The sequence below is a fragment of the Antechinus flavipes genome, chromosome 3, assembly GCF_016432865.1.
Source record: "Antechinus flavipes isolate AdamAnt ecotype Samford, QLD, Australia chromosome 3, AdamAnt_v2, whole genome shotgun sequence".
Taxonomy (NCBI): Eukaryota; Metazoa; Chordata; class Mammalia; order Dasyuromorphia; family Dasyuridae; genus Antechinus; species Antechinus flavipes.
Genome location: NC_067400.1, coordinates 437,176,521 through 437,320,699, shown reverse-complemented (window position 1 = coordinate 437,320,699; position 144,179 = coordinate 437,176,521). Strand labels below are relative to the sequence as shown.

The 144,179-nt window shown below is 35.0% G+C and overlaps 2 protein-coding genes across 2 annotated transcripts; one reads left to right on the top strand and one right to left on the bottom strand.

Moving 5' to 3' along the window:
- The first annotated feature begins 49,357 nt into the window (after positions 1-49,357).
- Positions 49,358-108,553, top strand: GALNT5 (polypeptide N-acetylgalactosaminyltransferase 5). The gene is made up of 10 exons (XM_051986355.1): positions 49,358-51,393; positions 76,517-76,683; positions 79,754-79,873; positions 82,216-82,351; positions 83,950-84,069; positions 90,285-90,402; positions 91,431-91,754; positions 97,375-97,455; positions 99,530-99,691; positions 107,626-108,553. Exons 1-10 carry the CDS (start codon positions 49,922-49,924, stop codon positions 107,764-107,766), a joined length of 2,841 nt encoding a protein of 946 aa, XP_051842315.1. The 5' UTR covers positions 49,358-49,921; the 3' UTR covers positions 107,767-108,553.
- A 10,248-nt stretch (positions 108,554-118,801) lies between these two features.
- ERMN (ermin) lies at positions 118,802-124,249 on the bottom strand. The gene is made up of 3 exons (XM_051986354.1): positions 123,745-124,249; positions 123,256-123,348; positions 118,802-120,496 (listed from the first exon to the last, which is right to left on the bottom strand). The coding sequence occupies exons 1-3, from the start codon at positions 123,986-123,988 to the stop codon at positions 119,967-119,969; spliced, it is 867 nt and encodes a 288-aa protein (XP_051842314.1). The 5' UTR covers positions 123,989-124,249; the 3' UTR covers positions 118,802-119,966.
- Between the last annotated feature and the right edge of the window lie 19,930 nt (positions 124,250-144,179).

Sequence of the window (144,179 nt, the reverse complement as noted above, 5' to 3'; positions counted from 1 at the left end):
TATTTTACTATAGAGGTTCAATAAAGAATCAGAACAACTGAATTTTTAGGAATGAGCCAAGTTCTAATACTTGAACTTACCTTTGAATCCTGAGAAGTGTAGAAGAAAAAGAAAATTTTCAAACAACAAAGGCTGGGCCATGGTGAAAGTACCACATAGGACTTGGATGATTCCAGGTCTTCCAATGAGATAAGTAGTATGTGCCAACAGTGATATCATCACTAGAAAATTCATCCAAAGATAGAATAGGAAGTATTAGATTGCTGATGATATAAAAACAGAACATGAGGTTAGTAACTGGAGCAAAAAAGTCAAGACATAGAAGGTGGGAATCAGGAAATGGGTTCTAACAAAGTTGATTGATAGATTGGCAAGTGCACTGCCATCATGGTTTTGTACAAGCACTGCATGCCCAGCTAGAAAAATGCTACTCCTGCCCTTCCATATATCTATTGTTCTTGAGCAGTAAACATAGTTCTACCAAACATATAACCTTGCTAATCTTTATTCCTCCCCTTTCTACTGAACAGCCAGTATAAAAATAATCAGGTTGCAAAATGTTGTTGAATGTTAACCAATTTGCAAAACTTAAGTTATATTACATGAGTTAAGGGAAAGCAAAAAATACTAAAGTTAGAATAAAATAGGATATGAATTAAATAGATCTCCTAGAAACTTTTAATTTGGCTTTTGATGCCCTTTCCCATTGTGTATACCTGTGTCTCGAAGGAATATTTAAGCTATTGGTCTCTTCCTACCCTACTATTAAAGTCTTTTAGCTAGAAATCTGGTTAAAAAGGACCTAAGAAATAGAGTCACATGCATATACATATACCCATAAAGTTTAGAATAAAAGTATATCAAACTCAATAGAAAAATAGAAAGAAAGCAATGTAAAGGAAAAACAGAAAGAATGTAAAAGGAAGCATAATACATTGTAAGAAATAACCAAAAACAAAACTAACTTTCTAATTCAAAAAAAAAAAAAAGAAAGAAAGAAAAAAGAAAAAGAAATAGAGAAAGATAGGGGAAAGGAGGAAGTAATCAGAGAGGTGAGGGGAAAGGAAAAGAGAAAGGCAAGAGGAGGGGAAAAGAGATAAGAGAACTAGAAATCAAGGAAATAACCTTCAGTTGAGAATATCTGAAGAAAATGTGATATATCAATATAGAGGAATATTATTGTGTAGAGGTCTGAAACTCTTGAATCATTTCACTGAGGTCGGTTCAAGCACTTAGGGCTAATTACTGATTGGACAATACTCTATGTACATGTGCTTGGGTAATGGTCCTTCCCACTATTCTGTGCTGGCTCAATGATTGGTGTATACAGAGGATTGTAGGAGAGACTAGGGAGTGGAGTAAGACGAGCCAGAGTCACTTTTTGGTGGTAAATGAGGGAGAAGGCAGTCAAGGAAATTCTGCTTCCATTCTGTTCAATCCTGCATCTAAAGACCGAGAATAAAGACTAAGGACTTTTGCTTATCCTGACTCTGGCTGATTCTGGGGTGTCCTGGGTGCTAGCATAGTCATCACATTATTGTGCCATTTGAAATTATGAGAGTATTTTAAAGAATCATAACAACTATTAACTGATGCAGACTTTAAGTATGAATAAAGAAAAACATCATTGAAAGACCCAAGAACTCTCATCAAAACCTGTGATGAGCCATATTATCCCCCTCCCAAAAGTCAGATGATGGACTGAAGGGGCAGAAGGAAACATACTTTTCTAGATAAGTCCATAACATGGAATTTGCTTTGCTTCATGATGTTTATTTGTTGGAAGATTTTTTTTTTAAATTGCTGTTCTGTTTTATTTGGGGGAAGGTGCTGGGGATATTGAAAATGTTGAAAAATAAGAAGAAAATAACAGTCTGTTCCACTGAAATATTTTTTAAGTGCACAGAAGGAAGTAGGGAGCACATTCAAGCAAGTTTTGGATTGACTTTATACATTAAAAAAAGCAAGTGGTACCAAATGGAGAGTCATACTTCAAGTGTAGCTCTTTTTTATTTCTTTGTATATGGAAATATTGTTTATTGTTTATTTTTTGTGTGTTTATTAAGTTCAGATTTTTTTTAATTAAGAAAAATAATTTATTAAGCCTCCCCTTTCTAGCTTTAGCATGCAATGGTTCTGAATTATAAGGTAATTATATAAAATCAAAAGTCAAGTGGCTACTTTGATCCAGTGTTCATGATGAGAAGTCAGTATTAGTAGAGCAAGACCAATTGAAAATAAAGATCAAACTAAAATTGATCAGAAAATTGTAGAATCAGGATGAATGTCAATGCTAATGGTAAAAGATAGAGTTGAATGATAAGCTCAATCAACCATTAGGAGCAAAGGAATATGTGATAGTTAAACAGGAAAAAATAAAACAGAAAAGCAAACTTGAGCTGTCAGGGTACCAGAAACAGATACCATATTTGACCTGTATAGAAAAAACATTCCCTATCCTCACCCTGTTCTCTGTACTGCCTGAATCTGAATTTGTTTCACCTAGATAGGATCTTCTTAGAAAGTACCATTTCATATCAGAACAAACAAGCTTCATGAAGATAGTATGTTAAACTGGAAAGCATATTGTATCTATAACCATAAGATCCGGATTCAAAACCTATTTTTAATATTTCTAGCTGTGTGAGCATTTCACATGGCCAAATTAATTTCTGTAAGCCTCAGTTTCTACTTCTAAAAATGAGGATAATACCATCTATATTTTATCTGTGTGTAAGTAATCATCTATCAATAAACAGACAATAAACAAAATTTCTGGTATTTCCAGAGCATCCTTTTTCATCACATCTGGCAATTAAATCATTCGGTTTGAACATCTTTATAACTAGTGTGTTATAATGAGGAAAAGGAGATGGCACTTAAAAAAATAAAATTATAAGCGAAGCTAAATTGGACCAAATATACAGAGAAAATATCCATGCTGAAGGTGTCAAATATAATTTTGAAAGCCCCAATGGATGGATTTTCAAGATATTTGAAAACAAAAAATATCTGCACAATGTAGCATTAAATAAGTATTCACTATTGTTCATTGTCAGAGTTGCTAAGTGGCATAGTGGATATAGTACCAGGCTTAGATGCAGGAATACTCATCTTCCTGCTATCAAATAAAGCCTCAGACATTTATTAGCTGTGTTATCCCAGACAAGTTATTTAATGCTTATTTTCCTTATCAATAAATATAAAATAAGTGCTTACTTTCCTTATCTATAAAATGCTAAATCACTCTCTAGCATCTTTGCCAAAACAAACAAATAAATAAATAAATGAACCCAAATGGAGTCACAAATAATTGAACATGAACAAAACAACTGAATCACAGTAAATTGTTAAATGGTAAAATAAGTAGGGTAAGGGTAAGATAACCAACGATTTTAAAATATCATGGACACAGTGAATTTGTAGAACATATTTTATTAACAATCCACATGCTTATTTGCTTATTTATGTAATCTTTATGAGAAAGCTTTATCAATTTAATGAAGATGCCCTCGATGAAGTATCAGAATGGAAAATGCAGTCTTTCTTTCATTGATGATTTTCTACAGCATATGTCATACAAGATCTTTACAAATCATATATGATCCTATGATGTATATTAATTATAAAATAATTTAGAATTGAATAAATAAGAGAGTAGACTGAATTGAAAACCAGGAATCAGTGCATTATTCATCCCAAGCTGATTTCTGATATATGAAAATCATTCTAGTAATTCCAAAACCATTTTTCTTCAGATGATGTTATATGGTTATAAAATAGAGAACACCATAATTCTGAATACTTAAAATTGCTGATGATCCAAAAGAGCAACAAAGGTACTCATGATGGGTGCAAGTAGGATCCAACATGTTACCAACAATGATTTGTGCTTCTGACAGGGACGGAGGAGAAATAAAGTAAGAAAGATGGGATAGCATAATAAAAATCACATGGTTTTTAGACTATAAGCAGTGATTTCACTGCTAGTACTCTGAATGTGTAATTCTTGTATGTGGAGTTCTTGTTCTTCTTTAAAATAATAGTTCTCTCTGGGTGAGAGCAGGTTTCTCGGGGAGGTTTTCTGGAGGCAGCCTTAGTATCAGTTCAGTTCAATAATTACCCCAGTCTCATTGTCAGCCATGCTCTTTCAGTGTCAGATGTTTCTTAAATCTTCTCCTTTGTTTTGAGGTTTTTCGCTTTTTCTGTTTCATCTCAGAGAATCCAATGATTGTTGCTGGTTTTTCAGGAACTGAAAGCTGAAGATTTTAAAGTTCTTTTAACAGTCTCATTGTCAGCCATGCTCTTTCAATGGTGAGCACAACCAGCAACAGAACCACCCGATATTTCTTGGATCTTCTCCTTTGTTTCAAGGGTCTGCTCATCTCTCTGCAAAGGACAAAGCGAATGCGGCTTGTTGGCACCCGTCTGATTTCTTCTCCACCTGTAGAGATACAAGCAAACCCTCTCCCCCAAGCAGTTAGCCTATCTGGTCCCTTCCATTCACCACTTTCTGGGTCTCTCCACATCACCTGGTGATTATCTAAAAATAGTGGAGTTGCTTGTACTGGATACTGCTCTTCTGATGGGTTATAAAACCTGTCTGCTGGAGCCAGTGCATCTTTATCAAAGATTAAAAAATTAATGGTACAGAGAACTAAATTTAGAAGTTCTCTAGGGTTACCCTTGGCTTTACCTTTCTTTTGTTTTTAGAGGAGTGTCTTAATGTCCCTGTTTCTTCATACTATGATTGCCTGACCTTGAGGATTAAAGGATATGCCAGTGGTGTGTAAAATCTTATACTGTGCACAAAAGTATTCAAAATGTTTGGAGGTGTATGCAGGTCCATTATCTGCTTTTATTTCTTGTGGCATACCCATAATTGTGAATGCTTGAATGAGGAATTCAGTGACCACTTGGGCTGTCTTTTTTGCTGCTGGTATGGCAAAAGTGAATCCTGAAAAGGTGTCTACCACAACATGGATAAAAGACAGATGACCGAAAAATTTATAATGGGTCACATCCATTTGCCAGATTTCATTGGGTATCAAACCATGAAGGTTCTTCCCTGGAGGGAGGTGGAAAGGAAGGCAAGCCATACAAGCTTTTACTATGCTCCTAGCTTCCTCTTTTGTTATCCCAAATTGTAAACGTAAAGCTCGAGCAGCCTGATGGTATTTAGAATGGGATTCCTGGATCTCCTGAAATAAAGGCGTACTGGCTAACATAGTTTAAAGGCTATCTGCCTTTGAATTTCCATAAAAAATAGGACCTGGAAGTCCACTATGTGAGTGGACATGCAAGATATAAATCTTTCCTGGATGCTTTCTCACTTGCTCTTGAAGTTCCTTAAAAAACTGATATATATATTAGAAGCTGCAAATTTTATTTGGGCTGTGGCAATTCTTTGTACCATACCTACTGACTAGGCTGAGTCAGATATTATATTTATGTCTCCTGGGTAATAAGTGAGAGCTAGCATGATCACATATAATTCGTTCTGTTGAGTGGACTGAAAGGGAGTTCTGACTACTCTTTTTATGGCTAAATCATGAGAGTATACAGCACAAATATTATGTTTGGATGCATCTGTAAACATAGTTTGTCCTTTAAGAGGAACCTTAGAAACCTTCTCCTCAAAAATCCATTGCCAATTATGCAATAGTCCGGTTATCTTTAATGGAGACCCATGTGCAAAATTTAGAGTTGTGGCCAATAAAATTTGCCATTCTGGGATGGTCTCGCAGCATACATTAATTTGTGCATTTGTATAAAAGATGTATATCTTGTCAGGTCTTGTCCCAAATAATTGTACTACTCGCTTAATGGCCTTTAATAAAAAGGCACTGGGTAAGGAGTAAGGCTTTATTCTGGTTGTGCTGGGAGGTTCACCCACTCTATCACACTGTCTCCTTGATGAAGGACTTCTGTGGGTGCCTCTTTTGTAGTCATCAAATATCAAAATACTACTGAAGTAACCAAATTATATAAATATTGACCTAAAAGAAATTCAGAAAACAAAAGGAAATTGTAGCTTTATTACATAGCCAAAGGCAATAGGAAATATTGCATGAGGTTCATGGTCATATTATCTTGCAGTACTCATGGTAAAACCTTTGGCCAAAAATTATCCTGGTGATAACTGTAACTCAAGAAGGTAGACAGACTATATTGGGAATTCAATAAAACCCACCAAATTCAATCAACATATACTTGTTAAAAAATTTTTAATAGTATTTTATGTTTCCAATTACATGAAAGATAGTTTTCAACATTCATATTTCCTTTTTAAAATTTTTAATTTAATGACTTTGTTTCACTATCATGTTATTATTATTGTCAAATGAGGCACAAAACACCAAGAAATATACTTACCAGAAATGTATGCCAATGTAATGGAGGATATTCAGAATAGAATCCAAACAGAAAAAGATTTCTGTTTATATAGATTGAAAAGTCATCTGGTTGATGGCTTCTGTAAGTATTATTTAGATTGCTTTAGTAATACATTGTTTAATCTCATAAATAAGATCTCCTCTCCAAAAAATAACTGTCAACCAGGGAAAAAGTAACTCATTAAAAGATACTTATTGTCCAAACTGTGACTTTCATTTCTTGTGCAAGTCATAGAGCTGATCCATCATCACACCTATCTTGGATAAACACCAAAAAATGAACAGCAAACTAGGTCATATTTTTAATGACCTCTAGAACTTCACTGAAACGAAGACCCATCTTTTAAACATCAATATTGTTCTTGAAATATTATTCTATTATAAGGACAGTAAAGAGATACATAGTAAGTATGAGTGAGCTGTATCATAATAGCAATAAAAATTATGTAGATTAATCTGCCAAAAGCATGTGAGCAAGGAGATGCATATAAGCCAACTGGCTGGTCAGGAAGACCTAAGTTCAATTCCTGTCTTAGATTCTAACTAGCTATGTGATCTTGGGCAATGACTTAATCTCTACGTCTCCCTTTTCTTCTGTAAAAATGATGACAATAGTATATATCTCAATATATATATACCTCAAAAGAATGTTGTGAGAATCAAATAATTTAACATAACAGAGTGCTTTGTAAACTTTAAATCACTATCCAGCTAACTTTTATTAAGAACATGGCATAATATGCATATATTGCATGTTTCACTAGTAACCAACAATACTAAAAAAATCTGAGGAAGGTACCTAATGTGTTAGAAAGAACCCAAGAAAGAATGTATGAGAGAACAGGAGCAAAAATATATGAGCTGGAAAAAGAGGAATTAATTCTACATTGTTAAAAATTCACAACAATATGACTTAATACTTACATGTAAAATGTGATATAGAGATCTGTAGGGAAAACTGGGTTTGGAAATCCATTCATAGCAACTCAGTTCTTTAAGGGTGGGTCAGGCAGGTATCATTTAGCTTAAATAGCCTGGTAGGGGTAGGGCTACCTGTGGCAGCAGCCCAACTACATTAGAGAAAGATACCAAGATGTAGGTTAACCATATTTCCTAGATGATCAAACTTGGTCTCGGGATTAATGAAGATGATTCAAGTACTGAAGAAACCAATGCTATCTCTTAAAAATTAATATCTATTTATTGATTTTTTGGTTTTAGCCCATTATATTTCCTGCTTTATTCCTCCCTCTGCCCCACAAAGAATTTTTAAAGGAGAAAAATTTCAGCAAAATTAATTAAAACTTTTAAAAACCTGACATTATATACAATATTCCACACCCTTGAACTCATCACTTTTGCTTCTTCTCATATCTATTTTTTAAGGGCTAAGCTTAATGTTTAGAATTTCACAATATATAATTTTGATTATTTTGTGGTTATTTCTTTTTCTATTTCATTGTTGTAGTCATTATATAGTTTTATTGTCTTCACTTACTTCATTTTGCATCAGTTCATATAAATCTTTCCAAGCATCTTTCCATTCATTATTTTCCTCATTTCTTAAAGCATATATTTCATTCCATTTATATCTCAAAATCTGTTTAAACATTATAAAAGCCATAATAGACCAAAACATTATAATACATAGGCATATTTATGAGGCTATTTTAAGTAAGTTATTTTTATAAGGTGTTCAGAAAATCCTTTGTTTTTTTATTTCCTTAATATAGAGTTTCAAAATAAAAAGTTATATCTGCTGAATCATTAATAAACACAATGATATCTGTACAGCATGAACATACTATTTATGTTTCCTTTACTTACTATAATCAGCATATGGATATTTTAACCATTCAAACAATAACTAGTAATTATAGTTATTTTGATTTTTAGGGAAGGATAATAGCCTTTTTACATATCTAAACATTGTAACATGAATGTTAGCTTAATAATACTCTGAGGTGTGATCAGGATGAACTTATCAAAAGCTGAATAAAGGCACATTAGATGGAGCAACAGTCCTGAAGTCAGCAAGACTAATTTCTAATCCTGCTTCAGACATTTGACACTTATTGTGTGACCCTGAACAAGTCACTTAACCCCAATTTCCTTAAGGGAAAAGTCAAATAATGGAACAAATTTTTCCTTAATCTCTATTAACACATTGTTTAGGCAATTCTTAAAATGTTTGTAAACCTGTCTAAACCTGTTCTTTTTTATACTCAAAAGAACTGAGTAGCATGCTACTCCACTAGTTTTTGCATGAATGAACACTAGAAGTCTAAGAAGAAAATTTAAACTTAAATAAAGAAAAAACTGATGAAGCAAATACCCTCATACTCTTTTTATCAGTCATTCCATAAATATTTATAAAGCACTAACAATGAGTCAAGCATTGTGCTAAGCTCTAGGGATACAAAAGGAAAAAAAAAAGAAAAGAAAAGAAAAGAAAAAAAAAGAAAAGAAGAAAGGTAAAATAGGAAGGGTAAAATACTGCTTGCTTTCAATGAGCTTACAGATCAATGGGAGAGAATTATTGGTGATGGTATTTGCCCTTCATTCTCGAAGAAGGCTATGACATTAGGGAGGTGATGCTATAACATACAAGAGAATTAATTACAAACTGTTTATAGGATAAAATGGAGGAATTCAACAGAGAGAAGGCAATAAAATTAAGGAAAACTGAGAAAGATTTCCAACAGAAGGTAGGAGTTTAGCTAGGACTTGAAGGAAATTTATTTTAGCAAGAACCAAAGAGTGACTTCTCAGGAGATGGCAAAATTGGGACCTAGAAGTTCAAAGGTTGTTGAAGTATAACTCTTTACTACACCTAGTAGATAATGAGAACAAATAGAATAGTTCCTTCTGCACAAAAGGGAAAAATGATGATTAAATAATAACATTACTAAGTACCCAGTAATGGGCAAATTCTAATCCTTTTTTCTTAATGACAATGAGAAAATGTTTTTTTTGAAGGGACAATAAATTGGTTTAAAAACATCTGAAAAAAAGTACCATTATCAAAAGATATATCTGAGAGAAATAGTGCCTGTTCCTTTGAAAATGAGGAAACAAATCATTTGGCACATTTTAGTGTGATGCCTTATCATCCACAACTGTTTTCAGGAAGTTGCCACTCAACCTTTATGCCTTTAAACTTTGTCCTCCAAGTCTGAACCATAAAAATTACCTTCATTGGCCTGACCAAACATCCCCTGTACAAGTTCTATATACTAGGTTTCTGGCTCAGCAAATATACGTGGCTATTTGAACAGCATTTCTTGACTTGAAGAGACAGCTGCCTTTGTATGGACAGATTGATTAATTAAATCTATATCACTCTGACATTAAAATAACATGAAGGGTCACATTTTCAGCTCACAAAGGATTTAGGGTGAGAGGAATACTCTAACAGAGCAACAAGAGGAGGATGGTACATTTTATTCCAGAGTGTCATAATTCCTACTATACTTAGAGCATATAAATCAACACTCAGAGAAAAGCAAAATAGAGAAGTGTCTTTATATAATATAAAAAGAATGGGAGAGAGAGAGACTAGAGGAACTTAATGGGATCTCTGGCTTATAGAAATAAATTACTTAGAGGAACAATCAATAAGGCTGGATTTGATTTCAGTTCTGCCTGATTCTAAGCTCAATTCTGTGCCACCTTCCTGTCTAACTGAAAAACAAAACATGTATATTTATATGTGCATGTGTGTGTGTGAACATACATACATATATATAAATATTATTTTGTTGATAATTACATATTACATATATATCTATATATGTAATATGTAATTATCAGCAAAAGAATATACAAAAAAGATACAGGGTAGAGAATTCAGGGGCTGGTTAGAAAAAATCTCAGGTGGAAAATCTTAATTAAGTTCTGCAGAAAATTAGAAATTCTTAGAAGTAAATATGAGGAAGAAGTGCCTTCCAGACAAAGAGAAGAGTCTAGGCAAATGTAGATGGAGTGTTTTGTGTGATGAATATCAAGAAAGTCAATACGACTGGACCCATGCACACAATAAAGGGGAACAAAGATAAAAATAAACCTGGAGAAATAGACTGTAGCCTAGTAGTACAGTGTTTGAAATGCCAGAAAAAGGAATTTTTATTTGCTTCTAGAAGAAACAAAGGGACCAGTGAAGTTATAGAACAGAGAAGTAAAATGAGGGAGATATAGTAGATTATCTCAAAGATTCCTCTTAGCCCTGATATTGTTTGATTTAAGATAATTACTGACATGCAATATAAGGAACACGGGAATGCTAGACTATTCAAAAATCTCAGGTCCAGTTATGGTGTTATGGTGTCTGAAGTTCCCACAGCAAAACAAATCCTTTAAGTTAAGACATTGAAGATCTCTTGAAATTTTTTTAAAAGGGTAGCCTATGAAGATTTTAGCACTCATGGTAATCTTTGCATTAATAATTTTAGACCATAGTTATTGCAATGGTCGCTAAGATCTTAAAGAACTGGGGCATAAGAGAGTTCAATTTAGAATAAGTTGTAGCAGTGACAGAAAGAGAGAAAAAGAGAAAAGTTTAAGGACACAGGAAGAACAGCTCCCCGGTGAATTCTCAGCAGAGGAATCTGTCAGAGTACCATAAAAGCAGTAGATTATAAGAAATACCTGGAAAGTTGTTGAAAATAAACATGCTTTATATAGAATTTTTGTAGGGCCATCTTCTAGAGAGGGTGAACTGGAACTTCTGTATCAATCTGTGTTAATGATAGCACTGCTTCAGGTGCACTGGGAGGCAGAGTGGCTCTTCTCCAGGCAGACTTGTCCCTACAGGGATTAGGAAAGAAAACTCAAGAAGGGGTCACTAGAGTGAAGTGATTAGAAAATGAACACTATTAAAAAGCTGCTCTGGAGCTAAGATCACTGAAAGAAGATGTAAAGGAGTCTGAAGCATAAGGAAAGCATCCCTCTCCCTGACCCCATGTTAACACCCTGGGACAAAATCCCAATCAACTGCCCTAGTTTCAGCTCTAGCTTTGGTTACCTTCAAACATTATAATTTGTTTCCTACACAGAACATACTTTTCTTAGTATCATGCTTGGGAATCCTAAGCAGTAGTCAAGAAATAAGTTTTTTTTTTACACATGATATTCACCAGGATTTGAAAATATTTAAAAGAAATTTAAAGTTTCTGGAGCCAAGAGAAAGGCATACCTCCTTAAAATCTTGGTCGTCTTCTGTGTTCTTTAACGTTGTCTCATGTATAGTACTGAATAAATACATATGTTTTATTCTTCCAAACTCATTTTTATTGATGCCATGCTAATTTTGTTTCTTTGCTTTATTTGTTACATCTTTAAATTTCGACATACTTGCATAACTATTTATAATTCCCAATGATTCTTCAGTTTATTGATTTTGTTGTTGTTTAATCATTTTTGATCATGTCTGACTTTTTCTAAACCCATTTGGTGTTTTCTTGGCAAAGATGTTGAAATGGTTTGCCATTTCAATCTCCAATTCATTTTAAAGATAAGGCAATTAAGGCAAAGAAAATTAAATGACGTGCAGAATCATACAGCTAATAAGTGAAAATGGATTTGAACTCACAAAGATGAGTCTTTCTGACTCTATCTAATGTATCACCTCACTGCCCCTATTTTATTGATTATTTTCCTCTTAATTCATTATCGGTTTGGTGCTTCCTGATGGCTTATAGGAAAGCTTATTAACATCATCAGTAAACTGTCTAAATCACAAAAATGAGGCATATTACTTCTAGGATGGTGGCTATTTAGATTACTAATCCCAGATATTTTTGTAATAGTTCTTATTTGCATGAATTTCACAGGATGGCTCTTACCCACTGTCATCTTAATATCCTTGTATTCTGACCTTGAAAACTGTGGCTACATCATAGACTAGTTTGTTACAGCATCAGTGTTTTCATCATACCTACTGTGAGCTTGAGCTCCAGCCTCCAGTCCTCTGTCTTCTCCAATTCTGTCTCCCAGACTTCTCTAGGTCTGACTCTGACCTCTTAAATACTCTATTATAATTACATTATTGCAGATGTGAATTTTGTAGAATAGATGTCAATCTTGTAGAACTATATTAAGTACTAAGTATATGTACTGAACTAGAGAACTATTAATCACTATGCTAAACTAGATAACCATTATATTATCAATTCCACTAAGTTAATACCTTTCTCCAGCATTCTGGCTCATTACAATTTAAAGGATATGAACAGGCAGTTTTCAGAAGAAAAAATCAAATCTATCAAGAATCACATGAAATAAATGCTCTAAATCTGATCTGAGAACTACAAATCAAAACTGAGACACCACCTCAATTTATCAGATTGACCAATATGACAGAAAAGGAAAATGACAAAAGCTAGAGGGATTGTGGGGGAAAATGGAACATTAATACACTGTTGATGGAATTGTAACCTTATCCAACTATTCTAGAGACAATTTGGAACCACATCCAGTTCTATAAACTGGGCTATAAAATTGTATGTACTCTGAGACAGAAATAGTATTACTAGGTCTGTAGCAAAAAAATAAATAAATAAGTAATGGGAAGAGGAACTATCTGTACAAAAATATTTATATCAGCCATTTTGTGGTAGCAAAGATTGAAAATTGAAGGGATGTTCATCAATTGAGGAATAACTGAACAAGCTATGGTATATGATTGCAATAAAATACTCTTATGCTGTATAATAAATGTAGAGGAAAAGGGTCTTAGAAAAACTTGGAAAGACTTATATGAGTTGATGCAAAGTAAATTGAGGAGAATCAAGAAAACATTATACACAGTAATATAAATATTGTCAGCATGATTTGCTAAAAGACTTGGCAACCCTGATCAAATCAATGATCCAGGACAATTCTGAAGGAACTATGATGAAAAATGCTATCTAGCTCCAAAGGGAGAGTTGATAAAGTTCGTATAAATGCATATTGAAGCAAACTTCTTTGTATTTTATTTTTCTTGGGTTTTTTTGTCCATATTTTCTTTTACAACATAACTAATATAGAAATATATTTTGCCTATCTTCACATGTATAATCAACATAAAATTGCTTGCTTTCCCCAGAAGATGGAGGCAAAGAAGGAGGGAGAAAATTTGGAACTCAATATTTTAAAAAATGAATGTTAAAAATGTACATGTAATTAGGAAATAGTTTATGAAATAAAAATATATTGAACAAAAACTTATCTAGGTTTTAGTTTTCTGATATGTAAAATGATGTTGTTAGTACCTACCTCACAAAGCTGTTGTAAGGATCACATGAGATATTGTACATATTACTTTGTAAATTTTAGAACATAATGTATACCTTAATTATTAAAATATAAATCCAATCCAGTACAAATGAATAACATTTACTTCATGATAAACCAATGATAAATTTGTCACAAATATAGGGTCACAAATATAAAAGCAAGACATAATAGTGGTTAAGCAGGGAGTTATAATCTGAGAAGTCACAAAGATGGAAATGAAACAATTCAATAATCCATCAACACATTTTCCCCAAAAGCCTCAGTAATGGTAATTTCAATACAGGTCTCAGAAAAAAGTTGGAAATGGGAGAGAGATTGCATATAAAAGGCTGGAAAAAAGATGAGGACACATTGTCCCAAGAATTTTAGAGCCAAATGTCCTACTTTCTCTTGGCCTCAGCCTTTGGTGAAAAACTACTCAAAAATCTTGATATTGCTATTATCTGTGGAAAGAAGAAGATAGAGAACCATCTCCCAAATCCCCAGGACTTGATGAAGGCTAAGATTTGGCCAAATTTGAGACTTGTAATTTGTCCATGGCTCAGGAAAAGCCCTACTTTTTCTACCTTTAATACAGATATATCATAAAAAATCTAATTTAAACATTTGCAGAATAAGATTTTTTCAGTCTTGGAGGGACCCACCAAGATGACCTCATTTGACAAGGGGAAAAGTGAAGTTCAGAGAATTTAAATGATTGAATTTTTATCTTTGTTTTCCTAGTGCCTTGCAAATAACAGGTACTTAGAAAGATATTTAGTTGAATTGAATTCCCACATATTGCTACTTCTGCCTTTAGAATTTCCTCCTTAAGAGTTTTCCATTGCTCCTGTTTCTATTTTCGCTGTCCAGGAGACTGAGAAACCTACTTATTCTTTCCTTGAACCTTTTAAAATTTTCTCCATAGAGCAACATGGAACTGTGACCAAAGAGCTATCAAACTGTGCATACCCTTTGAACTAGCAGTGTCTCTATTAGGTTTGTATCCCAAAGAGATCAAAAAGAAGGGAAAAGGACCTACATGTGCAAGAATATTTGTTTCAGCCCTTTTTGTAGTAGCAAGGAATTGGAAACTGAGTGAATGCCTATCAATTAGATAATGGCTGAATAAGTTATGGCATATGAATGTTATGGAATATTATTGTTCTATAAGAAATAATTAGCTGAATGATTTCAGAAAGATCTGGAGAGACTTATATGAACTGATTGATGCTAACTGAAGTGAGTAAAACCAAGAGAACATTGTAGCAACAACAAAATTATGTGATGATCAACTGTGATGGAAGTGGTTCTTTTCAACGATGAAGTAATTCAGACCAGTTCCAATGATTTGTGATGTAGAGAACCATCTACATAGAGAAAGAGGACCATGGAGACCGAATAAGGGTCATAGCATAATATTTTTACATTTTTTGTTATTGTTTGCTTGCTTTTTTCTCCTTTTTGATCTGATTTTTCTTGTGCAACTTGACAAATGTGGAAATATGTGTAAAGAAATTGCACATGTTTAACATATACTGAATTGCTCGCTGTCTAGGGAAGGGGGGGGTAGGAAGAGGGAGGAAAATTCTTTGTTATTCCCTCCACCTTTTGAAAGATTAAATGATTCTTAAGATAAAGTACACTTCTCAGCTACTCTGCTTTTAATAGAGAGAGGTTCAGCAGGAATCTGGATAATTGAAGTTCCCTAGCATTATAAAAATCAAGTCTTTGAAACAGATTCATGACCCAGTTACCAAATGTCTCACCTAATTCTTTCTTCTGAGTCTTTGATTAGATATACTCTTCTTCCCTGCTACAGATCTCCAGTTATCTTTCTGTATTCACCAGACCTCTGGATGTTGGGTTACTCATCAGGAACTCACTGTTAGAGTCTGAAGGGCCTTCTGCTTTTTTAGTGTAGTTCTGTACCATTTTAGTGACAGGTATCCTAATCTTCTCTGACACACTTAAGAAGTTATTTTCAATCTCTTGGTTTAAATATAGGTGGAAATAGAGAGCTCACTATTTTTTCAAGGTAGACAATTGCTACCCAGCTTAAATTATCAGCAAAACATTACATTGAACTGAACACTCCCCTTGGTTTTACCTCTACTCAATGAAACCTGCAGAACAAGTAAAGAAATTTATAATATAAAATTACATAAAATATAGACATTTTATAATCAAGGAAAAAGAGCAAGAGAGAGAACATATAGTCTATCTTCTACATGACAATATTTCAGATTTTGAAAAACAGCTTTTAGGTATCCACTAAGGGTTTATCTTCTGCAGTTTTAAAAAAAGTCACCATATACATTTAAACACATACATATATAAAATATACACAGCTGTACAAAAGGATACTTTTCCAATATGCTTAATTTTTCCTTTTCCTATCAAAGATTTTTTTCTTTGCATAGTTTTAATCCAATATATGAACATATCTATGTCTACTATATACAGGTACTTACATAAACATCAGGAAAAATATAAAAAGGCCTTGTTTTGCCTTGTCTCTCCACACCAGTTTAAGAACTGGATACTAACAAAGTTCCCTGAGCTTGGAACATGCTCTTTCTCATCAGAATTAATCTGGGTGCTGTGGGGATAGGATTTATGTTCTTTGGCATAGCTATAGGTGGGCAGCTTGAATCACTCCTACTGTCTGTGTACTTGGCCCAATGCACTTCTCATTGCACCACTCAGTTTCCAAGAAGAATAAATATATTCAGCCATTCTATATCTGAGAAACTGAAAAATTCTGCAAATATGTGACAATTTAAGCAGAATCTATATTTCATATCAAGTGCAAATCAGATTAATCTGAGCCTCCTTTTTTTTCCTTTAGATTTCATTTCTAATTTGCCCAAATTTTTACTGTCTTTTCTCTGGTAGTTTGTCACACTTATCATTTTAAGAGGTTAAAAAAAAGGCTACATTTTACATCAAGGAAAATGTTCAAACTGTTGAGTTAAAAATACCTTTCTTTTCATTCTCTTCATTCAGTAATTTCTAGAAGGCCTTGTTCAATACATTTGAGAATCATAAATAGAAAAGCCACTTCTAAGACAGGAAGAGTAACATGTTTTATCAAGGTCCCCCTCATCATTTCAGCCTATCGAATCTTCTTTTAACTCTTCTGCCTGAGGCAGGAACTGGGCTTATTTTTGGCTAAAGAGAGATAAACCAACAATTCATTTTTTTTCCTGGAAAGTTTTGATTGCTTGCTATTTCTTTTTTTTTAATATTTTATTTTATTTTATTTTATAATAACTTTATATTGACAGAATCCATGCCAGGGTAATTTTTTTACAACATTATCCCTTGCATTCGTTTCTGTTCTGATTTTTCCCCTCCCTCTCTCCACCCCCTCCCCTAGATGGCAAGCAGTCCTGTATATGTTAGATATGTTGCAGTATATCCTAGATACACTATATGTTTGCAGAACCAAACAGTTCTCTTGTTGCACAGGGAGAATTGGATTCAGAAGGTAAAAATAACCTGGGAAGAAAAACAAAAATGCAAATAGTTCACATTCGTTTCCCAGTGTTCTTTCTTTGGGTGTAGCTGCTTCTGTCCAACATTTATCAATTGAAACTCAGGTCTCTTTGTCAAAGAAATCCACTTCCATCAGAATACATCCTCATACAATATCGTTGTCAAAGTGTATAATGATCTCCTGGTTCTGCTCATTTCACTTAGCATCAGTTCATGTAAGTCTCTCCAAGCCTCTCTGTATTCATCCTGCTGGTCATTTCTTACAGAACAATAATATTCCATAACATTCATATACCACAATTTACCCAGCCATTCTCCAATTGATGGGCATCCATTCAATTTCCAGTTTCTAGCCACTACAAACAGGGCTGCTACAAACATTTTGGCACATACAGGTCCCCTTCCCTTCTTTAGTATCTCTTTAGGGTATAAGCCCAGTAGTAGCACTGCTGGATCAAAGGGTATACACAGTTTGATAACTTTTTGGGCATAATTCCAGATTGCTCTCCAGAATGGTTGGATTCATTCACAACTCCACCAACAATGCATCAGTGTCCCAGTTTTCCCCTCCAACATTCATCATTATTTTTTCCTGTCATCTTAGCCAATCTGACAGGTGTGTAGTGGTATCTCAGAGTTGCCTTAATTTGCATTTCTCTGATCAATAATGATTTGGAACACTCTTTCATATGAGTGGTAATAGTTTCAATTTCATCATCTGAAAATTGTCTGTTCATATCCTTTGACCATTTATCAATTGGAGAATGGCTTGATTTCTTATAAATTAGAGTCAGTTCTCTATATATTTTGGAAATGAGGCCTTTATCAGAACTTTTAACTGTAAAGATGTTTTCCCAGTTTGTTGCTTCCCTTCTAATCTTGTTTGCATTAGTTTTGTTTGTACAAAGGCTTTTTAATTTGATATAATCAAAATTTTCCATTTTGTGATCAGTAATGGTCTCTAGTTCATCTTTGGTCACAAATTTCTTTCTCCTCCACAAGTCTGAGAGATAAACTATCCTATGTTCCTCTAATTTATTTATAATCTCGTCCTTTATGCCTAGGTCATGGACCCATTTTGATCTTATCTTGGTATATGGTGTTAAGTGTGGGTCCATGCCTAGTTTCTGCCATACTAATTTCCAGTTATCTCAGCAGTTTTTATCAAATAATGAATTCTTATCCCAAAAGTTAGTATCTTTGGCTTTGTCAAATACTAGATTGCTATAGTTGACTATTCAGTCATGTGAACCTATCCTTTTCCACTGATCAACTAATCTATTTCTTAGCCAATACCAAATGGTTTTGGTGACTGCTGCTTTATAATATAATTTTAGATCAGGTGCAGCTAGGCCACCTTCATTTGATGTTTTTTTCCATTAATTCCCTTGAGATTCTTGACTTTTTATTGTTCCATATGAATTTTGTTGTTATTTTTTCTAGATCATTAAAATATTTTCTTGGAAGTCTGATTGGTATTCTTGCTATTTCAAAAGTGGTTTAGAAGTGTTCCAAAAATGCTCCTCACAATCCTTTGTTTTTTCCCACCTTACTTTTACCTTCTTTTATTTGTATTTCTTTTCCTCTCTGCCTGGGTTAGGAGTAGGAGTATGGAGATCCAAGCAGCAGAGAATATATGTGATCAGTATTAGTCTCAGATCTGGTCAGAGGAGGAAGGAAATAAGGACTGGTCTAAAGAACAATTTCATAGGTATTGAAAGGCCTGTCTAACCACAAATATTTCTCTTTTCAATATCAGACTTTGAAAGTCTCAGCAGTAATGTTCACTTCTTTTTTGTAATGTCCGGACTAGTTCCCTGGAGGACCTTGGGACCAGTTCAAGTCCTTGGTCTGTAGGTGGAGAAGTGAATGAGGCAGGAAAATTGCCATTTGGCTAGTCCAAGATAGAATCTGGAGTCTGGAGTTTGGCGTCTGGAGCCTGAAGTCTTCTGTGGCTGAGAGCTGCTGTCAAGAGCTGCTCCTGAGAGTGCATGGCCGAGAGGGAGAGAGTCCTCTGTGTCTGTGACTCATTTAAATACTCTAGTACAATCCCATCACTACCTTACACAGAGCATGCCCAACCACACTTGAGCATGTGCCAACTTGTCAGGAGAGCCATTATATCACCAAATCACCTTAAGTATATGTACTTGACTAGAGTTAATACATCAATAGCTAGAGAATTATTATCTCATCAACTATACTGAATTAAGTACACCTTTTCAGAGTTCTAGCCCTCTACATCTCTCACTTTCTTTTGTTTTAGAACACAGGTGGTCATACCCTCTCTGACTTCTCAGGAAGGGAGATGAAAACAGCAAAAGGGAAATGGGGAGTCAAACCAGATATTGTTAGTGGGTTTCTTCTGAGCTGAAAGGTCTTATACCTTACCCAGAGTTCCCCCACTGTCTGTAGTCTGCTACATCTCCCACTTTCTTTTGTTTTAGTTGAAACAGGAAGACATAAATTCATCAGCATGGAAGGTATTACATAAGCACATAGTAATATAACACAGACTAGTAGTGATGGCTCTTTCCACAGCTGGCGCAGGTTCAGTGTGGTGTAACAACCATGAGTTATACATGCAAGTAGTGATATAACAAACATTATGAATCAGCATGATATTGTAAAAGATTTTGATAAGTTCTAGGAGGGTATATAAATAACAATCACACATATGCTTCTGTCAGCAGCCAAGAGATAGTCCCAAACCAATCTATTGTCCATTACTTCAAGGGTCAGGGAATCCAATGATTCCAGAGGATTTTGAAGTCATGCATCAATTTCATTAACAATTTTTTATGTCCATGAGTCAATTGCCATAACTGCCATGCTCTTTCAGTGGTGGACACAATCAGCAATGGAACCACCTGATGTTTCTTGGGTCTTCTCCTTCATTTCAAGGGTCTTCTCCATCTCTCTCTGATGGACAAGGTGAAAATGGCTCATTGGCATCTATCTGATTCCTTCTCTATCTATAGAGACACAAATAAACCCTTTCACCCAAGCAGTTAACCTATCTGGTCCTTTCCATTCACCACCTTCTAGATCTCTAGATCTAGAAAGCAAGGAAAGGAAAGCAAGTCGTACAGGCTTTTACTATGCTTCTAGCTTCCTCTCTTGTTATTCCAAATTGTAAAGCTTGAGCAGCCTGATGATATTTAGAATGAGATTCTTGGACTGCCTGAAATAAAGGAGTGTTGGCTAACATGGTTAGAAGGCTATCTGCCTTTGAATTACCATCAAAAATAGGACCTGGAAGTCCACTATGAGAGTGAACATGCAAAATATAAATCCTACCTGGATGCTTTCTCATTTATTCTTGAAGTTCCTTAAAGAGTTGATACATATTAGAAGCTATGAATTTTATTTGGGCTGTGGCAATTCTTTGTATCACACCTACTGAATAGGCTGACTCATTATTATATTTACATCTCCTGGATAAATAATTAAAAACTACAATGATTGCATACAATTCATTCTGCTGAGTGGACTGAAAAGGAGTTCTGACTACTCTCTTTACAATTAAGTCACAAATGTTATGTTTAGATGCATCTGCAAAGACAGTTGGTATTTTAAGGGGAACCTTAGAAACATTTTCTTCAAGAATTCATTGCCAATTACATAATAGATGTGATATGTTTAATGGAGACCCGTGTGTAAAATTTGGAGCTGTGGCCAATAAAATTTGCTACTCCGGGATTGTTTCACAGCATACATTAATTTGTGTATTGGTATAAAAGGTGTATATTTTGTCAGGTCTTATCCCAGATAATTGTACTATTCACTTAATGGCCTTTAATAAAATTCTAGCCACAAGCACTAGGTAAGGAGTAAAGCTTTGTTCTGGTTGTGCTAGGAGGTTCACCCACTCTGTCACACTGTCTCCTTGATGAAGGACTGCTGTGGGTGCCTCTTTTGTAGCAAAAACTGATATTTCTAAGGGTTTTTGAGGGACTCTTTCAACCACATTGGATAAAGCCAGTTAAATTTCTCTCAAAGCCTCTTGAGCTTCTTTTGTATGCTGGCATGGTGAGTTTAAAGCATTGTCTCCCCTTAAAATTGCAGTTGCAACTGATAAACAGTCATGCCTAACACTGGACACATCCATTGGATATCTTCTATCAGTTTCTGAAAGTCATTTAAGGTATTCAACTTCTCTGTTCGTAAGGAAAGTTTTTGTACTGTAAGCACCTTAGAATATACTTCATATCCTAAATATTGAAAAAGAACATGTCTTTGAATTTTTTCTGGAACTATATGCAATTTATAGTTCCTTTGTGTTTCTATGGTCTTTTGTAGATATGCTTCTAACATTTGCTCTTCAGGTACACACCCCAAGATATCGTCCATGTAATGTAACAACATAATTTTTCTTACTAGAGTAAGAGCAGCAGCCACATACATTTGACATACAGTAGGGCTATTTTTCATTCCCTGTGGCCAAATTGTCCTTTCCTATCTTTTATAAGGCTCAGCTAAGTTAGCCCTGGGCACTGAAAAGGCAAATCATTTCATATCTTCTTTATCTAGAGGGATAGAACAGAAACAATCCTTAATGTCTATAACCCAAAGAGGCCATTCTCTAGGCAATTGAGTAGGACCTGGAAGTCCAGGCTGAAGAGTTCCCATAGTTTCCATCTGTTCATTTACTTTTCTTAAATCAATCAACATCCTCCATTTTCCAGATTTCTTTTTTACAATAAATACAGGGAATTCCAAGGACTTAGAGAAGGTTGTAAGTGTCCTTGGTCAAGATGCTGCTGTACTATATCTAATAAGGCCTGAATTGTTTCACTTTGCAAGGGCCACTGTTCTGTCCACACTGGTATATCAGTTTTCCATTGAATAGGAACAGGTGAGAGTATTGGCAAACCTTCAACATCAGCTCTGCCTAAAAAGCTGAAGTTATAGGGTAATAAAACCTATAAGTACTCATTTGTCATCCTAACTTGTAAAATGTTTCTTCCCCACAGATTGATAGGGATTTTTTCAACTACAAAAGGAGTAAAAATTCCTGTTTCACTTTCAAATGTCCATCTCAAAGAGGTAGCACTAACTTTAGCTGCTATTGCTCCTCCTGTGCCAGACATATAGGTGTCTGTCTTAATCTTTGGCCAGTGACTGGGCCAGTTGGAACCTGTAATGACTGTACAATCTGTACCCGTGTCTACCAACCCTTTCAATGGTATGCCATTTACAAAGATAGTGAGCATAGGATGGTCAACTGTTTGACGTCTTCAGTCCAGAATATTCCTGGATTCTGCTGTTGGGAGTTAGAATCTGGGCAACTATTCACCAGATTGCCAATTTGGAGCCTGAATTAGTAAACCTGATGCTGCTACTTCTCCTGGGTGATAAATCACACATTGTCTACCTGTTTTAGTGACTGGGATATAGCTACACACTCCCCAGTTTCCCATATCAGTGTATGGATGGACACTGTTTTGTAAATACTCTCAGGAGGTGATATGGTCAAACCTACTGTGCCTGGAGGCAAAGCATCTAAAGGCCGGACAGGGACAGATTTCACCTCTCCAGGGGATATCTCAGTAGTCCCAGCTGCGTACAATTCTATTCTCCCCAATTGTAATCTCTGTCTCCCATCAGGTTGCTTCTCAGCTGATTGATCTTGTTGGAGTACTGAACTTCTAAAGACTCTCTGGGTATAACATCAGCTGCCATCATGCCCCATTTCCCTGGACCTGGGACCCTGGAGCCAAGCCCCATTTCCTATTTTCCTGAGTCAATTTACATTCTGATGCCCAATGGAAGCCTTTGTTGCATTTTGGACATGGGGTTTTGGGTCTTGTACTCCCACCTTGTTTTCTCACTCTATTTTTATCCAACATTGAGCTTTCAGATGCCCTACTTTACCACATTGAAAGTATTGGCAAGTCTCTCTGGAACTCCCTTGCCAAAAAGGATCCTGTCTTCCCATATTTGAATCTTGAGAAGTCTGAGGCATCAACGCCTGGGTCTAAAAAGTATTTGTGCCCAATATGGCACAATATCTTATGATCTCCTCTAAAGGAGCATCCTTGTGTAGTCCTAGTATAATTCTTTTACAAACCTAGCATTTTCCTTAACAAGTTGTCTTAGCATAATTTCTGTTGCTACATTTTCACCAGTAGTTTATATGACAGTTGTCTGCAGACATTCCACAAAATCAGCAAAGGATTCATTGAGACTTTGTGCGATTTTTGTGAAGGCTTCCCCTCTATCTTGTCTTCCTGGGAGAGTGTCCCATGCTTTGATAGCAGCAGCTGCAATTTGTTTATATGCTGCTAGAGTAATTAATCTGTGCTAAAGTGTCTGCATAAGGACCTACACCTGTTAGTTAGTCAGAGATGACTGGTATATTAACTCTAGGTTGCCTATTTCATTGGACTTATATTCTACAGAGTTCATATACTCAGAAAGCCACAACAAGTTTTGTCCAAGTTGTCCTTGATATAGATTTCCAATCATTAGGGGTTAAAATTTCAAAAGCCAAATTCTCTAATAACATTTTAACATAAGGTAATGTAGACCCATAAAGAATGCAAGCCTTTTTCAGATTTTTGATAATTTCTAGATTAAAAGGAGTGTATCTTCTTTTTTTATAGAATTTATGGGCTCCTTTAAAGCCAGTTGTATTATGTTATATATATATATATATATATATATATATATATATATATATAGTTTCCTTAGAAATTGAATCAGGACCATTATTATTATAATGTTCAATTAGTTGTTCTCCCACTAGTTTCCATTTATCTGGCTCTAATTCTTCTCCCTTAGGGAGCCAAGGGGATGTGTATTCTAATGTTTCTAAGAATCCACCAATTTGCTCCCAAGTTACAGCAAACCTTGCTTCTTTATTAACCTAACTATGCTTTCTACATACCTCCCTCGGGGTGGGGGTGGGGGAGACTCTTTTTTTAGTATTTGCCCCATTTCAGCTAAAAAAGGGAAGGGGACTAGTTTTTTTATGTTTTTTGTTTTGTGTGTTTTTTAATCTTTCCCATGGTCTTTCCTTACTACTATTACTACTACTACCACTACCACTACTACTACTGGTACTGCTAATAATAATAATGATAATGATAATAATAAAATAGCTAAAGAATACAATATTCTCAATTCCTTGAACTATTAAGGAGATAATCTTTTAATCAGAATTCAGATAAAGGAAAGATAATTACTTCTCAAAAGACAACCAAAAATGTATTCATCCATTTTCATCAGAGCAACACTTTTTATTTGAGGAATTTGTCATAATAGGAGAGATCTGTAGCATACCATCTGTGTTTTAGTACTATCCATTAGTTTGATGTAAGCATGATAATTATGTTTTCCTCCCCATTTTTGTTAATTTTATTTGTAGAGGCAGGTTACATTACTCATAACCTGGTTTTGTTGTAATTAGAATACTTTTGAAACCTTGGAATTGAGATGCCATAATTTTGACATTTTCCATGTCACTAACTGTGTGACATTATCCTCTCAACATTTACAATAAGTGGAGATTGTATTCTTTAATGTTCCATTCAGATCTAAGATTTTATAATTCTAACTAGGTCAAAGGAGACTGAACAGGCTTCTCTGGTTGGTTTGTATTGGCTTTTTTGCTTTGAAATAAAAAATTTCCCTTGGAAGATGGACACATTACACTGAGTCAGAAGAGCTTTTATAGAGACCCAAGAAAATAAATCTGCATTCTTGAGCAGTATTTTTGCATATACATCTCTTGAATCCTCCCTTCCATGTTAGTTGGACATAAGTTACAAAATCTAATTCTGATTTCAGAAAAAAGTGATTCATCTTTAAATCATTATTCTCTGAGAGACTTTTTAAAACATATTCTTTCCTTCCTCTTTTATTATAATGATCCAGGTAAAAGTTGAGCAAATATAATAAAAGCAAACAGAGTAGGCACTGAGTACACAAAATATGCTCAAACACATATACACCCTCAAGAGTCATTTAAACATGACCTCAGAGGGGAAGCCTCTCACTTCTGAGGAGTAGATTCAGGGATTCTAAATGAATATCTATGTGATTTTAAAAAGTGCCAGTAAAGTTCAAAGCACCTATCTGGATGTGATTAGTATACAGAGGAGTTTATATATAAAGTTTCCAAAGTATGTCACAATAATGACATAGTTTATTGTTGAAGTCTTATCCTCAAAAGAACCAACCAAGGACTGAGCTTTTATAAACATTTGAAGGGTAATTATCAGCCATGGTACATAGCATTCACAGACTTGAAAGAAACCTCAGAATGACTGATTTTGCAAGCTAACAGTTCTTAATTACTTCAATATATAATTAGTTCAATAATCAGATCATTATAATCATCAATGTGGTAAATATAGTATCACATTCATCTATCTAAAATTATCAGTGGCACTGGAATTTAGAAATTACTGAATGAATTTTTATTCATCACAATAATAAATACACAAGGACTACTACATGACTTTGGCCATTCACAATAGCAATTATGGAAGTACAAAATTCCAATAGGAAAAGTCCTCTCAAACATTTGAGTCTAACCCATACTTGAATAAGAATTTTATTACATATGTTATATGACAAATGGTCATTTAGTGTTTTCTTGAAACTTGCTAAGGGGTCTCTATTCTAACAAAAACAGTCCATTGCAGTTTTAGGTAGCTTTAATTACCAGTATCATTTTTCTTTATTCTACCCTACCATCCAGATATCCCTTTAAATACTTGAAGATGGTTATTATCTCTCTCATATCACTACTTCCTTTGATAAAATATCACATTCCTCATCACTATCATGATTGCCTTCCTGGAGCAATTTATCATGCCCTTTCCTCAATCATGATAATCATAACTGAACACAATAGATGTTGTAGTATTGTCCTTCCAAAATACATTGTTGATTCATATTGACCACTAAAATCTCCAGGTTTTTTTTCCAAATGTCTAACCACAGTTCCCCTATCTTTTGTACTTCAGAACTAACACAAAAAATAAGTTACATTGGTATCTTTTAAATTTCATGCTATGAGATTTAATCCATATACTTTAATCCAATATGATAGTCAACCATTCTAGTTCTATGTCTTTCACAAAAGCAATGTGTATATCATCCATGTGCCTTCATCCAAATCATGGATAAAAATGTTTAAAAAAAAGAGTCAGGACACAGACAAGATGGCAGAGTAGAGGAAATGGTACATTCAAGCTCTCCCAAAATTCCTCTCTAAAAGTATTTAAAATAAAGCCTTAAACTGAATTGCAACTTTTTTTCCCAAACAAGAGAATTTAGAAAGAAAAGTCTATAACATTAGGGTAGAAGAGAACTCTTGGGTTGTGGGCTTTGGAGATGGCAGCAACAGCAGCAGCATAGCTCAATGAGAGACAATTAAAAATTGGATATTCAATTAGAAAGAGTTTAAAGGGGACCCCCTGGTTGCACTGGGTGTAGGACTCCATGCTGCTAGACAATTCTATTGCCCATACCTACTTATGACTCTAGTTCCAGCATGGAAAAGAGATCACAGAAGAGGAGGGGCCCTAAGGAGAAATAATACCTGTGGCAGTAAGGCATCAGGAACTCTTCCTGGGTAAGGATGAGAGCACAGACCAAAAGAGCAGCAAAAACATCTCTCCCAAGATCATTTTAGAACCACTAAAGAGAGAAGTATGCATGAAAGTCAATTTTAACATAAAGATCAAAGACAAAAAATAGGCTTGAGAAAATGAACAAAGAGCAAAAAAAAGAGCCTTATTTAAAAAAATAAGCTACTAACAAAGCCTCAGAGAAAAAAATACAAATTGAACAAAAGCACAACAAAAATTCCTATAAGAGCTAAAATTTATTTTTAAAGTTAAATAAGAATGATAGAGGAAAATTGGGAAAATAAATGAGAGTGATGCAAAAAAATTATGAAAGACTAATAATACACTAGTTAAAATAATCATTCTGGAGTCAGGAGTACCTGAGTTCAAATCTAGCCTCAGACACTTACTAGCTGTGTAACTCTGACAAGTAAGGGAACCTCAATTGCCTTTCCCAACAAGACAATTACCAAATTGGTAAAAGATGTACAAAAAAAGTAAAGAAAATAACTTTTTAAAAATTAGAATTACCCAAATGGTGAAAGAAGCATAAAAGCTCACTAAAAAAATTTCCTTAAAAATTAGAATTGAGAAGTGTAAGTTAATGAGTCCAAAAAACATCAAGAAGTAATAAAACAGAGGAGGAGAAAGGCGGAAAAAAAAGGAAGAGGGTCTACCACCTGAGTGGAGTTCTGGGGATGAAGCCAAAATAACTGAGTAAAGTCAGAAAGCTGCTCAAGCTTTCCCATTTTCCCTAGAAAACCCCATAAAACCAAGCCTCTGACCAGAATCTGATGGAATGATGTTGGAATCCTTACTAACTGCTAAGTAGTTAGAGTTGATCTAATCTTACAAAAAGATGTTTTGGGCAGAACCTGAAACAAGGTACTAAGTAGAACTACCCATAATCCCTCTCTCTGGAAGGAGCATAAATAGGCCAATGGGCCAGTCGGAGAGTTCTGGAGAGGAAGACGCTACAAGTCGAGATTTCACTGGAATGACATGAAGACTGGAGCTGGCTGGAGGCTGAAGAAAGCAGAGGCAGAGGCTGAAGGACCAGACCTTTGGATTTAAAGACATCCGAAGGGCTCTAAGCCTCTAAACCGGCTGTGCCCTGAGAAGAACAAACTCCAACATTTGAACTCTTAACATTTGGCGCCCAACGTGGGGCTGTTCTTCATACCCTGTGGCAAAACCGTCCATTCATATCTTTTATAAGGCTCAGCTAAATTGACACTGGGCACCGAAAAGGCAAATCTCTTCATATCCTCCTTATCCAGAGGAATGGAATAGAAACAATCCTTGATGTCTATAACCCAAAGAGGCCATTCTCTAGGAAGCTGAGTAGGAGATGGAAGTCCAGGCTGAAGAGTTCCCATAGTTTCCATCTGTTCGTTCACTTTTCTTAAATCAGTGAGCATCCTCCATTTTCCCGATTTCTTTTTTACAACGAACACTGGTGAATTCCAAGGACTTAGAGAAGGTTGTAAATGCCCTTGTTCAAGCTGCTCCTGTACTATATCTAATAAGGCCTGAATTTTATCGCTACTTAAGGGCCACTGTTCTATCCACACTGGTGTATCAGTTTTCCATTGGATAGGAATAGGTGAAAGTGTTGGCAGGCCTTCAACAGCAGCCCTGCTTAAAAAACCGAAGTACTCATTTTTAACCCCAATTGTTGTAAAACGTCTCTTCCCCACAGATTGATGGGGATTTTTTCAACTATAAAAGGAGTAAAAACTCCTATTTTGCCTTCAAAAGTCCATCTCATAGGGGCAGCACTAACTTCAGCTGCTATTGATCCTCCTACTCCAGACATATAGGTATCTGCTTTAATCTTTGGCCAGTGACTGGGCCAACTGGCACCTCTAATAACTGTACGATCCGCACCTGTGTCTACCAATCCTTCCAATGGTAGGCCATTTATATAGATAGTGAGCATAGGTCGGTCAGCCGTTACTGCTGCTGTCCAATATATTTCTGGTTTTTGTGGTCTGGAGTCAGAACCTGGGTGACTATCACGAGGCTGCTTATTAGGATCCTGTATGAGTAAACCTGATGCTACTACGTCTCCTGGGTGATAAGTCACACATTGACTACCTGTATTAGTGACTGGGATATTATCTACACATTCCCCAGTTTCCCACATCAGTGTGTGGATGGACACTGTTTTGTACATACAAGGAGGTGAAATGGTCAAGCCTACTGTGCCTGGAGGTAAGGGATCCATAGGCTGGAGAGGAACAGATTTCACCTCTCCAGGGGGTATCTCAGTTGTCCCAGCTGCATACAGCTCTATTCTCCCCAATTGTAATTCCCTTCTGCCATCAGGTTGCTTCCTGGCTGGTTGACTGTGTAATCCCCTTCTCCCATCATATGGCTTTCTGGTTGATTGGTCATGTCTGGGTACTGGACTTCTAGGCACTCTCTGGGTGCACCATTGGCTGCCATCATGCCCCAAGTGTTTTTTGCCTTGGGCCCTGGGGCTGGGCCCCTCATCCCGTTTCCCTGAATCTGTCTGCATTCTGAGGCCCAATGGAAGCCTCTGTTGCATTTTGGACATGGGGTTTTGGGTTTTCTCTCACCCTGTCTTCTCACTCTATCTCCATATCTACAATGAGCTCTCAAATGTCCAATTTTTCCGCACTGAAAACATCGACGAGTTTCTCTAGAATTCCTCTGCCAAGAAGGACCTTGTCTTTCCATGTTCATCATAGTCTGGGCATAATAAGCATTTGTGCCCACTGTGGCACAGCATCTTATGATTTCTTCTAAAGGAGCATTTTTGTCTAGCCCCCATATAATTCTCTTGCAAACCTCATTAGCATTTTCCTTAGCCAAATGTCTAGTCATTATTTCTGTGGCACCATTATCTCCAATGGTTCTTATTACAGCTGTTTGCAGATGTCCCACAAAATCTGCAAAAGGTTCATTGGGACCTTGCTCTATTTTTGTGAAAGCATTATTTCCATCTTTCTGTCCAGGGAGAGAATTCCAAGCTTTTATTGCAGCCTTAGAAATTTGCTCATACACTGTTATGGGATAATAAATCTGTTCTGAACTCTCTGCATACTGACCTTCACCAGCTAGTTGGTCAAAAGCAACTTGTACAATAGCTCCTGTTTGCCTATTGCGTTGGGCTTGAATCCTACATAATTCATGAAACTCCGAAAGCCACAATAAATTTTGTCCCGGTTCTAGACAAGTTTTTGTTATGGATTTCCAGTCATTCGGGGTTAGGATTTCATAAGATAAATTATCCAGTAACATCTTCACATAAGATGATGTAGCCCCATAAAGAGTGCAACCCTTTTTCAAATCTTTAATTTTTTCCAAATTAAAAGGAGTGTATCTTCTCCCTTTCTGACCTGAGGAGTTGAGCTCTTCAATCACAGGATATGCATTTATAAAATCAGATATATCTTGGGCTTGTATCCTACAGAGCTCACTATATTCAGAAAGCCACAAGTAGTTCTGTCCAGGTTCTAGGCATATTTTTGCTATCGATTTCCAGTCATTAGGGGTCAAGATTTCAAAAGACAAATTTTGTAATAGCATCTTAACATAAGCTGATGTAGCCCCATAAAGAGTGCAACCAATGGGCCAGTCGGAGAGTTCTGGAGAGGAAGACGCTACAAGTCGAGATTTCACTGGAATGACATGAAGACTGGAGCTGGCTGGAGGCTGAAGAAAGCAGAGGCAGAGGCTGAAGGACCAGACCTTTGGATTTAAAGACATTTGGAGAGAGCTCTTGGAACCAAGCAGAGAGATAGGCCTCTAAGCTAACCGGGCTATATTGGGATAATAAAAGATCTGAACTTTTATCACCTGGCTGCGTTTTTGAGAAGAAAAAGATCACAACATTTTGGCGCCCTGAACGTGGGACAAACAGACCCCTCAGTGGATTTCAGTGGAAAAGCTCCGATCCTGATTCAAGTGGAAAAGCCTCTGATCCTGATCCAGTGGAAAAAACTTCAACCCAGAAATTAGGGTGAGTGCAACAAAGAAATTTTGTTAGAAGAGTCAAAGTAGAATTTCAGCTAAGATGGGACAGATATTTAGAAAACAGTCTGTTTCTGTTCAAGGAAAATGTTTAGAGAGCATTGTCAAAGTTATGGAAAGCCAAGGTTTAATTATAAGTTTACAGCAAATCACTGAACTTTTACAAACTGTAAAGGATATATGTCCTTGTTTCTCTCTTGATAAGGAATTAGATCTAAATGAATGGAAATTAGTTGGAGAGCATCTTTGTCAATTCTATGATAAAAATGGGCCTAACTCAATAATTAATACATATAATGTAATACAATTGGCTATAAGAAGTTATTTAAGTGATAGAATGATGAAAAGGAAAGTACAGGAGGAAGAAATGCCAACTTTACTAGGTGAAAAGGAGGACAAATTAGATGAGAATGGAGTTAATTACAATTCTGAGTATGATACTTCACAGCAGGAGGAATTAGGTGATTCCACATCTCATGACCCTCCCCCCACAATGAACCCTTCATGGGTGGAACAAGGGGGAGGGAGAGAGACAGAAACACAGTCAGCTTCTCCTATAAAGCAGAATTTAACAAGATTAGAAAAAGCATTAATTAAGGCAAAAAATGAAGGAGAAGATATATCTGATTTTATAAATGCATATCCTGTGATTGAAGAGCTCAACTCCTCAGGTCAGAAAGGGAGAAGATACACTCCTTTTAATTTGGAAAAAATTAAAGATTTGAAAAAGGGTTGCACTCTTTATGGGGCTACATCATCTTATGTGAAGATGTTACTGGATAATTTATCTTATGAAATCCTAACCCCGAATGACTGGAAATCCATAACAAAAACTTGTCTAGAACCGGGACAAAATTTATTGTGGCTTTCGGAGTTTCATGAATTATGTAGGATTCAAGCCCAACGCAATAGGCAAACAGGAGCTATTGTACAAGTTGCTTTTGACCAACTAGCTGGTGAAGGTCAGTATGCAGAGAGTTCAGAACAGATTTATTATCCCATAACAGTGTATGAGCAAATTTCTAAGGCTGCAATAAAAGCTTGGAATTCTCTCCCTGGACAGAAAGATGGAAATAATGCTTTCACAAAAATAGAGCAAGGTCCCAATGAACCTTTTGCAGATTTTGTGGGACATCTGCAAACAGCTGTAATAAGAACCATTGGAGATAATGGTGCCACAGAAATAATGACTAGACATTTGGCTAAGGAAAATGCTAATGAGGTTTGCAAGAGAATTATATGGGGGCTAGACAAAAATGCTCCTTTAGAAGAAATCATAAGATGCTGTGCCACAGTGAGCACAAATGCTTATTATGCCCAGACTATGATGAACATGGAAAGACAAGGTCCTTCTTGGCAGAGGAATTCTAGAGAAACTCGTCGATGTTTTCAGTGCGGAAAAATTGGACATTTGAGAGCTCATTGTAGATATGGAGATAGAGTGAGAAGACAGGGTGAGAGAAAACCCCAAACCCCATGTCCAAAATGTAACCGAGGCTTTCACTGGGCCTCTAAATGTATATTGACCCAGAGGAATGAGAGGCAAGGCCCAGCTCCAAGGTATCAATCAAAGGACAGGTGGGGCATGATAGCAGCTGAGGTTACACCCAGAGAGACTTTAGAAATTCAGAACTCTGATGTCATCAACCAACAGAAAAGCAATCAGGATTACAGTTGGGAAGAATACAGGCCTTTTAAGACAACAAGACAATATCCAATGCAGACAGCTCCAATGTAATTACCAGATGATGAGGAGAAATCCCAAAAGTGGTAAATAGAAGAGAATTAGATAGGTTAACTGCTTGGGGAAGAGGATCTGCTTATATTTCCACAGTTGGAAAAGGAATCATATGGCTAACAATGAGACTGTCAAAAGAACTTTAAAGTCTTCAGCTTTCAGTTCCTGAAAAACCAGCAAGAATCACTGGATTCCCTGAGATGAAAAATTGTTGATGAGACTTTTTACAGTACTTCAGAGCTTACAGGAATTATTAGATTCCTGGTGCATGAACAAATGGACAATGGATTCCTTATGGACTATTTCTAGGACTTATGGACATTTGTAAATTTTCAGGTCGATTTATGTTGTTACATTACTACTAGCCTGTGTTATATTACTATGTGCTTATGTATTTTAAGCAATTGCAAGAATCATTGGATTTCTTGAGATGAAAGATTGTTGATGAGACTTTTGCAGTAGTTAAATTTTCATGTTGATTCATGTTATTTGTTACATTACCACTAGCCTGTGTTATATTGCTGTGTGCTTTTGTAAATTATGTATAATGCCTCCCATATTTGTTACATTACCACTAGCCTGTGTTATATTGCTGTGTGCTTTTGTAAATTATGTATAATGCCTCCCATATTGATGGATTTATGTATATCATGTATATCTGTTACAAAGTTCTGGCCCATATTGATGGATTTATGTGTACCCCCTCAGGAACCCCCTATGTTTTAAAACAAAAGAAAGGGGGAGATGTTGGAATCCTTACTAACTGCTAAGTAGTTAGAGTTGATCTAATCTTACAAAAAGATGTTTTGGGCAGAACCTGAAACAAGGTACTAAGTAGAACTACCCATAATCCCTCTCTCTGGAAGGAGCATAAATAGGCCAATGGGCCAGTCGGAGAGTTCTGGAGAGGAAGACGCTACAAGTCGAGATTTCACTGGAATGACATGAAGACTGGAGCTGGCTGGAGGCTGAAGAAAGCAGAGGCAGAGGCTGAAGGACCAGACCTTTGGATTTAAAGACATTTGGAGAGAGCTCTTGGAACCAAGCAGAGAGATAGGCCTCTAAGCTAACCGGGCTATATTGGGATAATAAAAGATCTGAACTTTCATCACCTGGCTGCATTTGGGAAGAAGATCACGACAGAATGAAACCCCTCTCCAATTCAAGATAGACTGAAAAAACTTGAAGAAAGGTCAATCTTGCTGGGATGAAAAGGGTGTTCAGCCCAGGTCAAGTAGACTCTGGGAAAGCCAGATAGAGGGGCTTAATCACAACAAATAAGCAAGTAAGACTCTCAGTCCTGGCTCAGTAGAGGAACAAATTAGTGGGATAGTATCTAGTTCTAGCCTGGAAAATCAGGCTCTTTCCTGAATGGAGAAGGCAAAGATATAAACAGAAGAACCTTAGCTCAAAGCTAAGGCTCAGAGATGCACAGAAAGCTTGAAACAGTACTATCTTTACCCCAGAAGCAGAGGTCCAGCTTGAAAGTTTAAAAAAAAAAAAAAAAGGAATTACCAAATAAAAAAGAAAGGAAATGAGCAAGAAATAGAAAAGAACTTTGAGAATAGAAAGCTACTATGCTGACAGGGCAGAACAAAACAAAAACTCAGAGAGGACAGCATGTCCACAGAGAATATATCAAAGAGTGACATAAATTGGTCTTGAGCCCAAAGAGACTTTTGGGAAATGTTCATAAAAGACTTCAAAAGGCAAATAAGATTGGTGGTAGAAAAAATGAGAAAAGAAATGAGAGGTATGCATGAGACAGTCAACAGTTTGGAAAAGGAAGAAAAAAATTGTCTGAAGAAAACAACTACTTAAACAGTAGAATAAATCAAATGGAAAAAGAGATACAAAAGATAACTGAAGAAAATCACACATTGAAAACTAGAACAGGGCAAATGGAAACTAATGACTTTGTGAGATAGCAAGAATCAGTCAAACAAACTAAAAAGAATGAAAAAAATAGAAGAAAATGTGAAATACTTCATTAACAAAACAAAACAATGAACTTGGAAAATCGATCCAAAAGAGACAACTTAAAAATTGTTGGCCTACCTGAAGGCCATGACAAAAAAAAGCCTGAGTTGCTTATGAAAATTCTGCTTAAATTAGTATACTAATTTCAATGCCATACCAATTAAACTGCCAAAACATTACTTTTAGAAGTCGAAAAATAATAACAAAATTCATCTGGAAGAACAAATAGTCAAAAATATCAAGGAAATTAATGAATCTAGACTAAAATTGCTAGGAAAACTGGAAAATAATATGTCAGAAAATCAGCATAGAACTATAGCTCATACCTAATGTCAAAATAAAGTCAAAACGGATACATAGTTTGAGCATAAAGGATGAGACTATAAACCAATTAGGGATAATTTACCTATCAGATCTTTGAAGAAGGGAAGAATTTAAGATTAAAAAAGAATTAAAAAACAAAATGAACAACTTTGATTACATTAAATTAAAAAGGTTTTGCACAAACAAAATCAACAGAAACAAGATTAAAATGGAAGTACAATACTGGGAAAAAATCTTTATAGATAGTATTTCTTACAACAATCTCATTTCTAAAATATATAAAAAACTGTCAGATTTATAAGAATATAAGTCATTCCCCAATTGATAATGGTCAAAGGATATGAACCATACTTTCCAGATGATGAAATTAAAGCCATTTATAATTATATAAAAAAATGCTCTAAATCATTGTTGATTAGAGAAATGCAAATTAAAACAACTCTGAGGTGCCACATCATACCTTTCAGATTGGCTAAGATGACAGAAAAAGATAATGACAAATATTGGAGGGAATATGGGAAAACGTAGACACTAATGCATTGTTTGTGGAATTGTGAAATGATCCAACCATTCTGGAGAGCAATTATGACCAAAGGGATATAAAACTATGCATAACCTTTGACCTAGCAGTGCCATTACTGGATCTCTTCTACAAGGAAATCATAAAGAGGGAAAGGATCCACATGTGCAAAAATGCTTATAGCAGCTCTTTTTGTGGTAGTAAAGAATTAGAAAAGGAGTAGATGTCCATCAATTGAGGAATAGCTGAACAAGCTATGCTATGAAGATAATGGAACATTATTGTTCTATAAAAATTATGAACAAGTTGATAATAGAAAGGCCTGGAAAGCTTTACATGAACTGATGCTAAGCGAAACAAGCAGAACCAGTAATACATTATACACAATAACAGAATGTGTGATGATCATCTTTTAAAGGCTTGATTCTTCTTAGTGGTCCAGTGATCCGAAGCAATCCCAATAGACTTTTTACAGAAAATGCCATCTGCATCCAGAAAAAGATCTAAGGAGACTATGTAAATCAACATATACTATGTTCACTTCTTTTTTTCTGTTTTTTTAATCTCTCCCATGGTTTTTCAAACCTTTTGCTCTGATTTTTTTCTGCCAATATATTTATAAAGCAACCTGTATTAAAAATTATAACCTTACTACAATTTAAAAATAGAAATAATAAAACAAGTCAAAAGAATGAAAAAATGTGAAATAATTTATCAAACAGTTGATCTGGAAAACAGATCAATGAGAGGTTAAGAATTATTGGACTATCTAAAAGCTATGATCAGAAAGGAGACTAAATATCATATTTCAAGAAAGATAAAAGAAAAAAGTTTTCAATATCTTAGAATTAGAAGGGAAGATAGAAATTAAAAGAATCCACTAATCATTTCCAAAAGAGACCCCAAAACAACAACTTTCAAGTCAAATTCCATAGCTTCCCAATCATAGAGAGAATAATAAAAGCAGGCAAAATAATTTTAAAAATAATATTCAAACATGATATCACAGTCAGGATCACAGAAGATTTATCAGCTACCACATTAAAGAACAAGGTGCTTGAAAAATATTTGAGAAGGCACAAGAGTTAGAATTACAACCAAAAATAATTTACCCAAAACTGTAGTGGGAAAATTATATATCTAATGAAATAGAGAATTATCAATCATTTCTGATGAAGAGACTAGAATTAAATAGACAATCTGACTTTCAAATGTAAGATAGAAAAGAAGCATAAAAAGGTAAACATAAGAGAAATCCAAAGGGATTAAATAATCCCTTAATAAAATCAAATAAATGGTTTATATTCCTAGATAAGAAGATGATATCTGTAACTATTGAGAAACTTTATCATTATTAGAGCAGCTAAGAGTATACATGGAAAGGAAATGTTAGTCTGAATAGATCATATGGGGATGATATGGAGGAAAAAGAGATGGATAAGAAAATGGGATGCACTAGAAGGAAGGAAAAAAAGAAAGGGGGAGATATCTCACATTAAAGAGGCATGTAAGGAATAGCATTTATGAAAGAAGGAGGAACTGGAATGGGCAATGTTTGAACCCCACTCTCATCTGAACAATTAAAAATGGAAAAAATATATGTATACATACATACATACACACACACACACACTAAATTAAGTGTTTAAAAATCTGTCTTTTCCAACAGGGAAGTAAGAGACAAATGGAACAAGAGAAATGAGGGGGTGTCTGATAAGAAGAAAGATAGAGTAAGGGATACAGTAGTCAGAAACAAAACAAATTTTTGAGGAGAGACAAGACTGAGAGAGAGATGAAGAAACAGGAAAAAATAGAATGGGGGAAATATGTAGTAATCGTAGTTACGAGTGTTAATGGGACAAACCCATAAAATGGAAATGGAAATTAACCATAAACTAAATAAGAAAGAAGTAAAGAAGATGAATATAAATTTTCAAAAAATTAAATATAAAGAGAAAGATTTATAAGAAAGGAACATAACTTTTTTCTCAGCTGTACATGGCACTTTCACAAAAATTGACCATTAGGCCAAAAAACCATATGATCAAATGCAAAAAAATAGAAATAGTAAATGCACCCTTTTTGAACCAGAAGCAATAAAATTTCATTCCTTAAAGAGTCTTGGAGAATAGATTTAAAATTAATTCTAACTGAATAAACTAATCCTATTGAATATGTGAGTCAAAGAACAAATTATAGAAACAATAAATAATTTCATTAAATACAATGACAATGAGGTAATACATCAAAATGTGTGGGATGCACCCAAAGCAGCACTTAAGGAAAATTTAGATCACTGTATGAGTATATCAATAAAAAAGAGAAAGGGCAGATTAGTGAATTGGATATGTAATTTAGAAAAACCAGAAAAAGAACAAATTTAAAATCTCCAAATAAGCAATAAAAATCAAAGAAAAAAATTAATAAAAATTTTAAAATGTAAAAAAAATTGAACTAATAGAACCAGAACCTAGCTGTTTTTTTTTTTTTTGGGGGGGGGGTGTGGAGGGAGTACAATAAAATAGATTAAAACACTGAATAATTTTATTTTTTAAAAAAGAAAACCAAATTATCAGTATCAAAAATGAAAAGAATTGTTGCACCATTTTTGAAAATCAAATTAAAGCAATTTTAGGATCCATTTATCAAATTATATGCCAGTAAAATTTACAATCTAAATGAAATGGCTAAATATTTACCAAAAACCCTAAAAATTGCTTATATTAGCAGAAGAAATAGAATATTTAAATAATCCATTCTTAGGAAAAATATTTGAGTGAGTCACAAATGAGCTCTTTAAGAAAAAAAAATCCCAACACCAGATTGATTTATAAGTAAATTCTATTAAACATTTAAAGAACAGTTCATTCCAATATTATACAAACTATTTGAAAAAAACATAAGTAAAGAAGGAGTCCTATTAAATTCCTTATATAAGATAAACAGGGTTTTGATAACTAGACCAGGCAATGCAAAATTTGAGAAAAATATAGGTCATTTTTAATGAATATTGATGCAAAAAATTAATTTTTTAGCTAGCAAAGAGATTTCAATAATTTATCACAGAAATCATATACTATGACCAAGTGGGATTTATATGAAAAATGCAGTAACAACTTCAAAATTAGGAAATTCAAAATTAGGAAAATTGGGAAATAAGTATTAGATTAATCACAAAACAACAAAAACCACATGATTATATCAATATATGTGAGGAAAGCTTTTTTTAAAAATGATATCCATTCCTATTAATAAAAAAAACTCTAGAAACTATCAAAGTTCATGAAACTTTTTTTTTATAAAAAGATAAATAGTGTCTATCTAAAACCAAGAGCAAACATTAGCTAAAATGAGGATTAGCTAGAAGCCTTTCAAATGAGAACAGGGATAAAGCAAAAATATTCATCCTCACTTCTATTATTCAATATGGTATTAGAAATGCTAGCTATCACTATAGCTAAATGATAATATTTATTTGATAAAACTAAAAAAAGGAAGTTGAAGGAATAAGAATCAATGACAGAAAAACAAAAATCATTCTTTGCAGATGATATTATGGTATACTTAAATAACCCTAGATGATAAACAAAAAAACTAGTCAAAACAACTAACAACATTATTAGAGTTGCAGGATATAAAGCTGATGAAAAGACTAGAATTAAATAGACAATCTGACTTTTCAAATGAAATCATCAACAATTCTATATATAAGTATACAAACATATTGAAATTAGCAAAATAAATTCATAATATAAATCTTAATCTTAAGACAGAGATAAGAAAGCATTCCACAAATAGGATACAAACCTATTATATCTTATCATATAACTGTAGATCTATCTAAGAAACAGTGTGATTTATTGAAAAAACTCCTAGATTTGGCGTCAGGAACAATATAGGTTCAAATCCTAGTTTTGGAACTTACTAACAAGACACTTGACCTCTGAATTTCAGCTTTTTCATTAAGCAAGAAAGGGTAATACCTGCATTACATATTTAATAAACTTGTTAGTAGAGAAAAGCCTTTAAAATTTTTAAAGTTCCATATAAATCTCAGCTATTATTATTATAAGGCTATGAAGTCTTCCTAGCTCTAGACTATGAAGATAGAGATTAAAGGAGAGGAGATAAAAGAGAAAGGTGAGGGAGAGGGAGAGATGGAGAAAGAAAGGAAGAGGAGAAGAAAAGAGATTTGAAAGAAACTCAAAAAGAATGAGAGGGGGAACAGAGAGACAGAAACAGACAAAGAAAGAAGAAAGAAGCAAAAGAGAAAGAATGCAAAACAGAGAGATAGAGAGAGGGAGACTGTGTGCTGTCTGAATTTCCTTTTACTCCCTAGAATACTGACAAGGTAATGCTCTACTATAGAAATAATAAGTGATGGTGGAAGAGAAAGCTATAAGGGAAGAGACAAAAAGCATGCAGGTTCTTAAGACTTTCTCATTACTTTCAGTCAAAGCAGATTTCCCTTTAAAAACCTTCATTTCTACATAGTCTTTATACCTTGGAAGCAGCATACCTTAAAATGAACAACTCCCAAGTTTTGTTCAAAGAACTCCAAACATGTAAATATCAGAAAGTCTCAAAATATCATGATTCTTTGCTAACCCACTTTTCTGATATCTATTGATCTATCAATAGCCAAGTGAATAGGATACATGTGATACATAGACACTCTCAAGGTCTTTCTGAAGAACTTTGATATCCATTGTGAGATATGGGAGACACTGGCTTAGGATCATCCAGCATGGTATGCTCACATCAAAGTGCTGCTCCACACAAGCAAAGCAGAATTGCAGAAGCTTAAAAGATAAGATTGTGGATGACCAAATGTAGAAGCATCTCCTTTCCATATGGTCATATGGAATATTTAAGCCCAATTTGTGATAGAGCCTTTTGAGCTCAAGTTGATATGATTAGCCACAGCTGGACATATTATGCAGTGACTGATATTATGGTATCATTTTGATGCTCTTAAAGCATGAAGGACAAAAAACAGCCAAGTAGAAGAGGAATAGTTTATAGTTTATCTCTTCCTTCCCTTCCCACAATTTCAAATAAATATAAAGAAATAGAAATGGAGGTAGAACCAAGATGGTGGAGTAAAGGCAATAATTTGCTCAAGCTCTCCCCTAAAACCACTCCAAATTCCTTTAAATAATGACTCTAAACAAATGTTGGAGCAAGAGAATACCAAAAATGATAGAGTAGAATATTTTCCAGCCAAAGGCAACTTCAAAGATCAGTAGAAAAAAATCTGTGATACCAGGGTGGGAGTCCAGCATGTAGTTCTGGTGCAAGGCCCACTGGTGCAATTCCAGCCCCAATCCCAGCCTGACCTCTGAATCAGCAGCTTTACTTGTGGCTTCCAAACCTCTCAGCCTAGACACACCAAAGAGGACTTGGAAGGTCAGCAGAAAAAGTCTGTGGAAGCCCAATGTACAATCTTAGCACAGCCCATGCCAGCAGGCAGAACCTCTGAATCAGCAGTAGTACTAGAGGCTTCTAGACCTCTCTGTGGAAGGTCAGTGGAAAGGGTCTGTGGCAATAGGGTGGAAGTCTTGTGTATAGTCCCGTGCATACCACACCAGTGCAACCCCTGCCTCAACTCCTAGCCCAAGTGTCAGTAAAGCAGAGCTCTGCTGATCTAGCACACTAGATATTACAGGTACAATGGGGCAGGGACATACCTAACAGCTCTAGAGTAGAAAAGAATATTTGTGGTCAGGTTCCTAGAAGGCTCTCTGAAAATAGCTGTACAAAATCCCTGAAGTCTGGGAAAGTGCACTCTCAACTTGGAACAGTTTTGCTTTAAGAAAAAGTTAACAGCTGAGTAATAGGCTAGGAAAATGAGTAGACCCAAAAAAGTTTTTGACCATAGAAAGTTATTATGGTGACAAGGAAGATCAACATACACATACACACACACATAGAAGATGATAACAAAGTCAAAGCTCCTACATCCAAAGATCCCAAGAAAAATAAGAATTGATCATAGACCGTAGAAGAGCTCAAAGGGGATTTTGAAAATAAGTAAAAGAGATAAGAGGAAAAGTTGGTAAAAGAATTGAGAGAGAAGCAAAAGGAAATGCAGAAAGCTAACGAGGAGAAGAATGTCTTTTTTAAAAATTGGCCATCTGGGAAAGGAGGTACAAAAGCTCACTGAGGAAAATAATTCCTTACAAAGAAGAACTGAGAAGTTGTGGTATATGAATGTTATGGAATATTATTGTTCTGTAAGAAATGATTAGTATGATAATATCAGAAAGGCCTGGAAAAAGTTACTTGAATTGATACTAAGTGAAATGACCATAACCAAAAGAACATTGTACACACCAACAAGATTATGTGATAATCAACTTTGATGGACATGGCTTTTTTCAGTAATGAGGTAATTCAAGCCAATTCCAATGGACTTATGATGGAGAGAGCCATCTGCATCCAGAAAGAGGACTATGGGGATTGTATATGTTTCTATATAATCCCTAACATAGTACTTTTATAATTTTTGTTATTTTCTTGCTTTTTTTCTTTCTCATATTTTTCCTTTTTGATCTGACTTTTCTTGTGCAGCATTATAAATATAAAAATATGTATAGAATAATTGCACATATTTAACATATGTTGGATTATTTGCTGTCTATGGGAGAGGGTGGAGGGAAGGGAGGGAGAAAATTTGGAACACAATGTTTGGCAAGACAGAATGTTGAAAACTTTCTTTGCATGTATTTTGAAAGTAAAAAGCTATTGTTTAAAAAGACTATCATAAAAAGTATTTCTGAAAGCTTTAAATCTTGAAAGTAATCAAACAAATAATATAAGAAATAAAAAATAGAATTGACCAAGTGGAAGCTAATGATTTTATGAGAAATAAAGATACAATAAAGCAAAATGAAAAAAAAAAGGGGGGGGGAATGTGAAATATCTCATTGGAAAAAATACTGACATGGAAAATAGATCCGGGAGAAATAATTTTTAAATTATTGGTCTACGTGAAAGTCAAAAAAGAGGTTGGAAATCATCTTTCAAGAAATTATCAAGGAAAACTGCCTGGATATTTTAGAACCAGAGAGTAAAATCAAAATTGAAAAATTCCACGAGTAATCCCCAAATGAAAACTCTCAGCAATATTATAGTCAAATTCTGGAATTCCCAGGTCAAGGAGAAAATATTGCAAGCATCCAGAAATAATTCAAGTATAGTGGAGCCACAGTCAGGTTAACCCAATATTACACCCAAGAATCATGTACCCAGAAAAATTTAATGTAATCCTTCAGAGGAAAAGTTGATCATTCAATGAAACAGAGGATTTTCATACATTTGTGATGAAAAGACCAGAGCTGAATGGAAAATTTGATTTTCAAATGTAGAACTCTGGAGAAGCAAAAGGAAGTAATCAGGAAAGTGATATAAAGGATTTAAAAGGTTTTTCTGTTTGCATTCCTAAATAGGAGAATGATACTTGTAACTTAGTAAAACTCTCATTATGACAGTTAGAAGAAACACACACATATAGAGAGGGGGAAGACTAGATGTGAGTTGAATAAAAGGTGAAATTAAGGGATGAGAGAAATGTAATGGGAGAAAGGAAAAGGGAGAAGTGGAATAATGCAAATTATCTGCCATAAAAAAAAAAAAAAAAGAAGCAAGAAAGAGCTTTTGTAGTGGAAGGGAAGAGGGAGATGAGAGGGTCAGAAAGTCAACCTAACTCTCATCAGAATTGGCTTAAAGAGGAAATAACATAGATATTCATTAGGATTATAGAAAACTATCTTGCCCTACAGGAAAATAGGAGAGGAATGGGATATGGAAAGGGAAGGAAGGTGATAAAAGAAAGGTCATATTGGGGTAGGGAATGATCTGTACCAAGACACTTTTGAGGAGAGACAAAGTGAAAAGAGAGAAAGAATAAATGAAGGAGTTAGCAGTTAGCAATAGTAATTGTTAAAATAATTTCAAGGCAAGTTTCTCTGGTAACTTTCTCAAACATAAAAGGAACTGAGTCAAATTTATAAAAAAATAAGAGCCATGTCCCAATTGATAAATGATCAAAAGATATGATCTGTGGCCAAAGGGCTATAATTTCATCCATATCCTTTGACTTAATAACACCACTTCTTGGTATGAATATCAAAAGTGATTTTTAAAAAGGGAAAATAATCTACATGTACAAAAATATTCATAGCAGCTCTCTTGTCAGAGCAAAAAAAAAATGGAAATTGAGGGAATATCCATTAATTGGAGAATGGCTTAATAAACTGTGATGTATGTTTATATTAGAATATTATTCTTCCATGGGAAATAAAGAGCAGAATGCTCTGAGGGGAAAAAACAACCTGGAAAATCCTCCATGAACTCAAGCAAAGAGAAATGTACTGTATACAAAGTAAAAGCAGTGTTCTAGAATGACCAGCTGCAAATGACTGTTATTCTCAATAGTACAATTATCCATGATTACTCTGAAGGACTTAGGCAGAAAAATTCTATCCATACACAGAGAAAGAACTGATTGTATCTGAATACAGATTGAAGCATTTTCTTTTTACTCTCTCTATCTCACTCTATTTTTTAAATTCAATTTTTCTTGAGGGTTTTCATTTTCATTATGGTGAGAGATCTATGTTTTTGTTTTACAATTTGACTTTTATGGAAAAGTTTTGCATAACTTCACAAATGTTTTCTAAATTGTGGATGGGGATAAGGGAGAAAACATAGAACTCAATGTAAAAAAATTTAAAAATGTAAAAAAAAAGTTTTGAATGTTACTAGAGAAAATGTTAAAGTGAAAAATAAATAAAAAGCTTTTACAAGAGAGATGGAAATGGAAAATTATATCACTGACAAGAGATAAGAAGGAAAATTCCTTAGAACAATTTACAAGTTGTTCTCCATCACCAAAGTTGTGATGATTGATTTCATTATCAAAATTAAATTACTCTAACCTCTTCATCTGGAGCCACTTGATAACAACCTGCAGCAGATTCCATTCTATCACTGTCCCAGGGGGAAATTCTATCTCTAACCAGGGAGCAGTCTTTGGATCTCATCATTCTTTGCTTCTATATAGTAGTTAAAATAATGGGATTCCCTTCTGACTACACTTGTGTCTCTTTCTCACTTCATGCAATAGTTTTTGCAAGAATGGGATTCTATATTTTTCTTCTCCCCTTAACCTTCTAGAAATTGGAGCCCTGCTTCTGCATTCATTTTCCTATGGATAAATTTCTTCTACTTGTTTTTAGGATTGCTTTGATGTTAACCATTGCATGTGTTGTAAGATAAAAGACTCTAATAAATTCAGCAGTTAGTCATTAAGAATTTGTGATTAGTCATAATTAAAGGTAAAATGATATTATCATCTCAGTTTCCTAGATGAGAAAACTGTGTCTTAGAGTGGTTTATCTCAGGAACATATAAGCTAGTAAGCACCTGAGGCAAGATTCAAACTTAGATTTCTGATTCCAAGTGCAACACTCTATCCACAATATTGGAGGTCCTTAGCCTCTTTTATGACATGGACCAATCTATAAACTGATAAAGTTTATAAACTCTTCAGAATAATATTTGTTAATGAATGAAATAAAATACGGAGGATTACAAGGGAAACCAATTATATTGAACTATTATATTAAACATACCAGGTTAAGAATTCCCACATTCAATAGTGGGAGGTTAAGTTAAGATTGAGAGGTTAAGAACTCCTACTTGTTCAATAGACAGGACAGGTACTTATATTATTATTCCTATTTTCCAAGTCTCCTTGGAAAAAAGGCAGAGGAAGATTAAATCATTTTCTTAGGGTTAGAAATTAGCTATGAGTGGCAGAGATGGAATGGAAACCAGAGTTTGACCAACTCTCTGTTTTGTTTTGTTTTCATTTTTTCTCTTATAACTTCCTAAAAATTTTGAATTGATTTTAGCCACTCTTTGCAGATACTCAAGCAGTTTTTACCTCTAGAACTGAGTATATCTCAAACTATTTGATCTTAGCACCTGTTTACATCTTGAAAAATTATTGAAAACTCCTCCACAGAGTATCTATGAGTTATATCTAATGATACTTATTGTATTAGAAATTAAAATATCTTAATATTATTATGAAAACAGTTCTGATTCCTCAAACTCCTTGAAAGTGTTTCATAGATCTCAGGAATACTTGCACCATTACTCAAGTAAAACCATACTCAAAATGGAAGACATTTTCTTTCACAACTTTCACAAAATGAAAGGCTAGTAACAATTGGTTGTAGACAAATTACAACCAACCAACATAAATAGTAATCCTATCAGCTCTGGCAGTTCTATAGCATCTCCAACGATAAGGTCAGAATCAAGTTAAGCTTCATTAAGGCTAGTGGAGTTTTTTTTTTATTATTGTTGTTTTTCACTTTTAATTTCTTCTTACTTATTAACTTTATGTCCAAATGTGTATAACAAATGCTTTTTGTATAACAAAAAAGAAATAGATAAACAGTTAGGATAGTGATAAAGGGAATCCTGAAGAGCATAAGACATTATAAGTTTTCTGATGACCCATGGACCAGTATTTGATGTGTGGTAACTTTCCTCATAAGGGGACTAAGAATGCTTTCTGAATTGTCACAGAAATTATTTTTTCTCCCATATTTCTATGTTCCATTGTACCTCATTTTCACCTTTTATTCTAAGTACTAAAAGAGATATATCTGCAGTGTAAGTCTGGAGAACAGTATCATTTTCTTAGTTGAAATAATGTTAGTGATGGAGCTGTGTCAGATCCAGAACTTCTGATTTTTTCTTTCTATTGAACTATATAACATTCTCCTCTAAATTACCCATAAATGATGTTGTGTTTTCAGGAGTACAGGAAAACCAAGGAGGGGTGAAGAAAACATTGTTTGAAGATCATGTGAACACCAAACAATGAGGTACTTTCAATCTTTATAACTGTCAGATGCACTAAGGATTCTAACTTGCTTATCTAATATGAGTTTGGAGGATTTCAAATAACACGTGTTGCTTTAAGGGTGGAGTGCCATTTCTTTGGTACTGGTTTGCAAACAGCTGATTAGGGTGTATATTTTCTCATGTTTTTCAAGGAAAACGATTCATTTCTTCAAAAGATTTTTAATCAGCATTTATTATGTGAAAAGTGTTTGTGGCACAAATGTCAGAAAGTTCAAAGAAGACCTTCCAGTTTTTATTGGGTAATAGAGGAAAAGTTACTTGGTATAATACAGAATGTGGGAAAATCTATACTTTAGTTCTAGTTTACACATTCTTCTAGCTCAATGATCTCAGGTAAGTCACTTCATCATGGATTCTTTATATATAAATTAGAGCTAAAAGTTCAGTTAATAACTACTTCACTGAAATACTCTGAGAAAAGCAAAGGGCTTCAAAATTCGGGCTATTTACTTGTTTCATGTGGATTGTAATTGAATAGCTAATGGGCACAGAAGACAGAGCACTATACCTGAAGTTAGGAAGAGTAGAGTTCAAATCTGACTTCCCATACATGAATCTAGGAAGACATTTAACCTCTGTCTACTTCAGTTTTCTTATATGCAAAATGCAAATAATAAAAATATTTGCCTTACCAGGATTGTTGTGAGGATAAAATGAGATATTTATAATGTACCTTGAAAATTTTAATACACTATGTATATGCTAGCTATTGTTTTCTCTCTCCAACTGACTTGTAAAGCTTTCTAAAAGCATAAATCCTGTCTCTCTTTTCCAAGGACACAGGAGGCTCAAAAAACATTTGCTCATTGACTGTTGATCTATTGAAGTATGAAAAACCAACTCTCCATTATCTAGAGTAACTGGTAATTCACATTATAAAGCTCTTTACAATTTGTTCTTCCATTTTACAGATGAAGAATCTGATACTCAGAAAAACTAAGTTGACTAATCCACTGTCAAACAGCCAGTAAGAAGCAAAGTTGAAAATTGAGTATAGGACTTATGACAATAAAAGCCTGTGAACATTGGACCTATATGACCTTTGGTAAGTCACATCACCAGATTTCAGTTTCAGCATTTTAAAAATGAGGAGATTGGATGAAATGATATCTAAGTTCCCCTCCAGCTTCAAATTTCTAATCCTGTGATTTCTCAGGGGCTTGGTTTTCTCTCATGTAAAACAATAAGATCATTTCTAACATTCCTTTTAGCTCTGAGTGTATGATGCAAAAATTTAACATTTTAGCAAATTTTCCCACTACACTATAGCATCTTTCAATAGAAGACAGAAATGTCAAGAATTGATTCAATCTGTAAATATGCCTTCATGCTCATCCCTATATCATTTTAGTCCTCCACTATTGTAAAGAAAACAGAATTCTTTCACGAATTCTCTCTCTCTTTTTCTGTTTGTTAGAATATCTGTTGTCTAGATATATTCTGGAGAACCATTCAGCTCTTACAGAAACTATATTATCATTGTAAAGTAGTAAATCAGATCTGAGTGTATGGGGCAAATTATGCATTGGGATAGTGAGTTAAGGAATATTTTATCTGATATACTGGATTTTTCATTTCTCAGGGTTAAGTCTAATGACTAAAGTAACATTTGTTGTTCAAATGTACTATGTAAAAAGACTAAAATTTCTTTCCAATCACCTTTCTATAGGCACCCTGAGATACAATGTCCCATTAACAATACCAGGAGCAAGGAGAAGGTTCAGTAGGTACAGTATATGATGTTTTGCCTCATTTAGAGAAAAATGTCATTTAGTCCACAGTATGTCTCAAATTTTGTTCTTTTACAAAGAACAGCTACTCTATAATAGTTTGCTAAAACAAAAACAAACAAAAACTGAATATTAGCTAATAGGCAAAATATCCTTCCGCCCTCTGCAGAAGTTCTTCAGAAGAATGATCAATTAATTATTCTTTACAAAAGAAGTTCAATGTATTCCCCCTTCATGATTTTATTTTAGAAATCATAAATACTACAGACAGTAATTGACTTCTAAATTACATCAATCATCATACCCAAAGAAAAGAAAGGTAAGAAGTAGAATAGAGCTAAGGAGGTTATGATTCATATGAACGTAGCTAGGTCATACTCTTTTTACTTGAGATAGGAAGAGGAAGGAGGAAGAAAGGAAGGAAGGAAGGAAGGAAGGAAGGAAGGAAGGAAGGAAGGAAGGAAGGAAGGAAGGAAGGAAGGAAGGAAGGAAGGAAGGAAGGAAGGAAGGAAGGAAGGAGGGAAGGAAGGAAGGAAGGAAGGAAAAGCAGAATGGAAAGAGGGAAGGAAGGAAAGAAAAAGAAGGAAGGATGAAGGAAGGAAAAGGGGGAAAGGGAAGCACAGAGGAATGGGAGAAAGATAGGGAGAGAGGAAAGAGAAAAGAAAGAAGAAAGAAGGAAAGACAAGGAAGGAAAGAAATAACAAAGGAAAAACAAGGAAGAAAGGAAGGAAGGAAAAAGCAGAATGGAAAAAGGGCAGGAAGGAAAGAGAAGGAAGGAAGGAAAAGGGCAAAAAGGAAGCAGGGAGGAAAGGGAGAAAGGGAGAGAGGGAGAAAAGAGAAAGGAAAGAAGAAAGCAGGAAAAACAAGGAAGGAAAGAAATAACGAAGGGAAGGAAAGAAAGAAAAAGGAAGGAAGGAAAGAAAGAAAGAAAGAAGAAAGAAAGAAGAAAGAAAGAAAGAAAGAAAAGAAAGAAAGAAAAAGGAAGGAAGGAAGGGAAGTGAGAGAGGAATGAAAGAAGGAAGGAAGGAGGGAAATGAAGGAGGGAGGGAGGGAGAAAGGAAGGAATGAAATAACGAAGTAAAGACAAGGAAGGAAGGAAGGAAGGAAGAAAGGAAGGAAGGAAGAAGGGAGGGAGGGAAGGAGGGAGGAAGAAAGAAAGAAAGAAAGAAAAAGAAAAGAAAGAAAGAAAGAAAAGAAAAGAAAGAAAAGAAAAGAAAGAAAGAAAGAAAGAAAGAAAGAAAGAAAGAAAGAAAGAAAGAAAGGAAGGAAGGAAGGAAGGAAGGAAGGAAGGAAGGAAGGAAGAAATAAAGAAAGAAGGGAAGAAGGAAAGAGAAAAAGGGAAGAAGGGAAGAGAAAAAGGGAAGAAGGGAAGAGAAAAAGAGGGAAGAGAGAAAGAACGAAATTACTCAGTTTGGAAGGTGAGAGTGGCATAAAGTTTTCTGGGTAATAGATTGAAATGGTTTCCTTATGTTAAGTGGTGTTCAGTTACAATTTGAAGAATGAGAACTGGGAGGGAAGAAGAAACAGCTGAGCCCCAACCTTCCCCTGGGCTTGTCAGAACGTGGACACCATTTCAACCAGACAAGCGATACCGGAAGCTACCGTGGGGCTGGAATTTACTGCTCGGCTGATGTCTAATGCCAATGTTTACCAGGGGTTTAACCAGGGCAGGCTGAGGACGCATAGATGGTCTGCTGTGAAATGCCACGCAGGCAGAGACTGACAAGCAGCAGCAGGAGCTGAGCTTCCCCCCACCCCCCAGCACCACCCGGGACTGCTGTTCCTGCTGAGTTTTCAGGAGAGGGGGGTGGGGTGAGGGGGTGAGGGCTGGGTTTTTTTTTTTTCTTTTTTGCTGCCGCGGCTACTGCCGCCTCCGCTGCTGCTGCTCCGCTCCAGGTAAGCAGCTCAGACCGGAGCGCAGCCTCAGGGCAAACCCTGGGACGATGAACAAGATCTGGAAGTTTTTCCGAGGAAGCAGGAGAGCTCTGGTTTTTATATTCGTCGCTTCTGTCATTTGGCTACTGTTTGACATGGCAGCTCTCCGCCTCTCATTCAGTGAGATTAACACGAGGGTGCTCAAGGAAGACCTCATTCGGAGAGGACGAGAACAATTCAAAGTTTTGCGGGATCCAGAGAAGATGCCCCCCAGCAGCAGAAGGGAAACCAAACGTCCCGTGAAAGGGTCCGAAAGGGGCATAAGGGGCAGAGAAAACTTTAGGAAGGCAGAGAACACGTTGTTGAAGGCGGAGGACCATGCAAAAAAACTGCCGCAGGAATGGACCGCGCAGCAAATCCCTGAAAAGGGAAACCCAGTCCCTTTGTGGGGACCGATATCTCTGAAGAGCTTCCCACCACCTTCTCTTCCCCCGCTGAAGGGAGGCAGGGAGGACACTGCCAAAGTTAGTAACTCTTCGGTCCTGATGGGAAGAAAACAAAAGATTTCCAGCAGGTCCCAGGAAACTCCACTCCTAGGAACAAAAGAAAATTCCTTGGTGAAATTAACACAGGGAGTACTTTCTCCGGTCAAGCAGGAGGTGCTACTGAAGAAGAATCTAATCACGTCAGCAGCATCTGATGGGGTGAATAAATTGGGCTTCAAAAGTTCTTCTGCCCCTAAACCAGCTGATTCCAAACCAGAAGCACCTGGAGGACAAACAGGTAGGAAATTCCACACTCACTTAATAGTGCCAAAATCTGGGGATATCAGAGCATTAAACAAAAGTGAGACTGGGGCCAAAAAAATAAAGGAGAATGAGGATCAATTAGACAGGAATCTCTCCCTGCCCAAGTTCACTGCCAACAGAGATCACTTAAAGACCCAATCTGTAAATGAAACAAGAGTAGAAGGCCTGCCAAGAAATGATAGAGCTAAAGTGGATCTTGGGAAGAAATTCAATTTCTCTGAAAGCCAAATTGTGATTATATCCAAAGAGGAGGAAACAAAAATGCAACCTAAAGAAGTCCCCAATTCCAAAGACAACTCACTAGTTGTTTCTAAAACACTGGATGAAAATCAAGGAAGTCACATTCTAAAGAATAGAAGTGAGACATCTTTCCATTTATTTATTTCAAAGAAAGTAGGTGTGTCGCCAACCAACCAAACCAACCGAACCCTTACTGGAGGTTCAGAGTTAACAAGAGTCAGTATAGCTATTAAGAATCAAACCAAAACACTGAATCAAATTGGGGAAGAAATACACTTACCTGAAGACCTTGGAATGCATCCAGTATTGAACCTTGATGTGACACTTTCTCCAAGGAATCCCAAAGCACCAGGCCAATTTGGAAATCCTGTAGTAGTTCCGCTTGGAAAGGAGAAAGAGGTAAAAAGAAGATGGAAAGAAGGAAACTTCAATGTCTACCTTAGTGATTTGATTCCATTAGACAGAGCCATTGATGATACAAGGCCTTCTGGGTAAGATCTGTTTCCTTTCTTTTCATCTTAGTTTGTGGGATTTTATGCAAAGCAGATTTCCTCTGGGTAAAAGGACATCACTGTGGTAAGCTCACCTAAATGACTTTTTTAATGCTTCGTAGACTCAGAGCTTGCCATCTTCTATACAGGTAGGGATGATTCCAGGAAAAAGTATGAAGCAGACACACCTAATCTTTTCTTTCTGCACCAATTACTTAACCTCGCTATACTTCAGGACAAATAAACTTATGCTCTATATCATTTAGCTCCTATCAAAAAAAAAAGAGAGAGAGAGATCTGATAAAAAAATCATTTCACACTAAAGTATAAGAAAAAAATAAGATTTTAAAATTATTTTTTGTAAATTACCGTTCCCAAGATACATGTGGGGGGAAAAAAAGAATGAGTCTAATTCTGGAATTTCAGGAATTGATAGGACAGGTAAAAGTATTTGGAAGGACAGAATGGAAGTATAGAGTTATGGAAAGAATTTTGTAACTAGAGTAAAAAAAAGAGAGCTGTGTTCAAATTCTGAGTGAACAGCTTTGTAAATCCTCACGCATTATATAAACTCACGTTTTAGTAATTATTGTTATATTCTATACCCTAGAAATCAAATCCTATTAGAAGGCTACTTATGAAGTCAGTTTTGCATAAAAACAAAGCATAAAATTGATAATACTTTTTGTAACATAACTTTTTTCCCTTAAAAGCTTAATTTTTCTATGGCATCCTTTTTTGAAATGGGGTTATCGAGAAAATTTCAATATCATGTTTACACAGACTAAACAATGTTCTGACATGTCTTGGTCCAAAAATATTTAGTGAATATCTGTAGAATGTATGTAGACAATTAAATTGAGAAGCAGTCAATACATTATAAAAAATAATAAAACCTCTTTTGGTCATCTTCATGATATAGATAAGTGGCCCATCATCTACACCCTAGATAATAGTGTCAAATGGGCTTTATACTGCTTGTAATTCTCCCAAATACAGCCTAAGCCAGATTAAAATGTAATTATGAAATGTTAAAAAATAAAATACAATAAAATATACATTTTAAATTACATTTTAAAACTTTATGTGCATCACCTAAAAATATACAAATTAATGACTTCTATTTGAGTTTGAAATCACCAATCTAGACAACCTAGATCATCTTGAGATTCATTAATCAAATCATTACTCAATGATTAACTTTTGAGAGAATTCAACGACAAAGTGAATAACCTAGATGCAGTAGATATGATCTTCAAGTAGTTTCAGATGAAAGATATTTTAATCTAATAAAATAGTCAAGGTTTTTCCTTATTTCAACACTTCATGAATTATCAATGTGTCTAATTCATCCAAAACTCCAAATTAGAGTCCTTCTATACTTCCCCTTGTGTACCTTTTTGATTGGCCTTTAAATTCTCCATAGGATTTGTAGGAATCTCTCTTTAGATCTCTTGCCATTAAAGTTGAACAAGTAGGCTTTCTACCTGCTTTTGCTATTTAACTAGTCCAACTCCTTTTCTGATCAGATATTCCTTCAATGACATCTCTTATTGTAGTTCATGTGTACAATTCTGTTAATATGCAATAGTTTTCCTTGGTAATTTCTTGAAAGACACTGTCCAGGACCTCCTTTTGATTATGTCTTTCAGATAATCCAGTGATTCTGATCTTGTCTCTCCTGGCTCTATTTTCCAGGTTAGTTGTTTTTTCCATGAGATATTTTACATTTTCTTCCATTACTTCATTCTTTTGAATTTATTTGATTGGTTCTTGATGTTTCATAGAGTCATTGGTTTCCACTCATCACACTGTGACTCAGGATCTACCCCTAGTTTGCAAAAGTAGAATGTGTTGGCTCGCTGGGATACTTTCTATCCTGGACTGTACTCCCCTTTTACCTGACTGAGATAGCTCTTTCCTGCTGATCTTCCAAGTTTCTTGGGCCCAAATATTGTTTCACCCCATCTTTTGCTGGTTCTACTATTCCAGAATTTGTGTTGGATGGCTATTTCATAATCGTTTAGAATTGAATATGGGGGACTTATGGTGGTGTGATGTACTACTTACTCTGCCACCTTACTTTATTTAAGTCAAGAAATTGTTTTATTAATAGGAATCTTCACAGAAATTACATTTGTGTTTATATGATATTCTTCTAATTTCATCATTTAATACTCTTAGGATAGTCTCATACCAAACTTTCTATAAACCTATTTTTCCTCTACTATATATTGCTTTTATTAGATGATGGCAATCATTAATTTCCATAGTCTTGTTCCAAAAGATTTTGAAATTAACTTGTATTCTAAACTAGCACTTTTATTCCCATCTGTATGCCCAAAGCAAGGAGATCAAATGGTGTCATTTCTTACTAATACAGTTTCTAAGCTCATTTAATTTGTCATTGTGGTGTTTGGTTTGTATCAGTTAAACTTTTTTGAAAAATTGTGCTAATCTAGGTCAGTGTTTGTTCTTTTATCTATTGACCATTTTTTTCAGAATGTTAAAAGGAATTATTTCAATTAGAGCTATTTTAACCTTATACTATAGCTTATTTTTCTCTAGTAATTTAATATAAATTTTATCCCTTATCTAACTAATTAATGATCTGAATGTTTTACAAAGATAGCTATTCTGTAAATTATTTCCTATCTTTTGAAATATAGTCACTTTGCTATTTTTAATGGGCTATTATTTGGTTTTGGTTATATTCCACATCTTCAATATCTTACCGGTTCTCTTATAGCACTTACATAGTGTTTTAAGGCTTGCAAAGCTCTTTACAAATATTATCTCATTTTTATTCTAACAATGATCCAATTTTACTCAAGAATCAGATATTCCTTTCAAGCCATAACCTATTCCTTTTTTTTGGGGGGGAGAGCCTTGAAATCACAGGGCATATTGAACCATTTTAATGTATAACATCCCCTTTTCTAACTCCTAAACATTTAATTCAGCATTAAGGCAAAGTAAATGAATACTTTTAAAAGTTTCATTTATTATAGATTACAGATTAGCAAAGTGATGTTTGCATGGGATAAGAAAAATAATTCTGTGAAATCTATCAGGTAAAACAGATAATACTTCACTTAGAGGTAGGTTGGAAATTACCTTTACGAGTGGTTTCTGAGAAACACAAAACATATTTTCTCATGAAAATAATTTAATGGATGGTTATTTGGTTCTCAGATTACCTCATAAAAACCTCTTTAATCTATAATGTAGTAATAGTAATAGTATCAAACATCTACCCATCTTCTATAACATTGTGTCTGTGGGGAAATAAACTCTGAGTAAGAGAATTGCTCTCCATCCAAGTGATAGCAGCAATTTGGGGGGGGGGGGAAAGGGGAAGACAGAGGTTTTAGACTGGTCATAAGAATGGGGAGCAGAATGTACAGCTAGGGTCCAATAATACTTTTAAGCCTCTGGATGTGTAGCTCTAGATTTTAGATCTCCATAGATGATTCCCAAGTCAGAATTGGTAGGAGAAACAACAGAACAGCATCTGAGAATTTACCTATTGATATGTATGGATCCTTTATAAGTTGTGTCACAAGGCAGTGATGGCCTGTATTATCTAGTTCTGAGCTTAATGGTCGTAGGTATAAGATATCATACAGTTTAGGGCAGGAATAAAAGCATAAACATTCCCCTGTTATCTCTCACTCCCAAAACATGGCCAGTCCACCTCCTTTGCCTGTGATACTTAGCTTTGATGATACCTTGATAATGTTTTATATAGACAAGTCATTGTTGACATGCTAGTTTACCGATGCCTGCAATATATTTTCCACTGGTCTTTAAAGAGTCACCTGTAGTTTTTACTCTTTTGAGATCAGTGTATTTGATAATTTGCAATCTTAGTGCATCACCTTTAAAAATCTTTTTTTTTTTTTTTTTTTTTTTTTTTGGGACAGCAGCAATGTAGGGGTGGGTCTTTGAATCTGCTAAATAATTCTCAAATACAATTCCACCTAATGTCTTCCTCTAGAATTGCAGTAGGCTTTTTCAGGGGATGGTTTCCTTTTCCTCCTCTAGATTACTTTCAAGTTTCATTGTGTCTATCCCAAAAAGTCCCATGAAGCAGCTCTAAACTGATTTATGTGGCACAAGGGTAAGAGCACTGTCTCTGCCCTGAAAGAACCTAGGTTCAAATCTTGTATCCAATACTAACTACTTTTGGGAAATTACTTAATCCTAGTTTTTCTACTTCTTGTATCATTATAAAATCCCTTCTAGATCTAGATCAGTGGTCCTTTGATCAGATTTCAGCTGAACTAATAACGCAAAAAACAAATCAAAATCTGTATTTTAGCTAAACTTGCTGATAAGTTTAAGACTACTCACGAAATAAAATAGCAGAAAAAGAGCTTAATTTGGGAGGGAAGGTAACTGTTGCTTGGAGACACTGACTTTCAAATTAGAGAAAAGCACAAAAGTATTTCCTTTAGATCATATCCTCATAGTGTTGCCCAAATGTCCTCTGGTTTCAGAGACCTGTGCTAGATGTGAAAAATCATCCAGATAAGGTAAAAATTACTACTCTGTAAACATCCAGTTTATGATGCCTCCAAATTTAAGAGGAAATGAAGATGATTGTTTAAGACCATGAGTCAGAATGTGTGGTGAAGCACTCTCCTTCACATAAGAGGTTTTGGTTAAATATAAGCCTACTGTTAGGCTAGACAGCTCTCTGGCAGCCTGCCCATATTATTTGCCATTCCTCTCAAAGGAAAGAGACAAGTTTTCAAGGGTCAAAGAAAAGAAGAAACATTCTATAGTGCCAAGATGTGCCAAGCTTACTGAAGCATTGAGCTCTCTACATAAAGAAGGGGCAAATCATTCTTTTAATTAGCTCGATAAATCAAGAATCAGCATGGCAGAGTAGATGGAGAGATAGTCTTGAAGTCTAAGTTGCTAAAATGAATAAATTAAAGTCAGCCTCTGAATAATAAATAATAAGGCAAAGGACACATACTTGTTATGTGATCCTGGCAAAAATCACTTCACTTCTAGTGCTATGGCAACTCTCTAAGAAAGTAAGTTGTAGAGAAGATGTAAGCTTTTGTTAGCAGAGAGTTTCCTCACCCAAGAGCTCCTTATACAAAAGAAATCACAAGTCTAATCTCTATTTCTGATTCAAGATCATATGTACTATTTCCTTAACCAACTTGTCAAGATAGAAGATAGATTAATAATCACTTCATTCGGTCTATAAGACTTTGGTCTCTACTACAGCCTTGTCAAAATCAATTTACCATTGGGAATTCCAATCAATAATTTGTCAGCAACTAACCCCAGGAATAGTAGACCTCAGGAATAAGTGAAGGATAGGCACGGACATCCACAAAGAAAATAGATCTGGCAAAAGAGTAAAAGGGACAACTTCGCTACTACACAATTAGCAAAAATGTGGGTACACTTATTATCTGAAGGAAATTCCAAAATATTTAGGAAAAAGACTTACTTTAGATAAAAACAATTAGAGAAAGACACAAAGTACTATATTTTCTGATGCTTGAATAATTCATTGAGGAGGAAGGCAGAGGTTGGAGAGTTCTGCTGGCAAAGCCCTTTTTCTCCCATGTGAACATTCATGATATAGGTAGCAAGTACTAGGGCTGGTTTGAAAACGATAATAATCAGGAAAGGCTTATAGGCTGAATATGGGCTTTATAGGATTGTTTGGATTTCGGGAGACAGTGGAGTAAGTAAGGCATTTCAAGTGGAGGCAAATAGAATGAGCAAAGGTACAGAAAAGTGAATGAGCATAGGATGTATCAGAAAGTCAGGAGGCAACTTAAACTAAACCTTTGGTTTTATAAATGAGGAAATTGAGAACTAGAGTAGTTGCATACTTCTGTGTGACTGGTTTTTAAATCTGGGTTATCCTTAACTCTCTATAATCATTGTGTATAATATTAATAATAGATAACCTTATAGAAGGGCAGCTAAATGGCAGCATGAATAGAGTACTGAGCTGAAGCAAGAAAGATTTGAGTTCAAATGCGACTTTAGACACTTACTAGCTATATAATCTCTGTTTGCCTTAATCCATTGGAGAAGGAAATGACAAATCATGTCAGTATCCTTGCCAAGACAAACCCCATGGATAATAGGATCTACAGAATCATGAAGAGTCACAGGTGATTAAATGACTGAATAACAACAAGAACAAAAACAACATTTTTATGGGTATTTACTATGTTCCAGTACTGTGCTAAGCACTTTGCAATTGTGTGTGTGTGTGTGTGTGTGTGTGTGTGTGTGTGTGTGTGCTTCACCATACTTCAAGGGATCTATTTCTGTAGGTCTGTCTTATGAACTGGTCCCTTTACTGGTAATAGGTTTTCTTGCGGTATGTGTGAGATTAATCTTACAATCAATATTTGAAGTCCTAGGATGATGGGATCACGGGATTTAAAGAAAGAAGGATATTAGAGATCATCTTCTAATCCAGCTCCTTCATTTGATGGATAAGAAAACAAAGCCCCGGACCTCCACTGCCACCAGTACCCCTAAATGAAATGCTTTTATAGAGCCAAACAGAAATAGCACAACTGGAATATGTGTAGTTTCTCTGATTCTTAATTTACTGCTTTTTCTACTATACAACATTCCCCCACTGTATTAATTATTAGGGCAGGGGGAAGGAAGAAAAAAATTATATAACTTTGTTATGTATTTAAAAGGAGTCCAGGTTTTTTTTAATTATCTTTTTTTTTAATTATACTTGTTTTGAGCTACTACTCTGTATCTCACTACCACCACACTACCAATGGGTCTAGACTGTGGGGCAAGAAGTCAGTCTTGTTAAGATACAATTCCAGGAATCATTTAATTTAGGATGAAAACATTGAGAATGAATAAACAAAACACATCATAGGAATACACACAAAAATGTGCAGTAGTAGTATTTCAGGTTTCTGCAGATGCAGATTGTCTCATCTGGAAATGGAAAGCAAAGGATAAATGTGGAGGGAAAACATATTAGTGGGGGTTAGGCTACATGATCTTTGAGGCTGACCCCTTCTGATTTTCTAATTACATAAGAATTAGTATATAATTATAAGTATATATCCATTAAGTATATATCCAGGATTATTGTGAGATAAATTGGATAGGGTATGATAAAACTATGGAGGTATTTTAAATCTTAGATGAAGAGCTAAAACAATTCATATCAATCAACAAATTAGGCACCTTTATTGTGCAGAATACAGTACAGCTTGATAAAGACAAACTGCAGTCAATTAAGGTACAAAATATGTACAAATGGCCATAATAGAACATAATAATGCATTATACATACATAGAATATGTACAAACAATATACTTTATGAAGTCCATGGGAGGAAAGGTGATTACAGATTGAAAAGATCAGTCAGCTTCATGGAATAGATGACTTTTGAACTGGGCTATGAATTTGAGGGGAAGATAGAAATAAGAACTTGGACTCTTAGGCACAAGAAAAAGGTGCGCAAAATTACAGCATACAGAAAGTGCAAGGTCTATATGAAGAACACCAAGTAATCCAATTTGACTGAAGTGTAAAGTACATGAAAGGAGAATTGTGAGATAATACTGAAAAGATTTAATCTTGTAATAAAAACTGGTCATATATTGTTACCCATATGATTGGCACTGTGGAAGTCAGTCAATCAACAAACATTTCTTAAATACCTCTTATTTTCCAAATTTAGTTCAAAGAGATGAATGCTAGGAATCTATATTCTAAGGAGGGAAACAACTTCTTCCCTTAGACCTGTAGAACATTGTTTCTTTCTCGAGGAATTTGCTAAAGGTTTCAAATATAGTTCTTTCCTTTGGAAGCTGAGTATAGTTTTTTGCTCTTCATTACTGGAATTCATTGCACTCAGCACTAAGGGAATAAAGCAGTTCTGCTGAAGTAAAACACAGGCAGTTTTGTTCACTAAACAGGGCAAATTTGCTTGGAAATGCCATCTTTCAGAGAAGTAAATCATTTTTTTGGCCAACAGCTGGAGTCAAGATGTCATTCTGAAAAGGACCCTATTTTAAGAGTGTGCTTTCTTAAGTCTGCATTTAGTGGAAGTTAGTTTAAATAGATGTTAGTTGCCAGAGTTTAGGTTTTTAAATTACACTTAAAAAATAAACTGTGGTACCATGCCTTTCCTACCACTTCCATGTGCCATCACAAAACTGAATTACTTAATTGGATGCTCTGCAAGTTTAAGAACCTGGCAAGCCACTCAGTGAAGCAATTAAGCTCATCCTCAGGACTTTTTCTGCCCAGAACTTCAATTATAGGCCAGAGAGGACTCTACAACTGTACATCAATAATTGGCTTCTTCCTTATGCAGCCAAAGTGAGGTTTTCATTAGCAACTTTGAAAAATGTCCAAATGATATTACTCTCTGGTGAGAAACCAATTTGAATTGTTTCAGAAAAAGCTTTCAATTGCAGAGCATTTTTACAAGTCCCAGAAGGTCAGGTTACTGTGGTAAAAGAACAGAATCCAAGTTCAAAGTTAACCCTAGTGTTCCAGATGCTTTTGGTTTTAAGGAGTTGACCTATTTCCCTCCTCTTACACTGCCACCACCCTGGTACAAGAACTCATCATTTTATGTCTAGACTATAGTAACATTCTGCTAGTGGATCTGCCAGCCTTGAAGCACCACCCCCCCCTTCTCCCCAACAATCATCTTTCAAAGTGATCAAACTAAAGAGCAGGTCTGACCATATGATCCCCTCATCTAATAAATTCCAGTAGATTCCAATTACCTCCAGGATAAAATCTAAAACCTTCTGGCTTTTCTGGACCTTCATAACTTGATTCTTTCCTATCTTTTCAAACATTATATTTTACTCTCTTCTGCATACTCATCTGTCTAGTGATACTGGCTTAATTGGTGTTCCTCCTACATGATACGCTCATCTTCCAACTCACAGCATTTTCACTGGCTGTTCCTCATTCCTAGAAATCTATTTCTCTTTCCTAGAAATTGGTTGCTCCTTATCTGTATCTCAAGTTTCCTTGGCTTCCTTTCAAGTCAAATCTCAGCTAAATCCCATCTTCTACAAGAAGTCTTTCTCAGTCTTCTTAATCTTAGTGCTTTCCCTCTAAAATTATCTCTCATTTTTTCCTCTGTCTTTTTGTACAGAATTGGTTGCCTATTGTCTCCCCTAGTAGATTGTAGAGTCTCCACAATGAAGGCTCTTTCTTTTGCCTTCCTTTGCATCTCCAGCACTTGCATGTGATAGATATTTAATAAAAGCTTGCTGACTCCTGATTGAGTTTATGGGAATTCTTATTTATTTTGCTTTGAGCTCACATTCAGAAGCCTATTAGGGAAATCTGTCCAGACTGGACAGGCAAGGAAGTTGGCACTAACTCCCACTTCTAAGAGCACTGCCCATAATGTATCAAAAGGGAGTTTTATTAAAAAGAGAGAAAATACCACAAATATCAGTCTTTAACATAATAACCAATGGTATCATAGATTTAGACTGGAAAGAACCTTTAGCCATCTAGGCCAAACCCTTCATCTTACAGATAGGAAACAGATCCAAAATGTTTGTGACTTCCCCAATATCACACAATAGTAAATAGCATAGTTGGAATTAGAAAGAGAACCAGAATTTTTGAACCTCAGAATTAAAAATCTTTCCCTTGGATCATAGATTTAGGACTCAGAAGAATGTTAGCATTCATCAAGTTCAATATTTTCCTTTTATCCAGGAGGAAAGTGAGATCTAAGAAGAGAGGAGTAATGTGACCAATACCCCAAATAGAAGAAACAGCAAACTTTTGAATTCAGATTTTCTGACCTAAAATCTAGTACTCTTTCTACTAATTTAGGCTGTACCATAGTAAATATTTCCCAATATTTCTTATACATTCAACATTATAGAACCTCTCATGCTATAATCCTCAGGCATATATACTCCAATATACTATTACTTCAAGGGATACAGGCAGTAAAGAAATCTGCTTGCTTGTCTATAGTGGCCTTGTGGGAGCCTTATTATCTATTGACATCTATTACTACCATCTCTGTAAAGGGCTAAAACTCTTGAGTTCATGCACTGAGGTCAGACAACCGAGTACTTAAGACTAATTACTAATTGGACAATACGCTATAAGCATATGCTTGGAAAATGGCCCTCCCCACTATCCTGTGCTCGTTTGATAATTGTGTATTCAGAGAATTGTAGGAGGGACGAGGGGGTGGAGTAAGACTAGCCAGGATCACTTTTTGGGCTGGAGACAAAGAAGGAAGGTCTGCAGAGATTCTGCTTCCATCCAATTCACTCCTACCTCTAAAGACCAAGAATAAAGACCAAGGACTTTTGCTTATCCTGACTCTGGCTGATTCTAAGGTATCCAGGGTGCTAATGCGGTCATCAAACATCCCCTTCTCTCCTGCTTTTCAAATGATTCTTCTTCCACCATCCTCTCTTGATATTAAAGGATTCACCATTTGCTCTGTTGCTCTTAGTGCCAATAAAGGCAGTTGAAGGGTTTGTCTCTGTGTCTATCACAATTCTCCTCTGAAGAATCCAGCCAGGGATTTTCTCTAGTAAAGGTTTGTCATACACAAAATCTCACATTTTCTTCTACCTCTACCTTCAACTATAAGAAAATCCTAAATCCTGAGACCCTATCTATATCAAGTAACCAAATAGCCCAAGTCTGGCATCTTGCTCTTTGACAGAGTTGCAGGTCTCTCCCCTAAGAAATACAAAAGGATTTCTGTTTTACAAAAGATGTGGGAGAAACTATAGTTATTACCTGTTTAACTTCACATAGTTGATGTGTAATACATATTTATTCAAGTTATTATTGAAATTCAATAGGTTTCTTCTTTTCTAATTATTATTATTATTACTTTGCGTTAATCAGTGTTAAATGACCTGTCTAAGAGTCATACAGTTAGTAAATTTCAAGTATAAGGGGCTGAATTTGAACTTGGTCTTTCTGACTTCAGGGCTAGTATTCTATCTGCTCTGCTACCTTGTTGGCCCTTCAGTGAGATACTTAAAATTCCTTTAGTTGAGGCTGAGTTTCTCCATAGACACAATTCATTCTGTTTCTCCCTCTCTCCATCCCTCCTTTACTCCTGCTCTTGCTCCTCCTCCTCTTCCTCCTGCTCTTCTTCCTCCTCCTTCTTTCCCTCTCCCTCTCCCTCTTCTCACCCTCTCCTTCTCCCTTTTCCTCTCCCTCTCTTGTCTGTTATTCTTCAAGGTCATGAACAAATAGTTCATATGAACATTTGGGGTGGATCTCTATCTTTGGGCATCTTGAGTTTCTTCTGAGCTACTTGAATTCTATTTTGCTTCTAGAATACAGCACCTTCTCTAATGAGGGCACATCATATTGGTCAGTTCTGGGACAGTATCTCCTATGTCATATAATCAATTTTAAAGTCCTTAAGAAATAATAAAGGTACTTGCTTCTTAAGGTTGCCATGAGGATTAAAAGATAATATATGTTAACTACTAGCTATAATTTTATTTTATTTTATTTTTGTTTTCTATTTTTAATAATAATAATTTTTCAAATTTTCAAAGTACATGCAAAGATAGTTTTCAGCATCCACCCTTGCAAAACCTTGTGTTCCAAACTTTTCTCCTTCCTCCCACTCTTTCCTCTCCCCTAGACAGCAAGCAATCCAATATAAGTTAATTAAACATGTCCAATTCTTTTAAGGTTAACTATTATTTTATTTTTATTTTTTTATTAAACATATGCATGCATAATTTTTCAACATTGATTCTTACATAACCTTGTGTCCAAATTTTCCCTCCCTTCTCCCCACCTCCTCCCCTAAATGACAAGTAATCCAATATATGTTAAACATGTTAAAATGTATGTTAAATTATATATATATATACACACATACATACATACATACATATTTATACAATTACCTTGCTGCACAAGAAAAATCAGATCAAAATAGTTATTATTTTAGATAAAGAAACTGAGGGTTCCCCCCATAATTACTTTTGCTTTCCTCTGAGGAAACTTTCATTTACACCATATATATCTTGTATGGATCTAGTTATTTTCATGTCTTCTTCCTCATTAGAATGTGAGCTCCCTGTGAATAAGGACTGTGATTTTGAATTTTCTTTGTATTGCCAGCACTTATCATGGTGCCTAGCATGTTGTAATAGCTTAATAAATGCTCGTTGACTAAGTTATAAAAAGCTTACCTTAGCACCAAGAGGACTGGAATTGAAGACCTGCCTCTGCCAGACATACTGGATATGAGACAGCATAGTCTTTAGAGCTTGGAGTTTGCTTAACCAATGGCATCACAAGTACAGTAAAATATGCATACACATGTATAAATAATATAAAGGAAAATTGAATAGAAGACCAGAAAACTATGTACAGAAATGAATCAAGGATCAGATGAAAGGGAGTGTGGAGGCAGAGAAATTAAGTAAGAGGATTTATGGCAGTCCAAGAAAGCTTTGTTGAGAACTGAGATATGGCTGTTACTAACAGTGCCTAGGACCTGGTATCCTGTTATAAATTGCTAAAACAAGAAATTTAAGCATAATTACAAAATGCACATACAGTTTCATTTGCTAAAGCCCACAATACAGACAAAATTCCATTAGTACAATGTACAATATGTATAGCCTGAAATTCTATCTTTTCTCGTCTATACTAACAAAAAAATCTTTCAAAAATTATTCCCTCTGTAACACTGTTATTAATATCAATATCTTAAAATAAGAAATAATTGTACAATCTTTATTTTTAAAGGCAATAAACTTTAAAAGTCTGATTCTAGACCCTTCTCCTGCATTCTTCTTATTCCTTCCTTGCCTACTCTTCTCAACTCTTAGTGACATCACTGAGCTATGAAGACAAAGGATATAGCTGTGTAGAGTCTAGGATGGGAAACACTGCTCCCAGTTCCCCACACAGCAGAGTTTACATTAGTCTCTGCCTAAGGCTACCTTAAAAGATGTCAAGTTTCTCCCTCCCTGACCTTTTTCTACTTTACACACTTTTTCCTTTTACCTAGTTTGAGCTCTAACTTCTTTGAAATGCTTTGCTTATTGTGTTTTCCTGCTATAGGGATTGCCACAGCATATCAAATGTTCCCAACATGTCCAAGAAAATGAGAAAATCGCATATTTTAACTCCCATTGATAAGTATAAATAGACAAGCACTTCAAAGAAAAAAAATTAAATTATGCAGATTGATGCAAAAATGAAATAATAGATTATAAATTATTTTATATTACTCAACTTTACATGTTCTACATTCAAGTTAAACTGTCTCAATTGCTATAATAGAAATTGAGCATTTCATCTCTAGCTTTCATGCTATCAGAAGCAATTGCACTGGCATTTCCACAACTAGAAGTTTCTTCAAAACTTAATTTGTATATCAACTTTTCTGAACTTTTTGTGTTTCATGGACCTCTTTTTGGCATTTAGGGACTCCTTATCTAAATAATATTTTTTAAGATATGTAATAAAATATATAAATTTACTAAGGAAACAATTATATTGGAAATACAAATATCAAAGTACATATAAAAGTTCACATATTCCACTTTAAGAACTTCTGTCACTTAGTATTTTCAGACTTCCTTAGTTATTCATTTCTCTCCTCACTTAAATGATCATGTACATATTCTTTTCTTTATATGTTTTGTCCCCACTCTATTTCTTTGCATATAGAAACTATATCTCTTTCTATCTATCAATTGTCTGTCTATCTATTTAACTATACACACACACACACACACACACACACACACACACACACAAACACACACATATGCCTCATGGGTAGTTTAAATGATTGAGAGATAAATCAAACAACTGCTATAGCCCACTCTTTTTAGGTCTCCAAGATTTCTAGTACAGAGGGAAATAGCTTGAAGGAAAAGAAAGGTAGTTCTTTCTTATGGAAAGGTCAGAAACATATATAAATATAAATAATAAGTAGGATAATTTCAAGGAAATATTTCTACATATAGACTCCATCTTACAAAGGTGAGCATTAAAATGAGTTAGAAGGAACAATAAAGATAGTTTAGTCCCACTCCATATTACAGATGAGGAAACAGAGGATCAGCAAGGCTTAGCCAAAATCACACAAGTAGTAAGCACCAAAACACGAATTTTAATCCAGATAGTCTGACTTCATATTTTTTGCATTAAATTATCTCCCTCCTTCCCCCCAAAAAAACCCATGCAATTGTGAGTAAAGGACAAAGATCAGCAAAAGTAAATATGTTTAGTACAAAATATGCTTTGGATGCTATTATAGAAAAAGTATTGTACTAACAGGTAAGAGATTGTGAGTTTTAGCTCAGTCTCTGCCAATTATTAGCTGCATGACTTTGAGCAATTCAACCAATCACAATAATTCACATTTACTTAACACTTTAAAGTCAGTATGTTCTTTCTCTATAACTTTGTGAGGTACATGATATATTACCTTAATTTTATAGATAAGAAAATAATGCTCAGAGAGGTTAATGTGACTTGTGTTATCCCAGCTAGTAGTGACTTTAGTAAATTCAGAAGCCAGGATGAGAACCTTTCAGTTCAGTAGTAGGTCTGTTATAGTCAGAGTTTCTTCATTTACTTGATAGGGATTGTTTTGTCTCATTAAGTTATTATAGAGATCAAATGAGAATAAGGGTAGAGGTTTACAAAACAGAATGTAAAGTGGTATTATGACATCTTGTCCCCCAATTTTAATCTGTTGCCAGGCAATCAGTAGACTATTACTGAGATGCTGTAAATTGATGCAGGTGGCTTATGTTTCTAAAACCTGGTAGCACTGATTGATTTTTAATGAGTTATTTTCTACAAAAGATGGATCAGTGAATTGGGGAGTTCAGTTATGGCTGAACTTTTCTAAATTAGTAATTGTATGGTTCAGACAAATGGTATGAAAGAGAATAAAAAATTCTTTTATTGAGCTATGCCTTCTTTTTATCAATGGCAGGGGTAGACAGTCCCAATAATTCTAAGGTCTTGGAGAAAAGAATTTAATTCTGGATAGAGTTCTTCCATAAAACATTCTTTTCTCCTTAAGATCCACTTGAAGATACTGGAGCTTTGGGAATGAAGGTCCCCTTAGGGCCCCACATCAAGGCTGTAGTTGAATTGCAAATACAAGTTGAGAAAATCTTCACATCGACCTTTTGTTCAAGCAAGTGAAGACAGAGACCTGACCTAAACATCACATTTTGACTGTTATGGAATAAAATGAAAAATTCATAGAATAGAGAGAAAATGTTATCATTCCCTCAAATCTACTGATTTTTAAGCCATTTTTATTTGATAGGCGACATTCAAATGCTATTACTTGCCTCCATTCAGCATAGGCAAGCCAGGGGGGCTGGAAGTGTCACTTTCAAAGTCTCTTGATAAATGATGAGAGTTTGATCATTTTAGATTCAGGAACTACTTTTGAGAGGGTTATCTCATCCAGCTGTAGTATATTTATTAAGAAGACATATTTCTATTAAGAAGAAGTTTGTCTATTAAGAAGACAGTAAAAATCATGTTACCTTGTACAGCAAATATCTTATCACATTTCCACAAAAAATGCAATTGATTTCATCTTTAGACTTAACAGAGTGCTTTATCCATTCAAACATTACCTAAATATTTGTTTAATGAATACATGAATAGTTGTGAATTAAAATATGAATGAATATACCCTCTCAGTTCACAAAACACAGTTGTCTGGACAGCAGAATAAAATGTACTTGTTATCTACAAGTATTTTAATATGGCTTTGTCACAATATTACATGCTATAAATTTACATCAAATGCTCTTGGGATCCAAGAATTAAAAAAAAAATTACAGTTACATTTTAATGTAAATGATTTTCTTTGTAATCCTGTATTTTATTTTTTACTTTATACAGTTAAAAATACAATTCTGAGAAGGGGGGCATAGGCCTTGCTAGACTATCAGAGGGGTCCTTAATATATAAAAAAAAGGTTAAGGATCTCAAATTTTTAGAATAAGAAATTATTGCCCCTACCTTCAAGGAAAGAATAATCTCTAAAAGTAATTTACAGTAAGGCTGGCTCTGGTTTTAGCAAGGAAGAAAAAGAAATGTTGCACATATATTTTATATCTGAAAAAAGCCAGGTATTCACTAGAAACTTTGCCAATGATTTGCATTATCAGAATATTGAAGAAACAGCCATAAACTGCCAATATCTGCTAGCAGATAAAACTGCTTAAATTAATCCCAGGGCATTATAGCCTCATGCCAAGGTTCTTTGAGTCTCAGGTCTTTTTCCATAACATAAAAGAATTGAACTAGATGATTTCAAAAACAATTTTAACTCCAAAAGTGTATGATTCAGTTATAAAACTAGTTTGAAAACCAATAAATTTTGAAATTCATTATCTTAAGCCTTTTGAATTTTAGAACAAACTGACTATTCTTAGCTTAAAATGATAACACATTTGCTAAGGGGAAATCAGGAATTTCATTCAATGAACTATGTAACAACCTGAATTACTAGTATATTGAGGAAATTGAGGAGACTGGAGAAAAACACGTAGTCACTGGAATGTTCCAGATTAGAGAAGTCATGAGATCAGGGTTTTGTCTTGGAGTGTCTAGTTAAAAGGACCCCAATAGTGTATCTAATCCTTTAGCAATAGAGAAACAATAAAATTTATAACTTTGTAATAATACCTATATAATGCTTTAGGTGTTGCAAAGCACTTTATAGATATTTCATTTTTTTCCCTCAGTGCTATTATTGCCCCATTTTTACAAATGAGGAAACTGAAGCAGAAAGAGATTAACTGATAGACTAAGGAAGAGTCACATAGCTCATAAATATCTGAGGTAGGATTTGAACTCTGGTCTTCCCTCACTCTAAGCTTAGCACTCTATACCTTATACCAATGTTCTCCCCCCACCCCCACCCCCCAAAGAGGGATTCATTTGTACTGTTTGGATGCAATTTGCCATACTTGTCCTGAGTACAAAAATTCCTAGTTACATATTTATTGGGACTTTGTTCTATCCAGGAGTCAGGGCTTAACTTAGCATCTATGAATAGTGCTTTTCACATAATTATTATTGTACTTCAATGTAATTATCCTCTTCTACATTTTATTTTATACATTAAAAAACATTATCTTGAGAAAGAATCTATAAGCTTTACTAGATTGTAAAGGGGTCCAGGACACACAAAAACATTAAGAACTCTAGGTTGTCTATTAAACTCATCCCTGGAAAGAGTTAGATAATAAAGTTCTTAGATTATCCTTTTGTATGAGTGGGCTTGTTTCATTCTTTGTTCTTCAGCACATTGCCTGGAATGTACTAAGAATTTAACAAATACTTGTATATTGATCGATATATCAGTAAACCATTGATTTCATAGATAAGGCTATCATCCTAAACCTATGCAAAATTTAATTCACCCATAACTTTTTGTCCTAAATAATTCTTGGTTATGCCTTCTCGTAAATCTTCTACAGAGGGGTTACCCAGTGTACTAGGATTTTTTTGTCTCTGTCTTCTTTCTTTTGTCTGTTGTCTCTCAGTCTTGTTTTATTCATAAATACACATACACATACACACATCACACACACACACACACACACACACACACACACACACATATATATATCTCCAATCAAACACTTATTAAACCACATTATTTAAGCCACTTCTTTCACATATATGATTTAACAAGAAAGTGGATTAATTATGTAACAGGACTGATGGATAGCAGAGAAAGAATAACAGAATGGTAAAAGACATCCACATTTCCTTGATGATGTGACTAGAATGTACTGCATCCCACTTACAACCAGCATGCTATTCTCTGTTGCCTGTGTAAGGTCCTTGAAAAAATTAATGCATTTTAAAATATACTATAAAAATGAAAAAAACATTCAAGAGTCAAATTTTTGCTATTCAGTCTCTTTTCAGTTGTGTCTAACCTTTTGTAAACTTATTTGGGGTTTTCTTGGCAAAGATACTAGAGTGGTTTGCCATTTCTCTCTCCAGTTCATTTTATAGATGAGGAAACTCAGGGAGACAAGGTTAAGTGATTTGGCCAGTGTCACACAGCTAGAAGTTATCTAAGACTATATTTGAACTCAGGTCTTCCTGACTTCAGATCCATTATTCTATCCACCAGCTGCCTCCCAAGATTAAAATGTAAGACTGTAAAATGGTGAACTCTCTAAAAGAGAGATATAAACCAGATCATAGTTCAATTAGAGTCAAAACTTGTTGAGCAAACAGATAATGAGAAGTGACTGATGGAGTTATGGCACTTTGAAGGGAGGTCTTCATTAGAACACCTAAAGAATTTCAATGACTTGAACTAATGTATCAAATTTAATTATTTTCACAAAGCATTTATTTAGTACTACTGTATGCCAGGTATTATATTAGATACTGGGGATACACAGACAAAAACAAGAGGCCCTCCCCTCAAGCAACTTACACTCTACTGAGGAGGAAACACAAAGAACATAAAGCTAGGTTTTATATATATATATATATACGTACATATATATACATACATACATATATATATATATATATATATATACATATATATATATATATATATATCAGACATGTTGGTGACAGATCAAAAGAAGCTAGAATCCTGGGCCAAATCAAATAAGATAAATGTCAAGTCCTATACTTTACAAATTAAAGATTGGAAACTATGACTAGACAAGCATTTTTAAGGGCTTTCACAGAGGAAATGAATTAAATTTGCTTTGTTTGGCCCCAGATAGCAGGAAAAGGATCAATTAATACAAAAGGGACAGAGACAGATTTAGATTTGAGACAAGCAAACGTTTCTTAACAATTAGAATGATCCAAAAATGCAGTAGAGGCAGCTAGATGGCACAGTGGATAGAGCACCAGCCCTGAAGTCAGAAATTTTCATCTTCCTGAATTCAAATGTAACCTTAGACAGTTCCTAGTTGTATGATCCTGGACAAATCATTTATTCCTTTTTGCTATAAAATAAGCTGGAGAAAGAAATGGCCAACCAATTTGCCAAGAAACTTCCAGTTAGAGTCATGAAGGGTCAGAGATGACAGAAAAATGAATGAATTACAACAAAAATGGAATGTATTATACTGAAAGAGAGTGGACATTTCATCACCAGATGGCTTCTGGGGTCTCTTTCAATTCTAAGATTCTTTATGAACATTAGGTACCATAACTCATTGTCCCCCTGAGAGCAGGGAGACAAAGAAATAAATCTCAATTGAGCATCAGGAGCTTCACCACAGTCCTTCAAATTCCATTGCATAGGCAGCTCCTCATAAAGTCATAATTGTTTGGATGCATGGAAATTTCTATTTTGTGGAATCAATCCCAATATTACTTTAAAAGTGATTTGAGATCATAAAAATCAAGGAATTAAAACAATTGAAAAATCATCTAGATCAATCTTCTCATTTTTCAAGTGAGAGAACTTGGAATAAATGGGAAAGTGAAGTGATTTATCCATTCACATAGCAAAATCATGGCAAATATGAAATTAGTATTAATATCTCTTTTAAGTATCAACATCCTAAAACAGTTTCAGTTAGTTTCCCTTGTGGGTGTTACTTATGTCATCTGTATTTTCTAAAAATCAAAAAGAGATTACTAAAATTTTCACTGTGTTTTATTTATTCATCTTGAAAATACTGAACTATCTCAGGTATCTTTTACTCTATGTAAAACATAAATCTGTTCTAACAAATATGACTTAAATTGCCATATTTATTCTTTTATAATTGACTTAAAAATACAAGTCAGAGATTTTCATCCACAAGAAGGGGAAATAGGATTAATCAATAGAAAAAAGTAGAATATTTTCTAGTGAAGAAAACGATAAGATTATGACAAATCTTATGGCATGCTCTTCATTGTTCTTCCCACTACTTTTGCAATATTTCTGTTAAAATATAAGCTCCTGGAGGATAAGAAAAGTTTTACTGTTTTTCTATCCTCAGTGTATTAACACAGTTCCTGAAACATAGTAGGAGCCTAATAAATGCTAATTGAAGATTTCATAACATTTCCCCAACTTGAGAATATTCTTTTTATAATTGACTTTTGTGCCACAGCTACTCATAAGAACTTCAGTAACTTATGACTTCACAGAAATCAGTTTTTTTTTTTCCTTCTTGGATTTGAATCCTGACTGTTGCTTATTGACTTGTGCTTACTACTTTGGATAATTTGTATCTCTTCTCTATTCCTCAGTTTCTTCATCTATAAAATATAGGAATTAGACTAGTTATTTCTCAAATTATTTCTATTTCTTAATTTTATGAGAAGATTGGACTTCAGTCTGAAAATTCAGTAAATTCAAATTTTTGATATCTGTAAAATCATTTAGCCATATTCTACTTTTACAAACTTAAAATTGCATGTAATTTACTATGAATGTGGAATATCTACATTTTGGAGACAATAACATTGTCAATAAATTAATCTTCACACGTGCATTTTCCTTGTTTTGACTGATTAATATACCGCCTATTAAGTAGGCTCAGAGCCAGTGTTTATGTGTCTTATTGAACTAAATCTCTTCCAGACATAGAAGCTATTTAGGGCTTATATAATGGGCTTATTATTTAAGGTTAATCATAGGATTTACACATAGTAAGTTCCTGATACATTAGCTTGATTATGGTCTCATGGAAAGAGTACTGAATTAGAAATCAGAAGGTATGGGTTTGAATTTCCCCTCAGCTGTTACTGACCTTGAGTTTCAGTTTTTTCCTCTGAATTATAGAGGTGATTAAGGAGGGAGTTTACATGATCTCCATGGAGTTCCTTCTAACTCCAAATTTTATAATTTGAAGTTTCAGGTAGTTTTATACCCATGTATTTGCTAATCCATAAGGAGATTTAAAAAAAACATATATATTAGAAGATGGCTAAAAATAATCATAACTTACATTTATAGAAAGTTTTAAGGTTTTCTTTATGATTAACAAAGTGTCATGCATCTTTTCTTATTTTTATAATAAAATTGTGATGTAGGCAGAGTCAGTAGGCAACTCTGGATTTGCCCCAGTGCAGTGAAATGTAGTAGGTGCTGACAACACTCTTTAGCAGGCAGAAACTACATAGCTTAGCAGCTAATTAGCAAGACTAATTAGTTAGCATCAGAAACTATCAGATGGTTAGTTTCTTGTATCTTGCCTTTATTTCCAACACTGAGTGAACTTTATCCTAGTCCAGCTCAACCTTATTCCCACATCTGATGAGATGGGTCTCCCTTGCAGTGGCCTTGAAATATCTCAGGGTTTTCGGTCCTCTCTAAACCTGAAGAATGCTAAAGTCACCAAAAAGTTTTAAATTCCATTTTCAAACATGCATAAGTCTTTCCAGCCTCAAAAAATCTTTACTACATCTCTTCAAACTTTTATCCTCTCTCTTCCCTTTCTCATCCAAACTCCTAAAGAAAAAAGCTCTCCACATTCCAAACCATTACTTCCTCTCCTCTCCCTCATTCTTCAACCTTTTGGAATCTTGCCACCAACCTCAGACTGTCTCTTCAAAACTACTGAGTTCTTAATTGCCTTAAAGCTGAAGGTCTTTGCTCTCTCCTAATTCCTCTTAACCTTAATCCAGACTGTGCATAAAAGATAGAGATGTCTGCCTGGTGTGTGTGTGTGTGTGTGTGTGTGTGTGTGTGTGTGTGTGTGTACTCACATGCACTCACACCAGCAAGGAAGTTAGAAATCGCTGGGAGAACAAGGAGATGGAGGGAGGGACAGAAGGTCCTGGTGAAGAAGAAAAGTTTAAGAGGAATGAGTCAGAGGGAGAAATGACCCCCCCCATACACTGTCTTTTCTGTCAGTGACCACCCCCAACTCTCACAGATAGAATTATCATCTTCATGTAGTTACTACCAGACCTATGTTTCCCCCAATCCCCCTGACTTTTAATCCTGCATCACCAATTGGACTACTGGACATTTCAGCTGGATTCCCTGAATCTCTGAAGACTTCTCAAGCTCAACTTGACTAAAACAAAACTCATTACCTTTATCCTTAAATCTACTCTTCTTCCTTTCCTAGTTCTATTAACAGCACCACATGATTCAAGTCTCTTAGATTCCTCATGTGAGCATTATCCTCAGTTCCACTCTCCCTCATCCCACACAGCCAAATGCTGATGTTTCACATTTCCCTACTTTATCCCATCTTACACACATCTGCCAAAGAAATTTTCCTCAGCTATGCATATATATGACCATGTCACTTTCCTACTCAATCTATTCCAGTGGCCTCTAAGAACAAATGAAAGTTCTTTGTCTTTTTAAGATGTTCACAACTTTGCCCCAAAGTATCATTCCAGCCTCATTGTATATTATTCTCTCCTCCTTTACTTTATGGTCCAGCCAAACTAGCCTTTTCTCTCTTCCTCACACAGACCCCTCAAGTTCCCATCTCTACATCTTTGCCCAGACTCGTAATGCATACCTTCCTTATCTTCTCTGCTTTATAAACTCCCTCTCTTTCTTTAAGATACAAGTTCTACAGATTTCAGCACTGTTAGGCAATGGTATCAATACAAATCTCTTCTTGGTCCCACCATCAGCTAGTGTCTTAATTTGCATTTAATTATTTTGTATGTATTCATTTTTTTTCTGCATCTACTTATATATGTACTTGTCTCTCCCATTTGAAAAGTAAACTAGAACATGTTTTCCATACGCTCTATTTCTATCCCCAACAAAGCACAATACTTGTAATAGAGTGAGTGCTTAAAATTCCTTTATATGAGGTTATATTTCATGTTTGCCAAAGGCATGCTTTGTCTTGCTTTCCCTAGGAGGAAACATAAGGGAAAGGAAACATTTATTAAACACCTGCTGTGTGCCAGGCACTTTACAAAGTGCTAAACACTTTACAAATATTATCTAATTTAATCCTCCCAACAACCCTGAGAGGTAAGTGCTATTATAGCACCATTTTACTATTGATAAATCTGAGGTAAACCACCAGGATCACACAGCTAGGAAATATCTGAATACATGGCACTCTCTTTCCTGACATCATAAAAGCAGTTTTCTAAATATGGGTGATTGATTTTTCTGGTGGATTGAACAATGTTTCCTAAATGGATAAATTGGGAAGAGCCATGTTGGCAGATTGGAGAAGGCACCCTGGGAGAGATGACAAGGGTCTGTCTGATAGACCATGGCATAGGCAGTGAGATGGCCTTGTGCCAGCAGAGAGACATAAACCACATGATATGGAAAACCCTCAAAACCAGCAGCATCAGAGCAAACACTAACACCATGCTCTGTGTTCTCTTGTTCTCACTTGGGAGCTACCGATCAAGATGATTTCAAGGTGGCTACCGTGAAGCAGATGTAGTCTCTGTGAGATGGCCCTGCAAAGGAGACATCAGCTTAATTACTTGGTAATTATGGATACTGCTGTACACATATGCTTGTTTGAATGCAAAGAAAGAGAAAGAAAATACCCCTGGGAAGACACTCTGTTGAAACTGCCAATGAGAGTACCAATTAAAACCCATTCAACAGCAAGGACTGGCTTTAATATTTTATATTTAAAATAAGTCATAATGTCATCCTGTGGTTCACAACCTACTTACAGAAAGAATTCGCGGCTTGTAGTCATAGTAAAATAAGTCATATATTAATAGTATATATTAGATGTAACAGTATATAACATAGTATTATACATAGTACATTCATAATAATGATAATCATATTATAGTTCAGATTTACCATCTTTTGACTTTTATTACAATTTGAGAACTATTTGTATAATAATTTAAACTTTGCAAGTAGTTTATTTCTCATTTGAGCCTTAATATTATGACACAGATACTACAGATATTAATTATTATGATAAGGAGATTGTGGTCCAAAGAAATGAATGGAAATGACCTGTTCATGACCATACGACTAGGAAGTATCAAAGATGGGATTTGACTATGGGAATTGTTGTCTCTAAGTCCATCTTCTGATAGTTCATTGTCTTGAAAGAGTTTTTCAGGGTCATAGAAATAAATAGGTAGCCTAGTGGGGTTAGAGAACCAGTTTCTCTGAACAATCCAGTACTTATTCTGCTGTACCCCATTGTTCCCCAATAATGAGGTAAATAACACACTTAAAACTAGGATCAAAAGATTTATTGTATAAAAGAACATATAATGACTCATGAGTCTGAGGTATGGGATTCAGGCCCTTGCTCTGATTTCTATCTGTGTAACCCTGAAAAAGTCATTTAAGGCAATAAACATTTATTAAGCATCTATTCTCTGTTAAATGGGGCCTTTGTGTTAAATCATTTCTGATGCCTTATCTAGTTCTAAATTCTATGTTTCTTATTTTCAATGTGAATATAATGAGATGCAGAAAAGGTAAATAACTCATTCCCAATCCTATCATAACTGAAAACTGACAGAATTCAATCTTATATTCAGAATTGTTTGACTCCAACCTCAGGGCTATTTCCACTATGCTATGAGGCCTGTTGTTCTAGTCTTTTTAAAAATAGTATTAAAATTTTACTACCTTCAGTTTGTGACAACCTTTCACATGGAAGTGGTGGTACATGACTATAGTCTCTGTTAGTGGGAAGATTGACACTGCTGGATCCCTAGAATTCAGGAGTTCTGAGCTGCAACAGGGCTGAAGCCGGCAGTGTCTGCACTGATATCAATATGATGAGCTCTTAGAACTAAGGGAGGGGGAAACCAAGCTAATTAGGAGGAGGAGGAGGAATGGAAGGAAGAAGGAAGAAGAGGAGGGGGAAGAGGAGGAGGGAAGTGCAGGATGGAGGTCAGGGAGAAAGAGAGATGGATGAATGGATGAATAAATGAATGAATGAATGAATAGATAGATAAATAAATAAATAATGAATAGACAGAATGATGATAGAGACAAAGAAAAAAATTTTACAATCGTCTAGCACTTATTTTGTCTCTAATGGCTTGGCTTGTACATAACAAAAATAAGTGGCCCAATCTTCAACAAAGTTTACAGCATCCTAATCTGATTCCTTTTTAAATCTATTGTGTAAATGTCAGTATTGCACCTCATTTATACTCTCCTTGTATTGTTGATCATCTGTCCAGGTGTGCAGATCAGCTGGTTCATAACAATCTCCCCACCACCTCTGTCATCATGTGCTTTGTGGATGAGGTATGGTCCACTCTTCTTCGCTCTGTTCACAGTGTCCTCAATCGCTCACCTCCACACCTCATTAAAGAGATTCTGCTAGTGGATGACTTCAGCACCAAAGGTAAAAACAAACAAATAAACAAATAAATAATCATAGCCTGCATCCTTACAAATTCGTGTGTCATCGATGTGTGGGGGATGGGAAAGGGAGCCCAAATACATTTTTAATCAAGCCAAAAAATTGGAACATGGCCAAAGCTATGTTTTACTTGGTACCTTATGAGAGTATGACCTTCAGAAGGTCAGCTGAAAATCAGTACCCCTGGATTGAGCGTGTCTCTGCTGAAAACTTATCATTCAACTGAGCCTCTTTTGCCACATTGGCGTTATCAACATCATGGTATTGGATTTAGAGTTGGAGGACATGTATACCATAAACACTATGTGTGATCTTAAGCTAGTCACCTAATTTCCCTGAGGTTCCTCATTTGTAAAATTAGGTGTTTGGTCTAGATGTTTCCCAATGTCTCTTCCAACTCTAAATTTATGGTTTTATGGTCCTTCGATTATACTGGCACATGAGCCCATTTGTAGTCAGTCATTTGGGAAAATTCCAGAAAAATGAAATGTTCTACACAATTATAGCAACAAATCGCACTGTATAAGCATCTGTGTTGATGTAAAACAACCAAGAAGGAACATTCTGACCATTGGTAATTGGCAGGACAGCGCCTTTCCTGCTGAAGACAACTAAAGGAAGAGTTCAGATCTCAGGCTTAAGAGGCAAGGTTCCATCTGTGCCTTCTATGATTGCAGTACACACTGTTCTTCCTAAGTGACCAAACCTACTTCTAATGGGCCAAGAACCTAAAATCTTGCTAATTTGTCTATTTCCTTCCCTTTTTTGTATCTGGAATACTAAAAAGTGATTTAATATGCATTTCAAAAATGCCATAACTAATTTAAACTTATTTACAGATTGTGGATAAGTAGATAGAAGGTCTGCTTTGGAGTCAGAAAGACACATCCCAATTCTATGACCATGGACACACTATTTAGGTTCACAGTGCCTTGAGCAATTCTAAAGCTATAAAATATGATGAGAGTTACTGATAAAGGGAGTCCTTAATAGGTATGAAATTATAGATACCTTCTCCCCTTGGGGAAATAAAAAATGAAGACTAGGGTAAAACATTCATTCCAAACCCTCAATTTTAAAATATCCCATGGTGTATATTCATATGTGTTTGTTGAGTTTGAGTTTTCCCAATGAATCTTTGTGCCACATAGTTGATAAATATAATGTGCTGTCCTTACTTGGGCTGCCATTGTGAATTCAAAGATACAACAGTGACAAACATAGCTCCTCTTGCTTCTTAATATCTCCATAGATACTGGCCAATGACTCCAAATTTTAGCAAATAAAAACCTGATATTGAACCTGGATAAAAATATAGAACATAAAGTAGCTTCCATTTTTTTCCCTTTCATATTGATTCTATAACCACAGTGATAAGTGACATTGCAAAGATGTGTTGGAGCCAGCACCTATTGAGAGAGCCAATTATTAAATTATTCAGATCAGTGAGGAGAAATTGGTAAATCAGAGTTTTATTATTTTGTTGATCACATAGACTTTAGAAAGTGTTGGAGAAAATGACAATGATGCAGATTAAATTTAAAATTGTGTCCTGTTTACATGTTTTGTTTTGTTTCTCATAGGGAGAACCAGTTGTTAAACATTTTCCAACGAAAAGTCTGTTTTATACAATATCACTTCTTTTTAAAATTTTTATTTATTTCATTCTGAACTTAGGAAATAAAATAAGCATTTCACTGGAAATTATTGGGATGCACATCAGTTTGGGAATGGCTAAATAATTTGTGGTATATGATTGTGATGGAACACAATGGAATTAGAAATGATGAGTTTGATGATCTTAGAAAAATATGGTAGACTTGCATGAAATAATTAAGAGTAAAATGAGTACAATCAACAGAACATTCTGTAGTTACAACAATATGGTTTTAAGAACTTTAAGTGACTAAGTCATTTTGACTGTTATAAATACCCAAATTAACAACAAAGGACCTATGAAGGAAGACACAGCATGGTTTCTTCAATATATATTTCAGTGGCAAAGTTATCGAGCCAAGTTCCCAGCAAAATTTATGGCACATGTAGCACATGGTGTATTCTAGTTAGGGAAAACTGGACCACAGTGAACTGATTGAAAGTTTCAAAAAGTGAACTTGAACTACAAACAAGTTTCCATCACAAAAGGTTCACAAAAAAGGGTCTATCACAATTTAAACTTCTTATTAGTCTTTTTTCTCTTTCTCTTTTTTCTCCTTTTGTCTCTTTCCCTTTTTTTTCTTCTGGACTTCCTCCTCTTTTTACTAATCTTTCTTTTTTTCCTCCTCCTGTTCTCTTTTTTCCTCATCTTCCTCTTTCATTTTTCTTCTGTTCCTCTTCCTCCATTCTCTCCTTCTATTTCTTCTCATCTCCATCTCTGTCCTCAATTCTGCCTCTTATTCTTTCCCTTGTGATTTCTCCTTCTTCTCTTTCCCAGAATCATTTATTTTTAAGATTTCAAAATCCAGAGAAATGTACAGGTAGAATCGAATGCACAACAAGAGGGAGCATCCCAGTCAGGAATGCTCCTTGGCAATTCACAATGGACTTACTTCAATCATTAATGCCACAAGAAGTAATGAGAATTCTTCAACAATTTCTGTAAAGTTTGAATCTGAGTACATGAATTACACTTGAAAAAAAAATGCTAACTCTCAAATAAAGAATGCTGGATTTGAATCCCAGCTCTACAACTTACTTCTTGTGAGACTCTTGACATTACTTTACTTCTCTGGAACTGAGATTTCCCCCCAGATAAAAATGAATGTGATAGTCCTAGGTAAATTCTAGCTCTACATTTCTGAACCTATGAATCTCAACTTGTTTATTGAACCTGACAGAGGAGATTTTGAAGAGAGGAACAGAATATCTAATAATGTAGATTTTTGATAAAATCTTTCTAAGGAAATGGCATCAATGACCACAATCTTAGAAAAGAAAAGAAAACATCACTTTTCTAATAAATACTACAGACATTCTCAGAGTTGTCACAGATCCAAATCACAGGTTGGGCTGAAATAAATATTTTCTCCTTTTTTCTTCCTCTTTGACTTAGAATACCTGAAAGACCAATTGGATAAATACATGTCACAGTTTCCCAAAGTCCGAGTACTTCATCTCAAAGAGAGACATGGCTTAATAAGAGCCAGGCTGGCAGGGGCAGAAATCGCAACAGGTGAGAGGCTCCTGATTCCTGCTGTTATGACTAGATAGGATTCCCCAGAAAACAAGATAAATAGAGATATCATAACATCTCTTTCCTTCTGATTAAGTTCTTTGCCATGAGACTTGGAAGACTTCATAGTCATATAATTTATTTTTCTCTCAAATAGTTTTCTAATGACTTTACTCAATAGACTGAATCTATACTTCTCCCCTATTATTTCCCAAAAATTATGGGGGTAATTCTTCATCTAGAATTATGGGTACATAATCAATGGTACAAGTACTACTATGACCTAAGACTCTTATTGGTGGTCCCATTATATAGAATAGGTTATAAAGAAGGTCAGCAGCATTGACTTCAATGGCAAATAAGTACCAGATATGTATATGATCATTTCTTAGTCTCACCCTTTTTGACCCTTCTGCTTCATTGGACATTGTCAACACTCTCTCCTTTTCTTCCCTCCATGTTTTATTGTAACACCATTCTTAATGACTGCCCTCCTACCTTTCCTACTGTTCTTCTTCAGTCTCCTTTGCAGTGTCATCAGTGTCATGATTTCCAGTTACGAGCATTCTCCAAGGCTCTATCCTGAGTCCTATTCTTTTTTCTTCCAATTTATTCTCATCAACTGTCGTGGGTTTAATAATTATCTCTGCAATTACTTATAGATATATAGATAAATATATATATATATATATATATATATTCAGCTCTAGTTTATTTCTAGAGTTTCAGTTATGTATAATCAAATTCTATTCAAAATTTCAAATTGGACATCATAGAGACATCTCAAACTTACTTGTACAAAACAGAACTCCCAAACTCACCTCTCTTCCAAACCTCCCCATCATTGTTGGGATCATCACTGTCCTATTGTCCCATGTTCATAAACTCAGCATTTTCCTCAACTTCTCACCCACTATCACCCTACATATTCAATAACTTGTCAAACCTTACCCCAGCCTGTCTTTTCAGCTGTGTTATACATAACTAGACCTTCTATATTCTGTGATATAATATAATATAATATGATATAATATAATCTTTCCTATTACACAAACCACATTCCTGTCTCATTGTTTGGTCCTGACCATTTCCTATGCCAGAAATGCTCTCCCTCTGTCTCGTAGAATTCCTTGCTTCCTCCAAAATACAGCATGAACAACATTCTTACATGAACCCTTTTCTGAAATGCCCAAATGTTTAAACGTTTTCCCTCTCTAATTACCTTCTTTAATCAACTTCTTTGTCATTTTTCTCTTCATGTACATTATACATTTTACATGAATATACTGTCACCCCAAAGAGAAAGCTAAAAGTAGGGGTTGTTTCATTCTTGTTATTTGTATCCTGTGCGGCAAGCCCAGTATCTGGTACATAGTGTTTCACAAACATTTGTTACTTGTTAATTTAATAAGCAGTGGTTAATTTGTTGGCAAATATAAAATTTGAAGAAAGGAGAGCCTACTTAGGAGAAATCAGAAAAGGCTTTGTCTAGGAAGTGGTATTTGAGTTAATCCTTGAAGGAAACAAAGGATTCTAGGAGTTGGAGGTATAGAAAGACTTCATAGTAGGGACACAAGACAACTGTACTGGATGTCAAGTAAAAGGAAGAGCTATTATCCTGGTTTGTATGGAAAGCAGTTTTTAAATGGAAGTTCTATGAAATAATTTTAGAAAGATAGACTGGAGCCAGTCTTCCAAGGACTTCCAATGCCAAGCTGAAGAGTTTGTATTTCATCCTAGAAGCAATAGAGAGTCACTGACACAAAAAAAAAAAAAATTAGATGGTCAGACTTGAGCTCTAAAGAGATTCTTTTGGCAGTCATATGGAGAATGGATTGAGGAATGGAGAGACTAAAAGTGGGACAGCTGTTTCATTCTACAAGCATATATCACATTTGATATGATATTCTAGGTGTTACCAATACAGACAGAAATTGAAAAGTTGCTGTTCTCAGAATGCTTATATTGTAAATGGAAGACAAGGGAAGAGACAAATAAATACAAAATATATTTCCAAGCAAATGTGGAGTCATTTTGGGGTGGCTGGATGCAGAGCCAGAACTAGAGCAGGTAATTTGGTCTTTAAGCCAGGATAGGGACTTGTAAAGCATTTAGAGCTCCACTGAACAAATTATTGCATTTTACTAATGAAGAACACAATTGTGGAGAGTTGGAACAAGTTGTGAAGGCTGGGCTGGAACTATGAGTGAACAGCAAGAGTAGAGACTGGTTCTAAAATAGCATGAGAGGAGATGGGAGTACAATGTGAGAGCCTAACAATCTGCTCTGGTGGTGAGGAGGGAGGCCTGGTCTTAAACTGAATACCTTTGTTCTGTCACCAGGTGATGTGTTGACATTCCTAGATTCCCATGTGGAATGTAATGTTGGGTGGTTGGAACCTCTCCTAGAAAGAGTTTATTTGAACAGAAAGAAAGTGGCCTGTCCAGTTATTGAAATAATCAATGACAAGGATTTAAGGTAATGTCATTATATTTCACTGAATGTTTCCATTATACACAGACCACTAATGATCAAGTGAACTATTTGGCCCCTTTATATAAAAATCTTCTTAAATACAGTCTTTATCTTGTTAAATAAGAATTCCTGCCAGCAATCTGGAGTAAGGGGGTATCTTGGAGGAGACAAATTCATTAGATAATTAATTCATCCAATTCATTTTTGAACCCCACTTGCTCCCAGATCCTATAAACCTCTTAATCTGTATCCATATCTTAACAAATTCTAACCCTTATCACTAGATGAATTTTCTAGCCTTCTTTCTCTCTCAGCCATTTGGATCTAAGGGCCTATACAATCTCATTCAAGCTAAGCATTGATTATGGGTGAAAGTTACAATTCTAACAATCAAGTCTTTATTAAGTGCTTACTATGCACTGGTGCGCATAATACACTGTGCTAGGGGCTAGATTACAAAGACAAAAATTAAATAGTCTCATCTCAAAGAGTTTACATTCATGGAAGAAGACCAACTTGCACATTCATATAGATGCACACATACTCATATGAGTATACACATGTATTTATTTATGTACTCATATGTACAGTTGTTCATGTGATTAACACTTGCAGAATAAGTCTAAAATAAGTGCAAAGCAACTAAATACAAATTAAAGAGAGAATACTCTGAAATTTGGGTAAAGGAGAAATCAGGGAAGACATTGTATAGATAGTGGAGCTTGAGCTGCATTTGGAAGGAAAGAATAAATTATATAAGATGAAAGTGAGAAATAAAAGAAGAATTTAAAGCCAAATATAGATATGTATATTTTATCCTTGAGGCAATAAAGAGCCACTGAAGCGTATTCAACAGGGTAATGACATGGTCTGAGTACAATTAAGGAAAAATTACTTGGAAGCCCTACAGAGGTGGGATTGAAGTGGGACACAAAGTCAAGATAGAGAAATTAATTGAACAAGAGGCAATGACAGCCTGACCTAAGGCAGTACCAATGGGAATAAAGAGAAAGGGTCAGAGGTGAGAGATGGCATAGAGGTAAAATAGTGGAATTTGGAAACTAATTAGATATGAGGGGTAAAGGAAAATGAGGAATCAAGAATAAAACTAAAATTATAAGCCTAGAAGACTTTAACAAAGTGATACCTTCAACAAAAATAGAAGTCAAGAAGAATGGGGATTGAAAAAACCTCATCATTAGGTTTGGCCATTTTAAGATCACTGGTAACTTTAAAGAGAGTCATTTCAGTTGAATAATGACATAAGAATCCAAAATATAAATCGTGGAATAATAAGAAGTGAGGAAATGGAAGCAATGAGTTTAAACAGGCTACAAGAGGTAACAAAGCTGGAAAAGAATTTAGTAATATAACCATATGATCACTATGGCATAAAGAATCCATGCATTCATTTATCATCAAAAGATTTGTGGTGACATTTGTCCAATATCTTATTCTTGGGCACTTAGTTCATTCATTCATCATATATTGATTGTGTACCTATTATGTACAAGGAACTTTGCTATGAAGTCAGCATAAGGAATGTAAAGTAATGTGAGGTATACCTGATCAGATTTTTGCCTGCTCTTTTTTTTTCTTAGCTACATGACAGTGGACAACTTTCAAAGAGGCATCTTTGTGTGGCCCATGAATTTTAGTTGGAAAAAAATTCCTCCTGAGGTCATTAAACAAAATAAGATAAAGGAAACAGATGTGATAAGGTAAGATGGGAAATTAAGGTCGTGAAAACAAAGTTGGGTTTTCAGAGACATAGAAATAGATCTTTAAGGAGAAATAAGATGTGCCATTTTACTCCATATTCTTCCACAAGCTAATTACTGGTTATAAAAATATGTAAACCAATGCAATTATTATAAAAGCAACATGAAATCTGAAACTTGTTATTAGTATCACCATTGTCAAGTAATTTCTTAATTATTTGTCTTCAGTTAGGTAGCACTGTGGGTAGAAGGCTGAGCCTGGAATTAGGAAAACCTGAGTTCAAAAACCAGCCTCAGATACTTACTAGCAAGTGAGCAAGTTTCTTCATCTCTAAAATGAGAAAAATAATAACTAGGATTGTTGTGAGGATCAGATGAGATCATAATTTTAAAGTGTTTAGCACAATACTTGGCACATAGTAAGTACTAAAAAAAATGTTAGCTATTATGATCATATTAAAATCAGGGTCCTGCCATCATTATCTACATATACATCTATATACACACATTATATATATATATATATATATATATTTATATATATATATATATACATATATAGATAGATAGATAGATAGATAATGTGTGTATAAAATGTATGTATATATACATGTATACATACATTTTATATACATATACATATACATATATATGTATATGTATATACATACATTTTATATATATATATGTATATATATCACTTCTATGAGTGATCCATTTAACTGCATATATTTATCTGGCTAATAAGCACTCTTTATTCACTTGATTTTTTTTTTTTTGCATACTTGATTGATTGTGCCATCAATGCATCATCATTGTTTGGTAATGGGAATAACACTGGGATTGAATGCACAAGAACTGGATAGAACTCCAGTTTTGCCACTTGTTTGGGCCACTTAATCATTTTAAGCATCAGTGACTTCATCTGTAAAAATAGAACAATAACTTCTGCTTTACCTACCTCATCAAGTTATTGAAGAGTGAATGAAATAACATGCATGAAATATTTTTTAACTGAAGATAGCTATATAAGTATATTCTTTTACTGCTACTAGCCATACAACCCTCAGCAAATTACTTTAGTTCCTCAAGTATTAGTTTTAGCATCCTTAAAATGGGCATAATAGCACCTAACTGTAGTAGATTGTAGTGAGGAGTAAAAGAAAATAATGCCTGTAAAGTATAAACTTAAAACTATAAATACTGGCTATAACTATTGTTATTGATTCATTCTCATTTTTTGATAGAGTTTAGATCTAAGTCAACTGTTCCTATTTATTAATCCTGTAATTATTTTTTATTCAATATTTTACACACAATTTTACAAGTTGAAAAAAATAGGAATTGTTTGTAGTGGAATAACTGTCAGAATGTGAGCATCTCTTCTGTGGATACATTGAAAGACCTTGGTAGGAGAAGAGGAAAGAAATAAGCATTTATATAAAACCCACCATGTGCCAGGTACTATGTTCAGTACTTTGACAAATTGAGCTAACAGGTTCCAACATGATTTTTGCTCTCCTTGAAGAAGATTGAATGAGAGGTGTGTCAATACTCCTAGTACAGTTCTAAACCTTAAATGTTTTTCTTCCTAAACTTCAGTGGTTAAAATTCCACTAAGTCTTTTCTGAGATCCTGTATTTTGAAAGCTTTTTGTTAGATATAACTTGGGAAGCATGAGTGTTTGGAGTGTTGACAATTCTGAAAAACGTTGTTCTTAAGATTTTATGAATCAATGTTCTATCCAGGTGTGAAAGAGACTATTTCAGTCAGTGATAATGGTCTAGTGCCAATACAGTTTCTTGGTTGACTTCCCTAGGAAATTTCAAGGTCTGTCTGTATTTTTTGGATGGATATTTGACATCTGTCAGTCTGTGAAAAATGAGGAAGTCCTGATAAATAATTTTCTCTACAAGATTAAATCTTCTTAGGTATTTGAAAGGTGCTAAAGTTTGTTTGTTATTTTTTAAAATTTATTATTCATTTGTTTAAAATATTTTTCTCTTTAAATTTTGAATTCCAGATTCTTTCCCTCCCTCTCACTTCTTCCCTACTTACTGAGAAAGCAAGGTTTTTTCAATTAATCATACATGTGAAATCATGTAAAATATATTTCTATATTAACCATATCACAAAAAATTTAAAGTGAGAATATTATACTTCATTTTGCACTCAGATTTTATCAGTTTTCTTTCTGATGGTGTATAGCATTTTTTATTCATGAGTCTTTTGGAATTGCCTTGGATCACTCTATTGATCAGAGTAGCCAAGTGTTTCACAGTTGATCATCATTACAACATTGCTGTTACCATTCACAGTGATCTTGTTCTTTTCATTTCATTTTGCATCAGCTCATATAAGTCTTGCCTTGTTTTTTTTTTTTTCCCTTCTGAAACTACTTCTCTCTTCATCTCTTGTAGCACAATAGTATTGGTGTTGTTTTTATTCATTATCCCTGTTGGGGTTTTCTTAGAAAAGAAACTAGAGTGGTTTGTTATTTCCTTCTCCAGCTAATTTTATAGATAACAAAACTAAGGTAAACAGGGTTAGATAAGTTACCCAAAGTCCCACATCTATGTAGTGTCTGAGGCCAGATTTTTAATTCACATTTTCTGGGAAGCTAAGTAGTATAGTGGATGAAATGCTAGGTCTAAAGTTGGGAAGAATCTTTCTTATGTTAAATCTGACCTCAGACATTAGCTACATGAGCACTTTCTCAGGGAAACTTGATGTAAAAAAATTTATACTACTATATTGTTAATGGTACCTGTTAGCAAATTGTAGTTTCCCTGAATATCTGTAGGTCTGTTTTTGCTTTTGCTTTACCTGCGATCATAACTGCTACCTCTGCTTTTTTTTTTTTTTTTTTTTGCTTTAGCTGAACCATAATAGATATTGTTTCAGCCCTTAAACTTTGTGTTTTTCTATTTTGTGTGTCTCTTATAAACAATGTATTATTGGATTGTAGTCTCTGGATCCATACTGATATCCACTTATGGTTTTTTGGGTGAGGTCATCACATCCCCATTCACAGTTATGATTATTGTGTATTTCCTTCCATCCTGTTTTTTCTATTTACCTTGCTCTTTTTTCATCCTATCCTTAATGTTTTGCCTCTGACCACTGCCTCCCTTAATCTATATTCCCACTTATAATCCCCACCCCATATCTCTTATCCCTTTCTCCTATTATTTCTCTGTTGGGCAAAAATATGTATATATATATAATGCAACTGAGTATGAATATATATGAATACATATATATATTCTGAACTCTTTGAACCAGTTTTGATGAGATAGAGATTCAAACATTACCTACCAATTTCCCACTTCCTTCTCCATTATATAAGCTCTTCCTTAGAAGCCTCTTTAATGTGAGAGAAATTTCCCCATTTTATCTCTCTCTTTTCCCTTCTCTCAGTGTATTCCTCTTTCTTACCCCTACTTTTTTTTTAGAAATTATCCCAAAATAATTGCCTTCTATCTATGTAAACTCTTTCTGATTGATTTAATAATGATAAAAATCATAAAATTACTTTTATCATCTTCCCAAATAGGAATGTAAATAGTTTAACTTTAATGAGTCCTTTATTATTACTCTTTTCATGTTTACTTTTTCATGCTTCTGTTGAATCTTGTTTGAATATCACATTTTCTATTCAGCTGTGGTCATCAAGAATGCTAGAAAATCCTCTATTTCATTAAATATCTATTTTTTCCTCTGAAAGATTATACCCAGTTTTGCTGGGTAGTTTATTCTTGCACTCCAGAATATCATATTCTAAGCTCATACTCCTTTAGCATGGAGATTACTAAATCTTATGTGATCCTGACTGTGGCTTTACTATATTTGAATCATTTTTCTCTGGCTGCTTGAAGTATTTTCTTCTTGACCTGGGAGCTCTGGAATTGGCTGTAGTATTCCTGGGAGTTTTCATTTTGGAATGTCTTCCAGAAAATGATCAGTATATTCTTTCAATTTCTATTTTATCCTCTCTATTCAAGGTACCTGAGCAGTTTTTCTTTATAATTTCTTATAATATTATATTTAAGACCTTGTGTAAAATTATGGCTTCAGGTAGTTCAATAGTTCTTAAATTATCTTTCCTCTATCATTTTCCAGATCAATTGTTTCTCTAATGATATTTTTCACATTTTCTCCTTTTTTATTTTATTGTTTCTTTGATGTCACATGGAATCCTTAGCTTCTGATTGCCAAATTCTAAATTTCAAGGAATTATTTTCTTTATTGAGTTTTTGTATTTTTCTAGTGAGCCAATTCTGCTTTTTAGAGTTTATTTCTTTGGTGAATTTTTGTAACCTTTTTTAAACCATTAGGTCAATTATGTTTTTAAGATGTTTTCTTCAATATTTTTTGTGTCTATTTTACAAAAATGTCAATTCTCTTTTCATAATCTTGCATCACTCTAATTTTTTTCTCAATATTTACTCAATCACTCATCTCTTTAATTTTTTCAGGAATTCTTTTCATGCTTGGGTTCCATCAGTATTCTTCTTTGAGGCTTTGCTTGTCATTGTTTTTACATTGTTGCGTTCTTTGTTTATACCTTGGCCTTCCCTACCACTGTAATATTTTTATGGCCAAGTTCTTTTCTGTTACCTGCTCATTTTTCTACCATGTTTCTTGACTTTGAACTTCATGTTAAAGTTGAGCTCTGCTCATTTGAGGTGGAGAGGCACTGTTTTAAGATTCAGGCTTTTTTGCATTGATATTTTCATATCTACTTCTGGGATTCTGCATGTTTTGGGGTCTTCCAAGGTTGTATAATTGTGAAAGAGCTGTGGTCACTGCTCTCCTGATCTGTGTTCTGGCCATTCCCCAGAAATGGTTTTACTCCCAGCAAGTGCTAGCAATCCTGTTCATTCAGGAACTACGATCACATTCCCTGTCCCCCTAGGTATAAGTATTAGTGCTTCTTTCTGCCTTTGTTACAGAGGCCCCTGTGCCCCTGTCTTATTGTGACTGATCAGAACTCCTTTTTGCCTGGGAAACTTAATGCAGAACTGTGTTTGGGTAATAGATTTGTCAATCAGCCCCAGCAGCACCCAGTCCCTGGAACTTCTTTCTGAGCAGTTCTTCACCTCTCTTACTCTCTTTGGGCTAAGAGCTCCAAAAACTGCTGTTGATGGTGTTGCCTTCAGTGCTGCTGACACATGTTGTCAAAGCCCATCTCTGATAATCTTTCAGTGTTCTGGGCTGACCCCGAATCCAGTGTCAGACTTCTCCTGCCAATCTCCTAAATTGTCTTAGGCTAAAATAAAAGTCTTTCTCTGACTTTTTGTTGGCTCTGCTGCACCAAAATTTGATTTGAGGAATTATTTTAGAGTTGTTTAGAAAGGAAAGTTGGGATACTTCAAAACAATGGCTCCTCATATTATACTGTATTGACTCATAAATGAGGTTAAAATTTTAAAGCTCATAATGGATGTCACATAGGCTACACCATTTCCTTCTATCTATTACACTGATATCTGGGTTCCTTAAGAAAAACTTCTTTGTAGACTTAGTCCTAAGTTGCCATCTTAAGTCTTTCATTTCCACAAGCAAATACAAATGATTCAGCAATAGGAGGATAAAGGTGATTTAAAAATTTTACAGCTAGTAGATAAAGGAAGGAAGGAGGCAATAGACCTTTATTAAGTTTTAAGTTAAGAACTCCTTAAAATTTTTTACAAATATTTTTTATCTGATCTTTACAACTCTGTAAGATAGGTGCTACTATCATTCCCATTTTATAGTTAAGGAAACTGAAGCAAACTGAGGATAATTGACTTATCTGGAGTCACACAGCTAGTTAGTGTTTTAGAATAAATTTGAACTCAATATTATTGATCTTGCTGTTGTCACACTTGAAAATCAGTACTACTATTTTCCAGCTACAAGAACCAAATTAATGTCTACTAAGAACCCCCTCAAAATAAAGGTCAAACACAAGATCCTTATCGTCATCCAATCATCACTTCAACTTGACAGCAAGTGTCAGAAGCACTGAAGACAACATATATACTGGAAGCAATAGGACCATTCTATCTGCCACCAGAAGAGGGTGTCTTAAATGGATTCATTACTTATTACTTATTTATGTATCAATTACTTATTATTAGGTTTTTATTCTGAGTGTAACTATTGCCAGGATGCCTATTTTCTTCATTTTCCAAAGAATTTAAGTCTAAAACTAGTCCTTTCATTTTCAGGTGTCCAGTCATGGCTGGTGGATTATTTTCTATTGATAAAAAATATTTTTTTGAACTTGGAACATATGATTCTGGCCTTGAAGTTTGGGGTGGTGAAAATATGGAACTTTCATTTAAGGTACTATAAAACCTGACTCAGGTTTTATTTTTAGTTTTTTTTCTTTTTATTTTGGCAGATTTTTACCTACTTCTGTTTTGTTGGTATTATTGAAAGTGATAATGGTTGCTGGAGAACACATTTCAAAAACATATTAGGAACCCTGAACCAGGGTTAATGTTTGTGTGTTGGAAATTGGGAGCAATGCTGACTGCTATGAGCCAATTTTAGAAAAGCCCTTCCATTTCTTATGTCTCAGTGGCTGCATCTTAAAAATTAATAAAATACAGATTTTTGTCAACAAGCATAAAATATTTTGAGATGAATGCATGATACAAAATGCCATTCAGGATACTACATATAACTGCAGGCTATAAAGTAAAATTCATTTGTTTATTTTTTTGCTTACTGTAAGACCTCTTGAATGCCAGTTAAGGGTTTTGAGTTATTGATCTATTGAATGCCTAGGTAAATATCTAAAATGGCCATTTAATACAAACCCAAAGAATAAGATTATAATAATACTCCAAAGCTATCTGTACACTAAAAATTAAACCTATAGGTTTTATTGCAGCCAAAAATACATTTTTAAGAAATATATATCATCTAAATGTGGAAATATGTTTAAAAGAATTGCACATGTTTAACCTATATTGGATTGCTTGCTGTCTAGAGTAGGGGAGAGAGGAGGAGGGAGGGAAAAATAATTGGAACAAAAAGTTCTGCAAGAGTAACTGTTTAAAACTATCTTGGAATATATTTTGAAAAATCAGAAGCTATTGTTATTTTAATCTTTAAAAGAAAAATTATTTTAAAAAATAACCAAAATATTTATTAAAATTATATGCTCAGGGATTTTGTTCTATAATGTATAAAATCAACACAAAATACCTTGTCATATGTTTTCAGGATATAAGTAAGTATGTCTTTATTAGGAATTTTGATTTCCTATTTCATTATGATATCATGAGAACACATTGTTTTTAAATCATTGTCCTTTTCAATGTGCTTATTCACTAAATAATATCATTTTATCATCCCTACCCTAGGTGTGGATGTGTGGAGGAGAAATTGAAATCATTCCCTGTTCTCGAGTGGGCCACATCTTCAGGAAAGACAATCCATACTCCTTCCCCGAAAATAGGATTAAAACCATAGAGAGGAACTTGATTCGGGTGGCTGAGGTCTGGTTAGATGAATACAAAGAGCTTTTCTATGGCCATGGTTACCATCTTTTGGACCAAAGTCTGAATGTTGGAAACCTCACTCAACAAAGAGAACTCCGGAAGAAACTAGGGTGCAAAAGTTTCAAATGGTACCTAGAAAATGTCTTCCCAGACATTGAAGCTCCCATCGTGAGAGCCAGCGGGGTGGTAAGTTTTAATCACAGTAAGATCACATTGCAGTATTTAAACATGGTCTAGTCCTGATTACTAAAAGGTATAGAGTATATACCAGAGAATATTGTACTTTTCATAGCTGGAAAATAGATTAATGATTTTCTTTCATGTAAGTTCTCCCTCTTCTTTTTTTTTTTTCCCTCCTGAGGCAATTGGGGTTAAGTGACTTGCCCAGGGTCACACAGCCAGGAAGTGTTAAGTAGTTGTTTTGTTATTCGAGTTGTATCTGATTTTTTGTGACCCATTTGGAGTTTTCTTTGCAGAGACACTGAAGCAGTTTGCTATTTCCTTCTCTAGCTCATTTTACCGATGAGGAAACTGAGGCAAACAGGATTAAGTGACTTGCATAGGGTTACACAGTAGTAAATGTCTGAGGCTGGATTTGAACTCTAGGAGATGAGTCTTCTTGACTCCAGGCCCGGCACTCTATCCACTGTGCCAAAGCTGCCCAAAGCTTAATAGAGTATCTATCAACAAGCCTTTGAGTTCCTCCTACGAGCCAACTGTATCAGACGCTGAGAATAGAGAGGCAAAAAGAAAATAATCCTTACACTTGAAAAGACCGCATTCTAAATATGGAAGACAGCAAATATCTATATAAGAATATACAAAATAAATAGGAGGCAGCTGATTGTTAAGGACTTGCAGTTTCAATCTGTTTTATGGATGCTCTGTTGTAAGAAAAAAATCACCATATTGTAGGAAACAAAGTCAAATCCCAGCAGTTATTTCAATGATCATTTACCAAATAAAATGCTGCAAAACAGCCCCAGAATCATATTATTTTCCAACAGGTGCCAAACCAGAGCTTCATGGATCATAACTATAACTTTCATATTTTCCTCACTATATATATTAAAACAATCTATGGCACCAGATTTCAAATTTTTAAGGTTCCCCCAAGTGAAGAACTTAATATCCACTATTCAAAAATTCTAGTTTTCAGCATCTCCTGAAAGAACATTACCAGACTTTCACCACCAGAGGACACTAAAGATCTATGTTTTTTCTAAGCAAGCAGTCTCACTAGAAATGGTTCCTGAACATAAAAATCATACATCACAAAAATGAAACAATCATTCAAAAAACAGATTCTAAGTTTCTTTTTTCCCATATACATTTATCCCAGAAATATCTTCTCTGGTTGTTAATTGTGCTGGTTTCTCTAAGTAAAGATCATGGCTGGTAGGAGATACATCTATATTTCTTCGTTAAGCCTGATATTAATCTTCCATGGTTTTCTAACATCAACCTTCACCTAGGATTATTATTAAGTTAAAAAATTCCAAGCAAAGAGATTCTTCATTTCCCACATTCTTCTTCCTCTTGACAATCAACAAGGATGTTAAAACCAATGAAGCCTTTTCTGTTTTTAAAGAATACAATTAAAAAAAAATACTTAAGGTAAAATAGCTAGTTTTGATTGCTAATTTTGAGTATTGAAAAGGAATTGGAAAATTTGTATTAATATCTGTTCAAAATGTTGACAATTGGAAAGATTACTTACCTAAGACATCTGTTTACTAGTCCTGATTCTTCACTAAGTGAATAGCCTTCCTTTAGGCTTCAGTTTTCTTGGTCTTTAAGCTGAGAAGTTTAAACAGTATGATCTTCAAGTTTCCTTTTGGAATTCAAAACTTAATGGTTCTATGAAATAATGTTTATACTGAGTACTCATAATGTGGGATGAATTATAAGGAAGCTCTATCCTATTTACAATGGATGTGTTTGCTTGCTTTTTTTTTTCCCTTAAGACTTATAGGTGAAAAGTGATGAGTGTTTGATTCTTTTGGGCAATATTAAGGTTAAATTAAGCTTCAGATAAAAACAAGAGAAAAAACAAATTATTCTCATCTCTTTGTCCTTCCCTTACAAATATAGAAAAAAATTGGAAAAATCATGCTGAATAATAATAATAACTACTCCCATTTCTCTAACTTCATAAAAGTTTCCAAAGCTTTTTTTTCCCTTCACAACAGTCCTGTGAGATCATTGTTCTCATTTTGGAGACAAGGGAACAGAAGCTCAAAGAAATTAAGAGAATTACTGGTAAGGAATTCAGAGGTGGGGGAATTAAATTAAATTTAACTAGAATATTAATTAAATTAAATTTAACTAGAATATTTCCCCCTTCTTCTAATCCTAAACTCAAGTAAATCTGTACCAGCCTGGCTTTATCAATTTATGGTTTATTAGAATACAATCCAAATCCCTTTCATCATCCTGTGTTCATAATCAGATTTTTATGTATACTTCGTATTTCATGTATTTTCCAGGAAATTAATTTATTTATTTTCTTTGCCCTACTCAACACTTTGATGAATCAATAGGTTCAATTTAGATTAACTTACTATTCCTTCTCCAAATTTCACAAGTTAACCAATTTACAGAAAGGCCTCGATAATTTCTCTGTCTCCTGGGAGATGTAGACATATCCCAAGTCTGCTCATCTAAAGGCTAAATATAAGAATGGTCAAAGAATTATAATGTCAGAAGGGACTTGAGCAGTTATTTCATCAAATCTTCTCATCTTATAAATGAGGCAGTTGAAAAAGGAAAAATTAATTCCCCAAACATCAGACAGATAACTACTGGAAATGTCAGCACTAATACTCAGTTCTACAGTTTCCTTACCCAGGACACTTTGTACCATCCCTGTATTTCTCAAACTTTTGCCCTTAGGACTTCTTTATGCTCTTAAAAATTACTGGAGACCTTCCTAAGAGCTTTTGTTCATGTTGATTATATTTATAAATATTTATTGCTTAAAAAATTAAAACACCCAATTTAAAAATGTATATTAATTCATTTTTTAAATAATAAACTTGTTATATGTTAATACAAATAAGATTTTTCAATGAAAAATAATTATATTTTCTAAAACAAAGAAAAAACAGTGAGAAAATGGAATTATTTTGCACATTTCTGCAAATCTTTTCTATCTGGCTTAATAGAAAACAGTTGGATTTTCATATTTGCTTCTGTATTCAATCTGTCATGATATGTAGTTTTGGTTGCAGTATATGAAGAAAATCCACCCTCACATAGATATATAGTTGGAAAAGAAAGGAGCATTTTAATAGGCAAATAAAATCTTAGTATTATTCTGAAAATACTTTTTGACCATGCAGATTTTCTAAAAGGATCTCAGAGACCCCTAGTGATCCATGAATTATACTCTGAAAATGTCACATTATACTATAATATACTTCCTCGCTATAAAAAGCATATTAGATAGACTGCTGCACTGATATTCACAAGTCCTATCAAATTTCATACCAGCTCTCCAACTTTGGGCAAGTCACTGAACCTTTCAAAAAAATCCTATTTGTAATAGGTTAAGATTGCTCCCTGAGTTTTCCAAAGAGTTAGTTGAAAATAACTAGACTTCCTTAAGAAATTGCAATCCCAACTAAGGACTCAGTCATTAAAAGAATAAGCTCCAGAATAGAGTCATCCCAATGTGTTCAAGATTGCAGGTGAAGAGATGGAATAATGCAGAAAATAAGCTGAACAGAGTCATCATATCTAGACTCCTCAATTTACAGATGAAGAAACAGAGACTGAAAGAAATCAACTAACTCATCCAACTAGTTAAATGAAGCAGGATTTGAAGCCAGGTCTTTTCATCTCCATGTCTAGCACATTACCTAGCTGTGAACAAGGAATAGTGAAAAGGGAAGCAACTAGAATCTGGTATAAGAAGAATATATTAGGTCAAGTTTTGGGATATAATAGCCCAGGCTGCACTGAAAAGAGGATCATTGATGGTCATATAAAGGAGTTCTTTAAGCTTGTTTTTCATAGCATTAATACTATATGGTCATTTTTCCTAATAGCTGACATCTTTTCTACCTCAAAATAGGACAATAAATTAAGCACTATATTAGGTGTATAAGAGGACCATCATCTTAGGGTTGCAAGCTAACCTGCAAAAATGCTAAGCCAACTTAAGAAAATTAACCTCCAAATAAACCAGTTTGAGTCCAAAAAAATTTTGTACAATATAGGGAAATTATCAGTAGGGACAAAGATTTTACTCAGACATATCTGATTGGTTCCTCACCAATGGTGCCAGAAAAATGGAAAGTAGGAAAGTAAAATTCTTAGGAATTCTAGTACTTAAGGTTTCAGACATAACATAATAATAAATGAGTGGGGATGGAAGTGACAATCAAAAATAGGAATGTAATCATAATAAATTTGTGTACTCAATAAATATTTACTAAGTACCTAATATAGTCTAGGTACTATGCTAAACACAGAGGATGCAAAAGAAGGCAAAAGACAGTCCCTACTCTCAAAGACAACATATAGTATGTCTCATGGAAAATTAGGCATGAAAATAACACAGATGAAGTAATTAAGACTCAGATTAGATTAACTGACTTGTCCAAATTCCTGTAGCACTGCTGGCATTCCAATTCTAAATCCAGGACTTTTTGTACTATATCATTACCCTCTTCCCGCCCCCCCCCACTTCAGAAATGATCATGCTTAACCCAAATTTATAAAGCACTTTAGGGTTAGCGAAGTGCTTTACAAATGCTGTTTCATTTCATTCTCACAACAATTCCATGGAGTAGACAGGCAAGAAGTATTTGATAAGCACCTATTTTGTGCCCAATGCTGGGCTTAGAAAAGAAAGCCAAAAGACAATCCCTGTCCTAGAGGAGTTGACAGTCTAAAGAGAGAGACAACTTGCAAACAGCTATGCACAAAAAGGGTAAGTCCTAGAATTAAGAGATATTGGGAAAAGCTTCCCATAGAATGAGCTAGAATTTTAGCTAGGAATTGGGGAAAGTAGAAGGGACAATTGAGGAGAAAGAGCAAGGTATGGCAGACAGCTATTGAAAATGCTGAGAGCCAAATGGTGCTTTGTTTGGGGTACAACTAGAAGGCCAGAATGTGGAGGAAGGGGAGATATAAGGGTGCTGTGGTATAAAAAAACACCTGAAAGGTATGGGAAAAACTTGATTTTGAAAGATTATAAGCATCAGAGAATTTGATCCTGGTTACTGAATAAGTTAGACCACTTTAGGAAAATCACTTTGGCAGCTGAATGGCGGATAGGTTGGAGTGGGAAGAAGCTTGTGGCAGGCTGAACAGTGGACTACTTCAACCCGAGGAGATGAGGACCTATATCAGGGTGGTGGCAGGATCAAGAGATGGAAAAGAATATGAGAGAAATGTTTCAAAGGAGAAATTTCCTTAGCAATTTCCCTTCCACATGAGGAGTGAGAGATAATTAAGAGTCAAAGATAATACCTAGGTTGAAAAATTCATTTTCCATCCTGTCTTTTGCTTATGCTCTCTTCCACATCTCAGGCAAGAGTTAATTAAAAGCTTTGGAAAAAAGTTTGAAGGCTCTGAGACCAAATCATCAAGTTAAAGTTGACAGACTGCAGCTGTATTTTGGTTAGATTATATTACATCTCTGCTAAGTCAAAACATATAGCACTAAACAATTCACTTAGCTACCTGTTAGCTTCCTTACCAGGTTATACTCCAGGTGTTATCTTGTGGCCCTCACATGTCTATACTCTAGTCTCGTTTGATTTTTCCAAATTCATAATTAAGTTTTGTTTTTCAGATAATTAATGAAGCCTTGGGAAAATGCATTTCTCTTGAGAACACCACAGCTGTTCTGGAAGAGTGTGATGGTGGTAGCAAGGTATGTTGTAATGGGGTTTTCTATAATGCTTACTGAAACTGATGGGTTAAGACTATGGTCCTTCCCTCATTTCAAGAAATGAATCATTGGCTTTCTATACACCAAAGGAACTATGTATATATACAGCAAGCCTGTGGCCAGTGTCAAAAGGTTATAGTCATTTTGATCACATCTCCGGGTTCTAAGTGGTCTCTCAGCATGTGAGAAAATACCATGTCCCAGCCACTGACGTAGAAGGTGAGTGGTTCAGAGGAACTGGAGAGAGAGTTCTGAATCCCCTCCATGCCCTTGCCTAAGAAACATTAAGGAAATCCCAGGATCTGAGTCATGGTGGGAATCCCCTACTATAAACTTTACCAAATGAAAAATAGGTTGGAGAAAGGTCAAGCACCCTCTTGATTCTGAGTGATAACTTTGAATGACCTCTTTTCCCTATCCCCAGTACAGTCTGCTAGGGCAGTCAATAAAAATTCTGCTTTATGTTACCAAGTAAACAGAATGAACAGCTGACTGGGATTAAACTAGAATCAGACTTGACCCACAAGTAGAAAGGGGAAGAAGAAACAAGGGTGAAATGAGGACTTTAGGTTTTTTTGACTCCAACCATATGAAAATAATTTCCCAATACAAGATTTCTAGACCAATTATTTCTATTTCCAATATAGCTCCTCTCAGATTTTTATCTAGAAAGAGTGCTTAGATTTTCAGCATTGTTACCTATGCCCAGAACAGAGACTCATATGGAATGATTGGAGCTTTTCTCCACAGCACTGAAGGACCTGACAACTGGCCTTTAAGAGAAACCAGTTTAACACCAAATTAGCAAAATAAATCAATTAAAATAAGATGCTGCCAGATGGTTAGAATGAGCTACTTTCTTATATCTTTCTGATATCCCAAAGGAATTCTGATTCCTTTGACTCCCCATCCTACCTCATTCACCTGAGGGTGCAGTTTGAACCATTTTCTCTGAGCTTATGGCACTTGCTCTGTGATGAAAAATTCCTATGTAAGGCTAAACCTATTCTCATTTCTAAAATGAAGATCTTTACCTGGCTACAAATTACTCTTCACAGAATCTGGAAAAGAAAGGCCTTGGGTTATAATCTTTCTGCTCTAATTGGAGTCTTCTTGCAATTTAGGGGAGGTTGTTCTTGGAATTTGGTATTTGAGTGAGGATAAGGAGAGGGAATGGCTTGGAAGGGTGATCTGAGAAGGGGACAGAAGGGATAAGAAACCAGAGCAAGCAGTTTACAAGTAACTTGCTTATCAAAGTAAAGGAGGAAGTTTTTTGTAATCATGATTGACTCAATGCAATTCTTGATGAACTAACCTATTTTCTATATTCCAGCAGCAACAAAATCAAGAGTATATATTTATATCCATAAAATTTGGGATTATTTTGTTTAGGTAGTTCATTATTAGGTCATGGAAATCCCACAAATATGTTGGACTCACATCATCCAAAATTCCCTTTATTTCTGTCCACGCAACTCAGAACAATGCCCTTTTACCATTAACTAGAGGCTTACTAGATAGTTCCTCTTCTTGCTCACACCACAAAACCTATTGAGATAGATAGCTCCCTGAATGAAATTCTTTGAAGCATACAGAAGAGTAAATAAAGCTTTGGAAGCAGCTAGCCACTGGTCTATTTTAGAGTCATGGGCTGCTAGAGCTGGAGCAGTCGGAGTCTATAACATGTAAATACATCCCTTCCTAGCCATGCAAATTAACACAAGTCAGGGTCCTAATAATTTGGACAGGCAAGTGGCAGGTAAAACTTATAATCAGAATTGAAAAGATGAGCTTCTAGCCCAGGACTATATTTCTTTAAACTGGTACTGTTCCCTAACACATACCACATAGGTAATGGAATACTTGGTTGAAATGGAGAGATTGGGGAAGAATCCAGCCTTGGAAATTTCATAGATGGTATAAACATTTAATAGGACTTGCCTTTATGGTACCAAGCTGCAAATAGAAATTAGTTGCATGAATGGGTAGGGGAACAAAACAAACTTTCTAGTAATGGTGATTGTTGCTGATGATATTCCCCTAATTATTTCCACAGTCTCAAAACTTCAACTACACTTGGTTAAAACTTATTAAACAGGGAGACAGGTGCTTAGGGCCTGGCCCTGTTGTAGGAGACCTAAGCCTGTACCCTTGTGATAACAGAAACAAAAGGCTGAAATGGTTACATAAATTGATAGGAGTCCTTCATCCCGAACAGGTAAGTAGAATTATTATGCCTATTTTTTTTAAAGTTTGTTCAGCTTTCAATAAAATCAAATATAGAATACTATTGTAAGCTTCCTAAATCATGTGGTTTACATTCATTTGTTATAATGGAGGTTCTGTAAAGATTCATGGAGAGAGGCAAATATATACATTTTTAATGGTTGCCTTAGTCCTTTTCCCCCTCCCTTTTACTTCTTCACAGAAAACCCATTATTCCAGTTGCAGTCGGGTTCTATCAGTCACACCGCTGTCATCATCTTTGTTTCCAAGAGCTGTTTCTCTTAGTTAATAGCAATACTGATATTGAGGCCTATAGACTGGAATGAAGGCCTCACCTCTTCTGAGATGATGTCTTAGGCAGTGTTTGGATAAACTAAAACACTCAGGAGCCTGCTCTATACTAAACTGGGAACTAAGTGGGGTTGGCTAATCTCTGCTCTCATAATCTTTGCTATCCTTATTCTTATATAGATATCCTCTTGTATCTAGGACTCTCATGCTCTCCCCTACCTTTCTCTTACTGAGAAATATTATATGTATACATCCACAGTAAGTATAAATATAAATAACTGGTCAGGTTCCACATTTTATTTCTTCTAGGAGAAATTGCATTATAACAAGAGACAAAGTTATGAATCAAAGAAATGATACTTAGTGTTGGAATTTCAAGACTTTTATCTGGGAGGAGATGAAGGCTATAAAGCAAAGATGAGGTTTCTTAAATCACATTTGTAAGCAGCCATCTCTTTCCCTGTGGGTAAGGCTTTCCTGAAGATAGAGAAGTCCAGGACCAGCTCTAGAAAAGACTTGTGTATTGGAAAAATTTGTCTTTGGTACTCACCCACTCTTTTGATGCCTTTGCCAAGCAGTCATTCTATTAACAAAATCTTCCAGCTGTCTACTGTGATGGCATACTATAGCTGGACAAATCTATTCCTGATTTTCTCTTATTTCAAAAACCATCTTATATAGAATTTGAGAAATATATGGTACTTCAAGGATCATCTAATTCAATTCTCTCATTTTACAGATGAAAAACTGAGGCTCAAAGAGAAACTGAATAATTAAGTACCTAGCTAATCAATTAGATAACTAGTTAATGGCTAAATCAGAACTAGAGTCTAGGTATTCTGACTTCTAATTCTGTGTTCTCCATACTGTATCATACAATCTTCCATAAAATTTGGTATTATTTTGTTTCAGTAGTTCATTATTAGGTATTATTTCATGTAGTTTGTCCATCAACATCCTTCTTGCCTAAAACCGACAAGGGCTGTAAGGAAACAGAATACAGAACAGAAGGAGTAGAGGATTAGGGTTAAAATAAGAAAAGGTATAAAGAATATTGTCCTGGACTGATGGGATATCATACAAGGGAAGCTAGGGGAAGATAGAAAGTGGTCTTCTTTTCACTTAAGACTCTGCTCTATGTGAGGGTGACAAAAAGTACTAATCAGACAAATGAAACCCTGCTAATATATAAGCTGAGCCATTTTAGCTTAATAGGATGTTAGAAAAATTGTGTGTACTTGAAATTGTTTGTTTCATAGAGGCTTAAAAATGTATCTCTCGCTAGAAAGCTGGCAAAAATATTTACAAGTTGCAAGGATTTCAGGTGTCATGGCAGGATAACAGTAAAAGATATTTGAAAATACACGGAACTTTTGGCGATCCAAAGAAATAAGAAACATGATTTAGGATACCTTCAAATAGGACTGAACATTCTAAGGCACTTACCTTTTTCAAAACCTTCTTTTGCTCAAGCACAGATTTTATGTTTTCAAATCTTTGTTCCAAATTCACTGATGAAAGAAAGGAGACTACCTAATACAAATGTTCTTAATATGGGGTCACTGGAACCCCCTAAAATCTGTGGATAGATTTTAGGAGGTCTGAGATCTTGTATGGAAAAAAATTACAACTCTTTTCATCATAAGTGATTTCCTTTGTAATCTTATACATTTTATTTTCTGCATTTAAAACCTGAAAAAGAGTTCACAGTTTTTATCAGAATGCCAGAAGTCCATGACAGAAAAAGAGGTTAAGAACCACCGATTTAATGGAAAGAGGACAAGAACAAATAAAGTTCAAGTATCTAGCTATGTGACCTTGAAAAAGTCATTGGTCAGAAAACTGTGGTCAAAAAACATATAACAAGAAATTTACTGAAATGTATAAAAAGCCTCACAGATTCCCCAACATAGCAAAAAAGTAGGGCAAATGATCAGTTTGCCATAAGAGTTGTCTATGAGAGCTACCAGAAAGAATTATAAGATACTAATGATCTCACTTCCATCATGTATATAATGCAAAGGAAATTTTGCAATTACTTTTAGACATGGGAGTATTCTTGCTTTTGCCCTGTACCAAATAATAGATATTTTGCACAAAGTGCAAATAAATCTCTTCTCTGGAGAAGGAAGTAAAAAAGATGGATAATGTCTTTCCCTTCTTTAAGTAAACTGAAAAAAATGAAAGGCTCCTGGAAAAATAAAAGAAATGCTTCAATGTAAAGCAAAGATAATAAAAGGAGCTGAAGAAGCAGAAAGAAGTTTTTATCTGTGTCAGGAGGTTAAGGGTGGAATAATGTGAGTGAAGCAATGGGGAGAAAGGCTACAGAATGCTTGGAACTAAATACTAGGTATCAAGTTTTTCCAAGAGGAAGAAATTAGACCCTTTGAAACAGCTTCTTATAGTCCGAAGAATAATGTGGATTCACAGGAGCCATAAAAAAGGGATAATCTTTTATTGGTCAAAGCAAAAAGCAATAATAGCTTTGAGTGGTAACTCCCTTCTGAGGATATAAAATTATATACTGGTTAATCTGACCAAAAAATATTGAGATATCTACTGTATTTGGGCAATGTATCCAGAATATGACTGAGAACCTCCCAAGACTTGTCAAAACTGACAACCACTACCCACTTCTGGTGATTCATGTGGGCATGAATGATAATTCCAGAAGGCACCAAGAATTATTCTAAGCATGAAACTGAGTATTTTAGAAGTATAGATGGCATTTTAATCATTGCTTCCAATTAAAATAAGGGGCTTCATAAGAGAAAGGTAGAAAGTGAAAAGTTGGGTAAACTGATGTCTGAAATATTTCTGGATTAAAGCTTAAAATATAGGAATGCTTAATTCTTGACCAGAGGTGAAATATAATTAACAGGGGTCTTGTGAATCTGAAGTCTTCAAACTAAAAAAGGAAGGGAAAAAAAACTGGTCATATATATTTTCCAAGTTAGATGTCATAAAGAGTAGCAGGTAGAATATAGAATTTGGAAGAATGATATTGGTGGATAGAACCACTAATTTGCAGGAGACAATATCAAACAAGACAGCCAGTTATAAAATCTATAGCCAGTAATAAAACCCCTGACCTGTAATGTCTCTTTGCCAATAAATTTAATTGTATAATATGTAAGGTGAACTAGAGATCCCTAATGCAAGGAAATAAATTCAGTGTCTTAGGGTTTTGAGTGTTGCGATAGGAGTCAAGATTGGAATGTTGCTATGAAAGAATGTTCTCCATTAGATAGAAATAGAATAGATAAAGGATGTCATGGATATTCATCACTACACCCTTAAAAATATACAATTACATGGGCAAATCCAGGAACTAGAGCAATATGTGTGTGTGTGTGTGTGTGTGTGTGTGTGTATATATGTATGTATATATATATATATATATATATATATATATATATATATATATATATATATATATATATATGTATATGTATATGTATAGCCAACAGTATTTATGTGAAGGGCAAAGAAGGGGGGGAAAAGAAAAAAAAAAGAGGGGAAGGAAAATGAAAAGAAAAGAAAAACTAAAGTGATACTGTCATGTGAGTGTACTCTAGACCATCAAGAGAGAGGGTAGAAATAAATGAAGAATTTGGGGAACAGAACTCAATCCTAACATGGATCCTGTGATTTTTTTAAAGTTATGTTTGGGGCAAGAGGAAGATGAAAGGAAGAATATCAATCAATCAGCAGACATTTATTAATCACTTACTATTTACCAGACTCTAGGCTAAGTATGTGTAGTGAAAGAGAAATAAGATGATTTATACTGGATAATTGAAAGAAGACAGAATTATTTAACTCATTTTAGTTCTCTTTGCCAAAAGGAATGATCTTTGGTTGGGAAGGGATAGAACAATAACAAAAAAGGCTAATAGGCAGGTGAAATCCAAGTAATTGAGGAGAAATCAAGAAAACAAGTAACTATCTTCAGTGAAATAAAACCACATAGCTCATAGAAATTACAGCTAGGACTGGCAGATGGGATTGCTGAACCACTGTCTGAAAAACCAAAGAGTACATGATAGGTGCTATAGGACAAAAAATTAGATAAATTCCTAGTTTTCAAAAAAGGGGCAGGGTCAGAGTTTTCACAATACAAGTTGGTAAACTTAACTTCAAATCCTGGCAAAATTCTCAAATGTTATTAAAAGGATGGTTTGTGCACATTTAGAAATGGAATTGGTGGTCATCAGAATAGTTTCATCAAAAACAGTTCATGTCAAATTAACCTCTTTTGCTTTTATGACATAATTGATAGACTTATGGATTGGGGATTTTTTAAGACAGTTCCCAATCTTTTTGAATCTGAGGATCCTTTTTTATAAAAAAAAAAAAAAAATTCCCCCAAAGCCTACCTGATGGTAGCATGAATGTTTCAATAAGATTCTATATCTTGGCACTTTACTTTCTTCTTCCTTTCATTTTTATATTATTCCATTAATAAAAATACAATGTATTCATGGTCTGGAATAGAATTCCAAAAAATATCCTTCTTCCTCTAAAATATAAGGCCATGAAATGACTATATACATCAGGACTATAACTACGAATTTTGGTGCCTGGGGTAAGCAACATGAATAGATCTTTATGACATCTTTTGAATTCATTAAGTAAAGTTAAAAGTATCTAGAACTTGAATAGGAACAACAATTAGTTTCTATCCTGGTTCACAGGTTAATGTTATTAATAATGTGATAGTTTAGTAGCTTCTTATTTTAACTAATTGTTTTTGCCAGCTAGGTACTTGGCTTCTAGTCAGTAAGCAAATGTTTCTAATTCCTGAAAAAGTACATGTGTTAAATGTTTGTGTCCTCTAAATTTAAAAAACCTGAGGCAAAATTCTCTTACCCTACCCTAGTCATTGCTCTGAGAGTATGTATAATGTGTCACTCCGACATATAAAGAAGGGCTCCCTTCGACTCTCTCTCTTCCCTCCCTTTTTTCCTCCCTTCCTCTCTTCTTCCTTCCCGTCCTCCTTTCTCCTTTCCTCTCCTTCCCTTTCTTCCTCCCTTTCCCCTTCTTCCTTCTCTCCTTCCTTCCCTCTCTCCCTTTCCCCCTCTAACTTACTTAGAAAAACTTGGAAACATTTTTAAAATTCTGTCCACATGACATTTAAAATTTTAAAAACTTAAACAATTTTCTGGACATTTGGCAAATGCCTTTTGATCATCTTATTTCTACTTAAAATACACCTATAATAATAGCACACTAAAGGGACATCATTATATTATAAGAATTAGTAGTTTCCCTCTCCCTAACATGAAGATCAAATCAAGGAAACAAATTTTCATACTGAAAACCCCAAGCCAAATTCCAATAAAACAAACCAGGAACTAGAACAGAGTGAGGTTTTGATAGCTGACACAGTAAAGTTGAACTGAATAACAAAGCAAACAATCCCTCAAAAACTCAGTGATAGTATGAATTCACTCAGTGACATGTGACCTTTAGTAAGCTATGTAATCCTAAAAGCTAGAGCATGAGCAGCAGCTCCCTCCACTACCCTCTCACACTACAAGGAAAGGAGTCATAACCTTGGTACATTGTTTGTAAAAGGTCATTGACCCTGATGAAGTTTCTGTTAGGTACTTTCAAAAATATACCTACAAAGAGCCTGTTACAATTTCACTCTGCTTCCAGTGACTCACTGTGAAAAAAGTGACATTTTGGGAGAGGTCATAGCTTCTTCTCTGAAGGATAAAAAAATGTCCTCTCACCCCATGAAAAGTCAAGAATAAATGATGGCAAATTGTTGTGGAAGGTGAACAGTCACTAACTCCTGTCCAGATTATGTTCCAAAAGATCCTATTGATATGGGATATTTTAGTCCCCAGATTATATCTCCTTATAAAAAAAAATCAATGCTGTAAATGATGGTTATGATAGGATCATTGGTTTAGAACAGAAGGAGATCATAGAGGTAATGGGGTCCAGACTCCTCTTTCTACAGATGTGAAAGCAGGACTCAACCAAGTCGTACAGTTGGGAAGTATCTAAGGCAGGATGTGAAGTCTTCCCTCTTCTAAGTAATTCACTACATCATGCTGCCTTTCTCTTCCACACTACTTCTATTTCCAAACAAGCCCACAAAGGCCCATCTTAGCACATGATTACCCGAAAGTATAATTCTATTGCACCTGTTCTTAATGACCATTTAGAATTGTGTTTCTAATAGAACAATTTTCCTTAAGTTGCAGATAGGAAAGCCAAAAACAAAATTGTTTTCATTAGGAATTTTTTCTCCTTTAGTTCCATAGAAGAATGCCAAAGACACAATTGTTTTCATTGGCATTTAGGGGCAAGGCTCTATCAGGCCATAAGATCCTGAGCATTTTTAACTTAATAACTCCATCACATGGTATAAAAGAAGGCACCATTGTAAGGCAGCAAAAAGAAGCCATCTCTGTCCATCACTGGGTTGTTGTGAATTATGGATCAAAAGCTGAAGTTGTCTCCACAAAAGTCATTGGAGCACTATGCTCAGGTTTCCTTCCCACCCTGAAAATGTGCGTGGGTTGTGCACAAATTGAGTGTTAGTAAAGTGAGAAATACTTGGACAATCAGTTCTTAAATATCAATATGTGGGACATCCCATTGGATTGTCCATGAGGATTTTCTTTTTATCATTGACTAACTTCTTCAATTAATACATTCCCACATCACTTCCTTCCTTTTCCATCCCAATGTCAGCCAGTATATACTCAGATAATACAAATTAATTATGTTACTTATTTTTAAAAGACATAATTAAGGAGGTAAATTTGAATAAAATATTACAGATTATTTCAAAACCAAATAAGAGCACCTTTGGATTCCACTTGTAATTGTTGTGGATAATTGAGAGATAGTTATAATCTGAAAAGCATAAATCCAAAGGCAAGGACTGGGTAGATTATTTACTATATTTAAGAAGAGATTTCACTAGATAATATAAACCTCTGTCCTATCAGACCTGTTTCATGAAGATGGCATGTAGATTGTGATATAAACATACTAATTCAAATACCAATAAGTATTAGATATAGACTTGAAGAAACTTCAGACACCATTTAATCCAGTTCCTTCATTTTACAGATGTGGACAGAACCTGAGGCCCAAAGGAAGGGATTTGTAAGGTAGTGCCAGAGAAGAGATTTGAACCCAGGTCTTCTGAATCTACAACTATAGCACCTTCCATTATACCATGATTTAAAAAAAAATTAATATTTTAGCATTTTATAAATAGAAACCTAATGCATGGATTTAATTTGCAAATTAACAGCTTCTTCTTTGTTGCCATCTACTAATGGATCTTGCCATATTTTCTATGTAGGAGATCTCATTTATGATAATTTTTTTAAGAAACTATCATTCACACCAACAAAAAAAATCGCTTTTATTTCTCATTTAACATGACAAAGGTGAGTTAGCTTAGATTCAAGATAAAGAGAAATTGCAGTTTTTTATAAAATTTTTTTAAGACCACGCAATTAGCATGTGAATAATTGCTAGGGGAAATATTTAGGAATGATAAAATTCATTACTTGTTGTTTTCATTGTTCTAGTTCCATGTAAATGTTGACTGCTGAACTGAATTTAGTGACTCATTCCTATATCCACTTTTCTCTTTAGATGGATCATCTTATTCTTGAACACTGGAAGCAGCTAAGGTGCTTGGAGGCAAACCTTTCTGGAAAGACCCTAAAGGCAGCTGTTTGTGATTCCATGAATCCATATCAGAAATGGAAATTTGAAAAATACTACGTAGGCTGAGGAGGGATATAATCAGAGCCAAATCATGAAGTTCTCAACTAGTGAAGATCACTAGATACTAGATACTAGACAATAATGTCACATTATACAGTGGTGATTTCAACACTAACGACATTTGAGAAAGTCTAAGCTACATCAAGATGGTATTATGTGACTTAATGGTAACTCAGGGGACTGTTTTCCAACTTTGAACCAGGGCCTTTCTTCAATATTTCACAACACTGAATATGCCTTTCTCACTCAATCTCGCTAAAACTTCATCATCTGCCCCCTACAAACTTTCTCCAGAAGACTGGTGCATGATTAGATTTGACTAGAATTGACTGTGAAGGAAATCCATGGTTCTGTGAGAAATTATTTGGTGATCTTGGTAGTACTGTAAGGGCCTTTGATGATAACCAAAGATTATTAATATTAGCCTACTTTTCACTTCTGACTGCCTTTCTTATCTCAAACAAAAATTGGTTTATCACCTGAGTTTCTCTGGCTAGGATGACTTCAGATGTTTATGTCAATCTGAGATACTTTAAAAGTGGTTTTGTGTGAAAGCAAGTGGACTGGTTAGCTTTGCATGATCCTTTCTTAGATCATGATTCTATGATACTATTGGCAAAGAAGGGATCTTCAAATGTTTAACCGATCTCCTACTTCTCTTTGTCCTTCAAATTTCACTTGGATATGTGTGGCCATGATCACAGCTCTTTTGCCTAGTATGGATTTAAAAGAATTAAAATTTAAAAGAACTAAATTTCTCACAATAAGAATTAAAAAGAACATTTAGAAGACCTATCCACTTCCAGGACTATGATTCCACATCGGATTACAACATATTTTAAAAATAAGAATTTCAGGCATAAAATCAAAATAAATTATAGCATCATGGTAAGGAGTGGGGAGAGACCTGAAATAAAGGGAAAAAGAAAATAGAACTCTAAAAGGAAAAAGGGTCTTTTATCAAAAATAAAAATAAAATTCCTCCCCAAAATCTTGAAAAATCCTCTCAAGTTGGAAATTCAATATGACTCACAAAAACACAAAAGGATGAGGAATAATGGACTCTTTAAAATCCATAATGCATATGGAGTACAGGGAATAAGAAGGAAAAGAATGTCTTAATCATCATCCAGGAAGCAGATAAAGAAAATTCATGAGCTTATGGGAGAAAAATACTTGCTTGGGAGATATTGATAAGGCTAATAACAAGTGAACTACTTATTTGTTCAAAATTGAGTTTCTGAACTTCTCAGGTAGTCCTGGATTGTGTATGGATTACCAAAAAATCTGTACTTTTTGATGCAAAATCAAAATCTACAGGAATAGTAAAGTTTTAAAATCAGAGTAAAACATATAAATCTTAAAATAGACAGAAAATCCAACTGTGCCTGAAGCCAGTAAAATAGCAACTATAACAGAGAGTAAAACTCCATTGTAGAGCAACTTAGAGTAATTATAGATTAAATTATGTCCTCCATGGACATAGTAACACATGGTACATTTCTAACATACTTAAAGAGAAATCTAGTATATATGCTTTCTTTTTGTCCTCTCAATATGTGCATGTGCATTCTCTTTATCCCCAAATACCTATCCCCTCCATATTCTATGATCAAAGAAAAGGACTTGGAATTCAGTCTTTCTGTTTTACTGATGATGTACCCGAGGTTCAGAAAAGGCAGTTGAACTGCCCATTGTCAAAAATTAGTTGATAGAGCCAGATCCAATACTCTGTACACACTACTTCCCTATGAGAATTATACCCTTGGTAGGACTACACTATAAATTATCATGTCAAAATTTCTATAAGTTACATAAAGTTTTAGGAGGTATAGGGAAAACTAGACTTAGACTGATGATGCTTTGCCATTGTTTTAATCAGAGACATAACTAGGGTGGGACAACTTGAGTTATATCCCCAGCACTGAATTTATAAATGCTTACTGTCTGTTGGCAGCATAGAAACAACAAGCTTTCCACTTAATTAGCAAGAATAGTTGAAATAATAATCTACCAGAAGAGAATCTGGGATGTTTCCCTGCTCTCTGCCTATCTATCCTCTTTGTCTATCCCTTTTTCTCACTCTTATAGTATTTGTTGAGGGCACAAAAAATTGTAGTTAAGACTCTGGGTTCAGATGATAGAACTCCCATGCAAGCTGAATTGATTGTAAAACTCATCTTTAGATCTGACTCACTTTTTAAAATTGCTGCACACAAGTGTCAAGGCAAAGTTGGTCAGAAAAGTCAGCTTCCTCAGTACTTCATGGAACACTTTGTTTAAATAATTGACATCAGATGAAATCACAGACAAGGACTGAAAAATAAGAAACTCATCTCAAAACACAAAGCCATATGGAGAAAGTGTATGCCAGTCACCAAAAGAGTCTCTGAGTTACTGACCAAAAGGAACATGCTGTCTGGGTGCCTCATGTCACTGGGCCACCTCAAGTCAACTGTGAAATGTTTCAAGCTATTATTATTGTTTCAGTCTATAGAAATTTATTTCATATTCAAAAGCAGACTTTTCGAAGAAAATTCCACTTCATTTTCAGAAGGACTTGAATTATGATAATGGTACCAACAGGAAACACAGACTAAGATGTTTGGACATTTTGTACAAAGGAATCTTTAGTCATTGTAGACTTATTCCTGACTTCACATTAGCATATCTATCACACAAAGATATATCAAAGTTCAAACTGAAAATGCTGTAGGGGATTTTTTAAAAAATACATGTTATATTTGTTTTTTTCATATACTTTATATCCTAAAGAAAATTTTTTGTTCCATTCTTGCTCAGGAGTTCTATCAAGACAGTTCTTATCCTGAAGGAGCTTTTATTATTATAGATAAGACAACACATGAAGGGAGCAGCTAGGAAAAAAAAAATTAGAAAAAGAAGTCATGGTGTGAGAATCCACAAAGATGAGGAATGGATCCTATAAATTTATGTTAACTAACAACAACCGAGTCTTCATTACTTAAGGCAAACATTCTGCTTTTCATTAGCTAATTGTTTATTCCACTCCTCAACTGCTGTTCCAAATATTGTCTCTCCTCAAACCTCCCATTATATCATCTTCCTCTCTCTTGAGGAACTTCTATTATATTCACTTAAAAAAATTAAGGCCTTCCATAGAGTTGTCCCTCTTTTCCCTCCTTCCTGCCTTGCATCACTCACACATCTTCCCCAATTGCTTCCTCCTTCAGTCTTGTTTCAGATGAAGAGGCAATGCTTTTCCATAACCATTGCCAATCTCTCTACAAGCACCAATGATCCCATTCCCTTTTATGTTCTGCAATAGATGCTCTAACTCTGATGCTCAGCCATCCTCTCTCCCCATTTCTGTCAGTCTTCTTCCTAATATACATAGGCATCTGAACCCAGAGTCATAACTATGCCAATGTACTTATTTATTTTTCATCCTAAAAAAAAGAACAAAGACCCTTCTTTCATCAGACTACCCCTGGTAGTTCCTGACATATATGTCTTCTGTCTTCTCCATTAAACTCCTGAGAAAGGTATCTACACAAGTGCTTCAACTTCCTCTCTTATTTTCTTCTTTAATACTTAGTAATCTAATTTCTGAACTTTTTCATTCAACAAAAATTATTCTCTCTAAAATTACAAATGATTTCTCTTTTTGACTATAATAGCATTTTATTTTTCCAAATACATTCAAAGATACTTTTCAACATTCACCTTCACAAAACCTTGTGTTTTAAATTTTTCTTCCTCTCTTCCCTCCTCCTTTTTCCAAGGCAACAAATATTCCAATATAGGTGCAGTTCTTCTAAATATATTTTCATATTTGTCATGTGCAAGAAAAATAAATCAAAAGGGAAAAACACATGAGAAAAAAAACAACATTCAGGCAACAGCAACAAAAAAAAAAATGGGAAAATACTAAATTTTGATCCATATTCAGTCTCCATAGTTCTCTCTCTGGATACAGATGGCACTTTCCATCACAAGTCTATTGGAATTCCCTTGAATAATCTCACTATTGAAAAAATCCAAGTCCATCATAGTTGATCATCAAATAATTTTATTACTGTGTACAATGTTCTCTTGGTTCTACTCCCTTTACTTAACATCAGTTCATATAAGTCTCTCCAGGTCTTTCTGAAATCATCCTGCTGATCATTTCTTATCAAACAATAATACTATGTTATCTTCAGATACAATAACTTATTCAGCCATTCCCCAACTGATGCACATCCATGCAATTTCCAATTCCTTGCCACCACAAAAAAAAGAAAAGAAAAGAAAAGAAAAAAAGAACTGCTATAAGTATTTTTGCATGTGCAGGTCCTTTTCTCTCTTTTATGATCTCCTTGAAATACAGACCCACTAGTGACACTGCTGGATCAGAGTATGCACACTTTGGTGGCCTTTTTTCATATATTTCCAAATTGTTCTCCAGAATGGTTGGATCATTTCACAACTCCACCAACAATGCAACTAATAATTTCTTAATTTGTAAATTTAATGGCCTTTTCTCTATTTTTATCCTAGCTGATTTCTGCAACTTTTAGTATTGTTGATCACCTTCTTCTTTTGAATATTCTTTTCTTTATAGATTTTCATCATCCTACTCCTCTCTCTTGGTTCTTTTACTTCCTATCTGAGTGTTCTTCAGTCTCCTTTGCTGGATCTTTATTTGTCATACTTACTATGGGTATCCATCAGACTGTCCTGGGTCCTCTTCCCCTTTCCCTCTATTTTATTTTAAATGGCAACTTCATTATTTTCCATGGATTTCATAATCATATCTTCACGGATGATGCCCACGTACAATGACTATATATATATACATACATATATTCAGTTCTTATCTGTTTCCTGAGCCCCAGTTCCACATCACTCCATGCCTTTTAGACGTCTCAAATTCAACATGCTCAAAATGAAACTCAATTTTTTTTCTTCAAATTCTCCCCCTTTTCAACTTCTCAATTTTTCTGTCACTATAGAGGGCACCATTATCCTTTCCCTAGTTATTCAAGTTTATCCTTGACTCCTTACTCTTCCTAACCCCAAATATATGTTACTAAATCTTAACATTTCTGTTTTCACAATGTTGTTCCCATAGGTCCCCTACTTTTCATTCATACAGTCAACCATTGTGCCAGCGTGAAAAATGATAATGATAAAGTTGCATGGTCCCAGAATCATTCAGCTTAGCTCCTCCTAGGTGTGACCCAGAGAAAAGGTCAATAACAGTAACCAAATCAGTGGTTAGTAAGCTTGATGCCAATGACATTGATTCCTAAGCTTCTACAGCCTTTAGATTTTTCTTTCCCCTTTTCTTGCCTTTCTTTTCTTTTCCTTTTTTGTTTTATTTATTTATTTTTCATTATGTGTTGTTTTTGAGACTGGGTCTCCCTTAGGAGACAAGTATATAGCAGCTACCCTTGCACCCAATTTTCCCTATTGGCTGCATAGAAGATCTGACCTGCTTAATTTTTATATCTATTTACCCCTTCCTTACTCTTCCTGGTGCCCCCTTTGCCCAATGCCTCACCATATTAAAGCTGAACACTGCAGACTCTCATCTGACTTAATCCACTGCAAGGCAGAACTTCCAAGTTCAAGTGATCCACTGTACTCTGCCTCTCTGGTAGCAGGGATTATAGGAGAGCCTGAACATTTTTTTTAATAAGCCTGTGATAACTAATAACGCTGTCTTTTAGAAGGTGGTGCTGAACACAGTGTTAGAGTGAGACCTTCTGGATATTTCCAGGAAGATCTTAAAATGTCTTAGATGAGTGAACCTGACTTACACTGACTCTTGAAACTCATATTCTAGGAAGATTTCAGTGCAATACCTGATTCATCATGAATTCATTCTTGGTTTTTCTCAAAAGGACTCTTAAACATACTGTTGCCTGGAGCAAGAGGGCTAAAGCCTGGTGGGAATTATCATAACTTACCTCAGCAACTTTCACAGCTGGCTTGGAACTCAGCTGTCTGACTGAATTTTCCCTCTTCTTTCAGAGTATTAGCTCACAGCTATTTGCTAAAAGATGACACAGCTGCTGTTGGTGGCAGTCCTGTTTCATCACCAGCATCAATTCTCTTTATTTCTGCTTGCTGACATTCAATCAGTCGTCATCCAGACGGCTACAAATAGTTATATGTCAGGACCACATCATATTGTCAGTTTTGTTACTGGATTGGGGAAATGTTCACTTAAACATTAAAATGTCTTACTTCTGGCAACACCCCAGGGATTCTAGGGAATCAGTTCTCTCTGTTATTCTGGTTGGGTATTCGATTATTCCAGTCAAATGTGATTTCTGAAAACATGATGCTTCAGAGATGAACAGGGACCCAGAGGAAGATGCTATTTATTGGTCATCTTGGAAGGGCACTCATGCAAGAGATTAAAGTGAGGGTGGAGCAGATGGCAAAGTCTCTATTTTTTTTCCAACTTCTAATTTCTCTTCCAGTTCCCTGATTATGGCAAAATAAAATGTGTATACACACATACACATGTGCATATATGCACATATGTGTAGATAGATACATGTCTAGGTGTTTTATATAAACATATATGTCCATATATATATACATGTGTGTATATGTGTATGTATATATATTTAGTTGCACTTTAAGATGTAACTCCCAAAGCATGGCCAATATCATATTGAAATGTGTTGCTCAACTTAACACTCCAGACTCCAGGCATTTTCACCATCTCCCACATTTGGAATACTGTCTCCCTCCTCACCTTCCCCTTCCTTCAAATATCAGCTAAAATGCTGCCTTTTACAAGTAGCTTTTTCAAATTCCCTTTTCCCCTAGTGTCTTTCCTCTATTAAATATCTCCAATTTATCTTGCCTAGAGCTTGTTTGGACACAGTTATTTTCATGTTTATCCCTATTAGACTGTGAGTTTTTTGAAAGCAGGGATTATCTTTTGCCTTAGTGGTCCCAGTAACAGCACAGTACTTAGAGCAGAACAGGCATTTAATAAATGATTATTGACTAACCTCATTATCCGGATCTACTATACAACAGATATGGAATGGTGGGGTGGGTGTATATAATACAAAGGGAGAAGAATGGAGAAGGAATTTTTGGGGAGAAAATAGAAGAAAAGTCCTTTATTACCTTCTCCTCATCATGTCTGGATTCATAAAAAGAAGCCTGTATGTATGGTGATAAAAGTATGTGTTTGGAGGGGGCTCATGGGGTGATTGCTGTAGATAAGCTCTACTCCTCTTATTCTCTCTGACCAATTATAGAGATATCTGTCTCTTGTCTCTGTCTTTCCCTTTATATATATTCATATATAGATACATATACATATACATATATATATATATGTATGTGTATATATATATACAGATATATACAGATATATATATATATATGTATATATATATATATATATATATATATATATATATATATATATATATATATATATATGAAATTTATAGAAGGAGGGAGTAAGGTCAAGTAGCTCCTCCTTATCTTATTCTTGCTCATGCTCTTAGATTAAATTAATGAAAGTTAAAAGGAATTTTCTAATCCCAAATTAGCTAACTGCAACCTGTGCTTAAGTTCCCTGACTCCAGGCAACAAATAGGGATTTGGGATTGTAAAATTACTTTTCACTCCTATAAATTCCTGATTGCTGGACTATATGTCCAAAACCTTTTCAGGAAGCACTAGCAGAAGTGCCCACAGTCTGTGATGACAATGTTTTCCTCAGCTACCATAATGCTCCTTGACTGACATTTCAATGATCCTAGGGACAGAGCAAAGGTGAAACCAGCATGGACATCAACCTTCGCTATTGCTCTCTATTCCTATCTTTATTAGGTCACTAGCTTCTGAACCATTTTCAGCCAGCACAAACCTCACTGGTCTAATTCATCATGAATGGATTCAAGGCTGTGTAGTGGTTCTACACCAGCTCCTTGATGCTGGAGGAAAAGGCAATCACTTCCCACTCTGCTCTGTTAATTATGGTGCCAGCTTCTTTTTCCTTGTCCCTGCTCAAGCTGATAAACTGTTCTCCTCAAATAGAATTAGAGACTGAAAGCTTTGTAACCATATAATGTTTAGCTCATGTACATACCTTTTATGCTTTTATTTAAGTGAATATTTTATAATTTGTTTTCCTTATGACGTGGAAAAGAAGAGAGGAAGACATAAATAAACAAATTTTGCTATCAGTTATTGACTAAAGGGGATTGAAGTTCAACTGTGAATTTCCAAAACCAAGAATTTCACTTGTTCCTAGTAACTTGAGTTATAAACAAATCATAGCATACACAAATGTGAGAGATTTCCAAATATTTTAGAAATTTTCTATAATGTAACAGTTACTCCATCAGCAGGCAGACACTTAAGGGTTTGATTATGTATTTTTTCCATGTAAATGATTATGGCATTAGCTTTTTGGGTATTTAAAACTGCTTCATTGTCTTCATTGGCTATATGGAGTAGTCATACATTGATTTCTCCCAGTCATTTACAGATTTTTTCATGTTTGTTTTATTATAGTACTCTTTTTTTTCTCTGAACAGTGGTATCCTTTTTGCTATTTAGTCTTGTTACTTTTCTAATTTTATCTGATTTTTTCAGAACAGTGAGTGGGCCCATATGTTACTCTAATAATATGGCAAGTATATTTCTTTTTAAACTAGTTGAGTAATTTATCCTTTTCCCAAAATACTTCTATTATTACTCATTTGAAATGTTTTTTTCCCTTTTATCACTTAAAAAAAAAAAACTAAACTATTATAAAATATTCCAAAGGTATCATAGTTTGAACATAAATACAAGAGAATAATATTCAAACTTCAATATTGCTTAAATCCATTAATTTGATAAATAGAAAGATGTTAAATATTTTTAATCAGGAATAAAAAATGGTTAAGAACATTTTTCACTGTTCCTATAAAATAGAACTCTGTTATATATATAAACTATGATTTAATAAACTAGATATATTTTAAGCCTTAGGATTTTTATATAATTCTACAGAAATAAAAGAACCTTTTAAAAATAAATTACATAAAAGTTTTTTAAATAAAAGAGTATAATAGTTTCTAGCCATCATTCATTGATGAGTTTAAGAAACTAATGCATTATAGAATACCAAAAGATAGTAAAAGAGACCAAGATCTATATTCAGAAACATAAAGACATTATTTAATACAGAGTAAACAAAGCATTTCTTTATTTGAACTGTTAATATAATGGTATTTTCTTTTTTGTTCCAATGAAAATATTTGATGAGGCAGATTTTACACTGACAGAAAAATAAAACATTGTTGTTAATTCATGTTTGCTCCAGTTTCTAAATCTTATTAGAAACATCAGCAGTCCCAGAGTAAGCCAGCTTTCCTTCTACATTGAAAACCAAGAGCTTTTCTCCCTAATTCCTGTAGTTTGTGCTAGAAAAGACTGAATGGGGGAGATTTTCTTCACTTCATCTGAGGTTTTCAAAGTGAGACACCTTCCTTCCAAGTTTATGGTTTTCTGGAGAAAGTCAAATATCCACAGGTTATCTAGGGTCATTAAAATCTATAGTCTTAGTCAAAGATGGCAGTAGTTCCTGTATTGTAATCAGCAGTGATGTAGAAGAGCATTTGTAATGAACAGTATGACCTATGCATCCACAAGACCACATTAACCTAGAGAAATATTAAAAGTTCACCAGTTATACACATCTCGTAACTAGATAGCAATAGATAAAATTGTCTGCAGTGGTTATCTTCCTTGATTAGAGCACAGAGCTGATGAAGCCAGTGTTATGAATTAGACTTCCATGTAAGCTTTGTTTTGTTCCATTGCCACAAACTTAGTTCCATCATTTTACAGGTGCTACTGGTAACAAAGCTAACAAAGGTAACATGACGATGGTTCCATACAAACCAATCACTTCTACTGGAACAGGTCATATTTATATCCTAATAATGATAGGTCAGCAACATTGTCCTTAATGAAGACCAGTATTATATTATGCTACAAAGTGAAATAGAAATCTGGGGGGATGATTTATTCCCTAAAATCTGAATGAAATAAATCAGAATCAAGTTAATCATATAATTAATTTGGGTCTCCACTTGGAGACCTGATTCTATAATTTCCCTGCTAAATCCCAAAATCATATGCATAAAAACTACTTATTTTATTTCCAGGAGTCATTCCTAAAGGTACCTGTGAACTCCACCTTCTGTGAAGGTTCAAATTAGGTGTTACCTTCGAAATGGAGCCTTCCCTGATTCCTTCCAACTCCCTGTTAACTTCTAAGTTCCTTTATAGCTCTAAATTTGTAAATCCTATGACTTTGCCTCCACTCCCATTATAGCACAATCTCCTTGAAATCAGGATCCATATCTTGGGACACTGTAGAGGATGCCTTATACTGACAGAAGCCTATTAAAGGCTTTTGGAAATATTTATTATTGAAATCAGAGAACATTTGAATATTCTGTTGAATATGCCTTCTTCAAAAGGATAAGTAAATGACTGTGGACACTAACACTACCAATTTAGTCTGTGTAGTCACTGAATCCACTTTTCAAATAGCATATACATAAAACTTTGTTTTAAGACAAGAATTCAATAAAAATGTAATGAAAGTGAATGGAAGTTGACTGCATAGAAATAAACAAGAATCTATGTACAGCAAACCCTGGGATTTTCCCAAACTGAAAAGGAGATAAACAAATTGTTGAATTGTTGAACAATGAGAGCTGTATTACATTTAAACAATAAGGAACTGTCTTTAAGTGGCAGCTCCAAAATAGATGTTTGTTATATGGAGCAGAAAATCCAGGATTATATTTACAGAAGCTTCAAGCAAAACAAAACAAAATTAAAAAACCCAGATCAAAATAGTCCTAAACTAATAGAGATATTCTTTGGGTCTTCTGCTCTCTCTGTCTCTTTCTCTTTTTTGCTTTCTCTTTCTCTCTCTCTCTTTCTCTCTCTCTCTCTCTCTCTCTCTCTCTCTCTCTCTCTCTCTCTCTCTCTCTCATTCTTGCTCTCGCTCTCTCTCTTGCTCTCTCTCCCTTTCTCTCACACACACACCATATACACACACATCAGAATTACTGATCAGTTCCACATTTTGGACCCCCAAATTCTGAGGAGGATAAAAAGAACAACTCAAGATTAAGTTAAACATCCCATTTGCTTATTAACTTCAGATATCAGCAAAAAATATCACTGAAAATATTTACTCAGATACTATTTTGAAAATATGAAGATTTCCATTCTCATGATAAATAATAAAATTGGGTTGAGTTACATAGAAAATTTCCAAAGTTTCCCAATTCAAAATTTCCATGTTAAAGAGTGGATGCACAGTACTAAAGACAAGCTTTTTCTTTTTTAATTATGCTAATATTTTCATCTTTGTTTAAAGGGAATGTAACTACTAGCAAAGATTTTATAGATAAACAAAACAAAACAAAACCACTCCCACAAAGTGAAAACATTCAATGTAACTCTTTGGTCTGATGCCCACTTCTCTGCTCTCCTGTCCCAATACATCAGCCTTACAATGAGATGGATTCAATGGTGAACATAATACCAACATTTACCAAACGGAACTCTCCCGGCTGACAGCTGCTCAGCCCCACCAGCGAGGGGACACAATGAATGGTAACACGAAGGGACTGGGCATATAGAATTTTCACTGTTCAGAAGTCCAAGATAACAGTTTTACATCACGGGAAGACAACATGAGAGAAGGAAGAAGAGACCTTCAATATTTTTTAAATGATTCTATGAAACAATGTGCTTCATTTGTACTATCCCACAATTTTAAATTTCTAAAATTTAATATTGGGTTTTCCAAGTTCTTTAGATTCACAACTGTAAAATCTTCAAGGCACAGATGTAGTCTTTGCAGAGCCATCTTGTTCCTTTGGTTATTTTACTTTCTATCCTTCCCAATTAGGCAGCCAGATTATTTCTTGTGGTTCTTGATGTACAGGATGATGAATTAGTAAAATTTTAAACTGTATAAATCCTGTTATATAAGTGAAAAACCTAATGCTGCTTGATTTAAGATGACCAAATTGGAGTTTTCTTCCTATGACTGACTATTTGTACCCAATTTTCAAATGAAAAACAAGAGGTTAAACTTCCTGCAGATGTGAAATTATACATGAGGGGAGGAAAAAGATGACTAAAGTAAGATGGGCAATGAAATGTCTTGAGAAAGTAAATTATAAATGCAACATGGACTCAAATTCATCAATTCTCTGCTTTGTGTTCCCCTTTTTGATTTTCCGATATGATATTGTATTGTATCTTGAATAAGTATGTCTGGAAATATCATTCTTCTTTCCCAAGGCCAGCAGCTCCTCTGGTGTCATAGGATGTGAACTAGGGCTGCTCAAAGGGGAATCCTCACTAATATCGCCTTCCTCCTTGAAATGAGAAGCTCCTCCATTTCCTTTCTTGAATTCTATCAATCGTACTTCATCTTCTTCTTCTTCTTCTTCATCACCATTGTCATTATCATTATCTATTTCCTGCTCGCCATCTTCTATTTCCTCATCCTGTTTGGATATCATCATTCCATCTTTGTTGGGTTGCCGAGATCCCAGCCACTTCAAGCTCGCTTCTGCTACCTGGAATTCTTCATCTTTCCTAACTCCACCATCTCTTCTTTCTAGAAGCTTCTCGGGGTCAACTTCCTTCTGTCTTGTTTCCTGGACTTTTCCATGTGGAGAATTCTTCTCCCACTGAAGTCCTATAGTAAAATCAATTGGGAGATGAGAAGTGCTATAATATAAAATACATATCATTACTATCTGTTGTATGTAGTGATATAAAAATCTAGTTGGGATAGAGAAGAGTTGAAACATATTGATTTTTAAAACATTTGAAATATCAGTGTCCATGGGAGAGGGGAAAAGGTTAGTTTTTTGGAGGAAGAGGTTTCATCTCTGATACTAGTTTTGCAAATCTCTATTCTCAAAGAAGACTCTTCACTAAAAGACTCAAAATAAAGAATAACTAGAATAGTCACAAGTCATTCCAGCACTGTTCCAAGAAAAAGAGACAAAGACCCCATTCACCTGAATTAAACAAGTATTTCTATAACCCCATGGACTTTTGCAGAGGAATGAGCTTACCCCAATGTGTCAACTGTGAGCTTCCTATTTTTACAAATTATTCCAGGTAACAAGATGATAAGCTATTTTTTTGTTGTATTTTCTATTTGGTGAAGGGCTAAAAATATTGTCAAAACCTTTTAAATTTAGCGCCCTATAGCCAAGCTCTAGTCACCCATCCCTAGTTTTGCCTCTTCTCCCTATAATTGATGATAAAATCATAGAGGTAGAACTAGAAGGAACATCAGTGGATATCTAGCTCTGCAGATGGCACTCTTACCACTATGCCTCACTGCTTCCTCTCTGATCTAAAATAGCTGAGTACAAAAGTCTGACGCAGCTGCAAAAAGATACTTGGAATAAAATTATGGAATCCATAATTTTAGTGACCCACAACAGCTAGTACAAAATCACATCTAATGCCCTATTCAGCTTGAAACAGCAATATCACTTTCTAGGAAAGTCACATTTTAGCCTTATTTCACTGTCGTAATTGGGATGTATCTATACAATACCAAAACAACCAATTGATTTGGTAAATCCAATCAAAAAGGTAGAGAAGCTTAAACTAGATAAAAGTGGAGATCCTATCAGTTCTAAATCTATGATCTTATCTCTATTCTTGTGTTCCCTTATTATCTTATTTTCCCACTCCCACCCTATATATCTGGGGGGGAAATCGCCATTAGCACAATGGCCAGAGCATGGTTTCTTTCCCTCATGAGGAAAGATTTTTCTTGGCTTTAAATTACATTCTTCCTGAATGGTTTCTTTAAGCATTTTTCTTATTTATCATTCTATGGCAATAATCACTCTGCAAATTTATTTTAATGGATTTTTTTTTTACCATAGGAAAGATGATAGGAAAAAAATCCATAGCACTAGAATTTAAAACAGCTAAGTATTCCCCTAAAAAAGAAAATAGTTATTTTGAGAAATACCAAGAGCCCGCCTACTTTAAGAATCCAAATATTGCTTTCTTATTTTACCAGAGCAATGTGAAAGTCAACAAATAGTAATATAATGCTTCCCATAAAGTTTGCCTATCAGAGCTTTTAAAAAAGAGATACATTATTCCAAATGTGACTTCCCTTTCATTCAAGTAACCTGAATGTTTGGAACTTTTGGAGAAAGAAGATGAGAAAAAAGATGTTAACTACAAGGGAAATAATCTGATAGAAAAGTAGATTCAAAACAAGTCTAGGGTCATTAGAAATGAGTTTTACTATGACACATTGACTTGACAGTCAACTGCTCAGGAGTCCTTTTTGTGGCAAACTATATTTGCCTTTTAGAGAGGGTATGAGACCTTTAAAAAAACTCTGAAGAGATGAGAGCCTTCCTGTTGTTTCTGCTTCCTGAAGTCTTCCCTCCTTCATAAGCCACAGTGCAATATATGCTCTTCCCCCTCCCAAGAGCAATTGCTATCTCCAGTCATCACTCAGGTTCATTGCAGGTGTATGTCATTCCCCCCAGCATCCCAGAGAGCCCATTCCATGCTGCTTCACCCCTGAAAATGTGGTAAACTACATTTAGATGGCTATCACATCCTTGTCCTTGTTAACACATCTCTATTTTAAATGATGCTCTAATTTCTCAACAAATGGCCTATTCAATGTTTTGCCTTTGGGGTCCTAGGTATTAATTAGAGTAAATTGGCTAGGCACTAAAAGCTGCCTGCAACTTTGAGATAAAATGCTGGTGGCTGAGAGTCAGGGTGTGTGAAAGACTACTTACTAGATTTTATTGTGCACTTATAAGAGAACATGCCTTGAATATAGATGTCTTCCTAAATAGAAGAGACTCCTAGAGGATTTAGTGTATACTGGGCTATCGAGTTTGTTGAAATATAAGGCATGATAATATTTTTTAATCTTCCCACCCACAAAGAAGCTGGTCATCCCAAGATTTTTTATTTGACAGGATTTAAGTGACTATTTTGAGCTAACCCTTTTAAAAAACCACCAAAATGTCCACAGATCTATGTGTATACAGTTATTCCAAATTATATGTCAATTCTAGACTTGTAGGGCAAGCCAAATTAAAGATCTATTTACATTCTATTGGATGTATGGTACAGATTTTGAGATTGTGAATGAAAAATAAATGTCACTTGAATGGACAAATATCATACCCTTCCAGTACAGAACATTTCAGTCTGCTATACTAATCCATGCAATCTGGGTCCTGAACTCCCTGGGATGTTTTCTAAGGTGGAACTGACTGATAAATCATGACTGACTTATCTGCCTCCAGCAGTCTCAAGAGTTTGGATGTATTTCCTAAATTGCTTTTCTCCCCCACACATACTCCCACATATCCCTCCAATAGTCCATGCAAAGCTGTTCCCTATATTCAGTCAGAATATTGTGTACAAAGTGTGAGTTCTCATTACCTTCCTCTGATGTCATTTCATCAGCTCCTGTTTCCTTGAGGGAGAAACTTGCTATTCTCTTGTGAACAGTAAAGTTGTCCTCCTCTATTTTTTCTTAAGAAAGATACAAGAGGAATACAAGAGTTATGACAGTTGAAATGGAACTAAAGTTACTAAAAAGCCCCAACAAAGTGGCTCTCTTATTATGACTAAAAGTCACATTTTCCTTTTCCAGATAATTTCTCAAAAAATTCATTTAAATTTTCATCTGACTTCAAAATGTCCTTGCTTATTATAGAAACATTCATTCTGACATCCTCCAGGCATGTTGTCATAGTTAACATAGAAAGTAGTCAAATTCTGAATCATTTGATCTGGCTACAAAAGTTACTTGAATTCTCACATACATTGCTCTTTTCTACTATTCTAACAAAGTGTAAAAGAAGGTGTCTGTGTGTGCCCTCAAGTTTTCAAATTAAAATAAGCAAAATGATTTAAGTGACAGTGTACCTTCTCGTTGCTTCTGCTCTTCCAAAGACCAAGCCAAATCTCTGCGGATCATGCTTACTTGAGAATATTTGCTTTCTTCTAAGTTTCCTTTGGAGAAAGACCCTTCAAGACTTACATCTTCATCATGGCATTTACTGAGGTCATCAGGGGCAAAAACCTCATCACTAATTTCAGTGATCTCTTTTTCAGGTGACATGTCCCCATTGTACCCAGTCAGACTGGATGCCTTTGAAACTTCTGTCATGATTTTCCAGGAAAGAACAACTATTTAGAAAATTTTGAAAATAAGTAAAAGTAATGACTCCCTTGGTAGGCTGATTCCTCCTTTAAGATCTAGAAATTTTCTTGAAGAAGTATGCCAGGAGTATATGTTGTAAACTTTCCTGCTTCTCTCACTATATTTTTCTCCAATGTTTAACAATCTTCTTTTCCCCTTAAGATATCCTCTCCCAAACTAGACAACAGAATAAAAAAAAGATAGGATTTGTCTGAGGCTTAACAACCTCTTCTTTGCAAAAAATTAGCCAATCGACACCCTCATTGTTGCTTGGTCCTCCCACTTGTCTAATTAAGCAGCAATATTTTAATTTACGTAAACATCTGAAGCAATCAGGCTTTTGTGTTAGCATGCTGAAAGGGCTTTCCAACATGGCCGGCCCTGCAATGAACCAAGATTTGTGCCCCTTGTTATAATAGTCTTTTGTTATTCCCCTTGTAACAGGACCCACAATTGTTCCACAGCTTTAATCCAAAAAGAATGACCACCTTAATTCATTTTAGTGCTGGGTAACCAGCTTAATATTTCCAGGCAGGTTTTGTTCTAGTAAACCTCAGATGTTTTTGAGTAGACAATAGCTTCTTTTGCTAATCACTGAAGAATAAAACCAGCTTACACAGTGTTGGCCTTCTGTATAGGTGACCTACACAGCCACTTATATATACTGTGATTTGGGGGTTTCAGAAAAAAGACTTCTATTGTTCCCCTAACATTATTCTTTTTAGCTACATGCTGACACCAAAAATTCTACTATTCAAGTAGCATTTTTTAAATAAGTTCTTTTCCCCAAAATGTAGTATCAATTTTGCATATCAATTACATCAAGATATATGTAAAGTGTTCTGTAAATTTTAAAATGCTATGTTGCATATTATTTTTGTCTATTTTGTGTTTGTTTCCATAACAAATCTATGCACATATATTCACATAGACAAACATTATATCTTAAATCATATTGTGTTATATCATTTCTATATATGTACATGTGAAAATATATGTGAATATATATATGCTCCCCATAGAATGTAAACATCTGAAGGAAAAGCCCTGTCTGAATCCCTATGTCTAGCACAGTGCCCAGCATATAGAAGGCATTTATGAATTGTTCTTGTCCTTTACATGTTCAATCTATGTGGGCAGATATTTGTACCTTTTCTAAAACTTTTCAGAATCTAGCAAAGCATTTACACACATTAAGTATTTCATAGACATTTGTTCATTTGAAACAAAATGATGATTATGTAATGGTTGTGGAATTTTCTAATAGTTTATCATTTTCTATTTATTCACTTGCTTATTTGTTCAAGAGCTATTTATTAAGTCACTCTGTACAAGGCACTGGGCATTGTTCCACAAAGAATAAGGAGATACAGAAGATATCCTTGCATCCTTGGACATTGCAATACCCCCTCACATTAGATTTCTTTTCTTTCTTTAAAGTACAACTTAAGTATCATCTTCTGCATCAAGCCTTTGCTAATCACCCAAAGGGCCTTTGCTCTCAAACTACCCTGTATTTAACTACTTTGTACTCATTCATATTGTTAACTGTTTATGATTTCTTTGTAAATATATTTGTTGTTACTCTCCTTAAAATGTAAGATCTTTGCAGGCAAGTATTGTTTCACTCTGTACTTGGATCCCCAGTGCCTAACATAGTGCCTGACATATAAGAAGCACTTAATACTTACTCATTGATTGATTAATCCCTCCTCTTAGCTTAACAGGAACATAACAAGATGTACCAAAAAGTACTTTCAATGGCTTTAATATCTTCGTTTTCAATCAACCATCATTAGATTTGGCATCTCATAGTAGAAAACTTAGTAGTAAAATTAAAGCTATAAGAAGCCATAAATATCATCTAGTGACTGCAACCCCCTCATTTTATAGATGAATAAATTAAAAGCTAGAGAAAGGAAAAGATCTGGTCAAAGTCACACACAGAGGAGTAACGGAGACGGAAATTAAGGCTGTGTTTGCAGATCCTATGTCCAGGGTTGTCTTTAATGAAAAGGAAAAAAAAATTATGAATATTTTGCTTTTCTACATCCATGTCAGCTCTGAATAAGTCTACCATTTCCACAGTATAAAACTCTTTTGTAATGAAGAAGCACATTTAAGTAAAACACTGCCTGGTAAATAGTAGGTGTTTAAAAGTGCTTCTTTTTGAGTTCAACATAATGATCATGTCCAGCAGCACAAGCTTTACAATGGACTGTTTTACTTCAGATCTCTGGAATTGAGATTCACCAGAGTATCCATCTGAATTTTCAGGTCTTCTTGTTTTTGTTTACTATTGTAGTATTTTTACATACACACATCCCCATATAAATATATACACATATGCAGGCACATATATGTATATTCGTATTTATATTCATCATTTCTTATGGTTACTTTATGTTGTTTTTATTGAGTTACATAGAACTCTTTGTAACCCAATTTGGGGTTTTCTTGGTAAAAACAATAGAATGCTTTGGCATTTATTTCTCCAATTTATTTTGCAAATGAGGAAACTGACATAAACAGGGTTAAGTGACTTGCCCAAGATCAAACAGCTAGTGTCTGAAGTCATATTTGAACTCAGGACAATGAATCTCCCTGATTAGCGGTCCAGCACTCTATACACTATGGCACCACTTAGCTGCCTTATGGCACTAAATGCACCTATATGCATGTATATCTACAAAAACATACATATATATGTACACACATGGGTTTTCTTGCTGTAACAAAATGTACTTATCAATGCAATTTGGGAACTATTTCATAAATTTTCTTCCATGGCTGCCTGGTACACAATAATATTCCATTATATTTCTATACCACAGTTTGTTTAGTTATCCCCCCAACAGGCCCATACCTGGCTTTCAGATTTTCATTGTCCAACAGGATTATAGATAGAGAATTGAAAGGGACTTCAGAGACCTTCTTCTCCAGCCCCTCATTTTGCAGATGAGGAAACTGAAGCCAAGGAGAAATTAAGTGACTTGTCTAATATCACACAGATAGTGACAGAAATAGAATTTCAATCCAAATCTTCTGTCTCTACTACACCAAACACATAAACTCAGATTCAGTGACCTAAGTTTTTATAATAGAACTTGTCTGGGAAAGGTAGATCTAGTTTGGTACACAAACGACTTAAAACTCATAGTGTTAGCTCTTGCTAACTTGCTAACTTACCTTGCATTTACCATGCCAGGTTGTCCTGATAATTAAAGTGAGATAATATTTGTAAAATACTTTGCAAATCTTAATCCATTAAGATATATATAACTATATAGATGTTAGATATTATGATATAAAGGCTACCCATTATGTTCCTTTCTTTATCCTTTGACCCTCTTCCTGCCTTATAGAAGAAAAAAAATGTGATTGACTTTAAAATGCCACATTTTGACATTTTTTCAGCTTTCTAAACATTTTCTAACATTCCAAGTTAATTTGAAGGATTGAGAAAGGATTCTAAGTGTTTTGCCAGCATGTGCTCACATCTACAAGAAACTTTGCATTCTGTCCTAAAGGATGATAAAGGTTAAGTCAATAATTTGCAACTTTCAAATTTCTGTTTATAAGTATGAGGAAGCAAAAAAACTTAATTTATTTTATTTTGTATAGGTGTGATGGGACCAAAAAGGGCAAAAAATGATGACTAGCAAATAGACCATCTGGCACTCTGTCAGTAAAAAGGCAATTTGCTAATCCATTGTCTATTGCTACCTGTAGCTTAAAAAATGTATCACTCTTTGCATAAATGATTATTTCACCTCATGTGGTATTACATCTTCCATTTGGTGATGGAACTTGAAGTAGGAGAAAGAAACAAAGAAAGATGACTTAGTAACTTAATGACATAAAGATGGACTGCTTTCACCAGTCATTTCTCTTAAATGGGAAGGAGCTCACTGAAACCAAAACAGTAGTGAAACTGAAGATATATTGGATTAGGAGAAATGTGGAAAGAAAAGATTTAACCCCAAAATATAAGATCATGAAATCCCTCAAATGGTTAATGTTTCAGTTGCAAATTATCTAGAATCAAGACTTAAGTTGAGGATAGAAAGAAACTCACAGATCTAGAGTGGGAAAGCTGGAGGTCACATAGACCAATTCCCTTCATTTTACAGGGGAGAAAACTGAGTCTTGGGATGAAGAGTCTTGGGAAAGGGCACATGTATAATAAGTACCAGAAGATGGTTTTTGAACCCAGGGGCCATTGTTCAAAATTGAGTTCTCTTTTGGTTATACTACCTCTCTAATTCCAATATTTTCATGACTTCATGACATTTATCAGGATCACATTTAAGATGGGCATTAAGTAAAAGATTCTTGTTGTTGTTGTTGTTTAGTCATTTTCAGTCATGTCCAACTCTTGATGATCCCACTGAAGGTTTTTTTGGCAAAAATACTGGATGGTTTGCCATTTCTTTCCCAAAATCATTTTACTGAGGCAAACAGGGTTAAGTGGCTTGCAAGTACAAATTGGAGGCTAGATTTGAACTCAAGAAGATGAATTTTCCTGACTCCAGGGCACAGCTATCCACTATATCTATTGTATCTACCCACTGTAACATCTAGCTGCTAAATATGAGCATTGAACAAATAAATTAGATTTACAATAACTCAATTCATTTAATGTAACAAATATTTATTTTATTTATGTACAAGTTACCATGTTTGATTCATATGACTTAAAAATAAAAAACAAATAGTCCTTACCTTAATAAACTTAGAATATGATGATAGAAGTGCAACATAGTATCATGGAAATGGTGCTAGTAGATCTTGGTTTGTATCCTACTTCTGACTCTTAATTGCCATCATGAATAAATCATTTGCATTTTCTTAGTCCCAGTTTCCTCATCTCTATAATGGGAATTATAGTTTCTGGCTTACCTACCATACAACATTTATAGAAGAGAAAAGTCCCCATAAATGTTACAGGATCTATAAAAATTAATTGCTATTATTATTGCTTGAGGCTGGAGATAGATCACAGCCACCATCTTGAAGCAGCATAATTTTTTTTTTTTTTTTTTTTTTTGCTGGAGGAAGGGGGGTGAGAAAGCTAATCACCAAGTTGATTAATGGTTTTTGAATTGTTTAGCCACAGCAACTAGAAGATAGTCTTGTATAGTTGGTCAGCTTCATCAGTGATAGGAGTTCTTATGTCAGTGAAATGTGTACCAGACCTAAGGATCAAAAGAAAGGCAAAAGCAAAGTGCCTGCCCTCAAGAGACTATTGAAGAAATAGCATATTAAATTATAAAATACACAGGTAGATAGATAAACTAAATGGTAACTGATCTCTGAGGGTATGCCCAGAGGTGGGGAAGGGTTATAAGGAGAGGAAGAACTAGTAAAACCACCAGCAAAAAGGTAATATTTAAGATAAAGCTTAAAGGAGGCAGAGATAAAGAAGGAGACTATTCCAAGGATGAAGAGCATTGACAAGGAGCAGAATCATGGGGTAGAATGTCATTTGTGAGAAACAAAAAGAAATTATGTTCTAGATTATAGTTTGTGAAAGAGAATAAAGTATAAAAAGACTGAGGAAGTAAGATGAGGCCATGCTATAAAGGATCTTAAAAGCTGAAAAGTTTTATTTTTGATCCTGAAGGGAAAAAGTACCCACTAAAATGTATTGAGTAAGAAATAACACTCAGAAGTGTTTTAGGAAAATCACTTTGATAACTGAGTGGAGGTTGGATGGGAATGGGATCAGATTGAAGATAGGGAAGCCAACCAAAACCCAAATGTGAGATGAGGAAGGTCTACACCAGCATGGCAGTGGTATAAGTAAAGAGAAAAGGACCTATAGGAGAGATGTTATATAGGCAGAAATAAGACTTGAAAACACATTAAGTATGTGGGATAAGTCCAGATGAAGAGTTAAGGATAGTACAAAAGTCGGAAACTTGGATAACTAAGAAGGATGGGAGCATCTTAAACAATAATAAGGAACTGAAAAGGAGGGAAAGTTTGGGCGAAAGGGAAAATAATGAGTTCTAGTTTAGGTATGTTGAATTTGAGATAGGGACAGTTAGGTATAGTGTAAAGCGTGTTGGCCCAGGAGTCAGGGGGACCTGAATTCAAATCCAATCTCAGATACTTACTAGATGTTTGACCCTGGGTGATTTCCTTAAGTCCTGTTTACCTCAATTTCCTCATCTGTAAAATAAATTGGAAAAAGAAATGGTAAAGCACTTCAGTATCCTTGACAGGAAAACTCCAACTGGGATCATGAAGAGTTGGACACAACCATAAAACAACTGAACAGCTAGTTTATTTTAGTTTATTTATTTATTCTAATGCACATTGCTTTATGAATCATGTTGAGAGAGAAAAATCAGAATAAAAGGGAAAAACTATGGAAGAGAAAAAACAACAGAAAAAAAGAAGTAAACATAGTATATGTTGATTTGCATTCAATCTTGTTCTTTTTTCTGGATTCAGATGGCGTTTCTATCCAAAGTCTTTTGGGATTGTTTTGGATCACTGAATCACTGAGAAGAACCAAATCTTTCATGGTTGATCATTCCACATTCTTACTGTTGCTGTGTATGACGTATTCCTGGTTTTGCTTGTTTTGCTCAGCATTAGTTCATGTAAATCTTTCCAGACCTTTCTAAAATCAGCATGTTCATCATTTTTCTAGACCAATAATATTCTATTACCTTCATATACCACAACTTATTCAGCCATTCCCCGATTGATGGGCTGAACAACTACTTTAAATATCTGTGGCATATCCAATTTGAGATTTTTTTAAGTAAATTGGTGATGTAGAACTAGAGTTCAGGAGAGAGAAGGAAGTTGGATATATAGATCTAGGAATAAAGATAGATAGAGATAGAGATATAATTGAACCTGTAAGAGTTGATAAAATCATCAAGTGAGATACAGAAAGAGAGAGAAGAGGAAAAACTTCCATGGAAACATCAGAATTAGTATGCACACATTCTTGTATGTGTGACCTGGAAATGGAACTGGAGAAAAAAAACTGAGAAAGAAATTTTAGGCAGGTAGGAAAGAGCAGTACTGTTAAACATTAGAGAGAGGTGATTGACAAAGTAAGAGGCTACAGAAAGGTCAATAAAGATTGAGAAAAGATCCTTTAGTTTTGCCAACTAAGATTCTTGAAGTTTTAAAGGATTATTATTGTAAGCTTCTTTGAGAATATGAAATGTTTCTTTTATTGTCTTTGTTCTCAGCACCTAGCACAGTGACTGGCACATGTTGTTGTTTAGTCATTCAACTGTGTCTGACTCTTTATGACCTATGGATCACACTATTCACAGGAATTTCCTGGCAAAGACAGTGTAGTGATTTTCCATTTCCTTCCCTAGTGGATTAAGGCAAACATGCTAAATGTTTTCCTGAAGGTTACACAGCTAGTAAGCATCTGGGGCCATATTTGAACTCAGGTCTTCTTGACTCCATGATCAGCATTCTAGCCACTGAGCCATCTAGCTGCTTCCTATGTGTCTGACACATAGTAGGTGCTTAATAAATGCTTATGGTTTGATTTTTATTGCATCTCAAGGACTGCAAAGTCTTTTACATAAATTATTTCATTTGAGTCTCACAACAAACTTGTAAAGTAGGTAATATGAGTTTACAGCTGAGGAAGTTGCGGTTCTGAGATGTTAAAGGACTCACTATGCAGATAATAAAAGTAACAGAGGCATGATTTGATGAAAAGTTTTATAAAAAGGAATGAAGAAGAAGACTTTGAGAAGAAGCTATCATGTAAAGTTATGGGAATGATGAACATTTCCCAGATTTCCATTATTATGGAATATATTCCATATATTCCATTATTGGAATTAATGGAATTAATCCTTATAGTACTTTATCATTAAAGTAAATCATTAAAGACTTTGGAGAATTCCCCTTAGGTGAGATTATGATCTCCCTCCCTCCCCCTCTCTCCCTCACTTCCTCCCTCCCCTTCTCTCTATCTCCCTCCCTTTTCTTTCTCTCTCTCTCTCTCTCTCTCTCTCTCTCTCTCTCTCTCTCTCTCTCTCTCTCTCTATATATATATATATATATATATATGTGTGTGTGTGTGTGTGTGTGTGTGTGTGTGTGTGTGCCTCAATTTTTTTTTATTTTTATTTGCAATACTCTTAGATTAATGAGGTGTTTGTTTTTAGCGTAGGAATTGCTATTGCCTCTTTTTGCATCCATAGCATTTTTTTATTTCTAGCACTTGGCACAGTGCTTAGCATATAGTAAGTGTTTAATAAATGTTTCTTAATTGATTAATCTGTATTCTTAGCATTTGATGAGGAGACAAATCTTCAGATTTACCTTGGAATATCCTTTCCCTGTTGAGGAATACAGACTAGAAGAGAGATTTGAATGTAAAAATCATTTCTTCTAAAAAGTAAAGTTTAGCAAGACAGAGAAATATACAATTCTAGCTTAGTGTCCTATCTCTGCTGTGGCAATGCTGCTCTTCTACATGTTGTCTATTTCCCAAAGACTCTCTTCTCAGAGTCTGGAACCATAGTTCTTCTCTTTCAAATGTCACCCCTATGCAGGCACAGAGCATCAAGTAACCCTTCTCTTCACCAACAGTCTTATACAGATACCCAAGCTTGAACCCTAAGTTACATTTTTATTATCATCATCACTATATATTGTTTCACCTACAATTATTTTCAGAGAACTAAGTTATGATGCATAGGATATGACTCCATAACTTTTAAGTTTTCCAGAGCAATTTTAATGGTAAAGAAAGGAGAAACTCAAGAAAGAAAATAAAGCCGTTTTACTGTCTTACTCATCATTACTAAGATTTAATATACCTGGATTCATCAAGGAGATATTGTTCATTTAATCTCTATAGGAGTTTGCTGGCAGACAGCTACAAATCTGTTTCTAACAGTGGGATTTGTCTTGATTTATTTCATAGGGTGGGGAGTAAAGGCAGCATCTATAGTCACAGATATCTGATAAACAAGTTACCAGAATGAAAGAGCACCTCAGTATCAGTTTACGTATGTATATATTTATAATATTAGGCACTACATATACATACACATTTTTTACAGTTTGAAAGCATTTTATAATCCATCTAGAGGAAAGGATCCGTGTGAAAGTAATATCACTGCCATCATCATGCCTCTCAAGCTAGTTTTAATGTCATCAGGAGTTTAAGACAACATGTTGTTATTCAAAGGATACAAGCAAGCAAAATAATTAAACACATTTTTTTCTTTAAAAATATAGCCCTGCTGTGAGTCACTGCCTCTCCAAGAAGGTGACAGTGATATGAATGTGAACAAATGTGATGTCTCCTAGGATGCCTAGGATAATTTAGTTGAGATAAAATTCATCATAGGCTAAGCAAGAGAAACCTCAGTTGCTCTCAGTGGGTGAAATAAATCTTCAGACATATTAGAATCCTGTATTTGGTCTGAGAAAAAGATATCTGACAATTGATGGAGATTTTTCTAACTTGTAGTACGGAGTGGGGGTGGGGGCAATGTTGGGCAAATAAATGGATGATAAAACTCTACTTGGTGATTAAATTGCTCACTTCCAAGACAGTTTAAGGTAGAAATTAAATATATTTTCTTTATTCTCCTAAATAGTAAGGATTGCTAGACTTGGTAAGGAAGACCTGGGTCCAAATCTTACTTGGAACACCAAAGGCAAATCCCAGTTCCTCTGAACTTCAGGAAACTCTTTAAGTACCTAAATTAATGATGGGTTACAATCTGTGTCAGTAGAGGATGTTCGCTTCCCTATCCTTAAGAAATAATTGGTCCTTGATGTATTATTTAACATATTATTAGCCACATAGTTCATGAAAGCTGGTACTAAATTCTGTGTGTACTATAAGAAATTAAGTCTTGATTGGTGTGACCTAGGGCAATTGGTATAGTGGAAAGAATCAAATTTAGTTTGGAGTACCAAATTTGCCACTTGCTAGATGTATAGGGCAATACTAGCTGAAGTAGAGAAAAAAGGCAGGACTCAGACAGATTACATAAAGTTTGGGGAAAAGGCACTTTATACAATATTGTAATTTGGCCATAAGTTACTCTTGACATATGTATTCAACTCAATTTCTACTTTCCCTTCCTGGACATGTGACAAAGGCTTTAGACCTAAGTTGTAGTTGTACTTTACCCTCATTTTATAGTAAAGAAATATATGAATCCCAATTGAAGACTGCCACCTGCAGATAGAAAGGCATAATAGGCATCCAAAAAGAAGCTGTGAATAATAGACGGGACAACATCCCTCTGGGAGTTTAGCAAAGTACTACCATGACCTGGCGTTCCTGTGACAGATAACAGTTTAGGGTGGACAATCAACTCTCAAAAATATCCATCTTCCCATTTATAACTGTGTTCAAATGGGACTCCATCCTGTGACTCATCTTCCCCTGTCTGATTCAGACATGAGTCATTGTCTCACCACTAGGCCCAATGTTTTCACCTAAACTAACCTGAGTTGTGAGGAAGCACTGTCAGAGAAAGATGCCTTGGAGTGTTTCTTCTTTTAAAACATAATGCGTGTCTTAGGGACAGAGAAACAAGGATTTCTTTAATTCATTGCTTTTTACCTTGAGAAAATACTCTAGTGGTTATAATATTTAATATGTGTTTTTTTTTAATCTACCATCTATAAGACATTAAGAAGCGAGCAGGATTTTACATACCACAGTCATCTATTTGGCAAACAATAGTTTTTCCATCATGAGATGAAAGGCCCTGCTCTAGTTAAAGCTGATACCCCAATAAAAAATAAGCCTTTAAACTGATATGACAGAGATGTATTTTAGTTTTCTATTATGTTCTCACTTGCTTACCTATTTTTGGTGCTCCAGCCTCATAAGAGTGAAAAGGTCCCTTAACTTTAGACTAAGACTTGGCCCCGAAATCTTACTTTGCTATTGAATAGCAAGGAGTGATCGTAAGCAAGTCACTTTACAAATTGGTGAGGAAGATCTGGGTCCAATTCTTACTTGGAACACCAAAGGCATTTAAGTCCCAGTTCCTCTGAACTTCAGGAAACTCTCTAAGTTCCTAAATTAATGATGGGTTACAATCTATGTCAGTAGAGGAAGTTCACTTCCCTATCCTTAAGAAATAATTGGTCCTTGATGTATTATTTAATATATTATTAGCCATATAGTTCATGAAAGCTGGTACTAATTTCTGTGTGTGCTATAAGAAATTGTCTGTATTGGTGTGACCCAGGGCAATGTGGAAAGAATCAAATTTAGTTTGGAGTACCGAATTTGCTTGGTTTTCCATTTCTATTACAAAACAAAAAACAAGAGCAAATTAATCACTGCCCTCAAGGAATCTATAATCTAACTATATATCTATATATAAAATAAATACAGTATTGGATGAGGGAAAGAAGAAAAAGACTACATATAGATCAGGAATTCGTAACTTCTTTGGTATCATGGGCCCTTTTTGCAGTCTAATAAAACCTGGGGATCCCTTCTTAGAAAAACATTTTATAAATCACTGAAGATAATATTCAACCTCAGAAGTTAGGGAAAATAAAAATGATGTAATTTTTCCTATCCAAGTTCAAGCATTCCCTAAATCTATCTGTAGACCCTTTTGAAGTCTCTACACTACAGATTAAGAACCCATGATGTTGAAGGAGGTAGTTGAATTTGAACGAGCTCGTAGTGAAATTAGGGTTTCTAAGAAATGGATTGAGGAGATAGTCCATTCTAGGCACAAAGGATAGGCATCCTGTTAAAAAGAATGATCAACAAGATCCTTTCCAATTCAAATGCCAACTTTCTTAGTCCTTTAATTTCTTTGTTTTCTCATCTACAGACCTGGAATAAACATTCTCATTCTACACACCACACACAAGGTTGTAATAAAGTAATGGACATGGACTCAGAAATATATAAATTCTACCTTAGACACAAATGAGCCACAACTTTCTGGGCAAATAAGTTAATCACTCTGAGCTTTAGTTTCTCTATCTGAAAAATGGCAGTAAATAAATAGCAGAAAACCTGCTCCAGAGGGTTAATCTAGGGTCTAATGAGGTCATGTATGTTCTGTCCTTTTAATACTTTAAAATATTACATAAATGTTAGTCTCATTTTCTGTATTCATGTGAACTTCAATATGCCCTTGTTTCTTTCACTCTTAGAACATAAATTTCTTACAAGAAGTTATTATATTTGCATTTCCACCTCAGGGCCTGGCATATAATAGGTATTTCATCAATATTTTTATTTATCTTCTCAACTTTTATTTGGTAGTATTTAGAAATGGTCTGGGGATTAATTGCTATACTGAATCTTTTTCTTTCTTTCTTTCTTTTTTTCTTTCTTTCTTTCTTTCTTTCTTTCTTTCTTTCTTTCTTTCTTTCTTTCTTTCTTTCTTTCTTTCTCTCTCTCTCTCTCTCTCTCTTTTTCTCTCTCTCTCTCTCTTTCTCTCTCTCCTCCTTTCCTCCCTTCCTTTCTTTTTTTCTTTCTTTCTTCTGAGGCAATTGGGGTTAAGTGACTTGCCCAATATCATACAACTAGGAAGTGTTAAGTGTCTGAGACCAGATTGAACTTGGATCCTCCTGACTTCATGGCTGCTGTGCTATCCACTGAGCCACCTAGCTGCCCCTACTGATTTTTAAAAATATTTAATGAGGTGGGGAGGGGCAGAACTAAGGTGGTAGAATAAGAAAGAACTTGAATTATCCAAAATTCACCTCCAAACAAGAATAAAATAATGCTTCAAAACAAATGGTGGCACAGCAGAACTAACAAAAAGATGGAGTGAAACAATTGTCCAGCCCAAGCCAGCTTAGAGGGTCAGCTGGAGAGGTCTGGCCAAATTCAGTTAAAAGGAGAGCACAGTCAGGTGTGGGCAGCATTAGGGCAAGTCAGAAGCAGGCCACACCCCAGCAAGTCTGCTGGAGTCCTCAAACTCCGACCCAAGCTAGAGATCCAGTCCCTGGTCCCCTGACACAAGAAGCTTGGGACAGTGCCTCCTCCATCCCAGTAACAGAACCCAACTTTAAAAATTATGAAATAGACAGGGGGAAAATGAGCAAAACCAAAACCAAACAAAACCTGACCAGAGAAAGTTACTATAGCAACAAGAAAGATAAAAACACAAACTTAGAAGAGGACAACAATATCAAAATGCCTACATATGAAACCTCAAATAAAAATTTTAAGTTTTCTCAGATCCAAAAAAAGAACTCCTGGAAGAGCTCAAAAAGGATTTTAAAAATCAAATAAGAAGGGTAATGGAAAAATTGGGACAAGAAATGAGAATGATGCAAGAGAATTATGAAAAAAGTTGGCACAAAAAATGGAAAATGAACAAAAATCCAATAAAGACAACTCCTTAAAATGTAGAATTGGCCAAATTGAAAAATAAGTACAAAACTGAAGAAAATAATTCCTTTAATATTTAATTCTGAGTAAACTATTTTGAAGGCTGATAGAAGGAAGGCTTTTTTTTTTGTAATTGAATTTAAGTATTAATAGAAGTCCACCTCCTGTTGGCCCACTGATGCATCACTAACATAACTCCAGTGGTAGACAGGAATATTAGGAAGGTTAATAACTTCTTTCCCTACATCTCTATTTAAAAGGCTTTTCATTTCCTATTGCTTGGAGGTTATTTGGTATACTTTGGTATATATACTATTTGGTATAGTGACATATTTGCTATGGTGTCATTTTTGATATGGTGACATCTCAAACACTTTCTTTAGTTTTTATGGGTCAGCATTATGTCTGGGAAGATATGAGAAGAAATTTAATTTATGATGAGACTCCAAGGCAGTACAATTTATTTGTTGAGTTTTCTAGTATAGTTTGTGGTTTGTCTTTGTAAGATGAAAATTTGTCATAGACCAGTTTATGATAGTTAATAAGCTGCTGTTATGCAGTTTTTACCTTCTTTCTTCCTAGATAGGAAGTAAGTATTAAATTTTTGCAGCTGCTAGTACTATATTATAGTACTTATAAAATATGCATCAATGAACATCAGATATCTTTAAGTATACCTTTCAATAATTTTTGGTAGCAATGATTTCTTTCATTATTATTCTTATACATCTATCTAAGATTCTTTTTTCTTCTTTCTTTTCCTTTTTTTTTTTTTTTTTTTTTTGCTGAGGCAATTGGAGTTAAGTGACTTGCCCAGAGTCACACAGCTATGAAGTATTAAGTGTCTGAAGGCAGATTTGAACTCAGGTTCCCTGGACTTCAGGGCTGGTACTCTATCCGCTACACTACCTAGCCGCCCAATTCTTTTTTCTAGAAAGGGAAAAAGTATTAACTAAATTTGGACATAAAGTTGTTTTAGAAATTTTCCCCAAATTATTCCAGAATAGGAGCAAAAAGCATTAGAGAAACACTATACCTTGTCCTCTTCTTCCCCCACACTGGAGCTGGTAAGAATATGCAGGAGCCAACTAGATTTCAAGAGCCAATTACTAAATTTTCAGTGTGAGTATTTACACTTCAGAAACTGGCAAACACTAAAAATCAGCAGTTGATTACTGTTTTGTTAATTGTCTAAACTTAGAAAAGTGATGGTAAAAATGTGAATAATTAATATTAAATTTAAAATAGGTCATTTTTTTTTGGGGGGGGGGAATCTGCCCACTTCTACCCCTGCTCTACTCCCATTTGGGTATGAGGCCTCCTTCCAGATAAACAGAGTTTGTATGATCTTGTGGTAAAATTGTAAAATCTCTCCCTCCCAACTTTTGCCTGATTAAGTAAATTATCCAGCAACAGAAAAATCCACCAACCCTGGATAATCTGTCCTGACGTGCTGCATTAGGGAAATAATTGAGATTTGCTCAAAACTCAAACGATCCTATATGAGGGTCTAACTCAATCCCCCATCCCCATCATGTTACTTTTGTTGGCTAGCACTAAGTTTGGGGTTTATATAGACCAGATTAAGTTTTACAGAAGACTCCAAAGAATAATATGATTTTATTTTATTATTTTGTGTTCACCTAGAGTTGCCTCTAGATCTGTCTAAATATAATTAGAATAAAATTTATAGTCATTCCTATAGATGCAGGTGAAAGGGTTCTCACTTCCCATTCAGCTTCTCAAAGTAATAAGGAATTCTGGCATAAGAGAGCCTTATTTCAACCCAGGGACATAATGCAAAAAACATAAAGAAGATTCATAGTAGCCAATAAACAATAAATACATCTTCCATCACTGAGGAAGAATCTAACTTACCCCACCCCCAGGTTTGGGATAGCTATCTCCTCAAGCCTCAGTCCTATTATTAGGATAATAAAAATCCTTGAACCCCCAGTTCCTCTATTCTTGAATAGCTAAATTCTAGCTCTAGAGAAGTCGTAAGAATCCTGGAACCCAGCTTCCTAGATCAAGAAGAGGGGGATTCTCTGGGCAAAATCATTGTTTGTCTTTGATTTTCAAAAAGGACCAAATAATATCACAGGATGTTTTCTTGACTTGTCCATGAATTGAATTTAAATGCGGGGAGAGTTACACAAAGTCATCAGCCTATCGTCTCTTCTAGAGTCATCAAAGTCCAGTGGTAGGGCAAAAGTCAAAACAACCAGCAACAGCCCAGGATACAGTCATTGACTTTGGCATTTTCAGTGTCCAGTTAAGCTCATATGCTTCCCAGCACTTGCTTCAGCCATCTCCATTGCCATTTGTTCTCATCTGCCCGCTATGTCAGGGTGAATATGCTTAGGACAAATGCCCCTAAGGGCATTGACATTGGAAGGGGTTGCCAACTTTCAGTTACCCTCAATCTGGTTTAGCCCATCCATCAAGAAGGTTTTTTACCAGGATCTATCCACTTTGCAAGAAACAGCTTCTTGGAGTCATAAGTGAGAGAACAGTCCTGAAAAGAACAGTCCTGCAAGCCATCACACCAGATATGCTAATCCTTTTTGAACACTTCATATACCCCATGGACCCTTGGCAGTATCAAAGTCTTGGAAGATTTCAGGGATCCAAATACTTCTAAGGATAGAAGGTGGGATACAAAAGCATATTCCTTATCAGGCTGTACTCAAGATTTTTCTATCAGTCACTAGACATTTCTTCATCCTAGAAGCACATTCCAGACCAGAAATTTGCACTTTGGAAGTGTTTTTTAACTCCTGTAGCATTTCATCCTGATTGAATGACTTCACCCAGAACTCCCATCTCCAGCCACTTTTCAGCTCCCACTAACATTATTTTTCAACCATTATTAAGTAACTTCCTTAATGACAGGGATTATCTTTCTTTCTGCTTATATTTGTATTCCTAGTGCTTAGCACTGTGTCCAGCATATAGTAAGTGCTTAAATATATGGTTGTTGACTGACTGATTTAGTCAGTACTAACCTTTGTAGAGGGCAGCTAGGTAATTCAGCGTATAAAGTGTTGGCCCTGGAGTCAGGAAGACTTGAGTTCAAGCCCATTTGCAGATACTTACTAGGTGAGTGACCCTAGTCATTTAACTCTGCTTGCCTCAGTTTCCTCATCTATAAAATGAGCTGGAAAAAGAAATGGCATTCTAGTATCTGCCAAGAAAACTCTAAATGGGGTCATGAAGAATCAGATATGATTGAAATTACTAACCAACAACAAACCTTCTAGAGAGAGAGGAGAAGCCTGAAACTGAATCTTTTTTAGAAAGAGAGAATAAGGAGTTTCTAAGATGATACCAGTGTCCTCTGAAGCTAGAACATCAAGAGAATAAGCTACAATATAGGTTGCAAAAGACATGGAGTTTACCTTCCAATATTACTACATGTTATTCAAATATTTGTGCTGAGAAGGGGAATGCTTGTCTATCAGTTCTCAGAGAATTTCCCTTTGAGGGGTAGAGGAAATGAGGGAGAAAATTTTAGCTCTCTGATACCACACAAGTTTGTTTTCCTTCTAGATTCCAAATTGTGGGGTAGTGCAAAGAGTGAAAGAACTCATAAAATCTTGAGAAGGAGAGAAAGAATTGAATTGATTATGGATCATATGAGTCCTTCTTATGTTCTATATATCCTGTTTGTGGAATGACATGAAGGCTGCTCTGTACCTTAGGTAGTCACACAGTTAACAGATGGTCCAGCTAGATTGTAACTCCATTTCTCTGAGCTTCCAAATCCAAGTCTAGCACTCTGATACCAAACTGCCAGAATTTCACAGCATACTCCAAGTTCTGTGGCTGTTGTTCAGCTAAATGAGAGAAAGCACAGTGGAGTTTTTTGTGCAAGGTTTGTGCTAAGGGATAGCATTAATTCCTATCTTAAATGAAAACTATTGTGGAGGCAGGCCGAGCTGTTGCCTGGCAAAACACACACAGAGATCAATAGCATGATCTATTACTTATGTTGTTGTGCATTCATTTAGTCTGGTCTGACTCTTCATCATCATGTGGATGTCCATGTGATTTTCTTAACAAAGATAAAGGGCTACTTTGCCATTTCCTTTTCCAGTGGATTATAGCAAACAGAGATTAAGTGATTTGCCCAAGTTCAAAATTCCTGACAAATCTGAATTTGAACTCAGGTCTTCCTGACTTCAGACTTAGTGTTTTATCTACTGAACCATCTAGCTGCCAAAATTATTTATACTATGTAACTATGTTCTGGAAAATGTGATTTAATCTGTAGAAAATCCCAAACCATAATAACCAATCATCTTATCTTTTTTTTAAATTTTTAAATAACTTTTTATTGACAGAACCCATGCCAGGGTAATTTTTTACAACATTATCCCTTGCACTCACTTCTGTTCCAACTTTTCCCCTCCCTTTTTCCACCTCCTCCCCCAGATGGCAAGCAGTCCTATACATGTTAAATAGGACCAACAATCTTATAAAGCAAGTGTTATGACCAAGAGACCAATTTAAGTCTTGGATAAACTCTTACTTCTTCTTCTATTCCCCAGATTCTAAGGAATGATAAGAGTGTGGGTGACTAGAACAAGTGATGGCTATAATTTGTGGGGGGAAAAAACTGATGCAGACTCAACAATGATTTGTTCCTTTTGTCTTTTTTGTCATTTCTAATTCTTTACATTCATCATTATAGACACTGCATATGTCATTTCAAATTCAGTGAAACTGTGGGTTTTTCAAAGGCCAGAACTGCCAGCCCAATCCATATTCTTGTGCAGTAGATTCCATTGGTATGGACATGTAAAGGAGGCAGAGGTAGATCTCATATTTTCTCTTAGTCCAATGTTTTATTTTGTTTTGTTTTTCATTATATCACAGCTGCCTCTTTTGGGCAAATCACATTTATTTCCTCATTTATATCTCAATTTGCTAATTTAGATTTAAATTTTACCTACCTACTTTCTATATTTTTCTACAGTTAAGTGTCCAAAATGTCCAAACAATTTGCAAAGTGGAAAGAGAATTGGAGAGTTCTTCATTTGATAAACATTTACTGATTACCTACGAGGTCTGAAAGAGACAACAAAGATTAGCGAGACATTCCTTGTCCTCAGAGTACCTTGTGTCCTAAAGCTATTTCCCAAAATCAAGAAAGCCACCATTAAGTCCTTTAGAAATAAGATACTTGATTTTCACAATTTGCTCTTAAGCTGCATTAAAATAGCAGCCATTACTTATTACTTTTGTAGATAGCAAAGAGTTGTTCATACCAATTGTTGCAGCAGTTGGCACACATTCAGCTCAAGAATTTAAGTATCAGCCAAGTGTGCTAACCTTCACATAATTCCAATGGCCATTCTCTTCAAATACTTCAGAGCTGTAACCCAAACCTTAAGCAACCCCGTAAATTGCCCAGTAAATTATACAACCATCCCAACATCCCCCTAATTATACATGTAAACACGCACACAATGACCCCATATTCCTTCATTTTGTACAGACCCTGCACTGACCAATAATTCCCTGCCCTCTTTATTTACATCACAAATTCCACATTCCATTCACTATTCCCACCCAAAGCCACAAATAAAGGGTACAGGATATTGAGAGGTACTTCTTCCCTATAGCAACCACTTTACCTACCCAGCACTCAAAGTCTTCTGTTAACCCACATTGCTACATAATATAATTGTTCTTGAGCAAGGGTCAAAGAGTTCTGGCTGGGTCCATTCAATTAAAAACAGGAATCTGGGTCAGCCCAGAGTATACTGCAATTTAGATATTGGAGACGTCAGCCCTATAATTCTTTGTCATTTCCATTGCTTCTTTCTCCCAACCATCCCCTAAATAATAACAAGTTATATGGCTTCAGTTAACACAGGTAACAGTGATTGCCCCACAGCCTATACTAAAAGATCTGAGGGTGATTAGTATAATCAACAGTTCCAAACTCATGTGCTATAAATGACCTGCCCATACATGATAACCCCACCATTAGCTTTTGAGTCTCCAAAAATGCTGATGGGGAAATCAACCTAGGTAAATCTGCTACTTTATAATCTTCCAAGTGAGTTACTTTTTGAAAAATATTTCCCCCAAAATTTCTTATTATTTTTGTCAGTCTATTTAGACAATGAGTTCTTAACCTAATTTCTGTTTAATTTTTTAAAAATTCTTTTAGCCCCAGTGCAACAGGTACAACAAGCACAATGCCCACAGCATAACAGGTGAACCCAGAGGCCCTTGAACAGTAAGTCAAGTAACCAGACTTGCCCCCTTCCCACTCCAACACAAAATGATGTTCCCTGTGCCCCAGGAACTAAAACTACTTGAAACAATTAATAGCTTCAGCAAAGCTGCAACATATAGAATAAACCCACATACATCATTAAAATTTCTATATATTATCAACAAAGTCCAACCACAAGACATAGTAGAAATTCCATTTAAAATAACTGTAGACAAAATAATAAGTAACATCTATCTGAAATCATCAACAAGCATTATATGTAATAGGGAGAAGTTAAAAGCATTTCCAATAAGATCAGAGATGAAAAAAGGATGTCCATTATCATTACTATTATTCAATATTATATTAGAAATGTTGGTTTTAGCAATAAGAAAGGAAAAACAAATCAAAGGAATTAGAGTAAAAAATGAGTAAATACAACTATCACTGCAGATGATACGATCATATACTTAGAGTATCGACTAAAAAGCTACTTAAAACAATAATTTTAGCAAAGTAGGTGTATATAAAGTAAACCCACATAAATCATTAGAATTTCTCTGTTACCAACAAAGTCC

Bases quoted from the DNA above. Each gene is read 5' to 3' on its own strand.
- ERMN (XM_051986354.1), bottom strand. From the start codon at position 123,988: ATGACAGAAGTTTCAAAGGCATCCAGTCTGACTGGGTACAATGGGGAC. The intron at 123,349-123,744 runs GTACACTGTCAC...ATCTTTCTTAAG, and splicing joins AGAGCAGAAGCAACGAGAAG to AAAAAATAGAGGAGGACAAC. The intron at 120,497-123,255 runs GTAATGAGAACT...ATTTTACTATAG, and splicing joins TGAAATGACATCAGAGGAAG to GACTTCAGTGGGAGAAGAAT.
- GALNT5 (XM_051986355.1), top strand. From the start codon at position 49,922: ATGAACAAGATCTGGAAGTTTTTCCGAGGAAGCAGGAGAGCTCTGGTT. The intron at 82,352-83,949 runs GTAATGTCATTA...TTTTTTTCTTAG, and splicing joins ATCAATGACAAGGATTTAAG to CTACATGACAGTGGACAACT. The intron at 99,692-107,625 runs GTAAGTAGAATT...TTTTCTCTTTAG, and splicing joins GAGTCCTTCATCCCGAACAG to ATGGATCATCTTATTCTTGA.